Genomic DNA, 144,179 nt, shown 5'->3' with positions numbered 1-144,179 from the left:
CCAGTCAGCCACCCTAGAATCAGTGGATGACACAGGCATGGGCACAGGGACACGCAGATGCTGGCCGTAGTTAAGGAGGAATGGGGTCTGCCCGGTGGAGACGGCTACGGCATTGTTCAAAGCAAATTCCGCCCATGATAGCAAAGACGCCCAGTCATCCGGCCTGGCGGAGACAAAATGTCGCAGGTATGTGACCAAAGTCAGGTTGGCCCTCTCTACCAATCCATTTGTCTCAGGATAGTACGCAGAAGAGAGATTCAGCTCAATGCTGCGACAACAACAGAGCTATCTCCAGATCCAAGTCGCAAACTGGGGACCCCAGTCACTGACAATTTTGTCAGGCATGCCATGTAGACAGAAAACATGTTTAATGAACCACGCCGCCAAGGACCGTGCAGAAGGTAACCGTGGAAGCGGCACCAAGTGCACCATTTTAGAAAAATGGTCGGTGACTACCCAGATAATGGTGCAGCTACGAGACTTGGGTAAGCACACCACAAAGTCCATCCAGACCATCTCCCAGGGCCTGTCTGCCACCGGCAGGGGGTAAAATAGCCCAGCCTTCCATTGCTGAGGAGACCGATTCTTGGTGCAGGAGACACACGCCCAAATATATTCCCCAACGTCAGGGGCCATATGCGGCCACCAGTACGTCCTCGCCAGAAGCTCAGATGTCCTCTTGGTCCCAAAATTTCCACCCACCTTGGACGAATGAGCCCAAGAGAGAACCTCCGGTCGCAAATTAGATGGAACGGAAGTCTTGCCTGGGGGCACAGACTCTAGCAAAACCGGAGCCACAGTTCTCAGGCTCTCTGAAGGGACAATAAGCCGAGGCTCCTCCTCCTCTGATGACATTAAGAAGCGGGAGAGAGCTTCGGCACAAGTGTTCTTTTCCCTGGAGAAAAAATGGAGGGTAAAGTGGAACCCGGAGAAGAACAGGGACCATCTGGCCTGGTGAGTTTAGCCACTGAGCGGTTTGCAAATACACCAAATTTTTGTGGTCGGTGAAAACTTGGAAGGGAAAGCGAGCCCCCTCCAGGAGGTGTCTCCCCTCCGAAAAGGCCAACTTCATGACTAGCAACTCCCTATCCCCGATGGAATAATTCCTCTCCAATGGTGTGAAGGTCTTGGAGAAGAAGAAGCAAGCATGCTTCCGACCATAAGCATCCTTCTGGAAAATGCCTGCTCCAGCACTGACGGAAGAGGCATCCACCTCCATGATAAATGGGTTATCAACATCAGGGCGATGTAAAATGGGAGCGCCAGTGAAGTGTGAATTGATAAAGAGAAAGGCCTTTGAGACCTCCGCCGACCACAATTTGGGATTAGCTCCCTTCTTGGGGAGGGCAACCAGGGGGCCTACCAAAGTTGAGAAGGGGGAATGAACTGGCGATAATAGTTGGTGAACACCATAAAGAACTGCACCGCTTAGAGAGAATGGGGTTCCTGCCAGTACATCACAGCCTGTAGCTTGGCGGGATCCATAGCCAAAGACTCTTGCTCAAACACACACTTCTGGAACTTGGCATAGAGGGAGTTTGCTCGTTGGAGGTTGAAGACTTTGCAAACATCTCTCCGGTGGGAGTCTATATCTGGAGAGTAGATGAGAATATCATCCAGATATATGCGGATGCAAATCAGGTTGTAAGCACCCCACAGATCTAGTTTAGTAAATACCCTTGCTCCCCGAAGCCTATCGAAGAGCTCAGATATCAGGGGCAGTGGGTACTTATTCTTAATGGTGATGGCGTTAAGACCCCTGTAGTCTATGCATGGACGTAGTTCTCCGTTCTTCTTCTGCACGAAGAAGAACCCAGCCCCTGGGGGTGACACTGACTTCCTAATGAATACGCTTGCCAGATTCTCCTGGATGTACTGAGACATTGCCTCTGTCTCCGAGATAGATAATGGATAGACTCAACCCCGGGGAGGCTCAGCACCAGGCAAGAGATCAATAGGACAGTCATAGGGGCGATGAAGCAGAAGGGTCTCCGCAGCCCTCTTGGAGAACACATCCGCATAGGGCCAATAGTGCTTGGGGAGAGAGGAAAGATCTGCGGGTACCTCATTAGCAACAACCTGAACGCACTCCCTTTGACATCTACCCTCACAAGGTTCACTCCATCTCAAAATTCTGCCTGTGGACCACTTTATGAGGGGAGTTGTACCATAGCCAAGGTATCTCAAACAGGACCTCATCAATTCCCTCTGGAATGACGAGTAAAGAAATAATCTCCTGATGGGATGGCAACAGAAAGAGTAAATGGGATGGTCTGGTGTGTTATCTGTGAGGGCAGTGTTGACCCATTCACCACTCTTACGTTCACTGTTTTGGCGAGCATAACCAGAGGTTTTGCATGCTATTGGGCGAAGGCAGAAGACATAAAGTTGCCCTCTGCCCCAGAATCCACACAAAGCTCTACCATATGAGTGGATGGGCTTAAGGTAATTGTCCCCTCGAAGGACAATTTGGAGGAAAACGTCGCCGTGTCTAGTGTACCTCCTCCTACTACCACTAGACGCTCATGTTTTCCCCACCGCTGGGGACGTTTCCTGGCAAAATGTCCCGACTGCTGGCAGACTGAACAGACCTTGAGTGCACGAGCGGTCTGGGACTTAGACCCTGCTCGTGACACGTCCATGGCCTCATATGGCGCGGATACCTGGACCGGAGATCACAGAGTTTTGGTGAATGTGGGAGCCAGCCGAAACCTTTGCCTACACCGGGCTCATTCCAACCTTCACTTGTTAAAACAGGCCTCATATATCTACTTATATACAGCACTATTTTGCATTAAAAAAAAATACAGGCCACATATTTGGCTGTGTGATATTTCCGTGACAGGCCTCATATATCTGCATGCTCCAAGTTTGGGCATTGTTCAGTTTCCCACTTTTTTGCTGTCTGCTACTCTACTTATATACAGCACTATTTTGCATTAAAAACAATACAGGCCACATATTTGGCAGTGTGGTATTTCCGTGACAAGCCCCATATATCTGTGTGCTCCAAGTTTGGGCATTGTAGGCCAATTTCCCACTCTTTTTGCTGTCTATTACTCTACTTATATACAGCACAATTTTGCATAAAAAAATACAGGCCACATATTTGGCAGTGTGGTATTTCCATGACTGGCCTCATATATCTGCATGTTCCACGTTTGGGCATTGTAGGCCGGTTTCCTACCTTTTTTGCTGTCTGCTTCTCTACTAATATACAGCACTATTTTGCATTAAAAAAAATTCTACAAAACCCCAAACAAAATTTAATACAGTCTGCTATGTCAGGCTGGGGCCTCGTGTTTGTGTTTGAAAAATTGTAGCTTTGCAGGCAGACTAATCAGATATAATTTAGCTCCAAATAAATACATTTGTGTTGAGCTTTAGAAATAGTACAGTAGTCCAATTAAAATGGGCAAGATAAGGGGCAAAGGACAGGGAAGTGGACATGATGCTGATGGTGCATGCCGAGGACGAAGCCATGGCCAAGGTGAAATTGGGCCACAACAAAGACCCACATCTTCTCGCTCGACCTTCCTGTCCCAGTTTCTAGTGGACCGCAGCACACCACTATTGAAGCCAGAGCAGTGTGAAATGGTTGTTGGTTGGATAGCAGATAATGCTTCCAGTCACTTAACCACCACCATGTCTTCCACACGGTCAAGTCTGAGTAGCCATTAGTGTGGCCAGGAAATTCCTACCCTGATCCTTCTTCCTCCCACCATGCCAAGTGACCTGAGCCAATTGTTCCCACAGTTGAACACTCTGAAGAGCTGTTCAGTTTTCCATTTCAAGATTCCCGACTCTCAGCTGGTCAGCTTGAAGTGGGGCCAGATGAGATCGCATGTAGCAATGCCCAAAGCTTTGACCAGCCATGGTCACACAGGCGATGGTAAGAAAGTGTTACAAGAGATTGAAGATGATGAGGCACAATTGCCAGAAAGCCAGGAGGAGGAGCAGAGTGCAGATGTGGAAGACGAGGTGGTGGATGACATAGTGACTGACCCAACCTGGCAGGGGGACATGCAGAGCAAGGGCAGAAACACACATGAGAAGGAGGCATATCCCTCCAGCAGGCAGGAAGACGCAGTGTGGTGGCCACAAACAGAAGGTGTGCAGCCGTTCCCCATAACACCAACATGAGGAAAGTTGCCATTCCAACTGTTAGATATTCCCAAGTAAGGTTATATTTTAAAGACTCTGCCGATAACCACAAACAGGCCATTTGCAGCACCTGCCATGCCTACATCAGTAGGGGTAGCAAAGCAACCAGCCTGACCACCACCAGCATGATCAGGCACATGGCAGCAATGCACTCGACTTTGTGGGCTGAACCCCAGGCTCCAGGAACACTGTCTGCAGGTGAGACCACTGCTTCTTTCACTGTTTTGTGTAGAAGGTGAAGGTGTAGAAGGTGAAGCCAAACCCCAGTCCACCGTGCATGTGAAGATGCCTCTAGCCCTGGACCTGTTGTTGCCCACAGTCACACAGCACCATCATCAAGCACGTCCACTTCCTTGTCCCCACACAGCCTTCAGTTGTCTATACCCCAGTCTTTGGAACGCAACCCGAAATACCCAGCCAATGCCCCACAATCCACAGTCCTAATTCTAACATTTCTCTTCTGCCTGCACTAGAAATGTTGCCTTTTAGGCTCATTGAGATGGAAGCTTTCAGCAACGTGCCGTCCTGAGGTACTCGGTCCCCAGTCGCCACTATTTCTCCCGGTGTGCCGTACCGGCATTACACCAGCATGTGTCCCACAACCCGTGCCCTCAACAATGCTGTTACAGGAAAAGTTCACCTAACCACGGACACGTGGACAAGTGCTTGTGGGCAGGGATGGTATATCTCACTGACGGCACACTGGGTTAACATAGTGGAAGCTGGGACCCAGTCGGACCTTGGGATGGAACACATCCTCCCCATGCTGAGGATTGCTGGCCCTACATCAATCAGGGTTGCCGTCACAGTCTACGGCTCCTGCACCTCCTCCTCCTCCTCTTCATCCTCCTTCTCTGAAATCAACACATCAGTCAGTTGCTGGAAACACTGCAGCACTGCCTCAGCCAAGCGGAAAAAGGCTGTGCTGAAGCTAATCTGCATAGGTGAAAAACCAAACAATGCAGAAGAGTTGTGGACAGCGCAGAAAGAGCAGTCAGATATTTAGATGACACAGCTGAACCTACAGCCAGGCATGGTCGTGTGTGACAATGTCCGGAACCTGGTGGTGGCTCTGAGGCAAGGTGAGCTCACATACGTACCTTGCTTGGCTCATGTGCTTAACCTCGTGGTTGAATGTTTTCTGAAAAGCTTCCCGGAGCTGCCGGATCTGCAAGTGAAAGTACGCCGTCTGTCTGCCCATTTTAGAAAGTCAGCTACAGCTTCAGCCGACCTTGCCGTGCTTCAGCAGCGTTTTCAGCTTCCAGCTCACTGACTGGTGTGATGTCCCCACACGCTGGAACTCTTCACTGCATATGTTGGAAAGGATTTGTGAGCAGAAGAGAGCAGCTGTTGACTACCAACATCAACAAGGCCATTGATATTCCGTTCAGACTCCACACATAAGACCTCAGGAGTGGACATGGATGTCAGACATATGTACCATCCTCCAAAACTTTGAGGCTTCACCAAGATGGTGAGCGGCGATGACTCCATAATTAACAAAATAGATGTATGGGGGCACCACAGGCAGTGGGATACCACCAGCACCTATACTAAGGTAGACATTAACAAAGAAAAGCAGACTAGGTCCTATGAATGGGGATCACCACAATACGAAAATGGCATAGGTATAAACACAGCATCATTAGGAAACAGATAGAAATGACAAAAACACTCACATTAAAAACATTTAAAAAGCATAATCATGCTGTAAACAACAGCCCCTAATACGGCAATAACCTACATAGGACTCAAAAATATAATGGCAAATGCAGTGTGCAATAATAGAGCCAAACCATAGTATATCACATATGGACCATAATACTTTGGCTCTCCCCCAAATAATTTATGAGAAAAACATGATAAATATGCAAATAAACCCAGATCTGTAAACATGTACCATTTAAATGTGGAGCTCACACTAACGTGTATATCCCTGCACCCAATAATAACGACCTGCACAAAAATAAACCTGTCTAACAATTTAGAAACAGGTATGCATGTGGATGTAAAGAATAAAGGATAACACGGACATATTAGGCAAGCAATGCAGTCACTAGCAATATGTGACCTATGATGTACCACAGAGAGGGTTAATAAATTGACACAGGGAGAGTTTCAAGGCCCAAAGCTCTATATTACCACAGCCGAACCTCCCATAAGAGTCCCAATGTGGGCTATACCAAGACCCAATGCGTGTCGCCACCACACAGGGTGGCTTCGTCAGGGGTGATCTGGAGACCAAGTGCAATAGTGCACTTGGTGCAATAGTCAGGTTGCCTGGGAGACCAGAGCACTTCCCAAGGAACACCCACCTCCTGTTCTCAAGCAGAAGCTTGAGCTGCTCTGTTTAGATACCATTACCGGCAAGATGTGTGGGCAATAGTGTACACACACCTATAGCCCTTTCTCCACTTGTGCGCTAAATATAATAATGAAATGCACCATATAATATATCTCACCTTTCTCAGCGCGTGCTCCAGCGCCTAACAATAACAGGCATACCCAGCTGGGTTGCCTAGGACACCAGAACGTCACGAAAATGGCGCCTGCGCACTGCTCCCTAAATGGAAATGGGGCAGTGCCATGAATATGCAGTGCGTAGCAGATTCAAGTCAGTGCCTGCACATAGTTATATGCAATGGTGCCGGCACTAAATAACATACATGCGCCACATAGTACAGAGCCCTGTTGGACCAAATGAGTACGTAGATGAATACACAATATTGAGACGCGCTCTACCTCATACTACTTCCCCTTTCTCTGCGCATGCTCCAGAGTCTCGCCGTAAACTGTGTTGCCTAGGATACCAACAACGCCATGTAAAAAGCGCCTCCGCACTGCTCCAATACAGAGTGAAGGGCAGTATTGAGGATGCGCCGTATACACTGGGTAAACACTGTGCCCACACACACCCTTGTATAATGTTGCCAATATTGTGTAGAGTATATCACAAGGCCATAATTGGCCAGCCCTAAACGCAGATGTATAGAATATTAAGACGCAACATTCCCTAGTCCCCTGCACATACTCCGGCGCATTAAAGAAATAGGCATGCCCAGCTGGGTTGCCTAGGATACCAGACTGCAAAGCAAGTACAGTCCGCACGTTGCTATTGAGTGAATAATAAGGCAGAGCTGTGGATGCGCCATGCACGCCAAGTACAAGCTGTGCCTGCACAACCCCTTGGGTTATGGTGCAGGTCTTATGTATAGTACAAATAATGTATAATAAATGATCTTATAAGACCAACCAAGCATACATGGAGATACATGGTGGCTACTAACTATGAAGTTGGTAATGAACGCTTAGCATCATAGCCCCAATTGACGGCAAAAGATGCTGATCAAGAGAATAAGTTGTGCAAGTAGTCAAGAATACACCTATTCATATAAAGGTCGCCTCGTTCCCAGTACCCAGTTTCCCATACGAAGACACTGCAAACTAACAAACTCACCAAAAGGGGAAGTAGTGCACATGAACTGGTATAGTTGGTTTGAAATACCCGGAACCAAAGCATGCCAAACCACGGGTAACCTAGGACCTGAGTACGCTAAGTGTTCGCTACCCCAACAACAACTGGGGTTTACATTATAACGACACATTAGGGAGGCTATCAGCATCAATGTGAACAGACACAGTGATCTGTAAAGAACAAACATATATGTATGCAGATGCAACATCAAAGATGTTTATTATGTATATTACCCTGCGAATGGGTGCGCAAAACCAAATGAAGAATGTGGCTAAGAACAGATGGGCACGAAGTACCTCCGAAATAGGAGGACACAGCCCAATATGTATAGGAGACTAACCCCCAGTCAGGCACATAGCAACTCCGCTGGGTAAATACCAATGTGGAACGGATACCTGCGTGCAGCTGTGTGTCTTAATAAACAGAACAGCAACTGCACGCTGCCGAATTTAGCCACTAGGCAAAAGTACTTAAGCTGCACAGATATGGGTTGTACAAAACAGACCCAAAGATTGGATGACCAAACCTATTCACTCCATAAGCCTGAGGGCATGATGTACACCTGCATGCCAGTGCTATAAGTGAACGGCAAAAGATCCTTGCCAAGGCACACTGACCATGGGGCCGGACGTCCAGAAAGAAGTGTTTTAAAGATGTAAATAAACACCTGTTAAAAATATACTAGGCTATACCTACAAATTCCCAATCTGAAAGAAAAATTACCCAGGGGAGGCCAATGCTATATGTTGGTAGAAAACCAATTAACTGGAAATCAGCCCCAATCATGGACAAAGAGCGGAGGCAGTAATAGGGGACAGCTTCAAATCTGTTTATATAACCCAGTAAACAAAAGGTCCTCATTTAGACCCAAGGGAGTTAAGCAGTTCAATTTATAGATCCATCTGGATTCTTGCCTCAAAAGTTCCAAGGTGACATTGCCCCCTCTGATGTTCGTTTGAACCCTGTTCCAGTCGAAGTATTTTGGTGTCCACCAGCTGAGAATTGTGTTCGGCCAGATAATGCGTAGCCACCGATGTAAGGGTCTTTCCTTTTGCTTTATCAGTTCTGGCAGTTGAAATATTCGAAAAGTGCTGTTGAATACATTTCTTCAGCTCCTGTGTAGTCTGACCAACATACACCTTGTGGCACGGACAAATCAAGGCGTACACCAGATTGCGGGATTTGCAGTTAAAGTAGGCCTTAGTGGAGATCTGAAAAGTAAAGAAGGCAGAGTGATTATTCTGTCGCCAACCATAAAAGGGCAAATGTTACAATTCCCACAGGCAGGGCCGGACTGGCTATTGAGCAATTCTGGCAAATGCCAGAAGGGCCTGTCTGGTCGTGGGCCGCATTGTCTGCTATGTTGTTAACAGAATTGATGTTCTCAAGATACCCATACTGTTAAGAGGTGTGACAAAGCACAAAGTGCCAGCAGGCCATAGGGAACATTAGAAATATTGGTCTTGTAGTAGGTCTGGCTTCCTTTACCCAGGGTAATCTTACTAATATATCTCATCTGGTGCTTGGGGATGGGGACAGCATGGGCCTGTGTGATTTCAAATGCCAGGGCTGAATTTCAGCCCAAGTCCATACCTGCACACAGGGGAATGTACCAGTGAGTCTGACCCCCCTATTCAACCTCTTGGTTGGTCACTGAAAATGACTGTGACTAAGACAGTCCCTCAAATTTCTAGTCCTCCTAGCTATTAGGCTCGGTTGGGTGGCAATATGGGGATGAAGTCTAGACTCACTGCGTAAGATGCCCCAATACTTGGAAAGAATATTTCTGACATCCCTCCACTGGTTGTTATAGGCCGTAATAACCCCAAGGGGCTTCCCAGGCATCTTGGCACTAGGTTGCAAAAGGCCTGCCCGATCACTGTCCCTCGCCGCAATAAAGGCTCTTGAAATTACCTTGTGTGGGTACCCGCGTTCACGAAACCGCGTAGTTAGTTCACGGGAATGTTCCTCAAAATCCTCTTGTCAGCTACAGTTCCTCTTCACTCTATAGAATTGGCCTTTTGGAATTCCTCTCTTCAGGTGTTGGGGGTGAAAGTGTTTCCTAATAAAGCTGTGTTTATACCTATGCCATTTTCGTCTTGTGGTGATCCCCATTCATAGGACCTAGTCTGCTTTTCTTCGTTAATGGACGCCATTATTAACGTCACCATCCCGCTTCTCAGCATTCTGAAAACCTCTCAGCTCACAATTAAATAGGATGCATTGCAGGCAGAGCACGAGGACAAGGAGAAAGGAACCAGACAGGGGGATTACACTCAGCCCAGCCTCATGTCTTCTCAACGTGGATTGGTAGTCAATGAGTAGGAGGAGGAGGAAGAACATGAGCTACTTTCATGCGCTATAGACGGTACTACAAGCACAGCTGTCATACTGTCTGTTCAGCGGGGATTGCCTGAGGACAGGGTGGAGGAGGATGAGGAGGAGGAGGACAGCATGGTCAGCCATCCTGTTGGTGAGGACACGGAAGTCTTGCTTGTTAGCGGTCTGGCACACATGGCTGACTTTAAGTTGCTCTGCGTTTCATGTGGCCCTCACATTATAAAAATTTTAAGTGACACTCATTACTGGTTGGTGACACTTCAAGACCCATGCTACAAGGAGAACTTTCAATCTCTTCTTCCAGAGGCATACTAAAATGTTGCAGTACCAGAGGGCCCTTGTAGCAGAATTACTAAGAAAATTCCCATGTGAGAACACTGGCAGCAGACGTCAGAGTTTGTTGTACAACCAAGGAGTCCAAGCGAGAGAGACCGAAGTACTATTCAGCTCAGGCAGGGAAAGAGGGGAACTGTTCTGGGACAGTTTTCTCCTTTTATACTAAGTTTCATACTTAGTGTATGGTCATAACAAGTCCAGGAGACCCTCTCCTTTGTAATGGGACAGTATTTTTTATGAGGCCCTCCTCCGTGTTTCTTCCAAGGGGGATAAGGGTGCGTGCAAATTTGGATCAAGGTGACCCTTGCATTCAATACATAAGGAAACAGTATGGCAGGACCAAATGAAGAATGTGAAGTGGGTTTTCCTGTGGCGATCCAGTACCTGGGTTCTAATGCTTATTGGGGTGCATATGACTTGGCAGCAGGGCACGCCTTGCAGGTAATACATAAGAAAATAGTATGTCAGGACCAACTGAAGAATGTGAAGTGGGTTTTCCTGTGACCATCCGTTACCTGGGTTCAAATGCTTATTGAGGTGTATATGACTTGGTAGCACGGCAGGCCTTGCAGTTAATACATAAGAAAACAGTATGGCTGGACCAACTGAAGAATGTGAAATGGGTTTTCCTGTGGCCATCCAGTACCTATAATAATAATTTTTATATAATAATTTTTATTTATATAGCGCCAACATATTCCGCAGCGCTTTACAAATTATAGAGGGGACTTGTACAGACAATAGACATTACAGCATAACAGAAATACAGTTCAAAACGGATACCAGGAGGAATGAGGGCCCTGCTCGCAAGCTTACAAACTATGGGGAAAAGGGGAGACACGAGAGGTGGATGGTACCTGGGTTCAAAGGCTTATTGGGGTGCACATGACTTGATAGCAGGGCAGGCCTTGCATTCAATGCAACTTTTTTTCAGGAAGCCCTCCTGTACATCTCGTGAAAGGGGTATTGGGGTGTGTTGTAATTGTTGGCAGCCCAGCCACTCACTGCATAAGCAATAACAGCATAGGAGACCCACTGTTTAATAATGGCCCTTTAAGAATAGTAATGCCGCCTGATGCCCCTCTAAAAATAGGCTTTGTGACTTTAAGAGTCCCTCCTTCATAAATGAAACAAGATGTGTCTCCTTATATGTCACACACCACATGGCCAGCTAGGGTTGTTAAATGTTACACTGACATTTCCCAGTGAATCCATTTGTATTGGTTGAAAGCAATGTTAAAGTTGAAAAACCCCTTAAAAAACGTTGAGTGTGAACATAGCCCAAGTGGTAGAGGAACATTTTGGTCTGGGGTTAATTTTTTTGCCTTATATACGAGTCATTAACATATTTCCCAGCAAAATCCATTTTGGTTTTGTTTTTGTATGTTTTTTGGTGTGCCTGTAAAAATGGCGTGAAACTCTGACATCATTGCTTATAGCTGTGACCTTGGAGTCAGAAATGCTTCCAGGGGCAATCCCCATGATGTTCCCGTGTCATTTGAGCAGTGTTTCCATCATTTTCATCACTAGTAACTATATGTTGTTTTTAATTCTATAAAATAGAAACAAAAATGAAAATAAAATAAAAAAAGTAAAAAAATGAAAACAAAAAAAAAAGACAATAAAAAATGCTGGATCACTCCTCCCTTGAATCATCATTTATATTATTTATTTGACTCAATTCTAAAGCGCCATTAATTTTACATGGCTTTACAGATATTATCGGCACTGTCCCCATTGGGGCTCACAATTTCCCTATCAGTATGTCTTTGCAGTGTGGGAGGAAACTCAATTACCTATATAAGGCCCACCAATGCACACACCTGTGTGTTGGTATTAAGACTCTTAGGGTACCGTCACACAGTGGCATTTTGATCGCTACGACGGCACGATCCGTGACGCTCCAGCATCGTAACAATATCGCTCCAGCGTCGTAGACTGCTGTCACACTTTGCAATGTACGACGCTGGAGCGATAATTTCATGACGTATGTGCGATGTAGAAGCCGTTGGCTACTATGCGCACATCGTATACAATATCGTGCACACCTTTGTTACACCATGCGATCATGTGGCCACAGCGGGACACTAGACGACGAAAGAAAGTTTCAAACGATGTGCTACGACGTACGATTCTCAGCGGGGTCCCTGATTGCAGGAGCGTGTCAGACACTGCGAGATCGTAACTATATCGCTGGAACGTCACGAATCGTGCCGTCGTAGCAATCAAAATGCCACTGTGTGACGGCACCCTTAGTTTTCCATTGTCCTGTCTCCCTGTGGCTTCCAGTGCTTCTAGTCCCTGCTTCATATCTGCTCTCCAGTGTCCTGTCTGTCTGTAGTCTCCAGTGCTTCTAGTGTCTGCTCGATACCTGCTTTCTAATTTCCTGTCTGTGGCCTTCAATGCTTCCAGTCCTTGCTCTATAAGTGCCTTTCTGCTGCTGCATCAACACCCATGATCTGTTTGCCAACCAGACCTGGACTTGGAGCATTCACAACACAAAGTGAGACCCATAACAATATACAAAAGCCAATCAGGAGGAACTACCAAAGCCTCTATATAAGTCTAGGCTAGAAAAGCAGTAGCCATTTTTGAAACATTTTAGAATATTGAGAGTAGATCAGAGCTCAGCAATTGAGACAGAAAGTGAAAGCCCTAAAACATTGGCCAAATACTTCAAAAAGTAATGTGCTGCAATACTGAGGTAGCAAAGAAGATAATTGTAGAAGTTTGGGAAAAATACTGAGACTCAATTGATTGGGGAAGAGAGTGATAGGAGAAGTGGCAGCAACATTAATAGATTTAGTGTGTTTGATCAGGGTAATGGTGTGGTTGGCATTTGCAATGCTACATTTGAATTACAATGAACAATTTCTTTACTTATTCACTATGCATTACACAGCAGAAGTGTGGTGCCCCTGAGGTCCAGTTGCCACAGAGGTACTGCACCTCGCTCTTAGATAATGAGGGGGCATGATCCAGAACCCAGACACTTACATCCAACACCAGACCTCTCAGGGCCCAGGAGGAGCTAGGTAGAGGGTGTGGGTGGAAGAAGTGAAGAGAGTGACAGTTAGAGGGGTTGTCATGGAAACAGTAGGAGGGGTCAGGATCGGTCTAGAAAGTTAGTAAGTCTGGGAGAAGGAGTGGAGCAGAGGAGACGTGTGAGACATTGTAGCTGGGGACTTCAGCAGTGAAGAGCTTGTCCAGCAGCAGAGGATAGAAAGAGGAAACAAGAAAGATAGAGAGAAGCTTCTGAAAGAAAGAAGAGAGAGAAGGGCTCCTAGGGGCACTGGTAGTGAGGAATGCACCCGTGGGGCATGTATCCATGTTGACTGTAGTCAGGTGGAGGGACCAGGTTGCAGTGGGGGACGGGCTCCCAGACCAGTGGAGAACTACAAGGCTCAGCTTGCCAGCCGGAGGCTATAGTATCTGTATGTGCCACAGCCACAACCACACACATTCCCAGAAAAGGCAGCCACATAGGGTCAAGGGGACCAAGTGGACATCACCCGACAAGATCCGAGGCTGCTGGCTTGGGACACTGTGTGTGAAGGTGCAGGGCAGGAGAGGAGAGAGACAACCCAGAGAAATGGCCAGGGAAGGAACATAACTACGAGGTTCTGGTGTAGTGCACCCCAAAATACTTGAGAGCTGGATTGGCCACTGACCTGGAGGACACAGCACTCCGGCTGAGGAATAACATCCGAACTGTGAGTAAAGTGTGGAAACTGCAACCCGCTGTGTCCTCGGAATTATTTGCTGTGTCAAATCCCCTGCACAACAACATCCACCATCACCTTTAACACCATAACTGCCCTGGGGCCTAGCTCTACCTGTGGAAAGCTGTACCAAATCTGCTGCCTCACTATCAGCCCCTGCAGTCCCCTTAAGCAGCGTCAGGAACTCATTGCTGAACACCACGGGTGGTGTCACGAGCTATCCACCTTAAACTTTATTTTTCCTTTTAATCTTTATTTTTCATTGTACACCCAGGGCCACGAACCACATCACTGCTGCTTTGACAGATCCCTTTAAGAACCGGCCTGGTAACGAGTATCCCCACAACCCTAGCGGGCACTCCAGAAGCAAAGCAGTACAATAGTTTTGGCAAAACAAAAATCTGCAATTTATGTCACTCTTAAACAGTGTGCTTACTTGCCACAAGCAACTGTACAGAGTTTTCACATTTCTTGTGCAATCATTTTTATGAAGGAGGAATATTTTTAAAAATGCAATACACATTCCTTAAATGCAGACCTTTAACCCCTTCATGACCCAGCCTATTTTGACCTTAAAGACCTTGCCGTTTTTTGCAATTCTGACCAGTGTCCCTTTATGAGGTAATAACTCAGGAACGCTTCAACGGATCCTAGCGGTTCTGAGATTGTTTTTTCGTGACATATTGGGATTCATGTTAGTGGTAAATTTAGGTCAATAAATTATGCGTTTATTTGTGATAAAAACGGAAATTTGGCGAAAATTTTGAAAATTTCGCAATTTTCACATTTTGAATTTTTATTCTGTTAAACCAGAGAGATATGTGACACAAAATAGTTAATAAATAACATTTCCCACATGTTTAGTTTACATCAGCACAATTTTGGAAACAAAATTTTTTTTTGTTAGGAAGTTATAAGGGTTAAAATTTGACCAGCGATTTGTCATTTTTACAACGAAATTTACAAAACCATTTTTTTTAGGGACCACCTCACATTTGAAGTCAGTTTGAGGGGTCTATATGGCTGAAAATACCCAAAAGTGACACCATTCTAAAAACTGCACCCCTCAAGGTACTCAAAACCACATTCAAGAAGTTTATTAACCCTTCAGGTGCTTCACAGCAGCAGAAGCAACATGGAAGGAAAAAATGAACATTTAACTTTTTAGTCACAAAAATTATCTTTTAGCAACAATTTTTTTATTTTCCCAATGGTAAAAGGAGAAACTGAACCACGAAAGTAGTTGTCCAATTTGTCCTGAGTACGTTGATACCTCATATGTGGGGGTAAACCACTGTTTGGGCGCACGGCAGGGCTTGGAAGGGAAGGAGCGCCATTTGACTTTTTGAATCAAAAATTGGCTCCACTCTTTAGCGGTCACCATGTCACGTTTGTAGAGCCCCCATGTGCCTAAAAATTGGAGCTCCCCCACAAGTGACCCCATTTTGGAAACTAGACGCCCAAAGGAACTTATCTAGATGCATAGTGAGCACTTTGAACCCCCAGGTGCTTCACAAATTGATCCGTAAAAATGAAAAAGTACTTTTTTTTCACAAAAAAATTCTTTTAGCCTCAATTTTTTCATTTTCACATGGGCAACAGGATAAAATGGATCCTAAAATGTGTTGGGCAATTTCTCCTGAGTACACCAATACCTCAAATGTGGGGGTAAACCACTGTTTGGGCACATGGTAATGCTCGGAAGGGAAGCAGCGCCATTTGACTTTTTGAATGAAAAATTATTTCCATCGTTAGCGGACACCATGTCGCGTTTGGATAGCTCCTGTGTGCCTAAACAATGGCGCTCCCCCACAAGTGACCCCATTTTGAAAACTAGACCCCCCAAGGAACTTATTTAGATGCCTAGTGAGCACTTTAAACCCTCAGGTGCTTCACAAATTGATCTGTAAAAATGAAAAAGTACTTTTTTTTCACAAAAAAATTTTTTTGCCTCAATTTTTTCATTTTCACATGGGCAGTAGGATAAAATGGATCATAAAATTTATTGGGCAATTTCTCCCGAGTACGTCGATACCTCATATGTGGGGGTAAACCACTGTTTGGGCACTCGGCAGGGCTCGGAAGGGAAGGCGCGCCATTTGACTTTTTGAATGGAAAATTAGCTCCAATTGTTAGCGGACACCATGTCGCGTTTGGAGAGCCCCTGTGTGCCTAAACATTGGAGCTCCCCCACAAGTGACCCCATTTTGGAAACTAGACCCCCCAAGGAACTTATCTAGATGCATATTGAGCACTTTAAACCCCCAGGTGCTTCACAGAAGTTTATAACGCAGAGCCATGAAAATAAAAAATAATTTTTCTTTCCTCAAAAATGATTTTTTGGCCTGGAATTTCCTATTTAGCCAAGGATAATAGGAGAAATTGGACCCCAAATATTGTTGTCCAGTTTGTCCTGAGTACGCTGATACCCCATGTGTGGGGGTAAACCACTGTTTGGGCGCACGGCAGGGCTCGGAAGGGATGGCACGCCATTTGGCTTTTTAAATGGAAAATTAGCTCCAATCATTAGCGGACACCATGTCACGTTTGGAGAGCCCCTGTGTGCCTAAACATTGGAGATCCCCCAGAAATGACACCATTTTGGAAACTAGACCCCCAAAGGAACTAATCTAGATGTGTGGTGAGGACTTTGAACCCCCAAGTGCTTCACAGAAGTTTATAACGCAGAGCCATGAAAATAAAAAATAAAAATTATTTTCTCAAAAATGATCTTTTAGCCTGCAATTTTTTATTTTGCCAAGGGTAACAGGAGAAATTTGACCGCAAAAGTTGTTGTCCAGTTTCTCCTGAGTACGCTGATACCCCATATGTGGGGGTAAATCACTGTTTGGGCACATGCCGGGGCTCGGAAGTGAAGTAGTGACGTTTTGAAATGCAGACTTTGATGGAATGCTCTGTGGGCGTCACGTTGCGTTTGCAGAGCCCCTGATGTGGCTTAACAGTAGAAACCCCACACAAGTGACCCCATTTTGGAAACTAGACCCCGAAAGGAACTTATCTAGATGTGTGGTGAGCACTTTGAACCCCCAAGCGCTTCATAGAAGTTTATAATGCAGAGCCGTGAAAATAATAAATACGTTTTCTTTCCTCAAAAATAATTATTTAGCCCAGAATTTTTTAATTTTCCCAAGGGTAACAGGAGAAATTTGACCCCAATATTTGTTGTCCAGTTTCTCCTGAGTATGGTGATACCCCATATGTGGGGGTAAACTACTGTTTGGGCACATGCTGGGGCTTGGAATTGAAGTAGTGACGTTTTGAAATGCAGACTTTGATGGAATGCTCTGCGGGCGTCACGTTGCGTTTGCAGAGCCCCTGATGTGCCTAAACAGTAGAAACCCCCCACAAGTGACCCCATTTTGGAAACTAGACCCCGAAAGGAACTTATCTAGATGTGTGGTGAGCACTTTGAACCCCCAAGTGCTTCATAGAAGTTTATAATGCAGAGCCGTGAAAATAATAAATACGTTTTCTTTCCTCAAAAATAATTATTTAGCCCAGAATTTTTTATTTTCCCAAGGGTTACAGGAGAAATTGGACCCCAAAAGTTGTTGTCTAGTTTCTCCTGAGTATGCTGACACCCCATGAGTGGGAGTAAACCACTGTTTGGGCACACGTCGGGGCTCAGAAGGGAAGTAGTGACTTTTGAAATGCAGACTTTGATGGAATGGTCTGCGGGTGTCACGTTGCGTTTGCAGAGCCCCTGGTGTGCCTAAACAGTAGAAACCCCCACAAGTGACCCCATTTTAGAAACTAGACCCCCCAAGGAACTTATCTAGATATGTGGTGAGCACTTTGAACCCCCAAGTGCTTCACAGACGTTTACAACGCAGAGCCGTGAAAATAAAAAATCATTTTTCTTTCCTCAAAAATTATGTTTTAGCAAGCATTTTTTTAGATTCACAAGGGTAACAGGAGAAATTGGACCCCAGTAATTGTTGCGCAGTTTGTCCTGAGTATGCTGGTACCCCATATGTGGGGGTAAACCACTGTTTGGGCACACGTCAGGGCTCGGAAGTGAGGGAGCACCATTTGACTATTTGAATACGAGATTGGCTGGAATCAATGGTGGCGCCATGTTGCGTTTGGAGACCCCTGATGTGCCTAAACAGTGGTAACCCCTCAATTCTAACTCCAACACTAACCCCCCCACAGCCCTAACCCTAATCCCAACTGTAGCCATAACCCTAATCACAACCCTAACCACAACCCTAATTCCAACCCTAACCCTAAGGCTATGTGCCCACGTTGCGGATTCGTGTGAGATATTTCCGCACCATTTTTGAAAAATCCGCGGGTAAAAGGCACTGCGTTTTTCCTGCGGATTTTCCGCGGATTTCCAGTGTTTTTTGTGCGGATTTCACCTGCGGATTCCTATTGAGGAAAAGGTGTAAAACGCTGTGGAATCCGCACAAAGAATTGACATGCTGCGGAAAATACAACACAGCGTTTCCGCGCGGTATTTTCTGCACCATGGGCACAGCGGATTTGGTTTTTCATATGTTTACATGGTACTGTAAACCTGATGGAACGCTGCTGCGAATCCGCAGCGGCCAATCCGCAGCCAAATCCGCACAGTGTGCACATAGCCTAATTCTAAAGGTATGTGCACACGCTGCAGAAAACGCTGCGGATCCGCAGCAGTTTCCCATGAGTTTACAGTTCAATGTAAACCTACGGGAAACAAAAATCGCTGTACACATGCTGCGGAAAAACTGCACGGAAACACAGCGGTTTACATTCCGCAGCATGTCACTTCTTTGTGCGGATTCCGCAGCGGTTTTACAACTGCTCCAATAGAAAATCGCAGTTGTAAAACCGCAGTGAAATGCGCAGAAAAAAACGCGGTAAATCCGCCATAAATCCGCAGCGGTTTAGCACTGCGGATTTATCAAATCCGCAGCGGAAAAATCCGCAGAGGACCAGAATACGTGTGCACATACCGAAACCCTAACCCTACCCCTAACCCTACCCCTAACCCTACCCCTAACCCTACCCCTAACCCTAGCCCTAACCCTAGCCCTAACCCTACCCCTACCCCTAACCCTACCCCTAACCCTACCCCTAACCCTAACCCTACCCCTAACCCTAACCCTATTCTAACATTAGTGGAAAAAAAAAATTTCTTTATTTTTTTATTGTCCCTACCTATGGGAGTGACAAAGGGGGGTCATTTATTTTTTTTTTTATTTTGATCACTGAGATATAATCTATCTCAGTGATCAAAATGCACTTTGGAACGAATCTGCCGGCCGGCAGATTCGGCGGGCGCACTGCGCATGCGCCCGCCATTTTGGAAGATGGCGGCGCCCAGGGAGAAGACGGACGGGACCCCGGCTGGATCGGTAAGTATGATGGGGTGGGGGGGGACCACGGGGGGGGGATCGGAGCACGGGGGGGAATCGGAGCGCGGGAGGGGTGGAACGGAGCACGGGGGGGCTGGAATGGAGCACGGGGGGGTGGAACGGAGCACCGGGGGGGGGTGGATCGGAGTGCAGGGGGGGTGATTGGAGCACGGGGGGGGTGATTGGAGCACGGGGGGAGCGGACAAGAGCACGGGGGGGAGCGGAGCACTGGACGGAGGGGAGCCGGAGCAGTGTACCGGCCAGATCGGGGGGCTGGGGGGGCGATCGGTGGGGTGAGGTGGGGGCACATTAGTATTTCCAGCCATGGCCGATGATATTTCAGCATCGGCCATGGCTGGATTGTAATATTTCACCAGTTATAATAGGTGAAATATTACAAATCGCTCTGATTGGCAGTTTCACTTTCAACAGCCAATCAGAGCGATCGTAGCCACGAGGGGGTGAAGCCACCCCCCCCTGGGCTAAACTACCACTCCCCCTGTCCCTGCAGATCGGGTGAAATGGGAGTTAACCCTTTCACCCGATCTGCAGGGACGCGATCTTTCCATGACGCCACATAGGCGTCATGGGTCGGATTGGCACCGACTTTCATGACGCCTACGTGGCGTCATGGGTCGGGAAGGGGTTAACTATGATTGTGTACCTTACAATGTGTGCATGTCACAAACAGTTTTTTACATCTGTTTAACTAGTCAAAATTTACAAGTACCATAGTTTTCAGATTATAAGATGCACTTTTTTACCCCAAATTTTTGAGGAAAATGTGGGTGCATCTTATAATTTGAATGTAGCTTACTAGTTGCAGTAGAGCAGGGTCACAGGAGGAAGAGTGCTATTGCAGGAGGCCAGCATCAGGAGTGGGGCTATGCTGCTGGTCCCGGGCTGGGAGGAAGGGGTGTCCTAGAGGTGCGAGGCTGCATGCCCTGGGCTTTCATAAAATGTCAGCACTGAGCGGATTCCTTTCCCATTAGCTTCCCTGTGGGGGGGTTCTGGAAAGTGGCTGTCAGAGGCGGCACTTGCACAGATTGGGATCTCAGGAGACGGGGTGCCTGTCACCATTTCTACAAAGCCAAAGCATCACAGAGCAGGCAAATGTCATTTTGCATTGCCACGTTGGCAACTTCATAGTGTCCTACAGTCATGACAACTTCCAGGTTATCATACCTTATACAGTATTGGTCAGTACTGATGTTTGGTTCCCAGAGGAGTACAGTTTGTTTGGCAGTGTCATTTTCCTTCTCATGATTCACTAGACAAGTCTCTCTCTATTGCTAAGTGTGAGGTCAGGTTCACATTGCGTTAACAGCAGCCCGTTCAACACATGCGTTAATGGGCTGCTGTTAACGCAAGCGCCAATGTGTCATCGTGCTAGCGCAGATAGAGCTAGCAGATGCTCTATCTGCGCTAGCAGTGACAGACCTGGAAACGCTGCAGCCCGCGTCCCAGGGTTCATCATTCAATGATGACACATTGCTAGCGCACGCCCATTGTGGGCGTATGCTAGCGATGCGTCCAACATTGGACTCACCTCTCCTGACCCGAGCATGACAGCATGATGGATTACTATGCAGCTGTCAAGCTCAGGTCAGGAGAGCAGTCAGCCAGTACAAGTTTTATGATGCGATTCTCACAGGAGAAATAGGCAGTGTGACTCCAGCCTTATAGCCAGTGGGGTCTCCTCTCACCTGTAGTGAAAGCTCATACTATCAGTGGGGTACTTTCTTATGGACTATAAGCCTTTATGGGCATTCCTGTCTCTCTTTATTTCCTGTAAATTGTAAGACCTTATGATCAGCAATGCCCTCTCTTTCTTGCCTGGAAAACACAAGCTTTTATGGTTAGTGAGGTCCTCTCCTTTCCCTCAAGACCAAGTTCAAGCTTTCTAGTATTGGAACTTGTGCAAAATTGGGAAAATTTATCGAAGTTACTGAATTTAAATTTCAAAAGAAAAACTCATCATAATTCACACATATTTAGTAACTAAAAAGGCTTAAAGAGACAGTTTTTTTGAAAGATGTACAGATTTTACAAGATTCAAATTCACCAAATTGCACTGATTTTATAAGGAAATTCAATTTGCAATAAATGTGTCCTCCTCAAATTTAATGTCCCGTATTATGCTCTGAGGTTAAAAGCGACCCAGGAAATAATAAATGTAAGATCTAAAAAATAGAAAATAAAAAAAAACTAGTGCCTAACCGCTCTTATTTTTGGTGTTCCCCACTTGTACTGTCCTCGTACACTCCTTGGCATCTCTTTTTACCACAGCTATGAGCTAAAATTTTTGGCCTCTCCATGCTAGGTCAGGACTTCCAGCTGCATGAACAAGGATTTACAAGGCCTAGCTGTAGTCGTAAACCAAGGTCTAGGGTGCATTTCATAAGGTTTTGGTACACTCCATTATTTCTTGACCTTGCAACGCACATGCACAGAAATGTCCTAGGCTGGAAGTACCAAGCCTGCATGAAGACCCCAAAGTTTTCAGTTCTCGTCGATGGTAAGAACAGTCTCCGAATAATCATATGGGAGACAGCAGAACAGGATTTTTTTTCTTTTCGTTTACCTCTTGCTGGCTCTCTATGGTACAGCAAAATGGCTGCCAGCTAGATACTATTTTGCTGAATTCTTGTTGAACAAAATAAAAGAAATTAAATTTTTTATAATATTCAACTAGAACTCCATTCAAGCAAATTTGCCTTGCAAATCTTTGGTAACATGCATGGAGCATATATTGGATGGGCAATTTTTTTTAATAATTGTGTTTAAAGATTTTTTAATAAAGTTTGTGACAGTAGCACACATAAAAATCATGAAGCCCATAACAGTAGTTCTAATTGGTCCACCCCTCACAAAAAAAAGAAAAAAAGATTTGGTGGGGAAAAGAAGAGCAGCCATTACAGAGCAATTTTACTCTTGTTGAAGCTCTACACAGTACCTCCATATGCACAGTATGATGACCCTACTGTACTCACCTGGCAAAGTATGGTGACCCCATTACCATATGCTACCAAAGGTGTGACCACAACACAACTCTTGACGCAGCCCTCCACATAATATAGTGGCCCCCACACATTATGATGGACACAACACAAACCTCCACACTGTGTAATAGCTGACGCTATGTTAGGGTTGGTGGATTGCCCTAAATAAAATAAATAATACCTTGCAGAGATGGAAAACTCTGCTAGTGAATAATGACAAGTGATCACCCGTACACTGAAATAAAGCAGAGGTTCTGCAACTGAGCTGTGACACTCGCACACAGAAATGAAAGAGATGCTCTGTAACTGAGCTGTGCCACTCGCACACAGAAGCGCAACAGATGCTCTGAGCTTAATACCTTGACTAAGGTTGAGCTTGACCTAAAACTCTACTGTGCTAACTGCACACATGTAGGTAACAGATGCTAAGGCAAGCGGCTAATTGCCCCCACTGATGCTAGCTACCTGCCTATGTGTACAGTGCCAAGGCTAAACATACACACAACACATGTAGACAGACTGGCAACAACCACACATAAATGATACTAGCACACCGGCATGTGCCTCTGTGAGCCTATTATATGCTAGACTCATGTCCAGTCCAATAGGACCTTGCCTGTGGACCAATCCAGAGCTGTCACATCACCAGAGCATCTGACGTCCGTTCACCAATGAGAAGACGCCACTTCACGGACATGCTCATTAAGGTGATTTCTGAACTTAGACTTTAGTGTGGCAGGTTGCTCCTGTATAAGACTGGTAACAAAGGCTTTGGCTGGAGAGCCTGCAGTAACCAATCGTATACCACGAGCCTGAGCTTGACGCTGGGACCGACGTCTATGCTGAGCAGCACCTACCGCGGCTGAACCAGAGTTTGGAGACCGCTGAGGCAGACAAGGCTTGGGATCTACCAAGTGCAGTGGAAGAATCCCGACACCTAACATTACCCCCCGCTTGCATCACCCAGGTGACGCTCATCACGCTCGAAAGCAGCAATAAACTGGGATGCACGAATGTGTAAGACTGCCTAGTGCAGTCGAAACGCGTAGACTGTGTCATGTCGACCATGAAAAATTTTCTTTTGTATGCACTACATTTTCTTTTGAAAAATAAAAAGAAAAGGAAAATCCAGTCCTGTTGAGCCGGACTCCAATTTTTTCTATTACTAGTCAGACCCTGGCGCAAGTATACTATTAGGGTTGGAGGATTGCACTAAATAAAATAAATAATAAAGCGCAATAGCAACCCGGGGTCCACCGTGCAGAGATGGAAAACTGCTGCTAGTGAATAATGATGGAACACACAACGAGCGATCACCCGTACACAAACAAAGCAGAGGCTCAGCAACTGAGCTGTGTCACTCACATCCAGAAACAAAACAGATGCTCTGCAACTGAGTTGTCAGTTGCACACAGAAACGGAAGAGATGCTCTGCAACATAGCTGTGTCACTCGCACACAGAAACAGAACAGATGCTTTGAACTTAATAACCTGACTAGGGTTGAGCATTCTCTGAAACTGTACTGTGCTAACTGCACACATATAGGTAACAGATGCTAAGCCAAGTGGCTAATTGTTCCCACTGACGCTAGCTACTTGCCTACGTTTACAATCCCAAGGCTAGACAGACACAAAAAAACATTCAGACAGATTGATATAGTATCCACTGGCAGCAAAAACACAAAAAGGATACTAGGGCATCGGCATGCACCCCTGTGAGCCTTTTATGCCATAGACTCATGTCCAGTCAGACACGACCTTGCCCATGGATCCATCCAGAGCTGCCACATTACTAGAACCTCAAAAACAAATCATGCTTAGGAAAGGCAGCTTTTACATGAGATAAATACATCCAAGAGAGAACGAGATAAAGCTATAGCCTTAAAATTATTAACATTTTTATTTCAATAAATTTAGACAAGTAAAAAATAGCAAGAGAAATAGCAAAAAAGTTAAAAAACTGTGCAGACACAATGTACAAAAGATACGGTCGGTCCAGACTGTACAGTAATAATGCCAAGGGTTATATGTTAGGTTACAAAAACATAAAAATATGCAAACGTGCAATGTGCAATCAAGAGTGTATAGGGGACACTTCTTATAGCAGGTACGTATAATAAGGTGCTATAGTGCACTGTGCCCAAAAGGTAAAGAGGGGCAAGTGGGGAGGGACTATTATGCTTTACGTCATTACTGGATGTCTCAGTATAATGTGTGGCCTAATGTGGCAGCAGAAAAGCATGTTAGCCCAAATGGAAAAAAGTCAGAATTAACCTTTAGGAAGTGGCGCTCAATGGAGAAGGCACATTACTAGAGCAGCTGACGGCCATCCACCAATGAGAAGGGGCCCCTCACGTACATGCTTAGTAAGGTGATCATTTAACTTAGACTCTAAAGTGGCAGGAAGTTCCTGTATAACACTGGTTACAAAGGCTTGGATGGAGAGCTTGCAGTAACCAACCGTATTCTACAAGCCTGAGCTAGACGCTGGGACAGACGTCTATGCTGAGCAGTTTCTGACATGGCCAAGCCCAAATGGGAGACCGCTAAGGCAGACAAGGCTTGGGATCTACTCCGTGCAGCAGGAGAATTCCGACGCCTAACAAGCTAGCCCTTCAAATAGTATAATGGCCCCACATAGCCCTCCAAACAGTATAATGGCCTCCACATAGCCTTTAAAAGAGTACAATGCCCCTAACATAGCCCTCTACACAGTATAATGGCCCTACAAAGCCCTCCGAACAGTATACTCACCCCCACATAGCACTCTATACAGTATATAGTCATGGCCAAAAGTGTTGGCAACTTTTAAATTGTCCCAGAAAATGTAGTATTTCTCCCAGAGAATTATTGCAATTACACATTTTGTTATACACGTTTATTTCTTTTATGTGTATTGAAACAATGGAGAAAAAAAAGACAAATTGGATATACAATGGAGTAGTACAATGGAGTGGAGAAAAAAAAGTATTTAGTCAGCCACCAAATTGTGCAAGTTCTCCCACTTAAAAAGATGAGAGAGGCCTGTAATTGACATCATAGGTAGTCTTGGAGTGGCCTAGCCAATCTCCAGATCTCAACCCCATATAGAACCTTTGGAGGGACTTGAAAGTCTGTGTTTCCCAATGACAGGTCATTCCTCCATGAGATCTGCAACATACCACCAACAGTGTGTGCCAACTTTGTGAAGACTTACAGAAAACGTTTGAACTCTGTCATTGCCAAATTTATAAGAAATATAACAAAATATTGAGATGAACTTTTGTTATTGACCAAATACTTATTTTCCTCCATAATATGCAAAATAAATTTTGCCAAATCAGACAAGGTGATTTTCGGAATTTGTTTTCTCAATTTTGACTCTCATAGTTGTGGTCTACCTATGATTTCAGTTACAGGCCCCTCTCATCTTTTTATGTGGGAGAACTTGCACAATTGGTGGCTGACTAAATACTTCCCCCCCCTGTAATTTCACACAAAACTCCAAAAGTGGGCCAGACAAAATTGTTGGCACCCTTTCAAAAATATGGTTAAACAACTTTACTTCAGGGAGCGTGATGCTGTCAGGATGTGTAATTTTAAAACCTTTATATAATGTTAACCATTGATAGTGACTTTCAAAATGTATAAGCTGCCCATGCCATAAGCACTAACTGTATGATAACAACCTCTACTGTTGAGTCTGCAGTGCACGGCCTCTGTGTTTTCCATAAAGAATTTCAACTTTTGATTCATACGACAACGGAACAGTTTTCCATTTTACCTTAGTCCATTTTAAACAGGATTTTGTCCAGAGAATATAATGTTTAACATTATTTAGAGGTTTTAAAACTACAAAGTCAGACAACATCTACTTCAGAGAAGGCCTTGCTGAATTTAGCAGGACAATGCTAAACCCAAACAGGATTCATCACAACAGCATGACTTTAGTTCGGGTGATCACCTTGCTGCCTACTGTCAAGAGAAAACATAAGGCACATTATGAATTGAAAAATCCTACAAAGAAGGCCCAGGACTGTTGAGTCTGCTAGAATCCTACATCAGACAAGAATGGGAAAACATTCCTCTCCAAATCCTCTATCCATTGGTCTCCTCACTTCCCAGATGTTTACAGACTAATAAAATGGTAGGCATGGCTATGTCTCAACGTTTTTGAAATTCTGTTGCAGAATTTCAAAAATTCATAGAAATGCTAATATTTTCAAATTAAACTAAAAAATGTCTAATATTCAACATCTGACATGTGTTTTATGTTCTCTTGTGAATTACATATGGCTATAAGAGATCTCCAAATCTTACATCCTTGTTTTCTTCACATTTTACACATGTCCCTACTTGTTTTTGAATTAAGGTTGTACATATTTGGCCATATATGTAAAGAAAAGAGCAATTTTGAATTGGGCAGAACTACAAAACTAGATGGAAACTACTGACAACGTTTCTGAAGGCAAAGGAAAGGAGCCTTTAAAATGGTGAACTACATTAATCCATTCATCACAGCACAGTAAGGCTATGTGCACATGTTGCGGATTGGGGTGCAGAATTTTCTGCACAAAATCGACATCTCCTGGCAGGAAACGCAGGTACAGATTTGACGAGTTTTTATGCGGATTTTGTGCGTTTTTGTTGCGGATTTGATGCGAATTTTGTGCGGATTTCATGCGTTTTTACCACTGCGGATTTCTATAATGGAATGGGTTCAAAAACGCTGCAGATCCACACAAAAGAAGTGACATGCTACTTCTTTTGATCCGCAGCGTTTTTCATACGGAATTTTCCACACCATTAGCACAGCTTTTTTTTCTATTGATTTACATTTTACTATAAATCACTTTGCGGATCTGCAGCGTTTCTGCATGGAAAAAAACGCTGCGGATCCGCAATAAATCCACATCGTGTGCACACAGCCTAAAAGGGTAGGATAGCAAATTACTGACTAATGCTATAATACACAGTCATACTACTACCACAGATATAGCTGTAGATAGTATTGGTGAAGCAGGGAGAAACCACATTTTCCACTACAGTGTTGGAAAAATGAGAAACTTTTTTTTAAGCATCTTTGAAGTTTATTAATTTTTTACTTCCTTGGCATAATGTTGTTTGAACATGTGAATATAGTCTTTAATTGTTTACATGCTATTCAACTCAACATGTCAATTTTTCCTAATAAACTAATCAAGATTAATGGATTAATTTACAAGGTGGTTACAATGCTATTAAAATGCAAATGAATGTTGTGCATTAATTGTTCAATTGTATACAGTTAATTAGAGTTTTATGCATTCATTACAGACTTTATAATCATTCCTAAACAATAAATAACAGAAAAACTGACCAGCACATCAAGAACTGGTCTGAACAGGTGCATGCCAAAAAAAGAAACGTATATCTCAAAATATGAAAATGCTTGCACTCAATTGTGTTAAAGCATGTCAATGTGAAATGCATGAAGTGGGAATAGTAAAATGGCTTTTGAAATTTAGGAAAAATACACATTAGATGTTAAGCACAAAATTTGGCCAAATAATGTGAGCCCATCCACCATCGTCAAGGTAATATCCTGAATTTGATTGGTCCCTGACCTAACTGCTCAGTGTGAACACTTACCTATGGATAATATCTAAATGAATGGGTGAATATAAACACCTCTCTTGGTAAAGCCTACATTTAATGGCCATATGAGGGGTTGTTTTTTGCGGGACGAGTTGTACTTTCGAACGACACCTTTGGTTTTAACATATCCTGTACTGGAAAACCAGAAAAAATTTCAAGTGTGGTGAATTTGCAAAAAAAGTGCAATCCCACAGTTTTTTTTTTTTTTTTACCATGTTCACTAAATGCTAAAACCGACTGGCCATTATGATTCTCCAGGTCATTACGAGTTCATAGACACTAAACATGTATAGGTGATGACACAGAAATTTTTCATTTTTGCATTTCTGTTTTTCCGTGCCCCTTATTGCCAGAGCCATAACTTGTTTATTTTTTTGTCAACATGGACATTAGAGTTCTTGTTTTTTGTGGGACAAGTTGTACTTTTGAACGACACTATTGGTTTTAACATATCTTGTACTCAAAAAGGGAAAAAAAATTCAAGTGCAGTAAAATTGCAAAAAAAGTGCAATTCCACAAAGGTTTTGGGGATTTTTTTTTACCATGTTCACCAAATGCTATAACTGAACTGCTATTATGATTTTTCAGGTCATTATGAGAGTAAAAAATTAAAAGTTTGTTTAAAACAAAAAAAATGCATAATTTTCCGAGACCCGTAGTGTCTCTATTTTTCATGATCTTGGGTTGGGTGAGGACATATTTTTTGCGTGTCAAGCAGACATTTTTAGTGAAACCATTTTGGTGCAAATAACAATTTTTTGATTACCCATTATTGCATTTTAATTCAATGTTGCGGTAACCAAAAAAACATGTAGCGGTCAGGATAATTCTTTTTTATATTAATAGATTGGAAGATTCTGAACGAGGCGATATCAAATATGTGTATGTTTAATATTATTTTATTTTTAATTGGGCGAAGGGGGATGATTTGAACTTTTAAATTTTTATATTTTTAAATACACTTTTTTTTTACTTTTGGCATGCTTCAATAGTCTCCATTAGGGTTGAGCGAAACAGATCGGCCAATTTCAAAAGTCGCCGACTTTTGGCAAAGTCGGGTTTCGTGAAAACCGACACGATCCCACTGTGGGATCGGGTCGGCGGTCGGCGATCTTTTCTCCAAAGTCAGGTTTCATTTATATATATATACTAGCTGAAGAGCCCGGCGTTGCCTGGGCATAGTAAATATCTGTGGTTAGTTATAGCACCTCACTTCTCTTATTTTCCCATCACGCCTCTCATTTTCCCAATCACATCTTTCATTTTCCCCCTCACATCTCTCATTTTCTCCCTCACACCTCTCATTTTCTCCCTCACTCCTCTCATTCCCCCCTAACACTTGTCATTTCAACCTCACATCTGTCATTTTCTGATCACTCCACTATTTTTCCTCACTCCTCTCATTTTGCACTCACACCTTTTCATTTTCACCTCACACCTCTCATTTTCACCTCATCACCTCAGTATATACATGTTTGTCATCTCCCTTATATATAGTATACATCTGTATGTCATCTCCTGTATATAGTATATACCTGTTTGTCATCTCCCCTGTATATAGTATATACCTGCTGTGTGTCATCTCCCCTATATATAGTATATACCTGAATGTCATCTCCTACTATATATAGTATATACCTGTATGTAATCTCCTCCTGTATATAGTATATACCTGTGTGTCATCTCCCCTGTATATAGTATATATCTGAGTGTCATCTCCTCCTGCATATAGTATATACCTGCATATTATCTTCTATATATAGCAAATACCTGTATGTCATCTCCTCCTGTATATAGTATATACCTGTGTGTCATCTCCCCTGTATATAGTATATATCTGAGTGTCATCTCCTCCTGCATATAGTATATACCTGCATATCATCTTCTATATATAGCGTATACCTGTATGTCATCTCCTCCTGTATATAGTATATACCTGTATGTCATCTCCTCCTGTATATATATGTACCTATATGTCATCTCCTCCTCTATATAGTATATACCTGTGTGTCATCTCTCCTGTATATAGTATATATCTGTGTGTCATCTCCCCTGTATATAGTATATACCTGTGTGTCATCTCCTCTTGTATTAGACCTCGTTCACACGTTATTTGCTCAGTATTTTTACCTCAGTATTTGTCAGCTAAATTGGCAGCCTGATATATCCCCAGCCAGCAGGAAGCCCTCCCCCTGGCAGTATATATTAGCTCACACATACACATAATAGACAGGTCATGTGACTGACAGCTGCCGTATTTCCTATATGGTGCAATTGTTGTAGTTTGTCTGCTTATTAATCAGATGTTTATTTTTGAAGGATAATACCAGACTTGTGTGTGTTTTAGGGCGAGTTTCGTTTGTCAAGTTGTGTGTGTTGAGTTGCGTGTGGCGATATGCATGTAGCGACTTTTGTGAGATGAGTTTTGTGTAGCAACATGCGTGTAGCAACTTTTTGTGTGTCGAGTTGCATGTGGCAGGTTAGTGTAGCAAGTTGTGTGCAGCAAGTTTTGCGCATGGCGAGTTTTGCGCGTTGCGAGTATTATGTGTGGTGCCTTTTGAGTATGTGCAAGTTTTGTGTGAGGCAACTTTTGCATGTGTTGCAACTTTTGTGCATGTGGCAATTTTTCCCCGTGTGCAAGTTTTGCGTGTGGCGAGTTTTTCATGAGGAGAATTTTGCACTTGTGGCGAGTTTTTGCAAGAGCCTAGTTTTTGCATGTGGCGAGTTCTGCGCGTGGCGAGTTTTGAGTGGCGACTTTTGTGTTTTGACTTTTATGTGGCGAGGTTGGTGTATTTGTGGTGAAATGTGTGCTGAGGGTAATATGTGTTCAAGCACGTGGTAGTGTGTGGCGCATTTTGTGTGTGTTCATATCCCCGTGTGTGGTGAGTATCCCATGTCGAGGCCCCACCTTAGCAAATGTATGGTATATACTCTTTGGCGCCATCGCTCTCATTCTTTAAGTCCCCCTTGTTCACATCTGGCAGCTGTCAATTTGCCTCCTACACTTTTCCTTTCATTTTTTCCCATTATGTAGATAGGGGCAAAATTGTTTGGTGAATTGGAAAGCGCGGGGTTAAAATTTCACCTCACAACATGGCCTATGACGCTCTCGGGGTCCAGACGTGTGACTGTGCAAAATTTTGTTGCTGTAGCTGCGACGCTTCTAACACTTTTCCTTTCACATTTTCCCCATTATGTAGATAGGGGCAAAATTGTTTGGTGAATTGGAACGCGCGGGGTTAAAATTTCACCTCACAACGTAGCCTATGACGCTCTCAGGGTCCAGACGTGTGACTGTGCAAAATTTTGTTTCTGTAGCTGCGACGCCTCCAACACTTTTCCTTTCACTTTTTTCCCCATTATGTAGATAGGGGCAAAATTGTTTGGTGAATTGGAAAGCGCGGGGTTAATATTTCACCTCACAACGTAGCCTATGACGCTCTCAGGGTCCAGACGTGTGACTGTGCAAAATTTTGTTGCTGTAGCTGCGACGCTTCCAACACTTTTCCTTTCACTTTTTTCCCCATTATGTAGATAGGGGCAAAATTGTTTGGTGAATTGGAACGCGCGGGGTTAAAATTTTGCCTCACAATATAGCCTATGACGCTCTCGGGGTCCAGACGTGTGACTGTGCAAAATTTTGTGGCTGTAGCTGCGACGGTGCAGATGCCAATCCCGGACATACACACATACACACACACACACATTCAGCTTTATATAGTAGACTAGCTGAAGAGCCCGGCGTTGCCTGGGCATAGTAAATATCTGTGGTTAGTTATAGCACCTCACTTCTCTTATTTTCCCATCACGCCTCTCATTTTCCCAATCACATCTTTCATTTTCCCCCTCACATCTCTCATTTTCTCCCACACACCTCTCATTTTCTCCCTCACTCCTCTCATTCCCCCCTAACACTTGTCATTTCAACCTCACATCTGTCATTTTCTGATCACTCCACTATTTTTCCTCACTCCTCTCATTTTGCACTCACACCTTTTCATTTTCACCTCACACCTCTCATTTTCACCTCATCACCTCAGTATATACATGTTTGTCATCTCCCTTATATATAGTATACATCTGTATGTCATCTCCTGTATATAGTATATACCTGTATGTCATCTCCCCTGTATATAGTATATACCTGCTGTGTGTCATCTCCCCTATATATAGTATATACCTGAATGTCATCTCCTTCTATATATAGTATATACCTGTATGTCATCTCCTCCTGTATATAGTATATAGTATATACCTGTGTGTCATCTCCCCTGTATATAGTATATATCTGAGTGTCATCTCCTCCTGCATATAGTATATACCTGCATGTCATCTTCTATATATAGCATATACCTGTATGTCATCTCCTCCTGTATATAGTATATACCTGTGTGTCATCTCCCCTGTATATAGTATATATCTGAGTGTCATCTCCTCCTGCATATAGTATATACCTGCATGTCATCTTCTATATATAGCATATACCTGTATGTCATCTCCTCCTGTATATAGTATGTACCTGTGTGTCATCTCCCCTCTATATAGTATATATCTGAGTGTCATCTCCTCCTGCATATAGTATATACCTGCATGTCATCTTCTATATATAGTATATACCTGTATGTCATCTCCTCCTGTATATAGTATATACCTGTGTGTCATCTCCCCTGTATATAGTATATATCTGAGTGTCATCTCCTCCTGCATATAGTATATACCTGCATGTCATCTTCTATATATAGCATATACCTGTATGTCATCTCCTCCTGTATATAGTATATACCTGTATGTCATCTCCTCCTGTATATATATGTACCTATATGTCATCTCCTCCTCTATATAGTATATACCTGTGTGTCATCTCTCCTGTATATAGTATATATCTGTGTGTCATCTCCCCTGTATATAGTATATACCTGTGTATCATCTCCTCCTGTATTAGACCTCGTTCACACGTTATTTGCTCAGTATTTTTACCTCAGTATTTGTAAGCTAAATTGGCAGCCTGATAAATCCCCAGTCAACAGGAAGCCCTCCCCCTGGCAGTATATATTAGCTCACACATACACATAATAGACAGGTCATGTGACTGACAGCTGCCGTATTTCCTATATGGTACATTTGTTGCTCTTGTAGTTTGTCTGCTTATTAATCAGATTTTTATTTTTGAAGGATAATACCAGACTTGTGTGTGTTTTAGGGCGAGTTTCATGTGTCAAGTTGTGTGTGTTGAGTTTTTTGTGGCAACATGCGTGTAGCAACTTTTTGTGTGTCGAGTTGCATGTGACAGGTTAGTGTAGCAAGTTGTGTGCAGCAAGTTTTGCGCATGGCGAGTTTTGCGCGTGGTGAGTTGTATGTCTGGTGCCTTTTGAGTATGTGCAAGTTTTGTGTGAGGCAACTTTTGCATGTGTTGCAAATTTTGTGCATGTGGCAATTTTTCCGCGTGCGCAAGTTTTGCATGTGGCGAGTTTTCCACTTGTGGCCAGTTTTGCATGAGCCTGGTTTTTGCATGTGGCGAGTATTGCGCATGGCGAGTTTTGAGCAGCGACTTTTGTATTTCGACTTTTATGTGGCGAGGTTGGTGTATGTGTGGTGAAATGTGTGCTGAGGGTGGTATATGTGTTCAAGCACGTGGTAGTGTGTGGCGCATTTTGTGTGTGTGTTCATATCCCCGTGTGTGGTGAGTATCCCATGTCGGGGCCCCACTTTAGCAACTGTACGGTATATACATTTTGGCGCCATCGCTCTCAGTCTTTAAGTCCCCCTTGTTCACATCTGGCAGCTGTCAATTTGCCTCCAACACCATTCCTTTCACTTTTTCCCCATTATGTAGATAGGGACAAAATTGTTTGGTGAATTGGAAAGCGCGGGGTTAAAAATTTCGCCTCACAACATAGCCTATGACGCTCTCGGGGTCCAGATGTGTGATTGTGCAAAATTTTGTGGCTGTAGCTGCGACGGTGCAGATGCCAATCCTGGACATACACACATACATACACACACACACACAATCAACTTTATATATTAGACTAGCTGAAGAGCCCGGCGTTGTCTGGGCATATTAAATATCTGTGGTTAGTTATAGCACCTCACTTCTCTTATTTTCCCATCACGCCTCTCATTTTCCCAATCACATCTTTCATTTTCCCCCTCACATCTCTCATTTTCTCCCACACACCTCTCATTTTCTCCCTCACTCCTCTCATTCCCCCCTAACACTTGTCATTTCAACCTCACATCTGTAATTTTCTGATCACTCCACTATTTTTCCTCACTCCTCTCATTTTGCACTCACACCTTTTCATTTTCACCTCACACCTCTCATTTTCACCTCATCACCTCAGTATATACATGTTTGTCATCTCCCTTATATATAGTATACATCTGTATGTCATCTTCTGTATATAGTATATACCTGTATGTCATCTCCCCTGTATATAGTATATACCTGCTGTGTGTCATCTCCCCTATATATAGTATATACCTGAATGTCATCTCCTTCTATATATAGTATATACCTGTATGTCATCTCCTCCTGTATATAGTATGTACCTGTGTGTCATCTCCCCTCGATATAGTATATATCTGAGTGTCATCTCCTCCTGCATATAGTATATACCTGCATGTCATCTTCTATATATAGCATATACCTGTATGTCATCTCCTCCTGTATATAGTATATACCTGTGTGTCATCTCCCCTGTATATAGTATATATCTGAGTGTCATCTCCTCCTGCATATAGTATATACCTGCATGTCATCTTCTATATATAGCATATACCTGTATGTCATCTCCTCCTGTATATAGTATGTACCTGTGTGTCATCTCCCCTCTATATAGTATATATCTGAGTGTCATCTCCTCCTGCATATAGTATATACCTGCATGTCATCTTCTATATATAGCATATACCTGTATGTCATCTCCTTCTGTATATAGTATATACCTGTATGTCATCTCCTCCTGTATATATATGTACCTATATGTCATCTCCACCTCTATATAATATATACCTGTGTGTCATCTCTCCTGTATATAGTATATATCTGTGTGTCATCTCCCCTGTATATAGTATATACCTGTGTGTCATCTCCTCCTGTATTAGACCTCGTTCACACGTTATTTGCTCAGTATTTTACCTCAGTATTTGTAAGCTAAATTGGCAGCCTGATAAATCCCCAGCCAACAGGAAGCCCTCCCCCTGGCAGTATATATTAGCTCACACATACACATAATAGACAGGTCATGTGACTGACAGCTGCCGTATTTCCTATATGGTGCAATTGTTGTAGTTTGTCTGCTTATTAATCAGATTTTTATTTTTGAATGATAATACCAGACTTGTGTGTGTTTTAGGGCGAGTTTCGTTTGTCAAGTTGTGTGTGTGGAGTTGCGTGTGGCGACATGCATGTAGCGACTTTTGTGAGATGAGTTTTGTGTAGCAACATGCGTGTAGCAACTTTTTGTGTGTCGCGTTGCATGTGACAGGTTAGTGTAGCAAGTTGTGCGCAGCAAGTTTTGCGCATGGCGAGCTTTGCGCGTTGCGAGTATTATGTGTGGTGCCTTTTGAGTATGTGCAAGTTTTGTGTGAGGCAACTTTTGCATGTGTTGCAACTTTTGTGCATGTGGCAATTTTTCCACGTGTGCAAGTTTTGCGTGTGGCGAGTTTTTCATGAGGAGAATTTTGCACTTGTGGCGAGTTTTGCAAGAGCCTAGTTTTTGCATGTGGCGAGTTCTGCGCGTGGCGAGTTTTGAGTGGCGACTTTTGTGTTTTGACTTTTATGTGGCGAGGTTGGTGTATTTGTGGTGAAATGTGTGCTGAGGGTAATATGTGTTCAAGCACGTGGTAGTGTGTGGCGCATTTTGTGTGTGTTCATATCCCCGTGTGTGGTGAGTATCCCATGTCGAGGCCCCACCTTAGCAACTGTACGGTATATACTCTTTGGCGCCATCGCTCTCATTCTTTAAGTCCCCCTTGTTCACATCTGGCAGCTGTCAATTTGCCTCCTACACTTTTCCTTTCATTTTTTCCCATTATGTAGATAGGGGCAAAATTGGTGAATTGGAAAGCGCGGGGTTAAAATTTCACCTCACAACATAGCCTATGACGCTCTCGGGGTCCAGACGTGTGACTGTGCAAAATTTTGTTGCTGTAGCTGCGACGCTTCCAACACTTTTCCTTTCACTTTTTCCCCATTATGTAGATAGGGGCAAAATTGTTTGGTGAATTGGAACGCGCGGGGTTAAAATTTCACCTCACAACGAAGCCTATGACGCTCTCAGGGTCCCGACGTGTGACTGTGCAAAATTTTGTTTCTGTAGCTGCGACGCCTCCAACACTTTTCCTTTCACTTTTTTCCCCATTATGTAGATAGGGGCAAAATTGTTTGGTGAATTGGAACGCGCGGGGTTAATATTTCACCTCACAACATAGCCTATGACGCTCTCGGGGTCCAGACGTGTGACTGTGCAAAATTTTGTTGCTGTAGCTGCGACGCTTCCAACACTTTTCCTTTCACTTTTTTCCCCATTATGTAGATAGGGGCAAAATTGTTTGGTGAATTGGAATGCGCGGGGTTAAAATTTCACCTCACAATATAGCCTATGACGCTCTCGGGGTCCAGATATGTGACTGTGCAAAATTTTGTGGCTGTAGCTGCGACGCCTCCAACACTTTTCCTTTCACTTTTTCCCCATTATGTAGATAGGGGCAAAATTGTTTGGTGAATTGGAACGCGTGGGGTTAAAATTTCACCTCACAATGTAGCCTATGACGCTCTCAGGGTCCAGACGTGTGACTGTGCAAAATTTTGTTTCTGTAGCTGCGACGCCTCCAACACTTTTCCTTTCACTTTTTTCCCCATTATGTAGATAGGGGCAAAATTGTTTGGTGAATTGGAAAGCGCGGGGTTAATATTTCACCTCACAACGTAGCCTATGACGCTCTCAGGGTCCAGACGTGTGACTGTGCAAAATTTTGTTGCTGTAGCTGCGACGCTTCCAACACTTTTCCTTTCACTTTTTTCCCCATTATGTAGATAGGGGCAAAATTGTTTGGTGAATTGGAACGCGCGGGGTTAAAATTTCGCCTCACAATATAGCCTATGACGCTCTCGGGGTCCAGACGTGTGACTGTGCAAAATTTTGTGGCTGTAGCTGCGACGGTGCAGATGCCAATCCCGGACATACACACATACACACACACACACACATTCAGCTTTATATAGTAAATGTCATTGAGACACATATATATATATATATATATATATATATATATATATATATATATATTTACTTCAGCGCGACAATGTTGAAAAGCCGGTAATTCAATTGCCGGTTTTTCATTTCTCCTTCCTAAACCCGACATGATATGAGACATGGTTTACATACAGTAAACCATGTCATATCCCCATATTTTTTGCATATTCCCCACTACTAATGTTAGTAGTATGTATGTTCAAAATTTGGGCGCTGTAGCTATTAAATTTAAGGGTTAAATCGCGGAAAAAATTGGCGTGGGCTCCCGCGCAATTTTCTCTGCCAGAGTGGTAAAGCCAGTGACTGAGGGCAGATATTAATAGCCTGGAGAGGGTTCACGGTTATTGGCCCCCCCTGGCTAAAAACATCTGCCCCCAGCCACCCTTCATTCCCCGGGGTTTTACAGGCACAAACACAGCTGCATTATAGCAGAGCTCCTGCCTGTAAAATATTTTAACCCCTTCAGATGGATTTACATCGTGGGACGTTGCAGATCAACGGAAGGTATGTATATTGTTGGTTTATTATTTTTAATTTGTTACAGGTCGAGGGTCTTCAGGTGGATTGAGAGAGCAATAAAATATTAAAACAACCTGTGTGTTTATTTCAGTAAAATACTTTTTAATAATGTGTGTGTGTTTTTTTAACCCTTTCATACAATTGGATTAATAATGTATAGGTGTCAGAATTGAATTATTAATCTGGCTTAATGTCACCTTACAATAGCAAGGTGACATTAACCTTTCATTACCCCATATCCCACTGCTACATGGGAATGGGAAGAGAGTGGCCAAGTGCCAGATTAGGTGCATCTTCCAGATGTGCCTTTTCTGGGGTGGCTGGGGGCAGATATTTTTAGCCGGGGGGGCCAATAACCGTGGACCCTCTCCAGGCTATTAATATCTGACCTCAGTCACTGGCTTTACCACTTTAGCAGAGAAAATTGCGCGGGAGCCCACACCAATTTTTTCTGTGATTTAACCCTTAAATTTAATAGCTAGAGCGCCGAAATTTTGCACATACACACTACTAACATTAGTAGTGTGTAATATGCAAAAAAGGGGGATATGACATGGTTTACTGTATGTCGGGTTTAGGCAGGAGAAATGAAAAGCTGGCAATTGAATTACCGGCTTTTCTGCTATATTGCGCTGAAGTAAATATGAAAAAAAAAAATCCCATTGACTTGCATTGGGTTTCGTGTTTCGGCTGATCCCCGACCCCAACTTTTCAATAAGATTGGCCGATTTCACTCGACCGGACTTTTGAGAAAGTCGGGTTTCGCGAAACCCGACTCGACCTCAGAAAATGAAAAGTCACTCAACCCTAGTCTCCATTAATAGTGCAAACTGTAGGAAATCAAGGAGCGCAAATAGGGTCTTATCCCACGTTATACAATATGCAATTTTGATTAAAAACTACTCACCTGGTGGTGTAGAAACAAGGCTTGCATTTCAACTGCCGCAGATCCACGGGTCGGCTAGTGACCTATTTACATCTATTATCAAGGAAGATAGTGGATTTTATCCTCGCTGCCAGACAATTCAGAATACAAAATATAGTTAAAGGATGATGGTGGTTTATTCTACGCGTTTCAAAGTCATCATGATTTCTTCTTCAGGACATACCACAAAAACAGTGCTGTTACATTGCTGTTGCATTGCTTATATACATTCAAAATTCAAAAAGCGGTGCCAAAATTCAAAATTCTACGTGTCATGAACCCAGGCATCACATGTCAGATGATTCCTTGGTGCCGCATTTTGAATATATATAAGCAATGTAACATAAATGTAACAGCACTGTCTTTGTGGTATTTCCTGAAGAAGAAGTCATGATGACTCTGAAACATGTAGAATAAACCACCATCATCCTTTAACTATATTTTGTATTCTGAATTGTCTCCCAGCCAGATATAATCCACTATCTTCCTTGATAATAGCTATCAATAGTCTCCATGGGAGACTAGAAACTGCAATAAACTGATCGGCTCTGCTACATACAGGCAAAGATTGCTGGTCGGCGCTTATAGCAATCTGCAGGACACCTCTGGTTGTCATGTCAGCCTATCGGTGACCTGCGATCATGTGACGGGGTAACCGATGCTCAGGATTTCCGGTGCAATTGCAGGAAGCTCGCATTAAATGCAAAGTTAACAGCCACTGGTGGATCGCAATTCCACCTGAGGCTATTCCGAGTACATGTCAGCTGTTCAAAACAGCTGACATGTGCCGTAAAAGATGTGGGGTCAGAGCCAGAGCTCACATCAAAGAGGGAGACATGACATGCGCATTACTAGTGCAGCGCATGTTGCAAAGGGTTTAAGTGGTGAAAAAAAATTCCAAAGTTTGTTAAAAAAAAAGTGCCATTTTAAAATACCTGTAAACGTCTCCAATTTTTGTGATCTCGAGTTGGATGAGTGCTTATTTTTTGCATGCCAAGCTGACTTTTTTAATGATACCAATTTGGTGCAGATACAATCTTTTGATCGCCCATTATTGTATTTTAATGCAATGTTGCGGCGACCCAAAAAACATAATTCTGGCATTTTGACTTTTTTCTCATTACGCTATTTAGCAATCAGGTTAACTATTTTTTTATATGGATAGATCAGGCGATTCTGAACGCTGAGATTCCAAATACGTGTATTTTTTATTTTATTTTATTGTTTTATTTTGAATGGGGCAAAAGGGGGGTGATTTGAACTTTTAATTTTTTTATTTTTTAAAAACCTTTTCTTTTACTTGTTGCATGCTTCAATTGCCTCCATGGGAGACTAGAAGCTGAAGTACTTTGATTGGCTCTGCTACATACAGGCGATGATCATATCACCTGTATGTAGCAGAAATGCTCACTTGCTATGAGAACAGACCACCGGGCAGTGCTCAAAGCAATCCACCAGTGACAACCATAGAATTATGCTGGAGACCTCTGGTTGCATTGCTGACCCATCCGTGTCCCGCGATCACGTGATGGAGTCACCGATGCGTGTGATTTCTGGCGCTTCTGGAAGTGCGATTTAAATGCGTCTGTCAGAGATTGACAGTGGCGTTTAATAAGTTAACATACTATTGCGCCCAATGTCGGAAAAGGGTTAATATGCGCGGCAAATTAATTGCCAGCTTTTCAAAGGACATTGCTGCTTAAAAATAGGACAACAGTCGCATGGTCCGAGTGGTGTGATTTTTTTTTCTCACACCCATTGACTTGCATTGGTGAGTCTCATTCCAGATATGCTGCAAATCGCAACATGCTTCAATTTTTTTTTCTCTGTCAGATTTCAGCTGGGAAAAAAATCACCTATTGAATAACATTGGTCAGAGAGCAATCCAATTTTTATCGGATTGCACTTGTCAATTTGGCGCTTCCAAAATAATATACTACCTACAAATGAACTGAAGCGTATGCCAAGTAAAAATTCTAATTTTTTTTATTTAACAAATATTGACACACAACTAGTGTTGAGCGATACCTTCCGATATCGGGAAATATCGGATCAGATTGGATCGGACCGATACCCCAAAAATATTGGATATCGCCAATTCCAATACCGGAAACCAATGTAAGTCAATGGTACACAAATATCAGAATGAAAATAAACCATTTCTTTCCTTGTAGATTAGTTCTACATGAAGGAAAACAACTACAGTAAGAATAATGTAGAATGTATTGGGGGAGGTGGAGGAGACATTAAAGGCATATAGGTTTAGCCCAATCAAATGGAATAGCAGTAATTAATTTTTTTTTAAGATGTTCGAAGTTACAAAGATATTGACTATGTTAAGCTTTTTTATATTTTGTCAGATATTTATGTTTCACTACTTCCATGCTCTTCACCTTCGTTTTTACTTCTCCCACGCTTTCTCCTTCATCATCCTCAGCAGCAGCATCTTTTTCATCAACTTCTTCACCTTATTCATCTTCTTCTTCACCTTCTTCCTATTATTCTTTTTTTTTACATTCTTCATATTCTTCTTATTTAACTGTTATTCTTCTTCATATGCTACTTCTTCATCTTCTTCATATTCTTCTTCTTCATCATATTCTTATTTGTGACAGGTAGGGTTGAGCGAAACAGATCGGCCAATTTCAAAAGTCACTGACTTTTGGCAAAGTCAGGTTTCGTGAAACCCGACGCGATCCCACTGAGGGATCGGGTCGGCGATCTTCGCTCCAAAGTCGGGTTTCGTTATATACAGTGGGGCAAAAAAGTATTTAGTCAGTCAGCAATAGTGCAAGTTCCACCACTTAAAAAGATGAGAGGCGTCTGTAATTTACATCATAGGTAGACCTCAACTATGGGAGACAAACTGAGAAATAAAAATCCAGAAAATCACATTGTCTGTTTTTTTTAACATTTTATTGGTAATGAGTGGAGGAAAGAGGAGACACTTAAAGAAGAAGTTACAGGTCTGTGAGAGCCAGAAATCTTGATTGTTTGTTTCTGACCAAATACTTATTTTCCACCATAATATGCAAATAAAATGTTTAAAAAACAGACAATGTGATTTTCTGGATTTTTTTTTCTCAGTTTGTCTCCCATAGTTGAGGTCTACCTATGATGTAAATTACAGACGCCTCTCATCTTTTTAAGTGGTGGAACTTGCACTATTGCTGACTGACTAAATACTTTTTTGCCCCACTGTATATACTGTATATGTCATTGAGACACATATATATATATATATATTTATATTTACTTCAGCGCGATATTGCAGAAAAGCCGGTAATTCAAGCCGGCAAAATTTGGGCGCTGTAGCTATTAAATTTAAGGGTTAAATCGTGGAAAAAAATTGGCGTGGGCTCCCGTGCAATTTTCTCCGCCAGAGTGGTAAAGCCAGTGACTGAGGGTAGATATTAATAGCCAGGAGAGGGTCCATGGTTATTGGCCCCCCTGGCTAAAAACATTTCCCCCAGCCACCCCAGGAAAGGCACATCTGGAAGATGCGCCTATTCTGGCACTTGGCCACTCTCTTCCCATTCCCGTGTAGCGGTGGGATATGGGGTAATGAAGGGTTAATGTCACCTTGCTATTGTAAGATGACATTAAGCCAGATTAATAATGGAGAGGCGTCAATTCTGACACCTATCCATTATTAATCCAATTGTATGAAAGGGTTAGAAAACACACACACACATTATTATTACATTATTACAAAGTCTTTTAATGAAATAAAGACACAGGTTGTTGTAATATTTTATTAGACTCTTAATCCACCTGAATACCCTCGCTCTGTAACAAAGGAAAAATAAAAAAACAACAATATCCCATACCTTCCGATGATCTGTCACGTCCCACGCTGTAAATCCATCTGAAGGCTAATGCAGCTGTGCTTGTGGCTGTAAAACCCCAGCGAATGAATGGAAAGTAGGTCAATGACCTGTAGTTACCTTAATTCGCGGTGATGCGCCCTCTGCTGGAAGTCCTCATATGACCTTGAGCGAGGGAAAATATTCAGAAAAGTTCCCAGGCTCGAGTTCATATGAGGACATCCAGCAGAGGGCGCATCACCGCGAATGAAGGTAACTACAGGTCATTTACCTACTTTCCATTCATTCGCTGGGGTTTTACATGCACGAGCACAGCTGCATTATAGCAGAGCTCCTGCCTGTAAAATAATTTAACCCCTTCACAACCTGTGTTCTTATTTCATTGAAATACTTTGCAATATTGTGTGTGTTTTTTTAACTATTTCCTGCTATTGGATTAATAATGGATAGGTGTCATAATTGACGCCTCTCCATTATTAATATGGCTTAATGTCACCTTACAATAGCAAGGTGACATTAACCCTTCATTACCCCATATCCCTCCGCTACATGGGAGTTGGAAGAGAGTGGCCAAGTGCCTTTTCTGGGGTGGCTGGGGGCAGATGTTTTTAGCAAGGGGGGCCAATAACCATGGACCCTCTCTTGGCTAATAATATCTGCCCTCAGTCACTGGCTTTACCACTCTGGTGGAGAAAATTGCGCGGGAGCCCACACAATTTTTTTCCGCTATTTAACCCTTAAATTTAATAGCTACAGCGCCCAAACTTTGCACATACACACTACTAACATTAGTAGTGTGGAATATGCAAAAAAATGGGGATATGACATGGTTTACTGTATGTAAACCATGTCTCATATCATGTCGGGTTTAGGAAGGAGAAATGAAAAGCCGGCAATTGAATTACCGGCTTTTCTGCAATATCGCGCTGAAGTAAATATAAATATATAGAGATTTCCCATTGACTTGCATTGGGTTTCGTGTTTCGGCCTATCCCCCGACCCCGACTTTTCAAGATAATCGGCCGATTTCACTCGACTCGACTTTTGAGAAAGTCGGGTTTCGTGAAACCCGACTCGACCTGAAAAAAGGAAAAGTCGCTCAACCCTAGTGACAGGCATTCCTGTACTTGTTAGCTATAAAAGATTGAAAAACACACCTTCCGTTCTGCCTGTCACAAAAGATTTAAAACAGGATTTGTCCACGTTCAGTTTTTCCTGCAGCAGCAGGTATTTTCCAGGGGCACCACGAGGAGGAACGGACTAACCCCAAAACACTGCTTAGTCATCTTCTGCTTATAATTTAGATAATATCTTTTGCTCTGATTTTTTGTCTTATGCTTAATGTTCTTCTGCTTTTTGTTCTGCAACGTCTTGTTCTTCTGCTTCTTGGTCTTCTGTCTCTTGTTCTTCTGTATCTTGGTGGTTGTCTTCTTGTTCTTTGTCCTTTTGGTCATCTTCTTCAGGGTCATCTTCTTGGTCTTATTCGGGGTGGTATTCAGGGTCGTCGTCTTCAGGGTCATCGTCTTCTTCGGGGTGGTCATCTCCAGGGTCGTCATTTCAGGGTCATCGTCTTCTTTGGGGTTGTCTTCAGGGTCGTCGTTTTCGTGGTCGTCGTCTTCTTTGGGGTGGTCTTCAGGGTCGTCGTCTCCAGGGTCATCGTTTTCGGGGTCGTTGTCTTCTTCGGGGTGGTCTTTAGGGTCATCGTCTCCAGGGTCGTCGTTTTCGGGGTTGCCATCTTCTTTGGGGTGGTCTTCAGGGTCGTCGTCTTTTGGGTCGTCGTCAGGGAGATCCAGAGTGATTCCCAAAAACCATTTAAAAAAGCTTGAACTTGGAAATGTAGCAGAAGGTACAAGAAGGCTGAGGAACTGCCGAGAACCAGCTGACGATACTGGAACCCGGATGGGTAACCGAAGGTACAAGAAGAGCCAATGGAACTACCGAGGACCAGCTGATGGTACTGGAACCCAGTTACTAAGCAGGAGGTACCGTGCCAGAAAGCACTACCAAGGACCAACAGACGTTGGTGGAACTCGGATAACGAGAAGGAGGCACCTAAGCCAAAGGCTCTGCCTGGAACCAGCTGACGTTACTGGAACCCAGGGGGACAAATTCAAGATTGACTGCCAAAGAACCAACTAATGGTACTGGAACTCAGATAGGCAGCAGAAGGTACACATGACAAAAAAAGTTGCAAGGCCGCGAGCTGGCCGGAGTTACCAAAACCCACAGTCCTACAGGGGAGCTTGTCCTATTGGCACTACAGAACCAGCCTTCATTGCCAGATCCCACAGCCCACATAGGAAGCACCAAAACTGCAAGCACCATAGAGTTGGCTGACACAACCGCAACCCGACAGGACAACGTATTGGAGGCAAAGTGACGTTGACACTACCCGGAAACAGCTGGCATGCTGTAACCAGGCTGGGCAGGAGGGAGTACCCGTGCCAAAGACACTGCCGAAAACCAGCTGACGGTACTGGAACCCGGATGGGTAGCAGAAGGTAAAAGAGCCAGAGACACTGCCGAGAACCAGCTGACGGTACTGGAACCTGGAAAGGTAGCAGAAGGTACAAGAGCCAATGGAACTACCGAGGGCCAGCTGATGGTACTGGAACCCGGATACTAAGCAGGAGGAACCCGAGCCAGAAAGCACTGCCAAGGACCAGCAGACATTGGTGGACCTCGGATACCAAGAAGGAGGCACCTAAGCCAAAGGCTCTGCCTGGAAACAGCTGACGTTACTGGAACCCAGGGGGACATATTCAAGATTGACTTCCAAAGAACCAGCTAATGGTACTGGAACTCAGATAGGCAGCAGAAGGTACACATGACAAAAAAAGTTGCAAGGCCGCGAGCCGGCTGGAGTTACAGAAACCCACAGTCCTACAGGGGCAGCTTGTCCTATTGGCACTACGGAACCAGCCTTCATTGCCAGATCCCGCAACCCACATAGGAAGCACCTAAACTGCAGGCACCATAGAGTCAGCTAACCCGACCGCAACCTGACAGGACAACGTATTGGAGGCAAAGTGACGTTGACACTAACCGGAAACAGCTGGCGTGCTGTAACCAGGCTGGGCAGGAGGGAGTACCCATGCCAAAGACACTGCCGAGAACCAGCTGATGGTACTGGAACCTGGATGGGTAGCAGAAGGTACAAGAGCCAAAGACACTGCTGACAACCAGCTGACGGTAGTGGAACCCGGATGGGTAGCAGAAGATACAAGAGCCAATGGAACTACCGAAGACCAGCTGATGGTACTGGAACCCAGTTACTAAGAAGGAGGTACCCATGCCAGAAAGCACTACCAAGGACTACCAGACGTTGGTGGAACTCGGATACCAAGAAGGAGGCACCTAAGCCAAAGGCTCTGCCTGGAACTATGTACGTTACTGGAACTCAGGGGGACATATTCAAGATTGACTTCAAAGAACCAGCTAATGGTACTGGAACTCAGATAGGCAGTAGAAGGTACACATGACAAAAAAAGTTGCAAGGCCGTGAGCCGGCCGGAGTTACTGAAATCCACAATCCTACAGGGGGAGCTTGTTCTATTTGCACTACGGAACCAGCCTTCATTGCCAGATCCAGCAGCCCACATAGGAAGCACCTAAACTGCAGGCACCATAGAGTCGGCTAACCCAACTGCAATCCAACAGGACAACGTTTTGGAGGCAAAGTGACGTTGAAACTTCCTGGAAACAGCTGGCATGCTAGAACCAGACTGGGCAGGAGAGAGTACCCGTGTCAGAGACACTTCTTAGCAGCAACTGGCAATGTTGGAGCCAAGGGTAAATACTAGAAACAGAGTGAAGGCAGAGGCGTAATTGGAGCAAGTTTAAAATCTAGTGTGACTGTGGACAAAACAGGAGAAATTGACGGACACACAGCTGGGGATCAGCTGACGTTACTGAAACCCAATAACACTGAAGCATGTGTCACTGCAGACGGCCCTTCTGAGCAGCAACTGGCAGTGTTGGAGCCCAGGTACAGTACTACAGGAGAAACAGAGTGTAGCCAGAGGCCTAATTGGATCAAGTTTAATATATGTAGTAGTGTGAATGTGGACGGAGCAGGAGAAATTGCCGGACACACAGCAGGGGATCAGCTGACGTTACTGAAACCCAATAACACAGGAGCAAGTGTTGACTGTGCAGATGGCACTTCTGAGCAGCAACTGGTGGTGTTGGAGCCTAGGGATTACAGTTCAGGTGGTAGAAACATGAACACAACAGGAGACCTGGATACTGTTGCCAACAAAGTATTTAATCTGGAAGAGGACTGTCAAATTCCTGCAAGATCCAGGCCTTGTTCATTTTCAGAAAAGTAAGCCGGTCAATGTTATTGGAGGATAGTCACATGAGATGGTTTGTTAGTACACCACCTGCTGCACTAAAGACGCGTTCTGATAATACACTAGCAGCACGGCAAGCCAGCACCTCTAATGCATTCTGGCTAAGCTCTGGCCACATATCCAGCTTAGAGACCCAAAGCTTGAAGGGGGAAGAGCCATGTGGGAGAACACTGAGCGGGCAAGACATGTAGTCTGTCACCATCTGACGGAAACGTTGCCTCCTGCTGACTGGAGCGGTCTGTGATGGTGTAGACATTTGTGGTGGGGACACAAACTTTTGCCACATTTGGGCCATGCCGGTCTTGCCTTGTGCTGAGGTGCTGCTTCTGCTCCCACTATGTGCAGAGCTTCCTCCACTGCCTCGACGCACTGAGCTGCTTTGTAAAGCACTAGCAGCACTGCTCTCGCGTGGAATGGAGAACTTGATGGAATGCACCAGTGTGTCTTGGTACTCCTGCATTTTACGCTCCCGATTGAACAGTGTTATGAGGCTTTGTATGTTGTCCCGGTAGCGAGGATCTTGGAGGGTGTACACGTCAGCCGTGTTGAGAATGTGGGCGATGTGGCCGTTGTTTCTCAGGCACTGCAGCATGAAATCAGCCATGTGCTGCAGACTGTCAACTGGCCAAGAAACGCTGTCCCCTGCTTCAGGCCAGTCTGCCTTCTCTGCATCACCCCACCCTCGCTCTACATACTGACTACTAGAGCATTGTGTACCTCCCTCCTCTGGACAGATTTCTTCCTCCTCCATTGACTCCTCCTCATCCTCCTCACAAAGTGTCCCCTGCCAAGGCCTTTGTGAGGAACCATGTTGCTCAGACTGTCCAGAAGCAGATGGCATTTGTGACTCCTCATCTTCCACCTTTTCCACAACTTCCTCCCTTAGTGCTTGCAGTGTTTTTTCAAGCAGGCAGATAAGGGGGATAGTCATGCTGACTAGTGCATCATCTGCACTCGCCATCCGCGTGGAATCATTGAAGGCATGCAAAACGTGGCAGATGTCCTTCATAGAGGCCCACTCAGTGGTGGTGAAGTGTGAACGGCGCGCAGTGCGACTTGTTTGCACCTGATGCAGCTGTTACTCCATTACTGCTGGCTGCTGCTCACACAACTGCTCCAACATATGTAACGTTGAATTCCACCTGGTGGGTAGGTCACATATGATGCAATGTTCCAGAATGTGGAATCGACGCTGCAGTGCTGCAATGCGCGATCTTGCCATGCTGGAACGCCACAAGTGAGCGGACTCTAGGCCGACCTTGTGCAGCAGTGCATCAAGATCCGGATAGTCCCTCAAAAAACTCTGCGTAACCAAGTTGAGCACATGTGTCAGACATGGGATGTGAGTGAGGTTGCCTAGGCCCAGAGCTGCCACCAGATTTCAGCCATTGTCACACACTACCATGCCTGGCTGGAGATTCGCTAGCACAAACCACACATTGCTCTGCTGCTTGATGGCATTCCAGAGCTCCTGCGCTGTGTGGCTTCGATTCCACAAAGAAATTAATTTCAATACGGCCTGTTGATGCTTGGCCACGGCTGTGCTCATATCGGTCATAACAGGTAAGTGTTCACGGGTCCATGTGGAGGTAGACTGTGACGGCTCCTGCAGCGCTGATTCGGAGGAACTGGAATATGATGAGGAGTCAATGTGTACAGACTGGATTCCAGCAATCCTTGGACTTGGCAGAACACGTACAGCGTCACTCTCAAGATCTGTACCCGACTCCACGACAATTACCCAATGGGCAATGAGGGAAATATATTGTCCCTGTCCATGGTTACAGATCCACGCATCGGTGGTCAGGTGGACCATGCTTCTGACAGCGTTTAGTAGCGCATGATTAATTTTTCCCTCCACATGCTTTTGCAGGGCAGGGATGGCTTGCCTGCTGAAATAAAAGCGGCTGGGCACGTTGTATTGTGGGACTGCCAATACCATGAAGTTACGGAAGGTGTCAGTCTCCACTGGTCTGAATGAGAGCATTTCAAGGGACAGTAGTTTTGCAATGCCAGCATTCAGAGCCTGTGCTCGGAGGTGGTTTGCCAAGAATTGCTGCCTTTTCTCCCATGCCTGTGCTACCGATGGCTGTAGACTGGGCTGGGAGTGTGAGGATGACAGGGAACGTGGTGCTGTGGGTGGAATGACACTGTGTGTCTGTACAACAGTGCCAGAGATTCTTCCATGGCGATCCTGTGAGGAAGCCGAACCAGCGGTGTGTGAGCTGGAGGAGAGGCTACAACACGAGCTGAAGAGGTGGTAGGAGGTGCTGTTGGTCGGTCTAGGTCCTCAGTGTGTCTTGGTAACTCCACCACATGCTTGGTCCGCACATGTTTCCACATATTTGTGGTATTGAGGTTGCTGACACTTTTCCCTCTTTTGACTTTCTGATTACACAGCTTGCATTTGACAAAGCAAATGTCATCTGCAACTGTGTCAAAAAAGGATCAGGCACTGCAAGCCTTGGGAGCACCCGTTTTGGGTTTTGGAAGTGGTATGCTCCTAATGGGTTTCTGAAGTGGAGGCTACAGGCAACAGAGTCTTCCCCCTCCCTCTCCCTCCTTTTTTGGCCATTCGGGGAATCTCTTCCTCAGAGCTGCTCCCACCACCTACCTGTACCTCATGCCATGATGGGTCAAGGACCTCATCATCTACACTACCCTCGTCAAATGACTGTTTCTCCTGGGTAGTCTTAACAGCACAGTATGCACCAGAAAGTGGCACCTGAGTCTCATCATCAGATGCGTACTTGCGTACTGAGGTGTGCTGACCATAGGCACTGGCCCACCCGCCTCTTCAGCTGTTGCGCATCACTGCATGCTACCTCTTCTTCAAATTCTCAAATGCTGCTTGGCTGGCCCCTTCTTTCCAAGCCAAAAGATTCAGAGAACAGAAGTAGAGATGGCTCCTGTCCGGGCTCTCTGACTGCCTGGGCAATTTGGCAGGTGGTGAAGAGACAGATGGGTGCTCTTCAGTGGACTGAACCTGAGAGGATCAGGAACTAATTGAACTTGATGCATTAGCTGCCATCCATCTGACAACGGCTTCAATTTGTTTGTCCCACAGCAGTGGGGTATGTCGAGCTCCTACAAAGCTGCGCATAAATTACTGTTCCCTGGTAAAACTGCGGGATGCTTAGTCACCGGTGCCTGAAGCAGGCACAGAATCCCCATGTCCTCTCCCTACAGAAACTCCATGCCCACAACCACATGCCTTACTCCCTGCCTTCTTCATCTTGGTAGACTGATAAAGATAGGAAGAAAAGTACTAAGGGCCTAGTGTGCGTATTCCTGAACAGCTGCTAACAGGTATAAGAAACACTAATTTTATAAAGTGTGGACTAGACTTTAATTTGAGCTAATGTGGCCTACACAACTGTAAAGTGGAGTGTTTGGTGAACTTTACTAACTTTTTGTTTTTTTCACTAAAATACACTGGATGTGCCCAAAGATGTAAAACCGATAGTATCACAAACTTTTGTAGGTATTACAATGCAGGAATGTAACCTACAATGCAATAGATGAGGCTCTAAAAAATAGACTAATTCTAATCTGGCTGGGGCTGCAGGGCACAAGCCAGCAGAAAGGCTCCTCTATCTACTCCTATATAGTGTTTTCAAGCTATCTAGCTGGATATGGATGGAACCACACTAATAGGAGAAATCAGGAAAAATGAGCTGCACTAATGCAAAAAAGGACAATATATGAGGCAGTGATGCACGCTGAGCAGACTACAACCGGAGGTGGCTGCAGAACACAACTACAGCGTGAGCTGCACTCACAACACAGACATCACAGACAGCCGTGAACAGTGCTGCAAGGCTGCAGAAAAGCTCCTCTATCTACTCCTATATAGTGTTTTCAAGCTATCTAGCTGGATGCGGATGGAACCACACTAATAGGAGAAATCAGGAAAAATGAGCTGCACTAATGAAAAAAAGGACAATGTATGAGGCAGTGACGCACACTGAGCGGACTCCAACCAGAGGTGGCTGCAGAACACAACTACAGTGTGAGCTGCACTCACACACATAGACCTTTCAGACAGCAGTGAACAGCGCTGCAAGGCTGCAGAAAAGCTCCTCTATCTACTCCTATATAGTGTTTTCAAGCTATCTAGCTGGATACGGATGGAACCACACTAATAGGAGAAATCAGGAAAAATGAGCTGCACTAATGAAATAAAGGACAATGTATGAGGCAGTGATGCACGCTGAGTGGACTACAACTGGAGGCGGATGCAGAACACAACTACAACGTGAACTGCACTCACACACACAGACCTTACAGACAGCTATGAACAGCGCTGCAAGGCAAAAGAAAGCTTCTCAATTCTCACACAGCGGTTGCTGAAGTAGCCTGGGTAAAGCACGATAAAGCAAATTGCTAGCTAAAACTGTCCCTCAGAGTCAGAACAGCAGAGTACTGTCCCTAAGTAAATTAACAGCAGAGTGAACCCAAAATGGCGGCGGCTTTTATAGTGCACCATGACATCATCTCAGCAGCCAATCACAGCCATGCCATTAGTTAACATGCCTAACATGCATAACAGGATGTGCCCACACTTCTTAGGATTCCTCATAGGCTCAATAAAATCAAACTGGCTCATTGCATTATGGGAACTTCCGATTCCAGTATTCGATATTGAAAAAGTATCAGAACTCAGTATCGGAATTCTGATACGGATTTTGATCGTTCGATACCCGATATTGCAGTATCGGAATGGTCAACTCTACACAAAACTATTTAAAAAGATTCAGTGGATGAATACACACATATGGACCTGAGAACACAGGAATTAATATAACCATGGCACAAACATATATATAAAAAAAAGATGAATATCCAGAGCATATAATGAAAGAATTTTTTCTCATATGGTTCCTCAGGAAAGGCTACCTTATATATGGAACAAAGCTTTCTTGAATGTTAATCAATGTTATATAACTCAATATATTTTCTCTTTGCAAACAGTGCTTTTGGACTTATATGTCAGCCAAATTTGGTATTCAATATAACATTCATAAAGCATAGACACATAAATAAGGAAAAGAGTTTTCCATACAGCTCTATTTAGATGCCCATATAGCTTATGGCTCTATGTAAAAACTTTTATGGCTCCTCACAGGAAAATTGTCTACATATATAATTATGTAATCTCTTAGATTGCTTACTATCTCTACATCCAAAGACAATAAATAACATTAAAGTACATAGTGCTAAATAATGTTCAATGCTAGTGCTAAACATGCTTTAGAATACTTGCCGAGACAAAATCATATTATGAGGTGCTAAAACAAGATACTAATTATGACAGCAATCAAATAATAATCTTTGCCTGATGAAGAGACCTGTGTAGTCTCGAAAGCTTCCAATTTGTTACCATCTTTTCAGTTAGCCATTAAAAGGTATCAACCACTAAGGACTCTCAATTCTAAATATTTAGCAATCAAATAAGGATGACATAAAATGAGGTTAAGGTGCAGTAGTTAAAGTGCAAGCATGCTACTGAAGGTTTGCAATAGTCAGCTAGACCTGAAGGATGAAGCAAATCAACTAAATTCAAGGGGTATACATGACCTGGTTAGCAGGGAGCGTCCCGACACGCGTTTCGCGTTAGCTTCTTCTGATGGGGGTGTAATAACCTCCACTATAAAACATCTTTTTGTATTGAAGTGTAACATATTTTCTTTGACTTTTACAAGTTTTCTGCATCTTTCTATTTTTTTTTGAATGGTATAAAAAAATTACACTTTCTCTTGGCTCATAAAATAAATTACAAAGGATTACAGTTCTTTAAGGTTAACTTTCAGTGTTAACTTTTTTCATTCAGGTTTTATAGCTAGTGGTATATAATAGTATAATCAAACTTTAACATTTTAACCCTTTCCTTCCACAGCCAATTTTCATTTTTGTGTTTTCAATTTTATTATTGTATTGACAGACATATGAAGGTTTGCATTTTTGTGGGAAACATTGAGTGAGATTGAGGCACAGGCACTTCGGGATTTGGAGGACTTGCTTGAGGAGCAGGAGTCTCCGAGTACTGGCAGGTTCCCCTCTTCCGTCTTGCCCAGGTCCGCAAGGTTCCCCCCCTTGTCCTTAAGTCCGGCAGTTGAGATATTTACTAAACTGGTCAGTGATGATTTTAAACGTCTATCAACCCGGCGGACTGCTGATAACCTAACTGCCAAACAACGGCAGGCAATTGTACAGTTGCAGTCAATGCCGGATGTTGTATTCAAGCCGGCGGACAAGGGGGGGAACATTGTGGTCTGGCCGAGCGGTAAGTATGAGCGGGAGGTATTTCGCCAGCTCCGGGACTCGGGCACTTACCTCAGGCTGTCCTTCAACCCGATGGGCACTTACTTGCGGGAGCTAGAAAGGATTCTTGTTGGTGCTTTGGAGGGGGGTATTATCCCCAAAAATGTGTTTGAGGGTCTGATGGTCAGGTCCCCCAGAACTCCAACATTTTATTTGTTACCTAAAATCCACAAGGATGCCCTCAACCCCCCGGGGCGTCCCATTGTGTCCGGCATTGGGGGTTTATGTGACCAAGTGTGTCGTTTCATAGATTTCTATCTAAAACCCTTGGTGCAAATATTACCGTCATATATTCGGGACACAATGGACGTCCTGGCGCGGGTTGATGGCATCCTTGTGGACAACTCTACCCTCCTCGTCACTGTTGACGTGGAGAGTTTATATACCTGTATTGAACATTCCCATGGCTTGGAGGCGGCTCGCTTCTTTCTGGGGACCTCCGACCTGGACGGCCCACTACGTGGTTTAGTCCTCGAGCTGCTGGACTATGTCCTTACCCACAACTTTTTCGTCTTTAAAGACGTTTTTTATTTACAGAGGCGCGGCACGGCCATGGGCGCGGCCTGTGCGCCCTCGTACGCTAATCTCTTCCTGGGGTTCTGGGAGAGATTCGTTTTTGGCGACGAGGGCCCACGGGCCGCTTCCCATGTGCTGTGCTGGTATCGCTTCATTGATGATATTTTCTTTTTGTGGGACGGGACCGTCCGGCAGCTCGAGGACTTTATGGGTACTCTGAATGACAATATGTTCAACATAAAATTAACATATGTGTACAGTGATGTTGCAGTCGACTTCTTGGACATCCGCCTGGAGGTCGATCATTCTCGGCGTATCCAGGCGGATGTCTTTAGAAAGTCGACTTCTGTCAATTCGCTTTTACATGCGTCATCAGCACATGACCCATCCACGGTGAGGGCCGTCCCGGTCGGACAGTTCCTCAGGATGCGGCGAATTTGTTCCTCTGAGCCCAGATTTGAGGCACAGGCCTCTGATTTGAAAGATCGATTTCTGGCTCGGGGGTATAGCCGACGATCTATTAAACATGGCTATGATCGTGCCAGAAGAACCCCCCGTGAGACTCTTTTACATCCGTCCACCAAGAGGATTGGCGGGGATGGGGCCAATCCCATTCGTTTTATTTCAACCTACAACCACGAGTGGGGGAATATGCGCTCCATCCTTGCCAAACATTGGTCGGTTTTGAAGACGGAGCCCTCCCTGGCGACCTTCCTTGGTCCCAATCCACAGATGACATCAAGGAGGTGTAAAAATTTAAATGATTTATTGGTGCGTAGCCACTACGTCCCCACCCCGAACAACCCATTTGGAACAAGGGGGCCGAATGTGGGATGCTTCCCCTGTGGGCACTGTCTTGCCTGCACCAATGTCCTGCGATGCTCTAGTTTTGTGTCCACGGATGGGTCTAAAAAATATGACATTAGAGAACGGATTTCCTGTGGTACAACCAACGTGGTTTATTATGCCACGTGCCCGTGTCCTATGGTGTACGTGGGCTTAACCACCCGTGAATTAAGAATCAGGGTCCGTGAGCATGTGCGGGACATTGGTGCGGCCAGGACAGTGCCCGACATTGCTGAACTTAAATCAATACCCCGTCACTTTAGATTGCATCACAAATGTGATGCGAAATTATTAAAGGTGAGAGGTATTGATGTTTTACATCTGGGAGTTCGGGGTGGGGACAATAAGAAATTACTGGCACAAAAAGAAACAAAATGGATAGTGCAATTGGGCACCTTGGCACCAAATGGCCTCAATGAGGCGTTGAGTTTTTCCTCCTTTCTATGATTGGGGCCTCCCCTCTCTCTCTGCCCTTGGTGTACTTTTCTGTACTTCTTTGTATTACATACCTCCTAAGTGCTCCTGAGGCTAATACGGTATTTATAGTCCTCACCGCCCGGTTTCCTATACCCATTTGTAGTCGGGTGGTTGTTTTTATCGTGTTTTTAAATATATTTTTTATTTTTGTATTTTTAACATGTGTTTCTTTTCTATATGTTTATATTAATAGTGAACTGGAGTGATGTGATGCCTTGTGGTGGTCCTTGCTATATTGCCCTGTGGCCCTGTTAACCTCTATGATCATATCTCCCATGATGTAAAAGACCCCATTGACTATCAACATGGTGCAAGTGAACACAATGTTCCCTATCCATCATTCACGGACTATTTATGCATGAAGAAAAGGACAAGTGGGCCATATCAGTTAAACCATTGCGCGGAAATTACATTATTTGTTCATTTTGTATGTTTTTTTACATGTATTGTGATTTTTCCAAACAATTTTTGGTTTTTCTGTGTCCCATATATGTGACCCGTGGGATGAGAGTCTGATGGGTGTCCTTTTGTGATCTGGGGAAGTGAGGCGGGCGGACTTTGGATCGGGTGCACTCTCATCTGATTGCCTATAATCACCTCCCTGTTACTATGTCAGTGGCAGTGCGCATCGCGCTGTGGGCCGTCTTCTCCCGGCGTGCACGGGCGTCTGTGTGGCTCGTTTGCAGATTGGGGGTTTTTCCCTGTATCTGTGGGCTTGCTGTGACGCCTGTCTGCGCTGCCGGGACCTGCCGGACGCAGTGCGCATGCGCCGCTAGCGCTACTGTCATTGGTTGCTGGGAGCCATGTGACCCAGGTCAGGGGCTAATTTAAGGTCCTCCACAGCATTTCACAGTTATCCCCTTGAGAAAGCGGCGATCTGCGGCCGCGAAACGCGCGTCGGGGACCACCTCCCGACTGCCCCTCCATCCTGCCCTAGTACACGGTAAGCCCCTGTTATTTTGCTGGCGATTTTTGATCTGTTTACTTTTGTATTGCGCTGCCAGCAGCTATGGTACTTGTGCATGCATCAGGTGCTTACCGGTTAGGTTAGTGACACTAGAACTTTCTTCATTTGCCCCTAGACCGGTATAATTTTGGTATTATCCCCATGTTAGCCGTATGACTTTTGGTACTCTATGGGGTCCCTAGATACGTTTTTACATGGCACGTGGGAGCCCATGTTTATCCGGGTGGACACACATATGGTTCTTTTGTGATGTGTAATTGTGCTCAGTGTGTTACTTTCCTTTTTCTTTTTTTTCCTCCCTTAGTTTATTGGGGGAGGGCGGGCAGGACTATGATATACACCCATTTGGGTTGGTATCATAGGGAGAGGGAACAGGGGTATGGGGTTATGTTTTCAGCTTATCATTTACAGTCATCTTTGTTCATATTATTTGAATATATTTGAAATGTTATTATATGTTATGTGTAGCTTTTTGAATAAAGTTGATTTATTGTTCATCAATGCTCAGTTCTTTCTCCGGACATATATGATTTGTTTTGAGCGGATAGGGTGAGTCCGGTTTTTCCTGGTGTCAATTTCGCCAGGAATCCGTTTTCTCACATTATGCATATGGGATTTTTGTTTTCAGTGTTTTCTGTGTTTTTCACAGTCTTCCCATTTCTAGGCATGGACTTCCGTGCACGTGATTGCACTTGGCGAGCACAGATCAATGATGTCTGTCTTGATAATGCTGATGGGGGTAGTGAGGGGCCATCTAAGGAGCTGCAGGAGGTTGTATACCGTTTCAAGGAATTACTACATAAAAGAACACGTACGTGGTGGAACCATGAGTTTTTGGACATGTACATTCAGAAAGATTTGATTCCACGTGGTCTCCGCATCCAGGTCTTCCCGTCATTCCCAATACTGGACGATAGGTTTAAAGATAATTGGGAAGAATTGACTAACACTTGTTCTAAGGGGTTCATGGTCCTACTAAAACAGATGAACCATGAATCCCTTGAACTAATGGAGAAGGAAATTGACAGCTTACAGGTGTGTCTGCAGAAGGACATGTCAAGTGACGCACTAAAGAAACTGAATGAGGAAATTGATGCGGACCTACAGAGGTGGGCCCATGACATCCAAACTACTAAAACAAAAAAATTTAATCGTGATATCAAGGATAAACAGCAATCCAGGGTCTATAGATGGCGGAATCCGTGGGGCCGATCACGCCCGAGATCTAGGAACACTTCCTACTCCCGTTCCAGATCCACCTCAGCTGTGTCGGGTAGATCCAACCTTGATGAAGACATGAGGCCCAACATGTCTAAATCCGAACAGGCTTCTACATCTGAGTCTAATGACAAAAGGATGGCCACCAGACAGAACACCAGGAGCAAGGGAGTTGGGGGAGCCGCGGCTCGTGGTGGTCGCCAGGGAGGTCTCCAGGTATTAAATTTATCTACACATGTTCTCACTGAGTCTCAGTTGGATGTTCTGAGTAGGGGCCTGACTTTCTCCCCGACCAATTCATTTGATTACTTTACAGCCCTCAAGGATCTCCATTTGTTTTCCCGCAAGCTAATCCTCAAAAAATTACATGCTAAAAACTCTATATTACAGCCTATGAGTGAGATTGAGGCACAGGCACTTCGGGATTTGGAGGACTTGCTTGAGGAGCAGGAGTCTCCGAGTACTGGCAGGTTCCCCTCTTCCGTCTTGCCCAGGTCCGCAAGGTTCCCCCCCTTGTCCTTAAGTCCGGCAGTTGAGATATTTACTAAACTGGTCAGTGATGATTTTAAACGTCTATCAACCCGGCGGACTGCTGATAACCTAACTGCCAAACAACGGCAGGCAATTGTACAGTTGCAGTCAATGCCGGATGTTGTATTCAAGCCGGCGGACAAGGGGGGGAACATTGTGGTCTGGCCGAGCGGTAAGTATGAGCGGGAGGTATTTCGCCAGCTCCGGGACTCGGGCACTTACCTCAGGCTGTCCTTCAACCCGATGGGCACTTACTTGCGGGAGCTAGAAAGGATTCTTGTTGGTGCTTTGGAGGGGGGTATTATCCCCAAAAATGTGTTTGAGGGTCTGATGGTCAGGTCCCCCAGAACTCCAACATTTTATTTGTTACCTAAAATCCACAAGGATGCCCTCAACCCCCCGGGGCGTCCCATTGTGTCCGGCATTGGGGGTTTATGTGACCAAGTGTGTCGTTTCATAGATTTCTATCTAAAACCCTTGGTGCAAATATTACCGTCATATATTCGGGACACAATGGACGTCCTGGCGCGGGTTGATGGCATCCTTGTGGACAACTCTACCCTCCTCGTCACTGTTGACGTGGAGAGTTTATATACCTGTATTGAACATTCCCATGGCTTGGAGGCGGCTCGCTTCTTTCTGGGGACCTCCGACCTGGACGGCCCACTACGTGGTTTAGTCCTCGAGCTGCTGGACTATGTCCTTACCCACAACTTTTTCGTCTTTAAAGACGTTTTTTATTTACAGAGGCGCGGCACGGCCATGGGCGCGGCCTGTGCGCCCTCGTACGCTAATCTCTTCCTGGGGTTCTGGGAGAGATTCGTTTTTGGCGACGAGGGCCCACGGGCCGCTTCCCATGTGCTGTGCTGGTATCGCTTCATTGATGATATTTTCTTTTTGTGGGACGGGACCGTCCGGCAGCTCGAGGACTTTATGGGTACTCTGAATGACAATATGTTCAACATAAAATTAACATATGTGTACAGTGATGTTGCAGTCGACTTCTTGGACATCCGCCTGGAGGTCGATGATTCTCGGCGTATCCAGGCGGATGTCTTTAGAAAGTCGACTTCTGTCAATTCGCTTTTACATGCGTCATCAGCACATGACCCATCCACGGTGAGGGCCGTCCCGGTCGGACAGTTCCTCAGGATGCGGCGAATTTGTTCCTCCGAGCCCAGATTTGAGGCACAGGCCTCTGATTTGAAAGATCGATTTCTGGCTCGGGGGTATAGCCGACGATCTATTAAACATGGCTATGATCGTGCCAGAAGAACCCCCCGTGAGACTCTTTTACATCCGTCCACCAAGAGGATTGGCGGGGATGGGGCCAATCCCATTCGTTTTATTTCAACCTACAACCACGAGTGGGGGAATATGCGCTCCATCCTTGCCAAACATTGGTCGGTTTTGAAGACGGAGCCCTCCCTGGCGACCTTCCTTGGTCCCAATCCACAGATGACATCAAGGAGGTGTAAAAATTTAAATGATTTATTGGTGCGTAGCCACTACGTCCCCACCCCGAACAACCCATTTGGAACAAGTGGGCCGAATGTGGGATGCTTCCCCTGTGGGCACTGTCTTGCCTGCACCAATGTCCTGCGATGCTCTAGTTTTGTGTCCACGGATGGGTCTAAAAAATATGACATTAGAGAACGGATTTCCTGTGGTACAACCAACGTGGTTTATTATGCCACGTGCCCGTGTCCTATGGTGTACGTGGGCTTAACCACCCGTGAATTAAGAATCAGGGTCCGTGAGCATGTGCGGGACATTGGTGCGGCCAGGACAGTGCCCGACATTGCTGAACTTAAATCAATACCCCGTCACTTTAGATTGCATCACAAATGTGATGCGAAATTATTAAAGGTGAGAGGTATTGATGTTTTACATCTGGGAGTTCGGGGTGGGGACAATAAGAAATTACTGGCACAAAAAGAAACAAAATGGATAGTGCAATTGGGCACCTTGGCACCAAATGGCCTCAATGAGGCGTTGAGTTTTTCCTCCTTTCTATGATTGGGGCCTCCCCTCTCTCTCTGCCCTTGGTGTACTTTTCTGTACTTCTTTGTATTACATACCTCCTAAGTGCTCCTGAGGCTAATACGGTATTTATAGTCCTCACCGCCCGGTTTCCTATACCCATTTGTAGTCGGGTGGTTGTTTTTATCGTGTTTTTAAATATATTTTTTATTTTTGTATTTTTAACATGTGTTTCTTTTCTATATGTTTATATTAATAGTGAACTGGAGTGATGTGATGCCTTGTGGTGGTCCTTGCTATATTGCCCTGTGGCCCTGTTAACCTCTATGATCATATCTCCCATGATGTAAAAGACCCCATTGACTATCAACATGGTGCAAGTGAACACAATGTTCCCTATCCATCATTCACGGACTATTTATGCATGAAGAAAAGGACAAGTGGGCCATATCAGTTAAACCATTGCGCGGAAATTACATTATTTGTTCATTTTGTATGTTTTTTTACATGTATTGTGATTTTTCCAAACAATTTTTGGTTTTTCTGTGTCCCATATATGTGACCCGTGGGATGAGAGTCTGATGGGTGTCCTTTTGTGATCTGGGGAAGTGAGGCGGGCGGACTTTGGATCGGGTGCACTCTCATCTGATTGCCTATAATCACCTCCCTGTTACTATGTCAGTGGCAGTGCGCATCGCGCTGTGGGCCGTCTTCTCCCGGCGTGCACGGGCGTCTGTGTGGCTCGTTTGCAGATTGGGGGTTTTTCCCTGTATCTGTGGGCTTGCTGGGACGCCTGTCTGCGCTGCCGGGACCTGCCGGACGCAGTGCGCATGCGCCGCTAGCGCTACTGTCATTGGTTGCTGGGAGCCATGTGACCCAGGTCAGGGGCTAATTTAAGGTCCTCCACAGCATTTCACAGTTATCCCCTTGAGAAAGCGGCGATCTGCGGCCGCGAAACGCGCGTCGGGGACCACCTCCCGACTGCCCCTCCATCCTGCCCTAGTACACGGTAAGCCCCTGTTATTTTGCTGGCGATTTTTGATCTGTTTACTTTTGTATTGCGCTGCCAGCAGCTATGGTACTTGTGCATGCATCAGGTGCTTACCGGTTAGGTTAGTGACACTAGAACTTTCTTTATTTGCCCCTAGACCGGTATAATTTTGGTATTATCCCCATGTTAGCCGTATGACTTTTGGTACTCTATGGGGTCCCTAGATACGTTTTTACATGGCACGTGGGAGCCCATGTTTATCCGGGTGGACACACATATGGTTCTTTTGTGATGTGTAATTGTGCTCAGTGTGTTACTTTCCTTTTTCTTTTTTTTCCTCCCTTAGTTTATTGGGGGAGGGCGGGCAGGACTATGATATACACCCATTTGGGTTGGTATCATAGGGAGAGGGAACAGGGGTATGGGGTTATGTTTTCAGCTTATCATTTACAGTCATCTTTGTTCATATTATTTGAATATATTTGAAATGTTATTATATGTTATGTGTAGCTTTTTGAATAAAGTTGATTTATTGTTCATCAATGCTCAGTTCTTTCTCCGGACATATTTGAATAAAACCATTTAGTTTACTAAATACAGTAGAATAAGGGAAAGTGGTGCAGAATATGTTGGCGCTATTTAAAACAAAATTATTATTAAGGGAAAGCTGCAAAAAATTGCAAGTATGCTGAAATGGTGGAAAAAGAACAAGCAATTCTGCCATTATTATGGAAGCTTTATTTTTAAGTGTCCCCTGAGGAAGTTGAGTGAAACACACATAGGAACCCAGCACTATAGGGCTCCACATTCTTACTCTATAAGTTGGCACCCTATATTCTTCTATTTGATGTATATGTTAACCATTAGGAAATGTACTGCAATTGGTTATGTAGGCATACTAACCATATATTGCTTAAAGCCTTGGGAGATTTGCCATTAGCTCTCCATTGAGTTATTGTTCTTATAGAAAAAGTAATATTTAATAAAATTGATATATTTTTGAGATATTTTGTAGTACTGTTTTTCTTTTTCTTTTGGTTTACCTTTATATAGCTGTTCAGTTTTGAAAGGGATTTTGAGGAATCTATATATTGGAAAACCCTTGGAAGTAATAATTTTTTTTATATTTTAAAAACTGCACACCTCAAATTATTCTAAGCTGCTGTTAGGAAATGTATTAACCCTTCAGTTTCTACCCATAAGTTAAGGTAAACCGATGAAAAAAGGTAAAGGTTTTTTTTTTCACAAAAATTTTGCTATGCTGCAAATTTTTAATTTCTATAAATGGGTAAAATGAGAAAATGGACATTAAAATGTGTTATGCAATTGCTCCCAAACGTGTAAGTACCGCATATATGGTCAAAAACTGCTGTTTAGGAAGTCTTTGTGAAGAAGTGGTATGAATTTGGGTGAAATGTGCTGCAGACACCATGTCTAAGGCCTCTTTCACACGTCAGTGTCTCCAGTACGTGTACTGACAGTTTTCTCATGTACCGGAGACACTGACACACGTAGACCCATTCAAATGAATGGGTCTATGCACATGTCTCCGTGTTTTCCCGGACCGTGTGTCCGTGTGCAAAACACGGAGACATGTCCGCTTTTCTCCGGCAGCACGTACCACAATACGTCCCGCACACGTGCACACGGAGAACAGTGTCCACTCTCCTCCGTGTGCATGTACCGCCCGCAGGAGAGACAGCGCTACAGTAAGCGCTGTTCCCTCTGCGTGTGGTGTTGAAGGCGGCATTCATCTCTTCTCCCCGCAGGAGAGAAGAGATGAAATGTCCAATTTTTTTTTTCTTAAAAATAAAGTTTGTGGGTCCCCTCTTGCCTCCCATCCCCTGTGCGCCCACCGACTTGCAGAAAAATACTCACCCAGCTCCAGCGATGTCTCCTCTCAGCGGCCGCCTGCAGCTTGTCCTGTGTGAGCGTTCACGTAGTACCACTCATTACAGTGATGAATATGCGCTGGAGCTGGGTGAGTATTTTTCTGCAAGCCGGCAGGCGCACAGGGGATGGGAGGCGGGAGGTGACCCACAAATTTTATTTTTAACAAAAAAAATTAAAAAAACCTTGATTTGTCATTCCTTCTCTTCAGCGAACGCTGCTGGGGAGAAGGAATGAATGCCGGCTTCAGCACCAAAAGCAGGGGACAGCGCTTAACTGTAGCGCTGTCTCCTGCACAGTCTGTGTGGTCCTCAGGCGGCACATCTACTTGACATTTCTACTTGTACCCATATGACGCATCTGTTGCCACCCAAGTAGAAAACTTTTTTTGTGTCTAATAGACTATTATATCTGTGCTTCTTGTGGTAAAATTTGTGTTTTAAGGGTAATATACCTATCTAGAGTCATCATAATGGTTCATCAAGGAGCAGGGGCACCATCACTTGCATTGCCTGTAAGGGTGTCAACCTCCAGGGATAGGTAGGTCTCATAATTATAGGCTGAACTGGATGGACAAATGTCTTTTTTCGGCCTTACTAACTATGTTACTATGTTACTATAATTCAAGGTCTCACAGGAAAATTGTAGAGGTTATTTTGCCACATTCCTTTTTTCATGTACCCCTATTGGAATGTTATTTTTGTCTCATTTTTTGAAGATTTTTTACTTTTTTCTTATTGCACACCTTTGAATGTGTACCCATTTAAGTGTTTGTAGTTTAATATTTAGAATTGAGAGTCCTCAGTGGTTGATACCTTTTAATGGCTAACTGAAGTTTAATAATAAGGGTTTCTTCACTTGATTGTAAAAAATGCTACCAATGAAAACTTCAACTTAACCGGCAAACAAAAGACCTCAGCCATCTTTTCAATTTATACTATATTATTTGAAGAATAAAGTTGTAATATCACTTTTACTTCATGGAGAACAGTGTAAAATGGCAGAAAAGTTAATGACCTGCAATATGTCAGTGGGAAAACAGAGGTTTTCTCTTATACTAGCAGATTAAATGTGCTGGAAAAGTGAAATAGCACTCAAAACTCAATTTAATAAAATTCACATTCCGAAAGCAAAATAGCCCTGTTATGAGCCATGGATCCGGCCCAAGTGACAGTTAAAGTGAACCTGTCACCCCGTTTTTTCAAGATGAGCTAAAAATAGCATTAAATAGGGGCAGAGCTGTGCTTTACATTAGTGTATTTTGTGAGCCTTTATTCCCCACCTATGCTGCCGAAATACCTTTGTAAAGTCGCCGTTTTGGGCTGTCACTCACGCTGGTTTGGTCAGGTGGCGTGGTGACAGCGTTGTTTCTCCCCAGATCTCCGTTGGTGGTGTAGTGGTGTGCGCATGTCCAACTGGCGAATCCACTGCGCAGCTTGAAGGAAAAGAGCGCAATCTCCGCTATTCAGCCGTTTATCGGTGGGCGCGGCCATCTTCCTGAGGCCGCGCGTGCGCAGATGGTTCTTCTCGGCTTCCCGGGGCTTCAGAAAAATGGCCGTGGGATGCCACGCGTGCGCCGATGGAGATCTCGGCGGCCATTTTCCTGCAGCCGAGGTGCGAACTTGGCTTCAAGTTTTACAGCAAATTTCAGATATTTTTTATAAACACTAAATGAATCAACCTTGATTTACCAATAACATAAATCTGAATGTGCTATGAAAAAAACATTAAAATGTTCTCAGAATACATGGGATCAGAAAAAGGATTCCAAAGTTAATAGCTGAGTGTTAAATTCTATATTTAAGAATACAATGTATTAATGGTTTAAAAAGCATTTTTTAAATAAATACATGGAGTAATGTACTAATATAATATTCTTTGTTGCAAATAATGGTAGTGGTGGGCTTCACCTCCCTTGTTGCAATGCCATTTGGGGTGCAGGATGACAAGCAGACACCTGTATGAATTAATACATTCTTTAAGCAACGTATTGAGATGTTATGACATTGCAATGCAGACCTGAACAGCTTGTTGACTAGCATAGAAATAGCATGATTAGAAAAGAATAGTTTTCATTCTCATTTTCTGAGATGATAAGAATCATAAACATTCACATCTTGGTGTCGTAAATATGTTTTGTTTTATGTGCCTGCCTTGCCAAGATAATACTTTTGACTAATGAGTCAGGTACCTTTTTGTTTTTTGTTTTTTTTTAGGAAAGACTAGGTTTCCTTGAAAAATACAGATTAAGAAGTGTTCATTTCTCAAGATGTTCTAGTTCCTCGACATATTTCTCATTATTGTTTCATGTAATAAGTGGGAGAAGACAAGTGGCATTAGCTCAGAGATTTCTATTTTCTTGTTTAGCAGCTGGCTTTAGCAATCATTTGTAATATTTTTTATATTATCCCCAACAAATAAAAGTTATTTGACTTCAGAATGATTTAAAAGTGCATTTATTCTTATTTTATATTTCCTTTCCTCAAAACTTGGCATTAAGTATCAGAGTTTCTTAACTTTGTGGTCATGTGTAGGACTATTTTTCTTTTCATTATTGCAGATACATTCATTTCACACTAGCACCTGCAAGGTCCATTGATCAGTCCTTCCATCTTGGGACTGAAGAGACCATACATTTGTCATATATAGTCACCATAATTGGTGGCGTTTGCTCTGCATTGAGATCCATTTCTCTTGCTTCTAAGATGTTCACCTCAGTAGTATCGAAAGTGCTGTGGTAAGTCTAACTCATGCCTCTCCTGTCTTTCCTACTCTAAATTACAGGAAAGTCAAGGTAAGCATGATTTACCACTAAACTTCTCATGCTGTGGCAATGGCCAATATGAGTGGAGGAGGCAGCGAGAGGCAAACAGAGAGAAGCAGGTAGCATGGCTAACTGGGTAGACGTATAATTGGTTCAACCTGTGCAGCCGCTTAAAAGTCTAAGAGGTAAGAAGGCCACATCCACCTCCAAAGCATGTGTAATTGGGCAGAAAGATGAGCTCCTGGACTGCATAGGGCCCAAACATTATTTTTGCAAATGGTACCTTTTCTGTTTGTGTCTTCTAATGGTGGTTGTACATGAGAAATGTGTGGAAATTTTATAGGCCAAGTGTCACAATGGAAGAGTAATCAACAGACAACTTAACAATTGTTTCCTTGATCCTCTTTTCTTCAATTTGATTTTTTTCCCAAGCTTAAACATTGGGAGCTAGAAAAGAAACCTCCAATGCATGCATGATTGGTTCTTGTTTAGAACTTTATAGGGAAAAAAAGATGATCACTGAGAGCATTTGGTTCAATAAAATGTTTTTAGCATTTCATAGAAAAAACAAAACGATTTTCTTCTAAATCCATCCATCTGAAATGTGTTCTACCATTGCAGATAAAAATAAGCTATAGATGACAAAGACATTAGTGCTCCCAAAGAAAAGTGTTGGTAATGTTGTACCAGAAATGAAGCTATTGGTTTGGATCCATACTCACCTGGATGTGTTCTGTATTAGCTAGGTAAAACATCTGATGTAGAAGAAGCTATACAAAAAAGGTAAGAACATATGAGGAATGTATGTGCTGAGCGTCCAATAAAATCTGCCCAATAAAGAAAAAAACTCATGAAAGCAATATACAATTTATTTTACAGTTTAAGCTTCTAACCTATCCTATTGGGTATTAAAAAAAAAAACAGAATCATCTACTTAAAAAACAAATGAGACATCTATGCCATGTATCATACGTACCATGAAAATGCAATTACATATAAAAAAACAGTTTAAGGCAAATATCTAATAAAAACACATCCTTATTAATACATCTAAAATGAAACACAAAGTCAGTATAAGAATAGAGACAACACAAGATAACAATAATACAAACAGAATGGGAAAACAACTGGAGAATAATGTACACCCTGCAATTTCAGTATCTGTAGACACATAAGTGAACAAGTTCAATAATACAATTATTGTCGACATCACAAACATGTCAACTACAGAATGTACAATAGAATAGATAAAGGTATGCTACACCCCCTTAAGCAGGTATATAAGCAAAAACTTACAATGCTAATACAGCCAAAACATCAACATAAGGGAGAACAGCAGGGATCTCTTTTATTTTACTCATATTTTGTTTAGAAATAGAAAGTATTGAATTGTTTAATTAAACATTCAGTTAAATCAAATGCTAAATAATATTAAGATGTTACCATTTCAAACCTATGTAAACTGATTAATTCGTTAAATATTCGCCGAACATAGTTGAATGCCATTCATGTCAATCGGAGGCAAAAACAAACGCATGCACAATACCTTGTAACAGCCTCAAATGCTGCCAAAACAGATCAAATGAGGGACAGACACCAGGAAACTGGCCCCAATTCACCCATTGAACAAATTGTAGCATGACAGTGCAGCTATCAGCCAGGCATGGGGTATCGGGGTCTGGGACAGCATTTACAGCTTTCAATTGAATGTCACAGTAAGACAAGATGGTGAGGGATCGGTGTAGGCCTCCTTTGCTTGGAGCCCTGATACCACATGCAACTCCTCTATCTGCGTTAATGCTGAGCCACTCTCAGGTGACACAAATATCAGTTTTCTAGACTACCATTGTCAGAAAAATGTAAGGCTAGTAACACGGGGAGTTGAGTTCAAGGAAATGGAGGCCTGACAGTCTTGGAGGCCTATTGCTACAGGCAACACACATGAAGGAGACCCAACCAGGAGTGTTCGCATTTAAACCAATGAGGGCCTTACATCTCAGAAGTGGCATAAATTTCACAAGAGAAGAAATAGTATAATAGGGATCGATAGTTCTTCCACTACACCCAATCCAGCAGATGGACACCCAACCAGGAGTGTTCACATTTTCAAAAATTATGCTCAGACAATACCAAAATGGCATCAATTTCACCACAGTAGAAAAAGTATAATAGGGACCAACAGGTCTTCCACTACACCCAATCCAGCAATTGGACACCCAACCAGGAGTGTTCACATTTCCAAAAATTATTAGCAGACACCACCAAAGTGGCATCAAGTTCACCACAGTAGAAACAGTGCAATAGGGACCGAAGAGTATTCCACTACACCCAATCCAAAAGATGGACACTTAACCGGAAGTTTTCACATTTTAAAAAATGAGAGCCTGACACCACCGAAGTGGAATAAATGTCACAAGAATAGAAATAGTATAATTGGGACCGAGACGTTTTCCAGTACCGCTAACCCAGCAGATGTAGACCAACCATGAATATTCACATTTCCACAAATTTGTGCAGCAGCAGCCACAGCAGGCACAGAAGCCGCACTAAAGATATCATAGGGTGCAGTTACGTTACATTAATGCATAACACAAAAAAATGCAATATCACCCAGTCTGTACAGTCTGCAATTGAGGTGCAAAAGTCCTTGGAGATCGATGACTTGTTCATCTTGATGAAAGTTAGGCGGTCTACACTTTCAGGGGACAGACAGCTGTGCTTATCCATCATGACACCACCAGCAGCGCTGAAAATATTTTCTGAGAGAATGCTGGCTGCTGGGCACGAGAAAACCTCAAAGGCATGTGAGGCGAGCTCAGGCCACTCATCCAGTTTGGAAGACAAAAATATGAAAGGGTCCAAACCCTCCCTGATTGTATTCATATTCAGTTTCAGATATTCCTGCACCATCCTCTACATTCATTCACCACGTGTAAGACTTGGACTCTTGTGTGCTTGTGCACAAGTTGATCTAAAAAAAGTATCAACGTACTTACAGAAATTGCTTCTTCCATTTAGACCGCTGCTGCTGCTGCTAATGCTTTGGTATTGACACATTGGCGTGTCGGAGGTTGGAAGTCCAGAGCTGTGATGCAAACTGTGTGCTTCACTGTTGTCTTGAGAAAAAACTCTCTTAAGGTTGTGTAAAATAATGTTTCGATACTCCAGCATTCGCGGGTCACTTTCCAGGGCGGGAAGCATCTGGCAAAATGTGATTTTATAATGTGGATCTAACAGAGTGGCAACTCAGTAGTCAGCAGTATTCCTAATCATAACTGTACGGGAATCATGTTACAGATAGTGCAGCAAGAAGACACTCATAAGTTGGGCTCTACCATGAGGTCCAAGCCCATGCAGTGTTGGTGGCTGAGTAACACTGATGCTTGTTTCCTCCATCCCCTCCCACCAACCACGAACAACAGAGAGGGGAGGATTCAGGGCCGTATTTGCCACTAGGCAATTGAGGGCACGTGCCTAGGGCGGGGCGATGCGGGGGGGGCGGCACCTGAGCAGGTGTGTGTGTTTTTTTGTTTTTTTTTATGAAGTCCGGTCTGGCCGGGGTCACCTTAAACACCCCCCCTCCCCCGCCTCCTTGGCTTGCCCCCTTGAAGACATCATGATACGGTATGATTGATTCATACTCACCTCACCTGCAGCTCCAGCGATGCCTGGTCTGCTCTCAGTGACTGCACGCCCTCGCCTCATCCTGTGTGAGCGGACACATGGTACCGCTCATTAAGTTCATGAATATGCATGCATATTCATGAACTTAATGTGCGGTACCACCTGACCGCGGCGCCGGCGCTCACACAGGACGAGGGTGCTGCCCTGCCGCTGGGAGTCGGGACAGAGGTGGAGCCGGGATTCCGTTCTGCGCAATGTGAGGTGAGTATGATGATGACAGCCAGGGAGGATGGGGGAGCCGGGGAGGATGAAGCAGGACCGTGGATGGGGGGCGGCGGGGCAGCCGATGAGCCACGCAGTGGGGGGGGTTTGTTAGATTACGAGTCTGAGCCGCACCCATGCATACAGAGGAAGGGGGAGATGAACCACGCATGGGGGGATGGGAGATGAGCCAGCCACCCCCATGCATACAGGGAGGGAGGGAGGGGGGATGAGCCACGCATACAGCCAGGGAGGGGGAGATGAGCCACGCATGGGGGGGATGGGAGATGAGCCTGAGCCACCCATGCATACAGAGAGGGAGGGGGAGATGAGCCACGCATAGGGGGGGATGGGAGATGAGTCTGAGCCACCCATGCATACAGGGAGGGAGGGGGAGATGAGCCACGCATAGGGGGGGATGGGAGATGAGCCTGAGCCACCCACACCCATGCATACAGGGAGGGGGAGATGAGCCACGCATACAGGATGGGAGAAAGGGGGGGTGGGCCATTATAAAGTATGGAGCATCATGTGTGGCCATTATACAGTATGGAGCATCATGTGTGGCCATTATACGGTATTGAACAGCATGTGGGGGCATTATACAGTATGGAGCATCATGTGTGGCCATTATACAGTATGGAGCATCATTTGTGGCCATTATACAGTATGGAGCATCATATGTGGCCCTTATAAAGTATGGAGCATCATGTGTAGCCATTATACAGTATGGAGCATCATGTGTGGCCATTATACAGTATGGAGCATCATGTGTGGCCATTATACAGTATGGAGCATCATGTGGGGCCATTATACAGTATGGAGCATCATGTGTGGCCATTATACAGTATGGAGCATCATGTGGGGCCATTATACGGTATTAAACATCATGTGGGGGCATTATACAGTATGGAGCATCATGTGTGGCCATTATACAGTATGGAGCATCATGTGTGGCCATTATACAGTATGGAGCATCATGTGTGGCCATTATACAGTATGGAGCATCATGTGTGGCCATTATAAAGTATGGAGCATCATGTGTGGCCATTATAAAGTATGGAGCATCATGTGGGGCCATTATACAGTATGGAGCATCATGTGTGGCCATTATACAGTATGGAGCATCATGTGTGGCCATTATACAGTATGGAGCATCATGTGTGGCCATTATACAGTATGGAGCATCATGTGTGGCCATTATACTGTATGGAGCATCATGTGCGGCCATTATAGAGTATTGAGCATCATGTGGGGCCATTATATAGTATGGAGCATCATGTGCGGTCATTATACAGTATGGAGCACTGTGTGGTCATTATACAGTATGGAGCATCATGTGTGGCCATTATAAAGTATGGAACATCGTGTGTGGCCATTATACAGTATTGAGCATCATGTGGGGTCATTATACAGTATTGAACATCATGTGTGGCCATTATACAGTATGGAGCATCATGTGTGGCCATTATAAAGTATTGAGCCTCGTGTGTTGCCATTATACAGTATTGAGCATCGCGTGGGGTCATTATACAGTATTGAACATTGTGTGGCCATTATACAGTATGGAGCATCATGTGTGGCCATTATAAAGTATTGAGCCTCGTGTGTTGCCATTATACAGTATTGAGCATCGTGTGGGGTCATTATACAGTATTGAAGATTGTGCAGCCATTATACAGTATGGAGCATCATGTGCGGCCATTATACAGTATGGAGCATCATGTGGGGCCATTATATAGTATGGAGCACTGTGTGGTCATTATACAGTATGGAGCATCATGTGTGGCCATTATAAAGTATGGAGCATCGTGTGGCCATTATACAGTATTGAGCATCATGTGGGGTCATTATACAGTATTGAGCATCATGTAGGGCCATTATACAGTATGGAGCATCATGTGCGGTCATTATACAGTATGGATCATCATGTGCGGCCATTATACAGTATGGAGCATCATGTGGGGTCATTATACAGTATGGAGCATCATGTGTGGCCATTATACAGTATGGAGCATCATGTGTGGCCATTATACAGTATTGAGCATCATGTGTGGCCATTATACAGTATGGAGCACTGTGTGGCCATATTTTTTTTTGGTTATAATTATTGTATATGAAACAGTGTGATCAGCAGTGCTAAATGGGTGTGGTTGGGACTTGGATATGGGTGTGACTAGTTGTGAAATGGGTGTGGTCAGAGGCATGGCCTAAAATTTTCCGCAGCGCACTACGTGCGCCGCAACCTTTATACCTCTTTCCCTTTAAAAGTTGGGAGGTATGATACCACATTTGCCAGATCACAGCAAGTGCTACAAATCCCATAGGGAATGAATGAGGTCGAACGCAGTGTTGCCGTAAGTGATCCATTACGCGGCAGATGCAGAAAAACTGCCGGATCTGCTGCAAAAGGCGACTTTCACAACAGCAATTCTTGCCAAAGTCACTGCCGATAGTGTCATACTCACCAATGGGGGAGGCAGCACTAAAAGTGCCTAGGGCAGCATAAACTCTAAATACGGCCCTGGGAGGATTATACCTTTCTTCTGACAGTTGCTTGCCCATCACTTCTTCCTCCTCCATTTGTTCCTCGGACCTTGCACCTTTGATAACAGTTTGTGTGTTAACCCATCGATCACAGTAATCAACCCACACTTGGCACCCACCTGCGTGACAACAGTCTGCAACTTAGAGACAATGTTATCCCTTCCGCATCCTCCTCCTCTTTTTCTGGAACGACCATCTCCTCCCATAGGCTATTCAAAGTCTGCTCCAACATATAGATGAACGAAATAGTAATGCTGTTGACGGCGTTGTCAGCGTTAACCATCTTAGTAGCCTTTTTGAAACTGTGCAGAAGGGTTAGGAGGTCATTAATCCGTGCCCACTCCGTAAACATGATATGTGCCTCGTCCGTACTGCATTGGCCCAGGCTACATGGCATGACATGCTGAGGCAGGGCTCATTGCTGCTGCCACAGTCGCTGCAACATGTGTAGAGTGGAATTCCACCATGTCAGCCCATTGAATATCAGTCTGTTAACTGGCATGGACAAAGACCTCTGTATCGGTGCAAGTCGATGACCTGAGGGGTGCGGACAGCAGACATGAGCACACAGCTTACGTGCTTTTAGAGCAGCTCACACAAGCCAGAATAGTGGCAGAGAAAATGCTGCACTACCAGGTTGAGGCTGTGAGCCATGCAAGGCACGTGTGTGAGCTTGCCAATCTGTAGGGCCGTCACAAGGTTCACACCAATATCGGACACAGCTTTCACTGGATACAGGTTCAGCTGAGACAGCCATTGATCAAACTCAGCCTGGAGAGCTGTCCACAATTCTTTAGCTGTATGACTGCGATCTCCAAGGCATATCAATTTTAACACTACAAAAGGAGGAAAAAAAAAGAGGAAAAAACCTCCACTATTCTAGAGAAAACACCAAAAAAAAAAAAGAGGCAAATATGCTTACCTTTCTATGCCTCAAATCAAAAGCACTCTCATGGTGCAGTGGGCCCGAGTAAAGATGGCAACTACACAGGTGCAACTACACAGATAATGCAAAGCATCTGGATTAATAATAATAGCCCTGTTAATAATCACCCTATTAATAATCGCCCTGTTGCGGGCTGCCCAGTGCTAACTGTACTGCGTTCTGTGTGAACAGAGGCCACAGTTTACAAAGCCATCTGGGCCCAAATGCACCTCAAAAAGTAAAAATAAATAAAGTGCACAAGAACATATCAAAATATGTAAGGTATTAGTTAATATTATGGCCACAATACGTAAGCTGGCCACTAGTGATGAGCGAGTATACTCGCTCGGGTGACTTCCGAGTATTTGTTAGTGTTCAGAGATTAAGTTTTCATCATGGCAGCTGAATGATTTACAGCTATTAGCCAGGCTGAATACATGTGGGGGTTGCCTGGTTGCTAGGTAATCCACACATGTAATCAAGCTGGCTAATAGCTATAAATCATGCTGCTGAGGCGATGAAAACGTAATCTCCGGGCAGTCATAAATACTCGAAGACCACCTGAGCGTGCTTGGGAAAACCCGAGCAACGAGTACACTCGCTCATGACTAGTGGCCACCCATGTCAATGGTCCTCACACTTGCCAGTCCTACTATAACAGCAAAAACCACAAAAGGAGAAAAAAAAAGAGGAAAAACCTCCACTATTCTAGAGAAAACACAAAAAAAAGGCAAAGATGCTTACCTGTCTGAGCCTCAAATCAAATGTACTATCATAGTGCAGTGGGCCCAAGTAAAAATGGCGACTACACAGGAGCGGTAATACCAAATGAGACATATAGCCTATAATCATGGATTGGCCGTTTAGCACACCAGTCCAAACAGATACTCTGCATAATGCAAAACATCTGGATCACAGCCTATTAATAATCGCCCTGTGGCAGGCTGCCCAGTGCTAACTGTACTGCATCCTGTGTGAACAGTGGCCACTGTTTGCAAAGCTTTTTTTGGTGTTTTCTCAATTTTACCACTGCCTTTTACCACTGCCTGATTCCAGTGAGCCCTGGCTATGCAGTACGGAGGTGGTTAGGATTCACTCTGCATTGTTTCAGTAATGCAGAGATTTAGGATGCAGGTGGAGGCCCTAGAGGAGATAGAAGAGAAGGCAGAAGCAGTGGAGGAAGTGTTAAATGTAGAGGTTTGTCCTGAAAGCCTTGGCAATTCCAAGACTTGTGGACCAGCACCTGTCCCCACAGCCACCAGAGTCACCCAGTGCCCCAGTAAGCAAGATGTAACACCCTTGGCCATGCTTACTCGTCCAAGTGTTTGTGGTAAAATGCACCCTGACAGACATAGATTTAGTCAAGGATTGGATGATGGTGTCTGCGACATGCTGGTGTAGCACAGGCACAGCTTTCTTAGAAAAGTAATGGCGTCTGAGCAAATGGTACTGGGGAACTGTAACAGCCAACAGCTTTCGGAAAACTTCTTCATCTGCCAGCTGGAAAGGCAGCATTTCTGTGGCCAACAGATTGGAGATGGTGGAGTCCAACCTCTTAGCTTTGTCATGTAAAGGAGGAAACAATCTTTTACGTGATCATAAGTGTGGTACAGTGGGCTGGCTGCAGTGCTGAGAGAAGGCAGAGTACGGTGAACCAGATAAACTGCTTGACCATGAGAGAGGTGCAGGAGGAGATGTTATGGTGGATTGCGAAAGCTGTGGTAAATTCGTTCTCTGATAGGAATCTAAAACAGCAGGCATGCCTGCTTCTTTTACAGCTTATGGTGGGTTCTCTGTCAGCATGACTGGAGCGGGTAAAGAACCCGAGTTTCTGCAGTCGAAGACCTGCATCTCAATAGTTTACACGGTAACAGAGGAGGAGGAAGAAGCAGCAGACACGATTTATGGTGTGGCTGATGGTTGTTGAGGTCCACATTTTAGCGCAGTGGGATTTCCAGAGTAACACATGTTGATTGTGTCTGTGAAGAATCAGACAAGTAGCAGTCAAATTATTTAACTTTTTACCTCTACTCAGTTTTTTTTTTGTAGCAGTCTAGAACAAAAGGCACCGCACAGCTGATCCTCAATCACTAGCGGTATCTTCGGTGCATAGTAACTTCTCCAGGATCCGACTCCCAGGTAGAGGTGCATGCATGAAACAAGTACAAACCACTGGCAATACGTAGAAAGAAGCGGCAACACTCACCGGTCCTGTGTGGTCTGAATCATTTATTGGAACAGTGCATACACCGCATCTTCACAGCATCGGGATACAAACAAGGAAGGAGGTGCTTTATGATGGACTATGAAAAGTGCATTATACTAAATGGAGGACTATGGGCTATACATCATATTACATGAAAGATATGGGCTGCACATTATATTATATGAAGGATATTGGAAGTGCATTATACTAATATTGATAACTATGGGCTGTGTTTTTCATTACATGAAAGACTATGGGCTGTGCAGTTTATTGTATGGAGAACTATGGGATGCATTATACTATATGGAGGACTATTGTGGGTGCATTATGCTTCTGCTATTGAGCCCCATGACTTCTATATATGCCCCTGGTGACTATAATGGTTTATTTTTTTCTATACATTAAAGGACAGTGGCAGAACGAGGAACATATACCAGATAGGGGATATATATCAGGATGGGTCCAGGGATAAGGAGGGCCTGGATGGAAATCATGCACTGGTGCCCATTAAACTATAAATACACCGCTGCTGGGGAGAGAAAATCCAGATTGCAGGTTGAAAATTTGTGCAGTTTGTTGACTCATGATTTTGTAATTCATCACTATAAAACGTACAGCTATATGAAAAAGTTTGGGCACTCCTATTAATCTTAAGCTTAATGTTTTATAAAAATTGTTTTTTTTTTAACAGCTATTTCAGTTTCATATATCTAATAACTGTTGGACACAGTGATGTTTCTGCCTTGAAATGAGGTTTATTGTACTAACAGAAAATGTGCAATCTGCATTCAAACAAAATTTTACAGGTGCATAAGTATGGGCACCCTTATCATTTTCTTGTTTTAAATACTCCTACCTACTTATTACTGACTTACTAAAGCACTTTTTTTGGTTTTCTAACCTCATTGAGCTTTGAACTTCATAGCCAGGTGTATGCAATCATGAGAAAAGCTACTTAAAGTGGCCACTTGCAAGTTGTTCTCCTGTTTGAATCTCCTCTGAAGAGTGGCATCATGGGCTCCTCAAAACAACTGTCTAATTATCTGAAAACAAAGATTATTCAACATAGTTGTTCAGGGGAAGGATACAAAAAGCTGTCTCAGAGATTTAACCTGTCAATTTCCACTGTGAGGAACATAGTAAGGAACTGGAACAACACAGGTACAGTTCTTGTTAAGGCCAGAAGTGGCAGGCCAAGAAAAACATCAGAAAGGCAGAGAAGAAGAATGGTGAGATCAGTCAAGGACAATCCTCAGACCACCTCCAGAGAGCTGCAGCATCAACTTGCTGCAGATGGTGTCACTGTGCATCGGTCAACTATACAACGCACTTTGCACAAGGAGAAGCTGTATTGGAGAGTGATGCGAAAGAAGCCGTTTCTTCAAGCACGCCACAAACAGAGTCGGCTGAGGTATGCAAAAGCACATTTGGAGAAGCCAATTCCTTTTTGGAAGAAGGTCCTGTGGACTGATGAAACCAAGATTGAGTTGTTTGGTCATACAAAAAGGCGTTATGCATGGCGGTCAAAAAACACAGCATTCCAAGAAAAACACTTGCTACCCACAGTAAAATTTGGTGGAGGTTCCATTATGCTTTGGGGCTGCGTGGCCAATGCCGGCATCGGGAATCTTGTCAAAGTTGAGGGACGCATGGATTCCTCTCAGTATCAGCAGATTCTTGGTAATAATGTTCATGAATCAGTGACAAAGTTGAAGTACGCAGGGGATGGATCTTTCAGCAAGACAATGATCCAAAACACCGCTCAAAATCTACTCATTCATTCATGCAGAGGAACAATTACACTGTTCTGGAATGGCCATCCCAGTCCCCAGACCTGAATATCATTGTACATCTGTGGGATCATTTGAAGAGGGCTGTCCATGCTCGGCGACCATCAAACTTAACTGAACTGGAATTGTTTGGTAAAGAGGAATGGTCAAAAATACCTTCATCCGGGATCCAGGAACTCATTAAAAGCTACAGGAAGCGACTAGAGGCTGTTATTTTAGCAAAAAGGAGGATCTACTAAATATTAATGTCACTTTTCTGGTGGGGTGCCCATACTTATGCACCTGTCAAATTTTGTTTAAATGCAGATTGCACATTTTTTGTTAGTACAATAAACCTCATTTCAAGGCAGAAACATTACTGTGTCCAACAGTTATTAGATATATGAAACTGAAACAGCTGTTGCAAAAAAAACTATTTTTATAAAACATTAAGCTTAAGATTAATAGGGGTGCCCAAATTTTTTCATATAACTGTATAACAAGCATTCAAGGCTAAAGCTCCACAATAACACAGCATGACACCCACAAGTCACAGTAAAATTGCAGGATTTAAAGCTTCCTTAAGGTTGAAATGTCGGAAGCAATTTCAATGTCACTAGAAACATTATATAACCATGGAGACCTGGTCCCAAGGGTATAGCCTTGTGTATTTTAGCAATTTATCTTTAGTTAAAATATATGTTAACTTATTTAAAGAGCTGAAGGTAACAGAATTCATTCAGTGTTGGAGTTGCTACTTGCACATTACATATTTCACCATGGTACTCATCACATAAAGCATAAGACTGCTGTATGCTATGACATATTAAAATCCAGGATCTCTCGGGTTCCTTTGACCTGAGGATGTTTCCAGGAATGATTAAATAATACATATTCTTCTAACTTGTGCATGCTCCACAGTTGTCAGCTCACAAGAACACATCCTGCACAGTAGTACTGCCTGCCTAATATAAGTCTCTGTGATTTTATATGTGTCCCAGAAGTATCATGAATCACATTCTGTTCATTCACATCTTGCCTGCTTTGTGCTATTTAACATTGATTTTTTTTATAACATATGCTACCTTTCAATGTATTGTCATTGTATTTCTGCTATGTTAAGTTCTTTACAGCTATTGTGTTTTATTTTTAACTAGCTGTGCTACCCGGCTTCGCCCAGGTTCATAACTGCTGTTAGCAAAATAGAATGTGTTAACAAAAATTTATTCTGCACACAAAAACCACAAACCAAATAGATAGAAATGTAATTATTAAAAGGCAAAACTAAGTTAATAGAATGATTTCACAACATATATTTCAACACCAGAGATATTCCACACAGATTTAACTAAATTGGCCAAGTAATGTGAAGTAATCTTCTACTACTTATACGAGAGCCTTTTGATAAACGACATTCTTAGTTTTTCCTTCAGGTGCAAAGACGAACAGATTTTTGGCTGTTCCAACTCTTGAAGAGGCCACATAAAAAGTTGACCATGAGAAAAGCATGGAGATTGTAAATCGATTCCAACTACTTTCAAAGACTGTCTCTGAGCCTTGTTGATGGACATAGCAAATGCCAGTCGAACAGGAAACTAGATGCGTTTTAAAATCAAAAGGCAAATCAGATGTTATGAGAGGAATTATAGTAATGAAAACATCTTCTCCTGTGGCACATCTTGTCAAAATGGTTGCCTCAATTATATGTGGAAACAGGTTCTTAATCAAGAGTCTTGTTCCATTACACAGCTTTGGTGGATCCAAATTTCTGAATAGCAGAATAAGTGCTCCAGGTTTTAGAAAGAGGTTGTGAGGAGGAAGTCATTGTGGCTCCAAGAAATTGAGGAACTCAGCTGGATATGGCTCTTGAGGATGCAGCTGCTGTTCTCATGTGTGTCAACCTTGTTTCTCAGTCTTCACATTTTTCATTGGCCTGTAATGCAGCTTTTCTTTTCGCATCAGATGACATTTGTGCCATGGAATTCCATTTCTTATGAGGCATTATTGTGGTAAAAATAGTCTGTAAGTGGCAGTTTCTATATCCTCTCACATAGAGGTAATGTGACTGACATCAGCCTTTTCACCAACACACCCTAACTGACATGCTATTACCTCACACAAGCTTTGTTATAATGAGAATGTCATTTGTTGCCTATATTAACCAATCAGAGCTCAGATTAATTAACTGTAGCAAAATAGAAGCTGAGCTGTGATTGGTTGCTATTGACAGCCTGATAAATCCCCAGGCAACAGGAAGCCCTCCCCCCTGGCAGTATATATTAGCTCACACATACACATAATAGACAGGTCATATAACTAACAGCTGCCGTATTTCCTATATGGTACATTTGCTGCTCTTGTAGTTTGTCTGCTTATTAATCAGATTTTTATTTTTGAAGGATAAAACCAGACTTGTGTGTGTTTTAGGGCGAGTTTCATGTGTCAAGTTGTGTGTTGAGTTGTGTGTGGCAACATGCATGTAGTGACATTTGTGAGATGAGTTTTGTGTGGGGACATGTGTGTAGCAACTTTTTGTGTGTCGAGTTGAATGTGACAGGTTAGTGTAGCAAATTTTGTGCAGCAAGTTTTGCGCATGGCGAGTTTTGTGCATGGCAAGTTTTATGTGTGGTGCGTTTTTCGTATGTGCAAGTTTTGTGTGAGGCAACTTTTGCATGTGTTGCAACTTTTGTGCATGTGGCAATTTTTCCGCGTGTGCAAGTTTTGCATGTGGCGAGTTTTCCATGAGGTGAGTTTTGCACATGTGGAGAGTTTTGCGTAAGCCTAGTTTTGCATGAGCCTAGTTTTGCATGTGGCGAATTTGGCGTGTGGTGAGTTTTGAGTGGTGACTTTTGTGTTTCGACTTTTATGTGGAGAGGTTGGTGTATGTGTGTTGAAGTATGTGCTGAGGGTGGTTTATGTGTTCAAGCACGTGGTAATGTGTGGCGCATTTTGTGTGTGTGCTCATATCCCCGTGTGTGGTGAGTATTCTATGTCGGGGCCCCACCTTAGCAACTGTACGGTATATAGTCTTTGGCGCCATCGCTCTCATTCTTTAAGTCCCCCTTTTTCACATCTGGCAGCTGTCTATTTGCCTCCAACACTTTTCCTTTCACTTTTTCCCCATTATGTAGATACGGGCAAAATTGTTTTGTGAATTGGAATGTGCGGTGTTAAAATTTTGCCTCACAACATAGCCTATGACGCTCTCGGGGTCCAGACAAATGACTGTGCAAAATTTTGTGGCTGTAGCTGCGATGGTGCAGATGTCAATCCCGGACATACATGCATACATACACACACACACATTCAGCTTTATACTGTATATTAGATTTCAAGTGATTTCAAGTGATCGGAAAATGACAGATGTGAGGTCGAAATGACAATTGTTAGGGGGGAATGAGAGGAGTGAGGGGGAAAATGAGAGGAGTAAGGGGGAAAATGAGAGGTGTAAGGGAGAAAATGAGAGATGTGAGGGGGAAAATGAGAGGCATGATGGGAAAATAAGAGCAGTGAGGTGCTATGACTAACCACAGATATTTACTATGCCCGGGCAACGCCGGGCTCTTCAGCTAGTATATATATGTATATATATATATATATATATATACATATATATATATATATATATATATATACATATATATACAGTACAGACCAAAAGTTTGGACACACCTTCTTATTTAAAGATTTTTCTGTATTTTCATGAATATGAAAATTGTACATTCACACTGAAGGCATCAAAACTATGAATTAACACATGTGGAATTATATACTTAACAAAAAAGTGTGAAAGAACTGAAATTAAGTCTTATATTCTAAGTTCTTCAAAGTAGCCACCTTTTGCTTTCATGACTACCTCTTGAAGCTCATCAAGAGAATGCCAAAAGTGTGCAAAACAGTCATCAAAGCAAAAGGTGGCTACTTTGAAGAACCTATAATATAAGACATAATTTCAGTTGTTTCACACTTTTTTGATAAGATTACACACTAGGTTTAATGTGGCACAAAATTTGAGACAGGTGGCACACACAGCACTGGCAATGAGGCAGAATTGCAAATCTTAATCTCCCACTATTTTTATTTTTTCAGGGAGAATTGAAATGAAATCTGACCCAGTATTACACACTAGGTTTAATGTGGCACAAAATTTGAGACAGGTGGCACACACAGGACTGGCACTGAAGCAGAAATGCCAATCTTAATCTCCCACTATTTTTTTTTTCAGGGAGAATTTAAAAGAAATCTGGCCCAGTATTACACACTAGGTTTAATGTGGCACAAAATTTGAGACAGGTGGCACACACAGGACTGGCACTGAAGCAGAAATGCCAATCTTAATCTCCCACAATTTTTTTTTTCAGGGAGAATTTAAAAGAAATCTGGCCCAGTATTACACACTAGGTTTAATGTGGCACAAAATTTGAGACAGGTGGCACACACCGCACTGGCAATGAAGCAGAATTGTCAATCTTAATCTCCCACTATTTTTATTTTTTCAGGGAGAATTGAAAAGAAATCTGACCCAGTATTACACACTAGGTTTAATGTGGCACAAAATTTGAGACAGGTGGCACACACAGGACTGGCACTGAAGCAGAAATGCCAATCTTAATCTCCCACTATTTTTTTTTTCAGGGAGAATTTAAAAGAAATCTGGCCCAGTATTACACACTAGGTTTAATGTGGCACAAAATTTGAGACAGGTGGCACACACAGGACTGGCACTGAAGCAGAAATGCCAATCTTAATCTCCCACAATTTTTTTTTTCAGGGAGAATTTAAAAGAAATCTGGCCCAGTATTACACACTAGGTTTAATGTGGCACAAAATTTGAGACAGGTGGCACACACCGCACTGGCAATGAAGCAGAATTGTCAATCTTAATCTCCCACTATTTTTATTTTTTCAGGGAGAATTGAAAAGAAATCTGGCCCAGTATTACACACTAGGTTTAATGTGGCACAAAATTTGAGACAGGTGGCACACACAGGACTGGCACTGAAGCAGAAATGCCAATCTTAATCTCCCACTATTTTTTTTTTCAGGGAGAATTTAAAAGAAATCTGGCCCAGTATTACACACTAGGTTTAATGTAGCACAAAATTTGAGACAGGTGGCACACACAGGAGTGGCACTGAAGCAGAAATGCCAATCTTAATCTCCCACTATTTTTTTTTTCAGGGAGAATTTAAAAGAAATCTGGCCCAGTATTACACACTAGGTTTAATGTAGCACAAAATTTGAGACAGGTGGCACACACAGGAGTGGCACTGAAGCAGAAATGCCAATCTTAATCTCCCACTATTTTTTTTTTCAGGGAGAATTTAAAAGAAATCTGGCCCAGTATTACACACTAGGTTTAATGTAGCACAAAATTTGAGACAGGTGGCACACACAGGAGTGGCACTGAAGCAGAAATGCCAATCTTAATCTCCCACTGTTTTTTTTTTTCAGGGAGAATTTAAAAGAAATCTGGCCCAGTATTACACACTAGGTTTAATGTGGCACAAAATTAGAGACAGATGCCACACACAGCACTGGCACTGAGGCAAAATTAATTAAAAATTAAAATTAATCTCCCACTATTTTTTATTTATTTATGGGAGAATTGGCAAGAAATCAGGCCCACTGTTAGACTGTATGTTTTCTGTGCCAGAAAATGAGACACAGATGCCACACACAGGACTGCCACTGATGCAAATTTGCCAATTTTAATCTGCACACATTTTTTTTTTCTTCAGGGAGACTAGTGAATAAATCTGGGCCACTGTATTAGAGTATATTTTCTGTGGCAGAAAGTGGCTTGAAGAGATATAACGAAACAAAAAAAAAAGGGACTGTCTTAAATTACTATCTCCCTGCAGTAATGTCAGCAAAGTATGGCAGGCAGCAATAACATGGAGTGGACTGCTGCACAAAAAAGTCAATAGTGTGGACAAACAAACAAGAAAGCTGTGCAGAAAGGAAGGAGCAACAGGATTTGTGCTTTGAAAAAAGCAGTTGGTTTGCACAGCGGTGTACAAACAGCAATGCAGCTATCAGGGAGCCTTCTAGGGCAGCCCAATGAGCTACAGCGCTGAGGCAAAAAAATGTAGCCTCCACTGTCCCTGCAAACAAAAGGTGGTGTTGGACAGTGGAAATCGCTACAGCACAAGCGGTTTGGGGGTTAATGTACCCTGCCTAACGCTATCCCTGCTTCTGACGAAGCGGCAGCAACCTCTCCCTATGCTCAGATCAGTAGCAGTAAGATGGCGTCCACCTTCATTGGCTGAGAAATGGCGCTTTTTGCGCCATTGAAACACGACTTTGGCGCGAAAGTCACGTACCGCATGGCCGACCCCACACAGGGATCGGTTCGGGTTTCATGAAACCCGACTTTGCCAAAAGTCGGCGACTTATGAAAATGACCGACCCGTTTCACTCAACCCTACTCGTGACACCGTGTTCCACTCATTGGTCACCCTGTCAAAAAGTTTTTTCTAATATATAATCTGGGTCTCCTCCCATTCAGTTTCATCCCATGGCTTCTAGTCTTTCCTTGTGCAAATGAGAATAAAGATGATCCTTCTACAATGTGACAGCCTGTTAGGGCTAGCGGAACGCAACAAATAATTAGAGAAAAGGAATAAGGTGCATTCGCAGCCCGGGGTCCACCGTGCAGAGATGGTACCTGCTGCTAAGCAATGAAGGACTATATGGTGGTGCAATGAGGATACACACGGGTTATCATCACCCTGTGTGAAAGAAGCGAACCCTTTTGCATCACAGGGCCGCAGTACCGCACGTAACAAAACTAATAATTAAATAGCACGGGAGTGCGAGCTGTGCCGTACTGGCGGACGCCACTAACCACCCAGACTTGGGCTAAAGAAGTGCTCTAATGGCGCAAGGCACCATACTGGCGGTCACAGCAGTAGACGCTGTTTCGTGTGTTAACGCTGTGAGTTCAGCCGGGCGCTAGATAGCAGCCATACACCTTATGCGAACAGTCAAACACAATGGATGGGTTTTTTAAGGAACGACTTGCACTCATCAACACACAAACGATTACAAATGTATACTAGCGCATGGCCGTGTGGCCATGCAAACCTTTTATAGCTGCAGCATGTACAGGACCTTCCCAGAAGGACCGATGGGAGGCTGCCACAGAAGTTGAGCACCTTCAGGACCTTCCTGGAGGACCAATGGGATCTGCTGCAGTATCTGAGCATGTGACCCTCGATCTCCAACGGGAGATCTTGCCCTGGGAATGCTCAGAAGGGGAAAAGCAGGACTTAGTCCCAAAAGCATCTGCTCGCCGCTGCCCAGCACTGGCTTCAATGGCAGAAGCAGGAAAAGCAGCAATAACCTTTTGCACAGAGTGAGACTGAGCAAGACGCTGGGATCGACATCTCCACTGAGCAGGCTCCACTGCAGCTGATGCAGAATGAGAGACCACAGCAGACATGGTTCAAGATTCCCCCTGTGCAGTGGTGGGAACTCGATTCCTAACATAGCCCTTGATATTTTTGTAGACAGCTACAACACCGTGTCTGCGAATTGAGATACTGATTAGGCTTTTATCCTAAGTCATATTGCATGACTCGTTAATGGGTTGATTGTGACTTTTAGGATCGTTACTTCCAACAGGTGGCACTATAGAATTTAAGTCCTCTTTTTTCACAGAAGAGGCAGTTTGCATATTTAATTTCCCAGAGGAGCATTGCACGGCGAATAAGCCTCCTTACCTTGACAAGCCAGCTGGTATGTCACTCTCCATAAAGAGAAACGTTACCCTTTAAACCCCAGTCTAGAGCCTCTCACCTAACCAAATCAGTCCTCATGCTTCGCACTGACGAGGGCCAACAGCTCGAAACACCGTGTCTCCGAATTGAGATACTGATTTGGCTTTTATCCCAAGTCATATTGCACAACTCGTTAAAGGGTTGATTGTGACTTGTAGGAACGCTATTTCCAACAGGTGGCGCTATAGAGTTTAAGTCCTCTTTTTTCTCAGAAGAGGCAATTTGCATATTGTAGACAGCTATTAGGTCTACTCTCAGTCTTCTTATTTGCAAGCTAAACATTCCCAGATCCTGTAACCATTCCTCATATAATATGGTTTGCAAACCGGTCACTATTCTGGTCTCTCTTCTCTGAACTTGCTCCAGTTTGTTGATGTCTTTTTTAAAATGTGCTGCCCAAAATGGGACACAGTATTCCAGATGAGGTCTGATCAAAGAGGAGTAGAGGGCAATAATGACTTCACGTGAACTAGACCGTATGCTTCTGTTAATACATCCCAGAATTGCATTTGCCTTTTTGCTGCTGCATCACACTGTTGACTCATGTTCAGTTTATGATCTATTAGTATACCCAAGTCTTTTTCACATGTGCTGTTGTTTAGCCCTTTTGTTCCCATTCTGTATATGCTTTTTATTAATTTTTATTGTCCTGATGTAGTACTTTACATTTTTCTTTGTTAAAAACCATTCTGCTAGTTGTTGCTCAATGCTCCAGTTTATTTATATCTTTTTGAATCTTCTCTCTCTCTTCTCTAGTATTAGCTATCCCTCCTAGCTTTGTGTCATCAGCAAATTTAATCAGTGTACCCTCAATTCCTTCATCTAAGTAATTGATAAAGATGTTGAACAATACAGGGCCCAGGACAGAAGCCTGTGGTACCCCACTTGAGACATTCCTCCAACTGGATGTGCAACCATTTATGACCACTCTTTGGGTCCGATCATTAAGCCAGTTATGAATCCACCTAACAGTTGCCTTGTCTATTCCATACTTAGTCATTTTTTCAATAAGGATGGTGTGAGATTCTTTGTCAAATGCTTTGCTGAAGTCAAGATATACTATATCTACAGCATTTCCCTGATCCACCCAGTCAGTGATTCTGTCATAGAAGGAAATTAAGTTAGTCTGACGTGACTTATTAGTTACAAACCCATGCTGACTATAGTTAATCACTTCATTCTTATCCAGGTACTTACATACATGTTGTGTAATAATATGTTCAAAGATCTTTCCTGGTATGGAAGTCAGTCACCGGCCTATAGTTCCCTGGGTCCACCTTCTTCCCCTTTTTGAAGATAGGAACAACATTTGCTCTTCTCCAGTCTTCTGAGACTTCTCCTGTTCTCCAAGAATTTTCAAAGATTATGGAGATTGGTTCAAAAATTTCTTCTGCTATCTCCTTCAGTACTCTGGTGTGTAATTTATCTGAACCTGGAGACTTAAATTCGTTTATGCTAGATAAGTTTTTCCTCACTATATTTCTGTTTATAGATATACTGGATTCTTCTATTACTTTAATAGGACAGTGAAGATCAGTTGATGGTACATTTCCTTTCTGAGAGACTTTAAAAGACTTTATTCTTAATGTGTGTGTTTTTTTAACCCATTCATTCATAGCAAGGTGACATTAACCCCTTATTACCCCCATATGCCACTGCTACAGGGCAATATCAAGAGAGAGGCTAAGTGCCAGAATAGGCACATCTTACAGATGCGCCTTTTCTGAGGTGGCTGGGGGCAGATGTTTTTAGCCAGGGGGGAAATAACCATGGTCACTCTCTAGGTTTTAGTATCTGCCCTCAGTCACTGTTTTTCCCTCTCTGGCAGAGAAAATTGCCCTACAGCCCACGCCAGTTTTTTCCATGAATTACTTTGTTAATTTAACATCTACATCTCCAAAATTTTACACACACACACACTACTAGGAACATATAAAAAACTAATGGATATGAAATGGTTTACTGTATGTAAAACATGTGTCATATCCTGTCGGCATTTGCAATGATTTTACAGAACCTGAAAATTGAATTATTGGCTATTCTGCTACATAACTCTCTATGAAACCTAAATATATATATATATATATATGTGTGTCAATGACATCTATCTATATAATGGTCTAAGGGTCACTTCCGTGTGTTTGTCTGTCACGGAAATCCCGCGTCGCTGATTGGTTGCGGCCGGCCAGCCAAGACCAATTAGCGACGGGCACAGTCCGGCTGTGAATTCGCCCTTCCCTACTCCCCTCCAGTCAGTGCCCCCTCCCTACTACCCTCCAGTCAGTGCCCCCATTGCAGTTTAGCAGTCCGTTAAATGGACTGCGTTATACAGCAGCATAACGTGGTGTAACACAGTCCGTTAACGCTGCTATTAACCCTGTGTAACCAATTTTTTACTATTGATGCTGCCTATGCAGCATCAATAGTAAAAAGATTTAATGATAAAAATGATTTTAAACAATCATTATATTCTCACCTTCCGGCACCTTTCCTGCTCCTCGCAACGCTCTGGTCCCAAGAATGCATTGCGGCCATCCGTAGATGACGTAGCGGTCTCGCGAGACCGCTACATCATCAAGTGTTATTGCTGCAATGCATTCTTGGGACCTGAGCATTGCGAGGAGCATCGCTAAACACCTGGGCTGGATTCGGGGTCCGCCAGAAGATGAGTATATAACTATTTTTTATTTTAATTATTTTTTAACAGGGATATGGTGCCCACATTGCTATATACTACGTGGGCTGTGTTAGATACTATGTGGGCTGTGTTATATACTGTATGGGATGTGTTATATACTGCATGGCCTGTGTTATTTACTACGTCTCTGTGCTATATACTACATGGGCTGTGCTATATACTATGTGGCTGTGCAATATACTATGTGGCTGTGCTATATACTACGTGACTGTTATATACTGCGTGGGCCATGCTATATACTACTACACATATTCTAGAGTACCCGATGCATTAGAATTGGGCCACCATCTAGCATATATATATATATATATATATATATATATATACTGTATATATAAACTTTTTGTTTCTCCAGCGATCAGTCCAATGGTAGAGTGAAATGTACCTTTTATTTATCCATTAAAAAGTTCCAGATTTCTTCAATAACAGAATTACATTCATTAAATCCCTAATGGAGGACATGTTTCGACACCACATGTGTCTTCCTTCAGGGACCTGATTGATGGAGAAACAAAAAGTTTTTTCTTTACATGTGTGGATTTATCCCGGTCCATTCTCCGTACAAACTGTGACCACAGGTTGGATGCATTTCTTCAAAGTGGTGAGCTGGCTTTGCCAAAAACTGTTTTATATATATATATATAGTACAGACCAAAAGTTTGGACACACCTTCTCATTTAAAGATGTTTCTGTGCTTTCATGACTATGAAAATTGTACATTCACACTGAAGGCATCAAAACTATGAATTAACACATGTGGAGTTATATAATTAACAAAACAGTGTGAAACAACTGAAATTATGTCTTAAATTCTAGGTTCTTCAAAGTAGCCACCTTTTGCTTTGATGACGGCTTTGCACACTCTTGGCATTCTCTTGATGAGCTTCAAGAGGTAGTCACTGGGAATGGTTTTCACTTCACAGGCGTGCTCTGTCAGGTTTAATAAGTGGGATTTCTTGCCTTATAAATGGGGTTGGGACCATCAGTTGTGTTGAGCAGAAGTCTGGTGGATACACAGCTGATAGTCCTACTGAATAGACTGTTAGAATTTGTATTATGGCAAGAAAAAAGCAGCTAAGTAAAAAAAAAACGAGTGGCCATCATTACTTTAAGAAATGAAGGTCAGTCAGTCCGAAAAATTGGGAAAACTTTGAAAGTATCTTCAAGTGCAGTGGCAAAAACCATCAAGCGTTACGAAGAAACTGGCTCACATGAGGACCGCCCCAGGAAAGGAACACCAAGAGTCACCTCTGCTTCTGAGGATAAATTTATTCGAGTGACCAGCCTCAGGAATCGCAGGTTAACTGCAGCTCAGATTAGAGACTAGGTCAATGTCACACAGAGTTCTAGCAGCAGACACTTCTCTACAACAACTGTTAAGAGCAGACCTTCATGGTAAAGTAACTGCTAGGAAACCACTGCTAAGGACAGGCAACAGGCAGAAGAGACTTGTTTGGGCTAAAGAACACAAGGAATGGACACTAGATCAGTGGAAATCTGTGCTTCGGTCTGTTGAGTTCAAATTCGAGATCTTTGGTTCCAACCACCGTGTCTTTGTGCGACGCAGAAAAGGTGAACGGATGGACTCTACATGCCTGGTTCCCACCGTGAAGCATGGAGGAGGAGGTGTGCTGGTGTGGGGGTGCTTTTCTGGTGACACTGTTGGTGATTTATTCAAAATTGAAGGCATACTGAACCAGCATGGCTTACACAGTATTTTGCAGCAGCATACTATTCCATCCGGTTTGCGTTTAGTTGGACCATCATTTATTTTTCAACAGGACAATGACACCAAACACACCTCCAGGCTGTGTAAGGGCTATTTGACCAAGAAGGAGAGTGATGGGGTGCTACGCCAGATGACCTGGCCTCCACAGTCACCAAACCTGAACCAAATTGAGATGGTTTGGGGTGAGCTGGACCGCAGAGTGAAGGCAAAAGGGCCAACAAGTGCTAAGCATCTCTGGGAACTCCTTTAAGATTGTTGGAAGACCATTCCTGGTGACTAAATCTTGAAGGTCATCAAGAGAATGCCAAGAGTGTGCAAAGCAGTCATCAAAGCAAAAGGTGGCTACTTTGAAGTACCTAGAATTTAAGACATAATTTCAGTTGTTTCACACTTTTTTGTTAAGTACCGTATTTCCCAGCGTATAAGACGACTTTTTGACCCCTAAAAATTGTCCCAAAAGTCGGGGGTCGTCTTTTACGCCGGGTACGGCGTGTGCAGGGAGCAATCCTGCATTTCAGCATGTGGTTCCCCGGGTCTGGAGGAGAGGAGACTCTCCTTCAGGCCCTGGGATCCATATTCATGTAAAAAATAAAGAATAAAAATAAAAAACATGGATATACTCACCCTCAGACGGGCCCTGGATCACAGCGCTGCTAGCGTCTCCCTCTATTCCTTAGAATGTGGTGAGTGAAGGACCTTCAGTGACGTCGCAGTCACATGAGCGATCAGGTGACCGGTCACCTGACCGCTCATGTGACCGCGACGTCATCGAAGGTCCTTCACTCACCGCATTCTAAGGAACAGAGGGACACGCTAGCAGCGCTGTGATCCAGGGCCCGTCCGAGGGTGAGTATATCCATGTTTTTTATTTTTATTCTTTATTTTTAACATGAATATGGATCACAGGGCCTGAAGGAGAGTCTCCTCTCCTCCAGACCCTGGGAACCACACGCCGTATAAGATGACTGGGCGTATAAGATGACCCCCGTCTTATACGGCGGGCATATCCCAAATTCCATATTTTATATGGAAAGTTGGGTGTCGTCTTATACGCCCAGTCGTCTTATACGCCAGAAAATACGGTATATAATTCCACATGTGTTAATTCATAGTTTTGATGCCTTCAGTGTGAATGTACAATTTTCATAGTCATGAAAATACAGAAAAATCTTGAAATGATAGGGTGTGTCCAAACTTTTGGTCTGTACTGTATATATATATATATATATATAAATATATATATATATAAATATATATATACCTATACTTTATTTTATCTATTCTATTGTAACCTGTCAGTATGGTTTTACTGTACACCGCACTGAATTGCCGGCCTTTCTAAAGGACACCGATGCGTATTTCTCTCAAGTCACACTGATGATCCATGTGGTGAGCGAGTTTTTCTCGCACCCATAGACTTTCATTGGCGAGTCTCAGACGAAATATGGTGAAAATCGCATCATGCTGCGATTTCACTCGCATGTATAATACAGCCGAGAAATAAAAAGATGATGGGAGCTGCCCCATAGATTAACATTGGTCCGAGTGCTATGCAATGTTTTATAGCATAGCACTCATCCGTATTATACGGTAGTGTCACTCTGGCCTAAATGCGGTCCTCTTTTGATGTATCCTGTTGTGAATTCTGTTGTCGAACTCCCTCCTGTGGTCGTGAATGGTACTTCGGCGAGTTCTGTCCATGGACTCCCTCTGGTGGCTGTGAGTGGAGCTGCTGCTTCTGAGGTTCCTTACACAGGTGACGTGGTTTATCCTTTGGTTGGCTGCTCTATTTAACTCCACTCAGATCGTTACTCCATGCCAGCTGTCAATGTTCCTGCATTGGTTCAGTTCGCTCTTGGATCTTTCTGGTGACCTGTCTTCTCCAGCAGAAGCAAAGTTCCTGCTAGTTATTATTTGTTCATTGTTTCCTTGTCCAGTTGGCTATCATGATTTTGTCTTGCTAGCTGGAAGCTCTGGGATACAGAGTGGCACCTTCGCACCGTGAGTCGGTGCGGAGGTCTTTTCGCGCACTCTGCGTGGTATTTTTGTAGTTTTTTGTGCTGACCGCAAATATACCTTTCCTATCCTCTGTCTGTTTAGTAAGTCTGACCTCCATTTGCTGAAACCTGTTTCACTTCTGCGTTTGTGACTTTCATCTTTACTCACAGTCAATATATGTGGGGGGCTGCCTTTTCCTTTGGGGAATTTCTCTGAGGCAAGGTAGGCTTTATTTTCTATCTCTAGGGCTAGCTAGCTCTTAGGCTGTGAAGAGGCGTCTAGGGAGTGTCAGGAACGCTCCACGGCTATTTCTAGTTGTTGTGATAGGATTAGGGGTTGCGGTCAGCAGAGCTCCCACATCCCAGAGCTTGTCCTGTGTGAGTTTAACTATCAGGTCGTGCCGGGTGCTCCTAACCACCAGGTCATAACAGTATCCTCCATTTTGATACATTTTTATCATTTGGATAACTACATAGACTCCTTCAGACATTTGATAAAATACACCATCATAGATACTAACAGGAGACAAGCATCCAACATCAGTGCCCAGGAGAGAAAGGCCATACAGTGTTATGACCTGGTGGTCAAGACAATAATGAACCTGGTGGTTAAGAGCACACGGAATGACCTGATAGTTACTGATAATAAAGGACAAGCTCTGGGACGTGGGAACTCTGCTGACCGCAATCCCTAAACCTATCAACCACACTAGAAATAGCCGTGGATTGCGCCTAACGCTCCCTATGCAACTCGGCACAGCCTAAGAAACTAGCTAGCCCTGAAGATAGGAAAATAAAGCCTACCTTGCCTCAGAGAAATTCCCCAAAGGAAAAGGCAGCCCCCTACATATAATGACTGTGAGTAAAGATGAAAATACAAACACAGAGAAGAAATAGATTAAGCAAAGTGAGGCCCGACTTACTGAACAGACCGAGGATAGGAAAGGTTACTTTGTGGTCAGCACAAAAACCTACAAAAAGACCACGCAGAGGGCACAAAAAGACCCTCCGCACCGACTCACGGTACGGAGGCGCTCCCTCTGCGTCCCAGAGCTTCCAGCAAACAAGACAACAAATTAAATAGCAAGCTGGACAGAAAAATAGCAAACAAAAGAAATACAAGCTGGAACTTAGCTTCTGATGGGAAGACAGGTCACAAGAACGATCCAGGAGTGAACTAGACCAATACTGAAACATTGACAGGTGGCGTGGAGCAAAGATCTAAGTGGAGTTAAATAGAGCAGCAGCTAACGAATTAACCTCGTCACCTGTGAAAGGAAACTCAGAAACACCCACCAGAGGAAGTCCATGGACAGAACCAGCCGAAGTACCATTCATGATCACAGGAGGGAGCCCGACAACAGAAATCACAACAGTACCCCCCCTTGAGGAGGGGTCACCGAACCCTCACCAGAGCCCCCAGGCCGACCAGGATGAGCCAAATGAAAGGCACGAACCAGATCGGCAGCATGAACATCAGAGGCAAAAACCCAGGAATTATCTTCCTGACCATAACCCTTCCACGTGACCAGGTACTGGAGTTTCCGTCTCGAAACACGAGAATCCAAAATCTTCTCCACCACATACTCCAACTCCCCCTCAACTAACACCGGAGCAGGAGGATCAACGGATGGAACCACAGGCGCCACGCATCTCCGCAATAACGACCTATGGAACACATTATGGATGGCAAAAGAAGCAGGAAGGGCCAAACGAAATGACACAGGATTGATAACCTCAGAAATCTTATACGGACCAATGAAACGAGGCTTAAACTTAGGAGAGGAAACCTTCATAGGAACATAACGAGACGACAACCAAACCAAATCCCCAACACGAAGTCGGGGACCCACACAGCGCCGGCGGTTAGCGAAACGTTGAGCCTTCTCCTGGGACAATGTCAAATTGTCCACCACATGAGTCCAAATCTGCTGCAACCTATCCACCACAGTATCTATACCAGGACAGTCTGAAGATTCAACCTGCCCTGAAGAGAAACGAGGATGGAAACCAGAATTGCAGAAAAACGGCGAAACCAAAGTAGCCGAGCTGGCCCGATTATTAAGGGCGAACTCAGCCAACAGCAAAAAGGACACCCAATCATCCTGATCAGCAGAAACAAATCATCTCAGATATGTTTCCAAAGTTTGATTAGTTCGTTCGGTTTGACCATTTGTCTGAGGATGGAAAGCCGAGGAAAAAGACAAATCAATGCCCATCCTAGCACAAAAGGATCGCCAAAACCTTGAAACAAACTGGGAACCTCTGTCAGAAACGATGTTCTCCGGGATACCATGTAAACGAACCACATGCTGGAAAAATAATGGCACCAAATCAGAGGAGGAAGGCAATTTAGGCAAAGGTACCAAATGGACCATCTTAGAAAAGCGATCACAAACCACCCAAATGACCGACATCTTTTGAGAGACGGGGAGATCCGAAATAAAATCCATAGAAATATGCGTCCAGTGCCTCTTCGGGACCGGCAAGGGCAAAAGCAACCCACTGGCACGAGAACAGCAGGGCTTAGCCCGAGCACAAGTCCCACAGGACTGCACAAAAGAACGCACATCCCGTGACAAAGACGGCCCCAGAAGGATCTAGCCACCAAATCTCTGGTACCAAAGATTCCAGGATGCCCAGCCAACACAGAACAATGAATCTCAGAGATAACTCTACTAGTCCATCTATCAGGGACAAACAGTTTCTCCGCTGGGCAACGGTCAGGTCTATCAGCCTGAAATTTTTGCAGCACCCGCCGCAAATCAGGGAAGATGGCAGACAAAATTACCTTCTCTTTGAGAATACCCGCCGGCTCAGGAACACCCGGAGAGTCAGGCACAAAACTCCTTGACAGGGCATCAGCCTTCACATTCTTAGAGCCCGGAAGGTACGAAACCACAAAATCAAAACGGGAGAAAAATAACGACCATCGAGCCTGTCTCGGATTCAACCGTTTGGCAGACTCAAGATAAGTCAAATTCTTGTGATCTGTCAAGACCACCACGCGATGCTTGGCTCCTTCCAGCCAATGACGCCACTCCTCGAATGCCCACTTCATGGCCAACAATTCACGATTACCAACATCATAGTTACGCTCAGCAGGTGAAAACTTTCTAGAAAAGAAAGAACATGGCTTCATCACCGAGCCATCAGAACTTCTTTGCGACAAAACAGCCCCTGCTCCAATCTCAGAAGCATCAACCTCAACCTGAAACGGAAGCGAAACATCTGGCTGGCACAACACAGGGGCTGAAGAAAAACGACGCTTCAACTCCTGAAAAGCCTCTACAGCCGCAGAAGACCAATTGACCACATCAGCACCCTTCTTGGTCAAATCAGTCAACGGTTTAGCAATAGTAGAAAAATTAGCGATGAAGCGCCGATAAAAATTAGCAAAGCCCAGGAACTTCTGCAGGCTCTTCACAGATGTCGGTTGAGTCCAATCGTAAATGTCCTGGACTTTAACAGGGTCCATCTCGATAGTAGAAGGGGAAAAAATGAACCCCAAAAATGAAACCTTCTGAACTCCAAAGAGACACTTTGACCCCTTCACAAACAAGGAATTCGCACGAAGGACCTGGAACACCATTTTGACCTGCTTCACATGAGACTCCCAATCATCCGAAAAGACCAAAATATCATCCAAATACACAATCAGGAATTTATCCAGGTACTCTCGGAAGATGTCATGCATAAAGGACTGAAATACTGATGGAGCATTGGAAAGCCCGAATGGCATAACCAGGTACTCAAAATGGCCCTCGGGCGTATTAAATGCTGTTTTCCATTCATCGCCTTGTTTAATACGCACAAGATTATACGCCCCTCGAAGATCTATCTTGGTGAACCAACTAGCCCCTTTAATACGAGCAAACAAATCAGACAGCAACGGCAAAGGATACTGAAATTTGACTGTAATTTTATTAAGAAGGCGATAATCAATGCAAGGTCTCAAAGAACCATCCTTCTTGGCCACAAAAAAGAACCCTGCTCCTAACGGTGATGACGACGGGCGAATATGGCCTTTCTCCAAGGATTCCTTTATATAACTCCGCATAGTGGCGTGTTCTGGCACAGATAAATTGAACAATCGGCCCTTAGGAAACTTACTACCAGGAATCAAATTAATTGCACAATCGCAATCTCTATGAGGAGGTAGGGCACTGGCTTTGGGCTCATCAAATACATCCCGATAATCCGACAAAAACTCTGGAACTTCAGAAGGAGTGGAAGACGAAATAGACAAAAATGGAACATCACCATGTACCCCCTGGCAACCCCAGCTGGACACAGACATAGATTTCCAGTCCAATACTGGATTATGAACCTGTAGCCATGGCAACCCCAAAACGACCACATCATGCAGATTATGCAACACCAGAAAGCGGATATCCTCCTGATGTGCAGGAGCCATGCACATGGTCAATTGGGTCCAATACTGAGGCTTATTCTTGGCCAAAGGCGTAGCATCAATTCCTCTCAATGGAATAGGATACTGCAAGGGCTCCAAGAAAAAACCACAGCGCCTAGCATACTCCAAGTCCATCAAATTCAGGGCAGCGCCTGAATCCACAAATGCCATAACAGAATAGGATGACAAAGAGCAAATCAGAGTAACAGACAATAGAAATTTAGACTGTACCGTACCAATGGTGGCAGACCTAGCGAACCGCTTAGTGCGCTTATGACAATCGGAGATAGCATGAGTGGATTCACCACAGTAAAAACACAGCCCATTCCGACATCTGTGTTCTTGCCGTTCAGCTCTGGTCAAAGTCCTATCACATTGCATAGGCTCAGGCCCATGCTCAGATAGTACCGCCAAATGGTGCACAGCTTTACGCTCACGCAAGCGTCGATCGATCTGAATGGCCAAGGACATAGACTCATTCAGACCAACAGGCATGGGAAACCCCACCATGACATCCTTAAGGGCTTCAGAGAGACCCTTTCTGAAGATTGCTGCCAGGGCGCATTCATTCCACTGAGTGAGCACAGACCACTTTCTAAACTTCTGACAATATATCTCCGCTTCATCCTGACCCTGACACAGAGCCAGCAAGATTTTCTCTGCCTTATCCACTGAATTAGGTTCGTCATAAAGCAATCCAAGCGCCAGGAAAAACGCATCAACATCACGCAATGCCGGATCTCCTGGCGCAAGGGAAAATGCCCAGTCTTGAAGGTCCCCACGTAAGAAAGAAATAATGATCTTTACTTGTTGAACAGGGTCACCTGAGGAGCGAGGTTTCAAGGCAAGAAACAATTTACAATTATTTTTGAAATTCAAGAACTTAGATCTATCACCAAAAAACAAATCAGGAATAGGAATCTTAGGCTCTGACATCGGATTCTGAACCACAAAATCTTGAATGTTTTGTATCCTTGTAGTGAGATTATCCATCCAAGAGGACAGACCTTGAATGTCCATGTTTACACCAGTGTCCTGAACCACCCAGAGGTAAAGGGGAAAATTGAGACAAAACACACTGCAAAGAAAAAAAAATGGTCTCAGAACTTCTCTTATCCCTCTATTGAGATGCATTAGTACTTTGGGCCACCTGTACTGTTATGACCTGGTGGTCAAGACAATAATGAACCTGGTGGTTAAGAGCACACGGAATGACCTGATAGTTACTGATAATAAAGGACGAGCTTTGGAACGTGGGAACTCTGCTGACCGCAATCCCTAAACCACACTAGAAATAGCCGTGGATTGCGCCTAACGCTCCCTATGCAACTCGGCACAGCCTAAGAAACTAGCTAGCCCTGAAGATAGGAAAATAAAGCCTACCTTGCCTCAGAGAAATTCCCCAAAGGAAAAGGCAGCCCCACACATATAATGACTGTGAGTAAAGATGAAAATACAAACACAGAGAAGAAATAGATTAAGCAAAGTGAGGCCCGACTTACTGAACAGACCGAGGATAGGAAAGGTTACTTTGCGGTCAGCACAAAAACCTACAAAAAGACCACGCAGAGGGCGCAAAAAGACCCTCCGCACCGACTCACGGTGCGGAGGCGCTCCCTCTGCGTCCCAGAGCTTCCAGCAAGCAAGACAACAAATTAAATAGCAAGCTGGACAGAAAAATAGAAAACAAAAGAAATACAAGCTGGAACTTAGCTTCTGATGGGAATACAGGTCACAAGAACGATCCAGGAGTGAACTAGACCAATACTGAAACATTGACAGGTGGCGTGGAGCAAAGATCTAAGTGGAGTTAAATAGAGCAGCAGCTAACGAATTAACCTCGTCACCTGTGAAAGGAAACTCAGAAACACCCACCTGAGGAAGTCCATGGACAGAACCAGCCGAAGTACCATTCATGACCACAGGAGGGAGCCCGACAACAGAATTCACAACAATACAGTCTCTGAAAACCAACAAAGAAATCATCATCAAACCTGCTGACAAGGGTGGTGCAATAGTCATGATGAACACATCAGACTATAAGAGGGAAGCAAACAGACAACTTATGGACACACGCTACTACAAAAAATTGGAGTCGGATCCTAAACAGGACTATTACAAGGAACTAAAAAAGTTGGTATCTTGTCTGCCTGACGAATTCATAAGAGCCAATGACCTGATACCAGAAAGTCCAAGAACAGGGACATTCTACATGCTTCCCAAAATCCACAAATTTGGAAATCCAGGAACACCAATTTTTTCATGTGTGGGAACCCTTACTGAGCAGGTATCTGGATGGGTAGAGGGTATTCTTAAACCCCTGGTAAAGGATTCACCCAGCTTCATTCAGGACACAACTGACCTATTGAATAAACTATCAGCAATAGGTCCTCTACCAGAAGGAACCATCCTGGCCACCATGGATGTGGAATCTTTGTACTCCAATATCCCACACCAGGATGGATTAAATGCCTGCAAATTCTTCCTGGAAAACACAGGGACTGATGCAAATTCTGTAGTGAAACTTATAAAATTCATCCTCACCCACAATTACTTTGAATTTGACAAGCAGATCTATCTACAGGAGAATGGCACAGCAATGGGAAGTAAAATGGCCCCACAGTATGCAAATCTTTTCATGGCCCAGCTTGAAAGTGACTTTTTGTCCTCATGTCCCATCAGGCCTCTGGTGTACTACCGCTACATTGATGACATTTTAAACATCTGGACGGAGTCTGAGCCACAGCTAAAGATGTTCCATGAACAGTTTAATCAATTTCATCCTACCATCAACTTGACACTCAACTATTCCTGCACTGAAATTAACTTTTTGGACACCATCATTAAGCTGCAGAACAATAAAATAGAGACATCCCTGTATCAGAAGCCAATTGACCGTCCAACATACCTTAAATGGGACAGTTTCCTTCCAAAACACATAAAAAACACTATTGTCTACAGCCAAGCCATCAGATACAATCGTATATGTTTAAACCCAATGGATAGGCATGAACACCTTGGTTGCCTCAGAAAGACCTTTTTGAATCAGGGCTACCATCCAAGAACAATTGAAAACCAGATTACACGAGCCACCAGAATATCAAGGAATCACCTGCTACATTACAAAGCTAAAGAAGAAAATAACCGGGTACCTCTAGTAGTTACCTATAATCCAAATCTGGAGGTGCTAAGGGGAGCTGCATGGAAATTACAACCTTTACTACATAAAGATGCCAGCTTACAATCCATTTTTCCAGACACCCCACTACTGTGTTTTAGGCAGCCCCCAAATCTAAGAAGCATTATTGTTAAAAGCTCCCTGTCCTCTCCAACAGCTGCAGGTACCTTTCCTTGCAATCAGAAAAAATGTAAAACCTGTCCATTTATAATGACCACGGACAAGATAAGATCCCCAATTCACATCAAGACTACAAGATACCAGGTACTTTCAGCTGCGTCACTTCTAATGTGGTTTACTTAATTATTTGTACTAAATGTCCAACTGGGGGTCTGTATGTGGGAGAGACAGGGCAAAATCTTAGAACAAGAATGAATTCTCACCACCACACAATAAGAGAAAAAAGAATGGATCTACCTGTGGCAATACATTTTTGTCTCCCAAATCATAACATTATGGGCATGAAATTACTTGTGTTAAAAGGTAGCTTCAAATCTCAGAGAGACACAAGAGTCTGGGAATATAAACTGATGACGACCTTTGACAGTCTTAATGCAGGAATGAATTTGTCACACGGATTTACGTCTTGTTACATCAACTAAGGAACTTGTCCCTCAGACTATGAGGGGTCATCACAACAGAGACCCTAATCGGAGGATAATAAAACATTCCTTATCTAAGAACTGGCCCAATATTTATGGACATAACTGTTTATCACTCATGGTAATTCTGCTTCATGTCACCTGGCTTATCCATGGTTTTTCCTTTTTTTTCTGTGCTATGTTGTGCATAAATATGTGATTCTTCAGAATTTCTTTTAGTCTTTGCCTGATGAAGAAACCTGTGTAGTCTCGAAAGCTTGCAATTTGTTACCATCTTTTCAGTTAGCCATTAAAAGGTATCAACCACTGAGGACTCTCAATTCTAAATATTATTCTAATGGGAGATTAGTCAGATATTCTTCCTCTGATTTTATTGAGATGCCTATGCCTACAAACCCACCACCCCTCACTGTCAGAGTGCCACATCTCACAAACCCTTTTCTCTTCCCATTTCTGGCTACATTGCCTCCATACCGAAGCATGACATTCTTCTTTTAGGCTTTACGATGCAGTCATGTCTTGTGTGCCATAATGTAATACTGAAGTGTTACATGATGTTATCTGCTGATAAACCTTTTGTGGTCAAATGCAAGGTTCAGACCGAATTGAATGTTCATTGCATCCATGAGCCTGTAAAAAGAGAAATTGTTAGTGCTCCATGTGCAGCTTCTTGTGTAGCCCTGTTCGATGTTTTCTCTACAATTGAATTTGCCAGGATTGTTACATTATAAACAATATGAAATGCATGGATCTAAATATCTGGTTCCATATTCATGTTCGCCATGTCTTCTATTTGCATGAAATTACCGAGTGATTGATGATGATAGTGATGTTATGCTGCAAGGTATCAGCAATTACTATAAGTTTATAAGACAAAGATAAAATAAGGCATTTGCTATTTATGAAGGGATATGCTTTATGCCCTTGTTATTTGCTGCAAGCCTAACATGAATTTTCCAAACAAACATATAACAGCTTTGAATCACAATAGAATGAAAATAAATAGAATTAATCAAAATGTTCCTTTGCTGCTGATCTGTCAAAAATGGTAAACTTGAGGAACGCCAAAATTTATTGCCATGGTAACCTGTTTTATATTGGTTGTGATTATTGGATATAAACAATTTCCATTTGCTGCTTTTTATGTTGGAAACGTGCCCCATTTTGTTTGCTTTTTGTGCAGAATGTAATTGGCGAATAGATGTTTTCACAATGTGTCGGAAACAACAAGGTCACAACTATTGTTACTGGATATTTACTTGTAATGTGGATTTGCAAAGTGGAGTTCAATTTTACAAGCATTTAGAATTAGCAACTATTACATTTACTCATGCCAAAAAGTATATCCAAAAACCTCAATGATTCACAATAACAGCAAGTGTAAATAACTCTACACTTATTATAAGAGAAAGTTCTTAGATGTGTGATGAAGTGTACTGTACATATTTCTACATTCTGAACAGTAAGGCAGGAATGCAGAGGATTCCAAGGGGATTTATCAAGTGTTATTTTCCACAGCAACGATATTGTCCTGGTGATAAAACCTTCACCAAAAGTAAACAATCGCACATAGTCTGATAAATGACACATTGTTGAAATCAGTGTTTAACGCCAACCTCAGATTACATAGCAAAGACCTGTTGACGTATTCCCTTTGAAGTGTATCAATCCAATTTGTTTGGTTTCTGTATCCATTTCAAACCGATGAATACTGGACGTATAAAATAAATCTTACAGTAACATTGTGAACGATTTTGAAAACTAGAGACAATCGAATCTTTTGAAATTCTAATTCGCAGAATATTCTTCAAAAATTTGATTTGCGGTAAATAAATTTGCTGCAATTCACAATGTAGAAAAGCCACTTTTAGCCTAGAAAAAAAAGAGAAAGAGAAAGAGAGAAAAAGAGAGAGAACTTTGGGGTTTATTATTGCTGCTACTAAGGTGCTGTTATTTATTCACAAAAAATTGCTCAACCTAATATTTACTAAAACCCCTTCCATATGACGGGTATTGTACCATCACAGACAAACTATCTCACATTTAGTGTGACCGATGAATAAGTGATCCCCACTATGGTACTAGTGTAAAAGCAATATTTTATTTAGCAAAAATTCCATAAAAGATGTTAATAAACATCAATTACTACATGTAAAGAAGGGTACAGAATCCAAAAACAGGGGACTATACTGCCATAGGTAATTTCAAAAACAGTCAGGCTGATAAATAGCAAGTATACAAAGTCATATTCCGCCACTGGGAAAGCCAAAACATATATACAAATACATATTTGTCTATGGTTTCAAAGCAATATGAATGGTGGAGCGATAAATATAATTACTCTAGGTGGATAGGTTGGAAAACGTGCCCCCAATGCTCTGACCACCAATACATATAACAAATATGGCATATATTCAGTGTATAGCGTATGGCAAAAAGATAATTACCTTGCAGTCAACCAGTGAAAGTACCTCGGCGTCCCTCTGCCCCGACGCGCGTTTAACAATGCTTCTTTGGGAGGCATGCTGTTATTGTAGTGTATCCCAGATCAATCAGGTCACAGTCACATTGGGTAATGATGCAGGGACAGAACTCCCTATAGTTCACTTAAATCTTTAGATTAGTATTCACAGGCTGAGACTACCATTGCCATTTTTAATCTGCTTGAGCATTGACTGTAGTATACCACAATCAGTTTAGGCCTTTTTCTATCCCTATGTTGTGCGCTCTGACTACCTATCCCTATACTGAACAAGCATAAAATGACATTAATTTACAAATCTCCATCTTTTATACTGCCTGTGATAGCCCCCCCTGATTGGCTGTGCTAGACCATGTGATGTGATAGCTGCATGGCATTATAAGATAGCTTAGGATGCCACGCCTGACCCTGGTGACCCGCTCTCTGAGTCTTCAACAGTGTGTGAAATGGTTCTTCATGTTTTTTCTTTGTCCTTACAAATTCAATAGCAGACTGTTCGAGTTCATGTGGATTTGCCAGTTTAAGGAAATTAAATCAATTCTCCATGGATTAGTCTGCTCATTTCAATTCCAGATTAGTGCGACGCATAGACTAGCATAATAAAGTGAAATAAAACTTCAATACACCCTAATAGGTACTTTTTGTATGTTTTTACATACAAGTACATAGCTTTAATTTACTGAGATTAAAAAAAAAACAACAAACATTTTTCTGAATGAAAGTAGTAAAGTTTGTTATGCTGAAGAAAAATAACATATGGTACAAACATTACAAGAGTTCTTATAAGGGTCAAGAAGATGTTAGTTTTCATATTCTATTACTTTTTTATGATGAATATTTGATACTTCAAATGCAGTCAATAAAAGCAAGCTGAAATGGAATATTTATAGTGTAGATGGTATGATGAATGTAAAAGCAGCGCTAAATAATGTTCAGTGATATACTTGTCGCATATAGGATCTTGAAAATGAATAAGCAGCTTTCCAATGCAAACAGCCTTAATATATTTCTGCTTGATTTCACCGCTGACTGAAACTTGTAGTGTGAAGTTCCATTCTAGAAGACTTAATATTGTGCTGTACATATGTTGCTCTGGAATGTCAGCCAAGGGGTAAAAGGTATTACTGAAGACCTGTCAGAACAATGTAAAAACTGATGAGAAAATGTGTTGTTTCCTTGCTAATGTGTTTTACTGCACAGACGTCAATAATACATTTTAACAATGGAAAAAACAACATTGTGAATATGTTTTAGGCAGGTATGTTGGAAAATGCTGCAAAGTGAGAATGCAGTAAAAGGTAGAAGTGTCAACAGTGTATTTTTATTGATTTTCAAAAATTTAAGTGAATGAATAGAAGACAAATTTAATTCGAAACATTATTTGTATACAGGAAACATATTATTATTGTTATTATTATTATTTATTATTATACTATATCTTTGTACCATGTTAGCCAGTAAATAGAAAATAACTAAAATTTGGGAGGCCTCAATGGTTGTTACATTTAAATGGCTAACTGAAAAAAGGTTACAAATTGCAAGCTTTCGAGACTAATTGGTTCTCTTCATCAGGCATAGAATATTACAAAATCTGAAGAGTCACATATTTACACACAGCAAGGCAAGGTATAATGCAATTATGCCACTTGTCTTATCTATTGCATTATCCCTGTGCCCTGTTGTATATGAATATGTGACTCTCCAGATTTTGTGTTATTCTATGCCTGAAAGACTCGAGTGGTCTCAAAAGCTTGCAATTTGTTAACCATTTTTTCAATTAGCCATTAAAAGGAATCAACCACTGAGGACTCTCGATTCTAAATATTTTTCTAACATTATTTGGTTTAACCACCCTCTGTCTTCAATATGGCATAAACTCTCTTAGGTACACTTGCACACAGTTTTCGAAAGAATTTGGCAGGGGATTTATCCAAAACACATTGGAGAACTAACCACAGACCTTCTATTGATGTAGAAGAATAACTCAAAACATACAGTTATTGTCATTACGAACTGTATTTAGTATAAAGAAGAACATGGAGCTCTGGAAATTATGTTGTGGCCCCCACAGAGCCCTGATTTCAACATCATTTTCAGTTTGTCTGGGATTACATAAAGAGACAGAAAGGTATTCAAAAGCCTACAGCCACAGAAGATCTGTGGTTAGTTCACCAAGATCTCTGGATCATCCTTCCTGCCAAATTCTTTCAAAAACTGTATACAGGTATTCCTAGAAGAATTGATGCTTTGATGCTATTTTGAAGGCAAAGGGTGGTCACACCTAACATTGTTTTGATTTAGATCTTTTTTATATTATTCACTTTGCATTATACTAACTGAAATAAACGAATAACACTATCTTTTTTAAAACATTCTTACTTTGTAGCATCTTTTCCACTCCTGCTGTAAAGGGTTTAACACAACAGAGATAAGCCAGAAGACCATAATCTGATGCTATTTTGAAGGCAAAGGGTGGTGTAGTGTGGCGGTGTTCACACTATGCGGTAATGAGGCAGTGACCCAGTAAAGTTCAAAGCAAAATGTCTTTAATGTTCAAAAAACTCACAAATGAAATGCAAACAGTATCCTCTTCATCACTGTTGGGGCATCAAGACAGTCCGTATGCGACAATGGTTTCCATGGGCGACTGCACCAATGTGTCATGCTGAGGGGCGCAAGGCGTTTTGCTTCACTTGGCTGTGTTCACTTCACACAAGCCAGATGTTGCAGAGCCACTTGCTCTGTAGCTTGCAAACCAAAACTGACACACCCAAGCCCTTGCTGCAGGATTTTTAAATGGAATCCATAGCCATAATCGACTTAGAAGACCAAGCTGGAGGGAGTGAACCGCCCCACTACCATTCTGTAGTTCACTGCAAAAATAAAAACCCATGCCGGGTTTTCTTAAATCTGCCTTGGCCATATAGCTTGTCCAAGACCAAACTTACTTTTATTCTGCACTGCAATCACAGCTATGTCTGTGACTGCAATGCACTGCAGCAGCTCAATATGCTTATATGTGCATCCTGGGGATTACATACCAACCTTCGCATATAATTCCCCTCACTGCCTCACAGTGGTCAGACCTACAGTAATGTTGATTTGGGCTAGACTTTTCTTTTGTTAATTCAGTTTGCATTTTGCAAACGGAAAATAAGCTACTAACACTATTTTTTAAAGTATTCTTAATTTGCAGCATTTTTTCCACTCCTGCTTTCACATGTTTACAGCAACAGAGAGACGCCAGAAGACCTCAGCGTCGAATTTCTCCCTACTTCTGCACTGATTAGAAGCACTTCACCTTCATATTAAACAGTGTAAGTTTATTTTAGCAGTGCAGGGGTTAATATGCTCAGTTTAGAACTCTTGGAAGCTTTCCTGCATTATGGCTCTCAGCTGTTCACTGTTGGCCACTCCCCTTTTCCTATTCTGCATCGTGGCTAGCACTCACTGCCAGAGCTAGCTTCATAATGCAAGGTGAGGAGATGATGTTTTTTTTTGTTGTTTATGAAGGCGCTTGGTGGATTTATTTGAGACTGTTGCTAGGATTTGGTTGTGTGCTAATTCCCTTCCATCTTATACTTTGATTTGACCTCATCCTCCACTCCCCAGTGTTTACTTCTGTTGTTTGTGTGAGTATATTTGAATGATTGGTATTTTCCTTTATCCTTGTTTGTATTACCTTGTTAGTCTGGTTGGTGTATTACGGTACACTTTTATTCTCCTCTTCATCGGGTGGAGATAGGGTACAAACTAAGGGCAGAATCAGAAGCTAAGGCTAGGTTCGTGGCCCCAGCAACTTTACCATCAGAAGTAATCCATGGAACAGGGCGAGCTAGGACACCCCTAGCCTTAGGGACAGTGAAGGAGCTCTTGGTCCTGTGACACCAGACAACCGAGTCATGACACCTGCCCAAAACTTTTTCCCAGTATTGTTTGCTTTAACATTTCATAGCAAGCTCCATATAACTTTTTTATGTGAAATGATTATATGTTTTGCCTTATATATCACTGGGAGGTTAGTCACTCAGTGGTGAGTAATATTACTCTACTGCACTGGTGTCCAGAGGTACAATCGAACCATACCATTACATGGTATTTGTGTAAGGGGAAGCAATGGCACCCTTGAAGAGTCCATGTGTGACATGACAACAAGACTGTCATCTGCTTGTGGGACAAAATCAAGAGGAACCAATTAGCACAAGAAGGATTGTAAAAAGTGGCTGGAATTGAGATTGGACGCCATGTTGCGTTTGGAGAGCCTCTGATGTGCCTAAACAGTGGAAACCCCCCACAAATGAACCCATTTTGCAAACTAGAACCCCCAAGGAATATATTTAGATGTATTGTGAGAACTTTGAACCTCCAGGTGTTTCACTAAAATTTATATCGCCTGGGTGTGAAAATAAGAAAAAATCATATTTTTTCCACAAACATGATCTTTTAGACCCCAATTTTTTATTTTCCCAAGAGTAACAGAAGATTTTGGACCCCAAAAGTTGTTGTCCATTTGTCCTGAGTACACTGATACTGCATATGTGGGAGAAAACTACTGTATGTTCACATGTCGGGGTCTCGGAAGGGAAGTGGTGATGTTTTGGAATGCAGACTTTGATGAAATAGTCTGCAGGCGTCATCTCGTGTTTGGAGAGCTCCTGATGTGCTTAAACAATGGAAACCCCAAAATACTAACCCCAACCCTAACCATAACCATAACCACAAACCTAACCCTAACACACTCCTAACCCTAATCCCAACCCTCACTCTAATCCCAGCCTTAACTGTAATCCTAACTTAAGCCCCAATGCTAACCCTTGCCCTAACCGTAGTGGGAAAATGGAAATAAATACTTTTTTAATTTTATTATTTTTCCATAACTAAGGGGGAGATAAAGGTGGGTTTTATTTACTATTTATAGTGGGTGTTTATGTTTGTCAGCTGTCACACACTAAGATGCTTTTTATTGCAAAAAATTGTTTTTGTATCACCATATTTGAGAGCTACAATTTTTCCATATTTTGGCCCACAGAGTCATGTGATGTCTTGTTTTTTGCAGGATGAGCTGACGTTTCTATTGGCACCATTTTCGGGCATATGACACATTTCAATCGCTTTTTATTCTGATTTTTGTGAGGCAGAATTAACAAAAACTAGCAATTCATGAATTTCTTTTTTTTTGGGGGGGGGGCATTTATGCCATTCTGCATGTGGTAAAATTGATAAAGAGAGTTTGCATGTTTTAGCGCTACAGTGTGCTGCCTTATTTATTTGACTTTGCATGAGTTGGTGACTCTAGGTTCAGTACCTGTTCACACTTGATCTATGTTTGGATGTGACGGTCAGTTTTTTGAAATTTGTATTCACTAGCCTTCTGACAGAGCACTCCACTCTTAAGGCTACTTCACACTAAGCGAGATCGCTAGCGAGATCGCTGCTGAGTCACAAGTTTTGTGACGCAACAGCGACCTCAGTAGCGATCTCGCTATGTGTGACACGTAGCAGCGACCAGGCCCCTGCTGTGAGATCGCTGGTCGTGTCGGAAAGGCCTGGACCTTTTTTTGATCGTTGAGGTCCCGCTGGGTAGCACACATCGCTGTGTTTGACACCTTACCAACGACCTCGTTGACGACTCAGACACCGACACATAGGCGTGCATTTGCGTTGCCTTTTCCCCACCCCTCCGCTCCGATTGGTGGTCGCTACTGCGTTCTGATTGGTGGTCATGCCTTCAACAGAAGGCGACATAGTAGCGCTTCCATCCTTTGTACCTGACCGCGTGGTGGTTTGCAGATCGTTGTAGAGTTCTCCGGCCTGCGACTCCTCTTCGATGTATCTATTCTTCAACGGTTCTTCTGGCACCTATATTTTGTGCACGGTAGGTATCGTTTGGGGTCTCAAATGCGTTTTCATTTTTCCTTAATCTGCAAACCACCAATCGGAACTGAATGGGTGCGGAAAAGGCAACGCAAATGCACGCCTGTGTGACTACAACGTCACACAGGACGTCCCTCATCGAGGTCAGAATCGTCATAATAGCTGCCATGTGACAGGGTCACAACGACCAACGACATCGTTGTACAGGTCGCTACAGGTCGCCGCATCGCTGCTGCGTCGTTGGGAAGATCTCACTGTTTGAAATCTCACCAGCGACCACATAGCGACGCAGAAATGATCCCTGACAGGTCGTATCGTTGTTGACGGGGCCTTAACTCACAGGTGTTTTAATCGCAGCAGGTCCATTACCCCTCCACAGAGAGAGAGAAATTTAGTCTAAGAAGAGGTTTCACAGGTGCCCATTCAAATGAAGATGTTTATTCTCAGGGAGGAAAGGAAAGTGTAGGACCTGGTATATGAGAGATGCCCTAATGTGGCTACCAGGTACAAATGAATTGGCCAATTTATGCGCTAAACGCTCTCATTTGTTTCATATTTCTAGTGCATTCATGCAGTTCAACTTTGATGTTTCATGTTTGCATGTTTTAGCGCTACAGTGTGCTGCCTTATTTATTTGACTTTGCACGAGTTGGTGACTCAAGGTTCAGCATCTGTTCACACTTGATCTATGTTTGGTTGTGACAGTCAGTTTTTGAAATTTGTATTCACTAGCCTTCTGACAGAGCACTCCGCCTCTTAGTCACAGGTGTTTTAATCGCAGCAGGTCCATTACCCCTCCACAGAGAGAAATTTAGTCTAAGAAGAGGTTTCACAGGTACCCATTCAGATGAAGACGTTTATTCTCAGCAAGGAAAGGAAAGTGTAGAACCTGGTATACCAGAGATGCCCTAATGTGGCTACCAGGTACACGCTCTCATTTTTTCATATTTCTAGTGCAGTCATGCAGTTCAACTTTCATGTTTCATGTTTGCATGTTTAAGTGCTACAGTGTGCTGCCTTATTTATTTGACTTGCATCCAGTTGACATGGATTAAAGTTGACTCAACCTCTGTCCTGTGTCCTTGTGTGTACCACATTGAGCATGGAGAAAAGAAAGAAGACCAAAGAACTGTCTGACGACTTGTGAAACCAAATTGTGAGGAAGCATGAGCAATCTCAAGGCTAAAAGTCCATCTCCAAAGACCTAAATGTTCCTGTGTCTATTGTGCGCAGTGTCATCAAGAAGTTTAAAGCCCATGGCACTGTGGTTAACCTCCCTAGATGTGGACGGAAAAGAAAAATTGACAAGAGATTTCAACGCAAGATTGTGCGGATGTTGGATAAAGAACCTCGACTAAAGGCCCCTTCACACTAAGCGACGCTGCAGCGATACCGACAACGATCCGGATCGCTGCAGCGTCGCTGTTTGGTCGCTGGAGAGCTGTCACACAGACCGCTCTCCAGCGACCAACGATGCCGGTAACTAGGGTAAACATCGGGTAACTAAGCGCAGGGCCGCGCTTAGTAACCCGATGTTTACCCTGGTTACCATGCTAAAAGTAAAAAAAAACAAACACTAGATACTTACCTACCGCCGTCTGTCCTCCAGCGCTGCGCTCTGCTTCTCTGCTCTCCTCCTGTACTGGCTGTGAGCCGGAAAGCAGAGCGGTGACGTCACCGCTCTGCTTTCCGGCTCACAGCCAGTACAGGAGGAGTGCAGAGCACAGCGCTGGAGGACAGACAGCGGTAGGTAAGTATCTAGTGTTTGTTCTTTTTTACTTTTAGCATGGTAACCAGGGTAAACATCGGGTTACTAAGCGCGGCCCTGCGCTTAGTTACCCGATGTTTACCCTGGTTACCAGTGAAGACATCGCTGGATCGGTGTCACACACGCCGATCCAGCGATGTCAGCAGGAGTCCAGCGACGAAATAAAGTTCTGGACTTTCTTCAGCGACCAACGATCTCCCAGCAGGGGCCTGATCGTTGGTCGCTGTCACACATAACGATTTCATTAACGATATCGTTGCTACGTCACAAATAGCAACGACATCGTTAACAATATCGTTATGTGTGAAGGTACCTTAACATCCAAACAAGTTCAAGCTGCCCTGCAGGCCAAGGGTACAACAGTGTCAACCCACACTATCTGTCGGCGCCCAAATGAAAAGGGACTTTATGGTAGGAGACCCAGGAAGACCCCGAGACATAAAAAATCCAGACGGGAGTTTGCCAAAACTTACCTGATAAAGCCTAAAATGTTTTGGAAGAATGTTCTCTGGTTAGATGAGACAAAAGTAGAGCTTTGTGGGCAAAGGCATCAACATAGAGTTTACAGGGAAAAAAAAGAGGCATTCAAACAAAAGAACACGGTCCCTACAGTCAAACATGGCGGAGGTTCCCTGACATTTTGGGGTTGCTTTGCTGCCTCTGGCACTGGACTGCTTGACCGTGTGCATGGCTTATGAAGTCTGAAGACTACCAACAAATTTTGCAGCATAATGTAGGGCCCAGTGTGAAAAAGCTGGGTCTCCCATAGAGGTCATGGGTCTTCCAGCAGGACAATGACCCAAAACACACTTCAAAAAGCACTAGAAAATGGTTTGAGAGAAAGCACTGGAGACTTCTAAGTTGGCCAGCAATGAGTCCAGACCTGAATCCCATCGAACACATGTGGAGAGATCTAAAAATGGCAGTTTGGAGAAGGCACCCTTCAAATATCAGGGACCTGGAGCAGTTTGCCAAAGAAGAATGGTCTAAAATTCCAGCAGAGCATTGTAAGAAACTCATTGATGAAGTGGTTGGTCGCAGTTATTTTGGTTAAAGGTTGTGCAACCAAGTATTAGGCTGAGGGTGCCAATACTTTTGTCTGGCCCATTTTTGGAGTTTTGTGTGAAATGATCAATGTTTTGCTTTTTGCTTCCTTCTCTTTTGTGTTTTTTCATTTAAGACAAATTAAATGAAGATAATAATACCAAAGAATTTGTGATTGCAATCATTTTCAGGAAGAAACTGAGTATTATCTGACAGAATTGCAGGGGTGTCAATACTTTTGGCCACAATTGTACAGACAACATCATTTATTCTTTGCTGTTCGAAGACCAGCCTATATGGGTGGGGCAAGTGTTGAAGTGGCTTCAAAGACATGGGGTAAAAGTCAAACTCTGGAAGTGCCACTTGTTTAAACAGGAAATAGAATATATGGGACACACCGTGTGTAGTGAGAGAGTATTCCCCACCACAGAGAAGACAGTTGCAATACAGAAGTGGCCCACTCCTACCAGTATGAGGAAGCTGAGAGAATTCCTAGGACTAGCTGGATACTACCACAGGTTCAAAAAAGACTTTGCCAAGCTTGCAGCACTGCTTAAAGAGTTGTTGTGAGGAATGGAAGAGGGAGACAAGAGTATACCAATCCCGTGGGGTCCCAGGCAAGCAAAAACATTTCAAGCATTAACTATGGTGATGACAAACACCCCATCTTGGCTTACACTGACTTTTCACAGCTCTTCCTACTGTGCACCCATGGAAGCCTTTATGGCTTAGGAGCAGTGTTGCTCCACTCGCAAGAAAGAAGAGAAAGAGTGATCATGAACTCCAGTTGGTGGCTGAGAGTAGCTGAAAAGAACTTGGGCAACTATAAGTTACTTAAGCTGGAGTTGTTAGCATTGGAGTGGGCTATGACAGAAACATTTGCAGAATACTTGTTGCGGTAAGAAATACAGGTGCTTCTCACAAAATTAGAATATCATCAAAAAGTTAATTTATTTCAGTGCTTCAATCAATACAAAAAGAAAAACTCATATATAGAGTCATTATAAACAGAGTGATCTAGTTCAAGTGTTTGTTTCAGTTAATGTTGATGATTATGGCTTACAGCCAATGAAAACCAAAAAGTCATTTATCTCAGTAAATAAGAATAGTTAACATAAAAACACCTGCAAAGGCTTCCTAAGCATTTAAAAGGGTCCCTTAATCTGTTTCAGTAGGCTCCACAATCATGGGGAAGACAACTAAATTGACAGTTGTCCAGAAGGCTGTCATTGACACACTCCACAAGGAGGGTAAGCCACAAAAGGTCATTGCTAAAGATGCTGGCTGTTGACAGGGTGCTATATCCAAGCATATTAATGGAAAGTTGAGTGGAAGGAAAATGTGTGGTAGAAAAAGTTGCTCTCCCAACCGGGATAACCGCAGTCTTGAAAGGATTGATAAGAAACGGCCATTCAAAAATGTGGGGGAGATTCACAAGGAGTGGACTGCTACTGGAGTCATTGCTTCAAGAGCCACCACACACAGATGTATCCTGGACATGGGCTATAAGTGTCACATTCCTTGAGTCAAGCCACTCATGACCAATAGACAACGCCAGAAGTATCTTACCTGGGCCAAGGAGAAAAAGAACTGGACTGTTGCTCAGTGGTCCAAGGTTTTCAGATGAAAGTAAATTTTGCATTTCATTTGGAAATGAAGGTCCAAGAGTCTGGAGGAAGAATGGAGAGGCACACAATCCAAGCTGACTGAAATCTTCTGTGAAGTTTCCACACTCAGTGATGGTTTGGGGAGCCATGTCATCTGTTGGTATAGATCCACTGTGTTTTATAAAGACCAAAGTCAGCACAGCTATCTACCATTAAATTATAGAGCACTTCATGCTTCCCTCTGCCAACAAGCTTTTTGGAGATGGAAACTTCATTCTCCAGCAGGACCTGGCACTTGTCCACACTGCCAAAAGTACCAATACTTGGTTTATGCAAAACAATTTCACTGTGCTTGATTTGCCAGCAAACCCGCCTGACCCTAACCATATACTGTAAATAATCTATGGGGTATTGTTAAGAGGAAAATGAGAGAGAACATACCCAACAATGCAGATGAGCTGAAGGCTGTTATCAAAGCAACCTTGGCTTCCATAATACCTCAGCAGTGCCACAGGTTGATCGCCTCCAGGCCATGCCACATTGATGCATTAATTGATACAAAAGGAGCCCCGACCAAGTATTGAGTGCATTTACTGAACATACATTTTGGAATGTAAAATAATTTTTCAAGGTGGTGTTATAAAGTAATCTAATTTACTGAGATAATGACTTTTGGATTTTCATTGGCTGTAAGCCATAATCATCAACATTAACAGAAATAAACACTTGAAATGGATCACTCTGTTTGATATGACTCTATATAATATATTATGGTTTCACTTTTTGTATTGAAGAACTGAAATAAATTAACTTTTTAATGATCTTCTAATTTTGTGAGAAGCACTTGTATACGTGCCCACTTGGAGTATGCAAAGCTGTGCGCACTGGAATAAAGGTGGGTCGTGAGAATGTCCATATATCAGTACAAGATTTTTTAAGCGTGCCCTAAAAACTAATTTGTTCAGATTGGCCTACCACCTCAACGTATTAACCTAACTATCCCTGTGTGGCCCACTCAAAAAAACAAAAAACATAATCAGGTTCCTCGCAACATGTTCTCATACACTTTATGCAGTTATTAGCCCTCTGTGTCTGTACTGCTACATACTTAGGCAGTTAACTGGTTCATGCAGCTTTACATGAACACCTGAGCCTTACATTATGGCTGGTCCGAATAACTAAAGCAATTGTTACCTTCCACCTCTCGTGTCTCCCCTTTTCCTCATAGTTTGTAAGCTTTCAAGCAGGGCCCTCATTCCTCTTGGTATCTATTTTGAACTGTGATTTCTGTTATGCTGTAATGTCTATTGTCTGTACAAGTCCCCTCTATAATTTGTAAAGCATTGCGGAATATGTTGGCGCTATATAAATAAAATTATTATTATTATTACAAGATGTCCTTCCATTCTAAGTCAGAATACGCATGCAGATGATCTGTCTCGAGTCACCTAGACAGTGCCAAAGAGTAATGTGACAAGTTGATCTCTAAGGTGAAGAGTTTCCGGAATTTAGGCAGTTCGCCACAGCTGTAATAACTGCTCAGTAGTTTAGAGAAGAGTACAGGCCCACACTGATTCTGGGCTGATTGAGAGTTGAGTGGATACATATGAAGCAGACAGATCCCAACCTGGCGAAGCTGAGGAAATGGGTTTCTCTGGGACTAAGGCCCTACCGGGAAACTAGGACTGCTTTACCTGAAAGCACCTTGAAATCTTGGCCAGTGATGAAGACTATTTATGAAGAATAGCCTGCTGTCCCGAAAAAGTTAGGTACCTCAAGAATTTGATATCACTTGGCAACTGGTTGCTCAGTCAGATAAAGAACTTCATGAGAGGTGTCCATTTTGATGTAGAGAAGACCTTTTGATGGCTGCAATGGCTGAAGTATTGGTACCAACTGTGACCGGAAGTTGACTGGGTTTGCCAAAAAGGTCATCATTGTGAACTGAACAAACCTCCGGAACAGAGGGCCTCTATTCAGGCTATCCTAATTTCTGTAACCTTGGAGATCTTGATGATTAGCTATTTGAGGATTGGAACATCTCACAATGGCTATGACTATTGCTTGGTTATGACCGATTATTTAATCAAATTTGTGTTGGTGACCCCCACTCGGGACTAGACAGCCGAAGCTGTAGCCAGGGCCATCTGTAGGGACTTATTTCACATATATGGGTGCACAAAGAGAATTCACTCTAATAAAGGGGGCTGCTTCCAGGGGCATATAATGTACAAGCTGCATCATCTTTTCTGTCCAAAACAATGCCATATCACATACAGCGGAATGAAGTCTGTGAGCTTTTCAACCAGACCTTGTTACACAAGTTGCGGAACTTGGAAGTGGACAAGAAGATGAATTGACCTTAATTCGTCTCTGATTTGGTATGGGTCTATAACATCCAAGTTCATGCAACTACTGGTTAAATTCCCTATATCCTGTTGTTTGGGTGGAATGGATAAGAGATTACTGATATTGAGCTGGACCCTGAAGACCCCTGCCTGGGCAGCAGCCCATGAACCTGGATCAGAGAACACTGATATCAACTCTGGACAGTAAGGTGGTTGGTCGAACAGAGATTTTAGGAGATGTAACTCTCAGGTCATCTGTCGACCTAGGGAGAGCAATTTCAGCCAAGTGACAGGGTGCTAGTGCGGGCCCAGCGACCCAAGAATAAGTTGGATCACTGCTGGGAAGCAATGCCTTACTGGGCAGTGAGAAAGATTCACCGAGATAATCCAGTCTATCAGGTTAGGCCTGAAGGCGATGAGGGAGCATTACCCAGAGTGTTGCACAGAAATTTGCTGTGGCGCTGTTCCTCTGAAGCAGAAGAGCCCACTGAAACTAGGTCCCCAGCAGAAGTAGCCAATGTTACAGAACTGCAATACAGAACTAGGATAGAAGGGGGAAAACTGACGCTGCACTGAGACTAGGCTGATACCCTACGATGGAGTGGGCGACCCATTCCTTGCGAATAGACCCACTGACTATTCTAGGTTAATAGTTATTAAGGTTGAAGGAAGACTTTAAGTATATCTAGTTCAACCCATAGCCTAACCTAACATGCCCTAACATGTTGATCCAGAGGAAGGCAAGAAAAACCCATGTGGCAAAGAGTAAGCTACATATTGGGGAAAAAAAATTCCTTCTCGACTCCACATATGGCACTCAGTTCCCTGGATCAACACCCTATCAAGGAATCTAGTATATATAACCTGTAACATTATACTTTTCAAGAAAGGCATCCAGTCCCCTCTTAAATTTAAGTAATGATTCACTCATTACAATATCATACAGCAGAGAGTTCCATAGTCTCACTGCTCTTACAGTAAAGAACCTCAGTGAAGACCTATAGATAGGAGGAAGAAGGTCCCTGAAAGATCTAAGGACTGGGTATAAAAACAGGTCACCTCCTAATAGAAAATACAGAGAAGGCTGCAGAAACCAACAGAACACAGAAACTAAGGATAGCAGAACCAGAGATCCCAGAACTGCACAATATTAAACACAGAAAGCTATCAAAGCACCTAGCCAGAATTGTAGCGGATTAGCACTGTTGTGCAGCAAGGAATGGGAGGCAGGTGCTGGGTAATAAAGGTTGATACAATTACCTGACCTAAGACAACCCAGCACCAGGGGAAAAAGACCAGCAGCCAGAAAACCACAACAAGATGGTGGATGGTCAAAAACAAAACTGATTCTAACAGCCAAAGTCTCACAAAAGGAAGTTCTAGAAGATAAGGAAGGTTTCTTAGAGTGCAGGTGAGTTCACTGGAGTTGCCGAAGAAGCTCTCAAATGGGACAGGGAACAAATTAGGAGACGACTTAAAATTTCTACTGCCTGGGTCTCCAAGTACTCCAGAAGAACTCCTCCAGGAAGGGCCCCAAATGACAGAACATGCTAACACCGGTATTCTCCCCAACTGGCACAGATACTGCAGAAAACTCGAGAGTGCTCTCAACTGTTGGCTGAATTTGGGTTACCTGTGGGGAAGCTTTGGCCTTGCAAGAATTTCACTCAACAGAGGACTGGCAAGCTTAAAATTAAGAGGAATACAAGGGTAAGCAATAGCACTCCTGAAGAGTCCCTGTGTGACATATTAGAAAGGAAAGACTGTCATCTGCTGGCAGGAAAAAATATAACGTAACCAGTAATCACCAGAAGCATTGCAAGGGGAACCAGTTCTTGTGTGGGGCCTGGTCAGGTGTTTTGCATGAGTTTCTGGGTATAAGAGCCATGAACTCCAAAAAATGGCAGGAAGATTTGGTGCCAAGGAGAAGAGCACAGCGAATGCAGATCAACATGACAGGCCTAAGTGGGAAGCACACATCACCAAGGTGTTGGTCATCGCCAGCCAAGGTCCAGATGATGCCCTGTGAGATACAGAGGCTCGACTACAGTGGTTAAGACCCAGAGTTCCAAACTACACAGGTCAAGACCCAGATTCCAGACTTTGCCAGTTAAGACCAGAACCGTCAACTTGTGCCGGTGAATCCACAGAGGTCAGACGACAGCCTTTGACAGTCAGGATTTAGTCTTTTCCACCCTAGGCCTAAGAGAAATCCATTGATGGTCAAGCACCGAAGATCTTCAAGGAGACAACAACTAGAGGACCACGCCTGTTGTTAAAGAGGATCGGCATGAGTGAACAGGGCTGTCATTTCCAGCTGTGACAAATGGTACGTATTTGGTCTGATTCAGGTAACAGGTGGGGAGTGGGTCGGTTGATGCACGGGAGGCCTTAGTAATCTTTGTTATGAGGACTTGCTGCCTAGTGGGAAAACCCGGTGATCCCCGCTACGGCTAGAATTTCAGGAGGAACCAAAGTGGTAGCTCCTACGAATAGGCGTACCACCCTTGTGAGAATTAACATAATACTTTGTGAAACTTTCCCTGTTATTATAATTGTATTGTTGTACGGTCCACTGCTGATTTGTATTGTTTGAAATGACTAGCTACTCCTAATCCCCTTTAAATTCTCTCTGTTTCTGAAAAGTATTAAACCTCTCATTGACTGCTACTGCCTCTTGCGTTCTGTGCATTGCATACAATCACATGCATTTCATACAGTATGTATGTTATTTGTATATTTTTTACTTGATAGTATAGACTTCCCTTGGGTACTCTTGTTTTGTCAGGCTCATTCAGACATTTGCGCAAATGGATCCAAAATGGTACCACAAAGTAATGACTGGCCGCAGGTTTCTCGACCTGTGCATGACAGCCTCATAAAATTGCATGAATCTGTCACGCTCAGGTCGGAAGAGCCACTGTCAGTCTGTGCTTCAGTGGTCCATTCTCAGACCGATTGCTTAGATATCTGAATGAGTCCTGAGAATTATGGTGCTGTTTGCAGTTGATATGGACAAATTTACAAAGCACAGTAGAGGATAAATATATAAATCGAAGATATAATGTAACCCCATAGTCTTACAGGAAATTATTACAGAATAAAGTAATAGGAAATAAGTCAGATTAGGCAATCGATGAAACTTTGTAAAGTCTTTAGAGTTGCATTACTGATACATGAGACCCCATGTCCAATAAGATGTCATATAGATCAGGGGTGTCAAACTGCATTCCTCGAGGGCCGCAAACCATGCGTGGTTTCAAAATTTCCTTAGCTTTGCACAAGGTGCTGTAATCATGTGTGTAGGTGATTAAATTATCACCTGTGCAATACAAGGAAATCCTGAAAACATGACCTGTTTGCAGCCCTTGAGGAATGCAGTTTGACACCTCTGATATATATATAAAGCTATAAGCTAAACACAGTGTAAATATCTATATTTTGGTTTCTAACCTCTAAGAATGAATACAGTGTGCGTTCACAAAGAAAAGCAAAACTTGAATGTAATGTTTTAACCAGAGTAGAAAGAAATGCCAGCTGGTGCCTCAGTGTGCACAGATTGCAATGAACAATTTCCCAGAACCAAGGAAAACATCCTCAACCTGTGCTATGAAAATTGACTTTTCTAAGCCAGCAATGAAAGGCCGTGATCTTGTGCCAGTAGATAAATGCCCAGCTGTATAACAAAGACATTAGTGAGACATAATACTTCATTTAAGAATATAAGAAGACAAAAAGAAAATTCAGAAAGAAACTTACTAATTTAAGAAACATAATGAAGAGACATAAATAACTCATTAAGCACAGCTTCAGTTCACACAAAGCAGTTTCAGAAAAAAATAGTTTTCTGTCGCATTTTTTGTGTTTTTAATCTTCTGCCAGATTAAATTCTATAATGCAAACTGAATGCACTGCATGCAATTAATTTTTCTTTGTGGCATTTTGTTGGTGTATTTTATTTTTTGTCAGTTATGTCTTTTTGAAAATACAGCATTATCATGGGTGTGGTTTTTATTTCTTGCTTTTTTACCGTTTCTTTATAGAACTTGAATTCAAAAAATGCATGTTATAAATGTATGTGAAGAGCATAAAAAGGCTATCCTTCATACACAACACATAGACTGCAGATGCATGCTTTGCAGCTTTGCCTTTTTCTTTGGATTGACTTTTTGAGTGATTTGAGAGACAGCTCAGTGTATTTGTTGCAGCGTGTGCATAATATATATCCGGGGTGTCAAACTGCATTCCTCAAGGGCTGCAAACAGGTCATGTTTTCAGGATTTCCTTGTACTGCACAGGTGATAATTTAATCACCTACACACATCATGATTACAGCACTTTGTGCAATGCTAAGGTAATCTTGAAAACACGCATGGTTTGCGGCCCTCGAGGAATGCAGTTTGACACCCCTGATATTTATTATTTATTTTATGTTATCTACATAATGAGGTTTCTTTACTGGGAACTCAATACTGTGTCTGATTGTAAACACCAGAGGCTATGTACCAGAACCATCTAGGTATTGAGCCTGTTAGGGTTGAGCAAAACAGATCGGCCAATTTCAAAAGTCGCCGACTTTTGGCAAAGTCGGGTTTCGTGAAACCCGACCCGACCCCACCGTGGGATCGGGTCGGCGGTCGGCGATCTTTTTTCCAAAGTCGGGTTTCGTTTCTATATATATATATATATATATATATATATATATATATATATATATATATATATAGAACATATATACCAGATCATATAAGCACCATAACTGACAGGTATCCAGGGTGCATGGATATATATCTACGGTTCAGTGCAACAACAAGTAAACGTAGAAACCAAAGAAGAAAACAGCACTAATAAGAACCAAGTAAACTAAGATCGAACTTTATTGAAGTATAAATACAAACATGTTAAAAGACCAGTAAAACAGAAACAGGGAGACAAGAACCAGGGAAAGACAATGACCACCAAATAGGCAGTGTGGTAACAGCAGGTAGTTGTAGTAATACAGGCTGTTATAATAGTATAACACACAATAGATGATACAGTACTGGGTAGCACCACTGACAGATAAAGTGCAAAAGTGCATACTAAATAAACATATTTAAATAGAGTCAGTGCAATATATAGCACCTTGACCTGTACAACAAAGCCAGTGGAGATAGATACCAGAAAGTATAACATCAAGGAGTTAATGAATCATATTACCTGCAGGAGATACCGCACTGCCAGGGACCCCAACGCGCGTTTCGGCGCGGTGCCTTCTTCCGGGGGTGTGGCGTGGATACGAACATAGGGGATATTTAAATAAAGTGTCTACCAATCAAAAGACCTCTTATATGGGGATGCTACACCAAACAGAGAACTGCGCATGCGTGTATAGTGATGTAATATGAGTCGGCTATTCCGATAGGTCAAACGACACCTGAATATAAAAACAGACTAACAAACCCGGCCGCGCACGCGCAGTATGCCCTGCAGAGATGTAATGACCCGAGTATGCGGATATCACCACCCCGTAAACAACACTCACGTCATAAGAACCAATCAAATTCAGTGTAATGGACAGCGGTGTAAATAAACCGCACCTGCGTACTGAAAAAATACAGGCCACGTTACGAGGAGAGAACCGGAGGTGTAAACCAATCCGGTCCAGTGTAATGAACAATAATTGCACAGGAAATGCGAGTAAACCACCTGTGTATACTAAAAAGTGTGAGCCGCAAAGACAGAAACCGTGCATGTGCCGGTCATCACCAAAACTGTAATGAATGGCGGTGCAAATAGACCGCGCGTGCGTACTAAAGAGTATAAGACGCGATGGCCAAGCTGCGCATGCGCCGGTCATCACCAAGACAACGGTGTAAACGTCAACAAAGGAGGACACGGGGAACCACCCGGGTCACGCCCACCGGTAAGGCGCGAATCGGGTAGTAAGAAACCCGCATACCAAACTCAAAGAAGACGAGAACACCGTCGCCAGGCAATGCAATACAAACACGCAAGTGCCAGAAGAAAAGATAAAATGAACAAAAAAGAAAGAAAAAAGGAAAAAAAAAAAAAAAAAAAGCCCTCAACAATAGAGGGAGAGAGGGAGAGGTAAGTGTAAGTACAAGGTGCACATGTGATTAACGTGGACGAAAAATATATACGATAGGTGTTGATGACCATATACTTCATAATGCCACAATAGTATAATGAACCACCAAAAAAATATATACATGTATAACACCATATGAGGCATATACCGCATCGTGTAAATGACATGAGATACATATCTATACGTGTATTACTAAATACAATACGTGAATGAACGAAATAACAGATGAGCAATAGTAAGATGCAAAGATCGCATGGAGTGTATGCATATACTAAAATAGACAAAACAACATATATAGAGGAATACATGAACAATAATGAACAGAATAAATGTACATACAGAACAGCATATATAGCCACAACAACATATGTATAAAAATATAAGGACATTAATAAACAGTATGAATATGCATGCAGATGTGTTTGAAAAAGTGAAAGTTGGTCTCAGCTACAGCCAATATTTTTCCTTCATGACGAGAGTTGATTGCATAAACCGGAGGGTAGAATCACCAAGAAAAAGACACGGGTCAGCATCAGTGTTGGTGACATCCATATGAAAGGAGGTGACTAAAAAAGGGTAGACAACATGTTAAAACCAATACAAACAAAATTAAAAGAACCAACTAAAAAGCATGGACTGATGATTCATAGGAATGGTGAGAAACTAAGTGTTTCGTTGAGACCTTGAGGTTGAAGTGTTTTAAGTCGCCAAATCCAGCAAGACTCTTTTTGCGCAAGATGGCGGCTGAAGTTGCCGCCACATTGTGTTGTAATTAAATGATCAATACCTATAATTCTAAAGCCAGAAGGATCACAGTGATGGTGGCGTTTGAAATGACGGGGAACAGTCTTTAAACTGTCAAAATTATCCTCTTTTTGGGCTGCCAGGATGTCTCGTACATGTTCCCGTACACGAATTTTCAGAGCACGTGTCGTGAGGCCAATATAAATCTTACTACATGGGCAAGTGCCGTGGTAAACTACCATAGTAGTTGAACAATTAATCGAGTGAGTGATGGCAAAATTACGTCCGTCTGAGGATACAAAATGAGTAGCACTGTCGAAGTTCTGGCAGGCAATGCATTTCCCACAAGGTTTGCAACCCCACCGGGGGGGTTTTGGGGCACCAGAGACTGTTGAGAATAAAGGGGGCAGAGTAACAGGTGGAAAATAACTCCGAACTAGATGATCCCCTAGATTTTTAGATCTCCGGGCCACAACAGATGGAAAAGATGGTAGGTATTGCTTAAGGACAGGGTCTGCCAAGAGTATAGGCCAGTGTTTGGCCAAAATCTGTGACATTTCCTTCCACCGGGAATGGTACTGGGTGATCATTCTTACCTGCTGGTTCATCTTTACTTGCGGATTGGAGAATAACAACTGTTGCCGATTCGTGTTTCTAGCCCTGTTGTATGCCCTCTTCACACTTCTCTTGCTGTATCCACGTGCCAGGAATCGTTGTTTTAGATCTTCAGCTTGTAATTCGAATGTTTCAACTGATGTACAGATTCTTTTCAAGCGCAGAAACTGCCCCACTGGCACCGCATTGATCACATGGGGCGGGTGGGAAGAAGTTGCGTGAAGAACAGAGTTTACGGCCACCTCCTTACGGAAAACACTGGCACTCAAAAGACCATCCGCCTCTCTCTCAACTAGGACATCCAAGAAATCTATACGATGAAAATCAAATTTAAAGGTAAGACGTATATTCAAATTATTATTATTAAGCTCTTCAAAAAAAGATTTTAACTCAAGAGCATTGCCTCGCCAGATCAGGAAAATGTCATCGATGTAGCGGGTCCAGAAGAGGACCCACTCCATCGACGAGCCCCGATCCGACGAGAACAGATCCCTTTCCCACAGCCCCAGGAACAGGTTTGCATATGAAGGCGCACAGGCCGCCCCCATTGCTGTTCCCTGGAGCTGCAGGAAGAAGGATCCATTAAAAAGAAAAAAATTGTGCGTAAGAAGGAAACGTAAAAGATCAATCAAAAACTTGGTGTCACTAGGTGAGAGAGAGGTCATGGATAAGAACTGGGACACCGCCCTCAAGCCATCCTGGTGGCGAATGCTCGTGTACAAAGACTCAACGTCACATGTGACGAGAAGAGTATCCTCATCAACATGGACGGAGTCTATTTTTTTCAAGAAATCAGATGTATTTTTAAGATAAGATGGAACAGTCTCCACCAGGGGCTTGAGGAAGGAGTCGATGTACCTGCCAATGTTCTCCGTAAGTCCCCCCACCCCAGAAACAATAGGTCTACCGGGAGGTATGGCTGAATTTTTATGTACCTTCGGTAGTAAGTACAACATTGGAATGCAGTGGTCCTTACTCAGCAGAATATCCCGAACCTGAGTAGTAATGATTTCATCCAGAAGACCTTGTTGTAAGATTTTAGACAATTCTTCTCTAAATGAGATTAAAGGATTATACGTGAGCTTCTTGTAACACGTCGTGTCTCGTAATTGACGGTATGCTTCTGCTAAATAAAGTTTGTTGGGCCAAATAACAATATTCCCCCCTTGTCGGCCGGCTTAAATACTACATCTTTTAATTTTTTAAGTTTTTTTTAAATCTTTTGTTCGGCAATAGACAAGTTATTATGATTTATGGACGTAGATATAGACTCAAACTCATTAGATACGAGTTTAACGAAGATATCTATATTCGAGCATAGCAACAAGGGGGGGAATTTTTTAGATTTTGGATATAATGCTGAGGGCACCTTACCCAGAGATGGATTCACGTGTTCCCGAGCCAATTCTTCCAAAGTTTGAAGAGCCAGCTGTTCCTCCGGTAAAGGAAAGGCCTGTTGTAGATCTTCATTATGGTGCCATTTTTTAAAAAGCAAAGACCGTGCAAAAAAGTGAAGGTCCTTCAGGGCCAAAAACGGATCAAACTGCATGCTGGGTGAAAAGGTAAGACCTTTAGTGAGGAGAGAAATTTCATCAGCATTAAATGAATGTTCAGATAAATTAATTACCTTGGGGGTATCATTATGTGCCGGCTGGTTTGCACTGCGCTTATTCTGAAACGTCTTGCGTTCCCACTTCCTTTTGCCCGCATTGCCAAAGCGGGTCTGCATGGAGTGTTGGGAAGTATCAGAAATATCCCCAGAGGAAGATGCTGAAGAGACAGACAATGATCTGTGCTTGTTCACTGTATACCCAGTACGTCTCCATCTATAGGCAGTTTTGTTTTCAAAATCCATCGTGTCACGAGTTAGTTTTTTAGCTTGTGTCGTCTTAATTTGTGCCTCCCATTCTGTTGAACTTTTATCCATAGATATATTGAAGGCTGAGATTGTATCTCCACTAGCCACTTTTTTAAACTTAGAATATAAATCATCGATCTCACTTTCTATTGTGGCCAATGCTTTTTTATCAAAGTCGATCAAAAGCTCCATAAATTGTACAGATGCTTTATTGCAAACCTCTTCCCAATTGCCTGTAAATTGGTCATCCGAAATCGGAAAGGAAGGGAATATTTGAATCCGCAATTCACGTGGGACAAGTTTCTTCTTGATGTAATTTTCTAAAAAGGCTTTATTCCACCACAGTTTGGTGCGTCTGTGGAGCAGTCTCTTAATCTGGGTCTGCAAAGTACTTAAATTCCCTGAAACATCAGTCAACATGCTATTGGGGTCATTATCAAACACCTGAGCAACGACTGTTTGCCATGTTGCATCCCTTGAGCGATAATCCATCCTGATCAGGACAAAAGATCTGTGGAAATCCACAGTATTAAATATTATTATTATTATTATTATTATTATTATTATTATTATTTATTTATATAGCACCATTGATTCCATGGTGCTGTACATGAGAAGGGGTTACATACAAGTTACAAATATCACATACAGTAAACAAACTAACAATGACGGACTGATACAGAGGGGCGAGGACCCTGCCCTTGCGGGCTTACATTCTACAGGATTATGGGGAAGGAGACAGTAGGTTGAGGGTTGCAGGAGCTCCGGTGTTGGTGAGGCGGTAGCTCCGGTGTTGGTGAGGCGGTAGCTTCGTTGGTGATGAGGCAGCAGCGGTGTCAGTGCAGGCTGTAGGCTTTCCTGAAGAGATGAGTTTTCAGGTTCCGTCTGAAGGATCCGACTGTGGTTGAATATAGAACATATATACCAGATCATATAAGCACCATAACTGACAGGTATCCAGGGTGCATGGATATATATCTACGGTTCAGTGCAACAACAAGTAAACGTAGAAACCAAAGGAGAAAACAGCACTAATAAGAACCAAGTAAACTAAGATCGAACTTTATTGAAGTATAAATACAAACATGTTAAAAGACCAGTAAAACAGAAACAGGGAGACAAGAACCAGGGAAAGACAATGACCACCAAATAGGCAGTGTGGTAACAGCAGGTAGTTGTAGTAATACAGGCTGTTATAATAGTATAACATACAATAGATGATACAGTACTGGGTAGCACCACTGACAGATAAAGTGCAAAAGTGCATACTAAATAAACATATTTAAATAGAGTCAGTGCAATATATAGCACCTTGACCTGTACAACAAAGCCAGTGGAGATAGATACCAGAAAGTATAACATCAAGGAGTTAATGAATCATATTACCTGCAGGAGATACCGCACTGCCAGGGACCCCAACGCGCGTTTCGGCGCTGTGCCTTCTTCTGGGGGTGTGGCGTGGATACGAACATAGGGGATATTTAAATAAAGTGTCTACCAATCAAAAGACCTCTTATATGGGGATGCTACACCAAACAGAGAACTGCGCATGCGTGTATAGTGATGTAATATGAGTCGGCTATTCCGATAGGTCAAACGACACCTGAATATAAAAACAGACTAACAAACCCGGCCGCGCACGCGCAGTATGCCCTGCAGAGATGTAATGACCCGAGTATGCGGATATCACCACATATATATATATATTTATGTCATAGAGACACATATATATATATATTTATGTTTACTTCAGCGCGATAATGTTGAAAAGCCGGTAATTCAATTGCCGGCTTTTCATTTCTCCTTCCTAAACCCGACATGATATGAGACTAATGTTAGTAGTGTGTATGTGCAAAATTTGGGCGCTATAGCTATTAAATTTAAGGGTTAAATTGCGGAAAGAATTGGTGTGGGCTCCCGCACAATTTTTTCCGCCAGAGTAGTAAAGCCAGTGACTGAGGGCAGATATTAATAGCCTAGAGAGGGTCCACGGTTATTGGCCCCCCTGGCTAAAAACATCTGTCCCCAGCCACCCCAGAAAAGCACATCTGGAAGATGCGCCTATTCTGGCACTTGGGGTAATGAAGGGTTAATGTCACCTTGCTATTGTAAGGTGACATTAAGCCAGATAAATAATGAATAGGTGTCAATTATGACACCTATCTATTATTAATCCAATTCTATGAAATGGTTAAAAAACACACACCTGTATTTACCTTCATTCGCGATGATGTGCCCTCTGCTGGATGTCCCTCGAGCTTGGGAAAATATTCAGAAAAATTCCCAGGCTCGAGGTCATATGAGGACATCCAGCAGAGGGCGCATCACCGCGAATGAAGGTAACTACAGGTCATTGACCTACATTACCTTCATTCCCCGGGGTTTTACAGGCACGAGCACAGCTGCATTATAGCAGAGCTCCTGCCTGTAAAATATTTTAACCCCTTCAAATGGATTTGCATCGTGGGATGTTACAGATCAACAGAAGGTATGTATATTGTTGGTTTATTATTTTTAATTTGTTACAGGTCGAGGGTCTTCAGGTGGATTGAGAGAGCAATAAAATATTAAAACAACCTATGTGTTTATTTCATTAAAATACTTTTTAATAATGTGTTTTTTAACCCTTTCATGCAATTGGATTAATAATGGATAGGTGTCATAATTGACGCCTCTCCATTATTAATCTGGCTTAATGTCACCTTACAATAGCAAGGTGACATTAACTCTTCATTACCCCATATCCCACCACTACACGGGAATGGGAAGAGAGTGGCCAAGTGCCAGAATAGGCGCATCTTCTAGATGTGTCTTTTCTGGGGTGGCTGGGGGCAGATATTTTTAGCCAGGGGGGGCCAATAACCGTGGACCCTCTCTAGGCTATTAATATCTGCCCTCAGTCACTGGCTTTACCACTCTGGCGGAGAAAATTGCGCGGGAGCCCACGACAATTTTTTCCGCGATTAAACCCTGAAATTGCCTTTAACCCTTAAATTTAATAGCTACAGGCAATTTAAGGGTTAAATCGTGGAAAAAATTGGCGTGGGCTCCCGCGCAATATTCTCCGCCAGAGTGGTAAAGCCAGTGACTGAGGGCAGATATAAATAGCCTGGAGAGGGTCCACGGTTATTGCCCCCCCTGGCTAAAAACATCTGCCCCCAGCCACCCCAGAAAAGGCACATCTGGAAGATGCGCCTATTCTGGCACTTGGCCACTCTCTTCTCACTCCCATGTAGCGGTGGGATATGGGGTAATGGAGGGTTAATGTCACCTTGCTATTGTAAGGTGACATTAAGCCAGATTAATAATGGAGAGGTGTCAATTCTGACACCTATCCATTATTAATCCAATTGTATGAAAGGGTTAAAAAAACACACATTATTAAAAAGTATTTTAGTGAAATAAACACACAGGTTGTTTTAATATTTTATTGCTCTCTCAATCCACCTGAAGACCCTCGACTTGAAACAAATTAAAAATAATAAACCAACAAAATACATTCCTTCCGTTGATCTGTAACGTCCCACGATGTAAATCCATTTGAAGGGGTTAAAATATTTTACAGGCAGGAGCTCTGCTATAATGCAGCTGTGCTCGTGCCTGTAAAACCCCAGGGAATGAAGGTAATGTAGGTCAATGACCTATAGTTACCTTCATTCGCGGTGATGCGCCCTCTGCTGGATTACCCCATATCCCACCACTGCACGGGTGTGGGAAGAGAGTGGCCAAGTGCCAGAATAGGCACATCTTCCAGATGTGCCTTTTCTGGGGTGGGTGGGGGCAGATGTTTTTAGCCGGGGGGGGGGCATGTTATGATCCGGTGACCTTGGAGCAGCATGAGAACTTTCACTGGAGAAGGTGGCCACTATACTGATCGCAATCCTGAACTTAACACCGCAACTAGAAATAGCCGTGGAGTGTACATAACACACCTAGACACCTCGTCACAGCCGGAGGACTAAATACCCCTAAAGATGGAAATAGGAATACTATCTTGCCTCAGAGCAGATCCCCAAAGGATAGACAGCCCCCCACAAATATTGGCGGTGAGTCGGAGAGGAAAAAGCATACACAGGCAGAAAAACAGGATTTAGCACAGGAGGCCACTCTAGCTAAATAGGACAGGATAGGACAGAGTTCTGTGCAGTAAGTATTAAAACCCTTCAAAAATATCCACAGCAGAATATACAAAAACTTCCTACATCTAACTATTAGATGTAGGAGAGTAAATCTGCAACTCCAGCAAATCCTACAATCAGAGCAGGAATATAAACAAAAACTAGCACACAGCAGTGTGCCACAGACACAAAAACCAAACACTTATCTTTGCTGAATTTGGCAGCAAGTAGGAGAAGCCAGAAAGTGATCCAACACTTCACAAGGTACATTGACAACTGGCAAGGGCTAATGAATCTTGCACATCTAAATATCCCAGTCAGAATTGTAATTATTATTATTATTATTATTATTATTATTATTATTTATTTATATAGCACCATTGATTCCATGGTGCTGTACATGAGAAGGGGTTACATGCAAGTTTCAAATGTCACATACAGTAAACAAACTAACAATGATGGACTGATACAGAGGGGCGAGGACCCTGCCCTTGCGGGCTTTCATTCTACAGGATTATGAGGAAGAAGACAGTAGGTTGAGGGTTGCAGGAGCTTCGGTGTTGGTGAGGCGGTAGCTCCGGTGTTGGTGAGGCGGTAGCTCCGGTGTTGGTGAGGTGGTAGCTTCGATACTGATGAGGCAGCAGCGGTGTCAGTGCAGGCTGTAGGCTTTCCTGAAGAGATGAGTTTTCAGGTTCCGTCTGAAGGATCCGACTGTGGTTGATAGTCGGACGTGTTGGGGCAGAGAGTTCCAGAGGATGGGGGATCAGCAGATACATCTGGTCAGGACTGCGACTCAGAGACAACTGCATTCCAACCTACAACCACTGGAGGGAACCAAAGAGCAGAATTCCCAACAGAACCCCCCCTTGAGGAGGGGTCACCGAACCCTCACCAGGGCCCCCAGGACGATCAGGACGAGCCAGATCAAAGGCACGGACCAAATCAGCAGCATGGACATCAGAGGCAAAAACCCAAGAATTATCCTCCTGGCCATAACCCTTCCATTTGACCAGGTACTGAAGCTTCCGCCTCGAAAAACAGGAATCCAAAATCTTCTCAACAACATATTCCAACTCCCCATCAACCACCACAGGGGCCGGAGGATCAACAGAGAGAACAACGGGCTCCACATATTTCCGCAACAAAGATCTATGGAAGACATTATGGATAGCAAAAGAGGCCGGAAGCGCCAGTCGAAAAGACACCGGATTAATAATCTCAGAAATCCTATAAGGACCAATAAACCGAGGCTTAAACTTAGGAGAAGAAACCTTCATAGGAACATGACGGGAAGACAACCAGACCAGATCCTCAACCCGAAGCCGGGAACCAACACACCGATGACGATTAGCAAAACGTTGAGCCTCCTCTTGAGACAACACCAACTTGTCCACCACATGAGCCCAAATCTGCTGCAACCTGTCCACCACAGAATCCACACCAGGACATTCAGAAGGCTGAACCTGCCCAGAAGAAAAACGAGGATGAAAACCAAAATTACAAAAGAAAGGCGAAACCAAGGTAGCTGAACTAGCCCGATTATTAAGGGCAAACTCGGCCAATGGCAAGAAAGCCACCCAATCATCCTGATCAGCAGACACAAAGCATCTCAAATAAGTCTCCAAGGTCTGATTAGTTCGCTCGGTCTGGCCATTTGTCTGAGGATGAAATGCAGAAGAAAAAGACAAATCAATGCCCAGCCTAGCACAAAAGGCCCACCAAAACCTAGAAACAAACTGGGAACCTCTGTCGGACACAATATTCTCCGGAATACCATGTAAACGAACCAAATGCTGAAAAAACAACGGAACCAAATCAGAAGAGGAAGGCAATTTAGGCAATGGTACCAAATGAACCATCTTAGAGAACCGGTCACAAACAACCCAGATAACAGACATCTTCTGGGAGACCGGAAGATCAGAAATAAAATCCATCGAAATATGCGTCCAGGGCCTCTCAGGGATTGGCAATGGCAAAAGCAACCCATAGACTTATATGGGTGCAGGTGAGCGGAGACTTGGCAGAGTGTCGGTGACAATCTTCAGCATACTGTGATTTCACTCGCACGTTTAAAATGGCAAGAAAAAACGCTGATGTGAGCTGCCCCATAGATGAATACTGGTCCAAGTGCTATGCGGTGTTTTATCACATAGCACTCGTCCGTATTTATTGCTAGTGTGACTCCTGCCAAATATTGTGAACAGAGTGAGTTTGTGGCACTTCTACACTCATAAAGTTCTGCACACAGTGGAAAACCTGCCAAAAATTACAAGCAAGGTCATCCATACACCCTTGAAGTCACCAACTGAAGTCACTCATTCAAATATTGTGAGCAAAGTATACTTGTGGTACTTCTGCACTCATAAAAGCTCTGCATACAGTGCAAAGCCTACCAAAAATTACAATCAGGGTCATCCATACACCCTTGAAGTCACAAACTGGAGTTCCTCATTCAAATATGAAGAAAATGTTGTTGTGGTACTTGATTAATCATATATCATAATCCTATAGATTGTAAGCTTGCGAGCAGGGCCCTCACTCCTATTGGTATCTATTTTGAACTGTGATTTTTGTTATGTTGTAATGTCTATTGTCTGTACAAATCCCCATCTATAATTTTTAAAGCGCTGCGGAATATGTTGGCACTATATAAATAAAAGTATTATTATTATTATTATTATTATTAATAAAGGCTGTGCATATACTGTTAAAGCACCAACTGGAGGGCCTCATAAAAAAATTATGAATGTGTAGTTATGGCACTTCTACACTTTTAAAGGCTCTGAACACAGTGCAAAGCCAGAGAAAAGTTATAAGGAGGGTCATCCATACACCCTTAAAGGAAACAACTGGATGGCCTCATAAAAAATTAAGAACGTTTAGTTGTGGCATTTCTACACTCATAAAGGCTCTGCACTCAGTGCAGTGCCAGAGAAAAATTATAAGAAGAGTCATTCATAGACCCTTGAAGGCAACAACTGGAGGGCCTCATTCAATTATTGAAGATTAAAAACACTTTATGTGTTGCTGTCATCTGGTGGTTTAGGCTAATCCAGGCTTTGCTAAATTTTATCAAAGTGAGCCTGTCAGCTTTTTTTGTTGATAGGTAAAAAGCCTATCGGTTATGACCCACCACGGCGGCACTAAAAATCCGCTCAAACAAGATGCTATTGGCAGGGCAGCAAAACACTTTCAAGGCATAGAGATGCAGCTCATGCCATGTGTCCAGCTTTGAGACCAAATAGCTGAAGATCGCAGAAGAATTCGGAAATACACTGGCTTTGTCAGCCAGGTATTACTTGTCCGTCTTTAAAACTTCTTCCTCCTTGTGAAAAATACCTGGTCATCAGAGCCTGGTCGCTGGGAGGATGTTATAAAATTGGAAAAAACCTTTGACAGCGTACCTCTTCTTCAGGTGTTCCTGGTGTGTGTCTCCCTCACCTCTCCTCCTTGGTTGTGCAAGAAAGCTTGCCCCTGCCGCTAACATTGTCGGATGGGAATTTTTTCAACAAATTTTTCCCAATGGCCTTTTGGTAGAGCACCATGTTAGTAGACCTCTCCACCTCAGGAAGGAGAGATGCAAGCTTCTCCTTGTAGTGTGGGTCTAAGCTGGGTGATTTACCAGTTCTCTTTGTAGCCCAATATGAATTTAACACAAGTGTCATGGGAAAGGTGGCAGTACATAAAGTTGGCCATATGTGCCAAGGTCTCTACATCCAACACTTTCCTGTCTCCACCATGATGATGATGACTCTCCATCTCCTCCTTCTCCTCTTCCATCTCTTCCTCCTTATTCCCCTCCACAGCCCTTCCACATCAGGGAGACGGAACAAAGCTTGTATGGGTATTAGCCCTTGTTGCTCTAGCAACCATCTCCTTTTCTTCCTCCTCCTCAGCGTTCACCCCCTTATTGTTATGCAATCTGTGCTGAGCAGATGAGATGAGGCTGGAATTGGGTAGTATTTCTCTGTCTCTTGTATTCCTCTATCTTCACAAATTTGTGCACTATAGCAGGAAAAAATGTCTTGTTTTTTTTTTTATTAAACCACCATAATTTTACACAAAGCATGTTAAACTGTATTGCTGACATTATAGTTAATTTTTTCAACCCCCCAAAAAAATGTGGTCAACAGCTATGCATTTAGCAATGGACTGCAAAGCCCTTAGCTGTGCCTAGAGGCTGTATTCACATATTCTTTGCTCCAGAAGTTGTCCCAAGGTTATAAGCAGAATGCATCCCATAGAAACAGAAAAAGAAAAATATTATCCCTTAGAAAGACTTTTAGTATGATGGTTCAGCATCAGCAGCAGTAGCATCACTGAGGACTCTGATTAATGAAACTGTACCCACACAGGCCAGGACAACTACTTTGTTTCCCCAATCACAACTGTGCCTGAGCTCTGCAAATGCATCAGTGAGATAATGGGGTGATGCCTTTCTTTTTATAACTTCTGATGATGTGCCAAGCCAATCACAGTAATGCTAGTACCAAGATGACTACGGCATTACAGTGACTGGAAGGCAATCCCTGCATGTTTATTGGCTGTGTAAAAGGTGCCAAACATGCGGGGCGGGGATTAAAGCATTCAATCTGAGCAGCAGCCAATGGTCGATGAGTGCCGAGCATATTCCAGCACCCAGATACTCGAATGATATCCAAGTATCACCGAGCACGTTCGATCATCAATGGATATGATGAATAATACACTCTGATCTTGTGCTTGTTACATCACCTCATCAGACTAAGTAATGAATATATAGAAATAACATTACAAGTTGTCATTTACATCAATGTTTGTTTGCAGTGATATTCAGGTGTAAGAATAAGCTCACTGTGCTATTGTGCTCCTGCCCCTGAAATGACCAATCGCGTCATAATATAGTGTGAACAAGGTTGTGTTTCTTTTGTGAGATAGACTGTGATATAGTAATATGCATAATACTGGGAGTGCGCAGCATAGGGTAAGACACAGATTAGGCTTAGGACATAAGATGGACTCCAGGAAACTTTATATGTATAATATGTGTCATTTGTCATTTGTTAATTGTAAAGCGCTGTGGAATATGTTGGCACTATATAAATGTTGGCATAATATAAATAAAATTATTATTATTATTTATTATGTATGTAAATATAACACATAGTGTTTGACATGGAGATCTCTCCAGCTGCTCACTGTAGGGACAGATATAGTTAGTTTGGTACTGGCCCAGAGTGAGAGGGGAAAGCCCTAGTAAAAGTTGGCTATTTCCTGATAGTTAGATAGAGAAGTACAGTAACCAAGGTCATTAACAAGTTAATTCAAGTTGCAGTGGGCAAGCGTGCTGCACATCCGAGCTCAAGGCTCAGTACAGGTACTACGAAGAGTGCCTTATCCTCTGGTATTTAACCCCTCTGTGACCTTAGACGTACTATCCCGTCGAGGTGCCCTGGGCTTATCTGACCCTGGACGGGATAGTACGTCATAGCCGATCGGCCGCGCTCACGGGGGGAGCGCGGCCGATCGCGGCCGGGTGTCAGCTGCTTATCGCAGCTGACATCCGGCACTATGTGCCAGGAGCGGTCACGGACCGCCCCCGGCACATTAACCCCTGGCACACCGCTATCAAAGATGATCGCGATGTGCCGGCGGTGCAGGGAAGCACCGCGCAGGGAGGGGGCTCCCTGCGGGCTTCCCTGAGACCCCCGGAGCAACGCGATGTGATCGCGTTGCTGCGAGGGTCTCACCTCCCTCCCTGCTCCCTCCAGCCCCGGATCCAAGATGGCCGCGGATCCGGGTCCTGCAGGGAGGGAGGTGGCTTCACAGAGCCTGCTCAGAGCAGGCACTGTGAAGCCTGCAGTGCTGCATATCAGATCAGTAACATAGTAACATAGTAACATAGTTAGTAAGGCCGAAAAAAGACATTTGTCCATCCAGTTCAGCCTATATTCCATCATAATAAATCCCCAGATCTACGTCCTTCTACAGAACCTAATAATTGTATGATACAATATTGTTCTGCTCCAGGAAGACATCCAGGCCTCTCTTGAACTCCTCGACTGAGTTCGCCATCACCACCTCCTCAGGCAAGCAATTCCAGATTCTCACTGCCCTAACAGTAAAGAATCCTCTTCTATGTTGGTGGAAAAACCTTCTCTCCTCCAGACGCAAAGAATGCCCCCTTGTGCCCGTCACCTTCCTTGGTATAAACAGATCCTCAGCGAGATATTTGTATTGTCCCCTTATATACTTATACATGGTTATTAGATCGCCCCTCAGTCGTCTTTTTTCTAGACTAAATAATCCTAATTTCGCTAATCTATCTGGGTATTGTAGTTCTCCCATCCCCTTTATTAATTTTGTTGCCCTCCTTTGTACTCTCTCTAGTTCCATTATATCCTTCCTGAGCACCGGTGCCCAAAACTGGACACAGTACTCCATGTGCGGTCTAACTAGGGATTTGTACAGAGGCAGTATAATGCTCTCATCATGTGTATCCAGACCTCTTTTAATGCACCCCATGATCCTGTTTGCCTTGGCAGCTGCTGCCTGGCACTGGCTGCTCCAGGTAAGTTTATCATTAACTAGGATCCCCAAGTCCTTCTCCCTGTCAGATTTACCCAGTGGTTTCCCGTTCAGTGTGTAATGGTGATATTGATTCCCTCTTCCCATGTGTATAACCTTACATTTATCATTGTTAAACCTCATCTGCCACCTTTCAGCCCAAGTTTCCAACTTATCCAGATCCATCTGTAGCAGAATACTATCTTCTCTTGTATTAACTGCTTTACATAGTTTTGTATCATCTGCAAATATCGATATTTTACTGTGTAAACCTTCTACCAGATCATTAATGAATATGTTGAAGAGAACAGGTCCCAATACTGACCCCTGCGGTACCCCACTGGTCACAGCGACCCAGTTAGAGACTATACCATTTATAACCACCCTCTGCTTTCTATCACTAAGCCAGTTACTAACCCATTTACACACATTTTCCCCCAGACCAAGCATTCTCATTTTGTGTACCAACCTCTTGTGCGGCACGGTATCAAACGCTTTGGAAAAATCGAGATATACCACGTCCAATGACTCACCGTGGTCCAGTCTATAGCTTACCTCTTCATAAAAACTGATTAGATAGAGTGCTATGCAAACTGTCAGATCACTGATCTGTGATGTCCCCCCCGGGACAAAGTAAAAAAGTAAAAAAAAAATTTTCCAAATGTGTGAAAAAAATAAAAAAAAATATTCCAAAATAATGAAAAAAAAAAAAAAATATTATTCCCATAAATACATTTCTTCATCTAAATAAAAAAAAACCCAATAAAAGTACACATATTTAGTATCGCCGCGTCCGTAACGACCCGACCTATAAAACTGTCCCACTAGTTAACCCCTTCAGTAAACACCGTAAGAAAAAAAAAAAAAAAACGAGGCAAAAAACAACGCTTTATTATCATACCGCCGAACAAAAAGTGGAATAACACGCGATCAAAAGGACAGATATAAATAACCATGGTACCGATGAAAGCGTCATATTGTCCCGCAAAAAACGAGCTGCCATACAGCATCATCAGCAAAAAAATAAAAAAGTTATAGTCCTGAGAATAAAGCGATGCAAAAATAATTATTTTTTCTGTAAAATAGTTTTTATCGTATAAAAGCGCCAAACCATAAAAAAAATATAAATGAGGTATCGCTGTAATCGTACTGACCCGAAGAATAAAACTGATTTATCAATTTTACCAAACGCGGAACGGTATAAACGCCTCCCCCAATAGAAATTCATGAATAGCTGGCTTTTGGTCATTCTTCCTCACAAAAATCGGAATAAAAAGCGATCAAAAAATGTCACGTGCCCAAAAATGTTTTCAATAAAAACGTCAACTCGTCCCGCAAAAAACAAGATCTCACATGACTCTGTGGACTCAAATATGGAAAAATTATAGCTCTCAAAATGTGGTAACGCAAAAAATATTTTTTGCAATAAAAAGGGTCTTTCAGTGTGTGACGGCTGCCAATCATAAAAATCCGCTAAAAAACTCGCTATAAAAGTAAATCAAACCCCCCTTCATCACCCCCTTAGTTAGGGAAAAATAAAAAAAAATGTATTTATTTCCATTTTCCCATTAGGGCTAGGGTTAGGGCTAGGGCTAGGGTTAGGGCTAGGGTTAGGGCTAGGGTTAGGGCTAGGGTTAGGGCTAGGGCTAGGGTTAGGGCTAGGGTTAGGGCTAGGGCTAGGGTTAGGGCTAGGGTTAGGGCTAGGGCTAGGGTTAGGGCTAGGGCTAGGGTTAGGGCTAGGGTTAGGGCTAGGGTTAGGGTTAGGGTTAGGGCTAGGGTTAGGGCTAGGGCTAGGGTTAGGGCTAGGGTTAGGGCTAGGGTTAGGGTTAGGGTTAGGGTTAGGGCTAGGGTTAGGGTTAGGGTTGGGGCTACAGTTAGGGTTGGGGCTAAAGTTAGGGTTAGGGTTTAGATTACATTTACAGTTGGGAATAGGGTTGGGATTAGGGTTAGGGGTGTGTCAGGGTTAGAGGTGTGGTTAGGGTTACCGTTGGAATTAGGGTTAGGGGTGTGTTTAGATTAGGGTTTCAGTTATAATTGGGGGGTTTCCACTGTTTCGGCACATCAGGGGCTCTCCAAACACGACATGGCGTCCGATCTCAATTCCAGCCAATTCTGCGTTGAAAAAGTAAAACAGTGCTCCTTCCCTTCCGAGCTCTCCTGTGTGCCCAAACAGGGGTTTGCCCTCACATATGGGGTATCAGCGTACTCAGGACAAATTGGACAACAACTTTTGTGGACCAATTTCTCCTGTTACCCTTGGGAAAATACAAAACTGGGGGCTAAAAAATAATTTTTGTGGGAAAACAAAAAGATTTTTTATTTTCACGGCTCTGCGTTATAAACTGTAGTGAAACACTTGGGGGTTCAAAGTTCTCACAACACATCTAGATAAGTTCATTGAGGGGTCTAGTTTCCAATATGGGGTCACTTGTGGGGGGTTTCTACTGTTTAGGTACATTAGGGGCTCTGCAAACGCAATGTGACGCCTGCAGACCAATCCATCTAAGTCTGCATTCCAAATGATGCTCCTTCCCTTCCGAGCCCTCCCATGCGCCCAAACGGTGGTTCCCCCCCACATATTGGGTATCAGCGTACTCAGGACAAATTGGACAACAACATTTAGGGTCCAATTTCTCCTGCTAACCTTGGAAAAATACAAAACTGGGGGCTAAAATATAATTTTTGTCGAAAAAAAAATATTTTTTATTTGCATGGCTCTGCGTTATAAACTGTAGTGAAATACTTGGGGGTTCAAAGCTCTCACAACACATCAAGATGAGTTCCTTAGGGGGTCTACTTTCCAAAATGGTGTCACTTGTGGGGGGTTTCTACTGTTTAGGTACATTAGGGGCTCTGCAAACGCAATGTGACGCCTGCAGACCATTCCATCTAAGTCTGCATTCCAAATGGCGCTCCTTCCCTTCCGAGCCCTCCCATGTGCCCAAACGGTGGTTCCCCCCCACATATGGGGTATCAGCGTACTCAGGACAAATTGGACAACAACATTTAGGGTCCAATTTCTCCTGCTAACCTTGGAAAAATACAAAACTGGGGGCTAAAATATAATTTTTGTGGAAAAAAAAATTTTTTTTATTTGCATGGCTCTGCGTTATAAACTGTAGTGAAATACTTGGGGGTTCAAAGCTCTCACAACACATCAAGATGAGTTCCTTAGGGGGTCTACTTTCCAAAATGGTGTCACTTGTGGGGGGTTTCTACTGTTTAGGTACATTAGGGGCTCTGCAAACGCAATGTGACGCCTGCAGACCATTCCATCTAAGTCTGCATTCCAAATGGCGCTCCTTCCCTTCCGAGCCCTCCCATGCGCCCAAACGGTGGTTCCCCCCACATATGGGGTATCAGCGTACTCAGGACAAATTGGACAACAACTTTTGGGGTCCAATTTCTCCTGTTACCCTAGGGAAAATACAAAACTGGGGGCTAAAAAATAATTTTTGTGGGAAAAAAATTTTGTTTTATTTTTATGGCTCTGCATTATAAACTTCTGTGAAGCCCTTGGTGGGTCAAAGTGCTCACCACACATCCAGATAAGTTCCTTAGGGGGTCTACTTTCCAAAATGGTGTCACTTGTGGGGGGTTTCAATGTTTAGGCACATCAGTGGCTCTCCAAACGCAACATGGCGTCCCATCTCAATTCCTGTCAATTTTGCATTGAAAAGTCAAACGGCGCTCCTTCCCTTCCGAGCTCTCCCATGCGCCCAAACAGTGGTTTACTGCCACATATGGGATATCAGCGTACTCAGGACAAATTGGACAACAACTTTTGGGGTCCATTTTCTCCTGTTACCCTTGGTAAAATAAAACAAATTGGAGCTGAAGTAAATTTTTTGTGTAAAAAAGTTAAATGTTCATTTTTATTTAAACATTCCAAAAATTCCTATTAAACACCTGAAGGGTTAATAAACTTCTTGAATGTGGTTTTGAGCACCTTGAGGGGTGCAGTTTTTAGAATGGTGTCACACTTGGGCATTTTCTATCATATAGACCCCTCAAAATGACTTCAAATGAGACGTGGTCCCTAAAAAAAAATGGTGTTGTAAAAATGAGAAATTGCTGGTCAACTTTTAACCCTTATAACTCCCTAACAAAAAAAAAAATTGGTTCCAAAATTATGCTGATGTAAAGGAGACATGTGGGAAATGTTACTTATTAAGTATTTTGTGTGACATATCTCTGTGATTTAATTGCATAAAAATTCAAAGTTTGAAAATTGCGAAATTTTCAAAATTTTCGCCAAATTTCCGTTTTTTTCACAAATAAACGCAGGTACTATCAAAGAAATTTTACCACTATCATGAAGTACAATATGTCACGAGAAAACAATGTCAGAATCACCGGGATCCGTTGAAGCGTTTCGGAGTTATAACCTCATAAAGGGACAGTGGTCAGAATTGTAAAAATTGGCCTGGTCATTGACGTGCAAACCACCCTTGGGGGTAAAGGGGTTAAGAGACAATGAATGCAGAACTACGAGAAAGGAAGGTGATGGATCCTAGGTGCACTGCTAGGCTGGAGGGGAAATCCCTGGGGCTGGCAGGAACAGTAACTATTAGCATAGTCGAGGAGGAACAGATGGTGATGCTGAAGATGCGCTGTATTAAGGAAACAGGAACCAAGAAATGTTCAACTGTGTGTCCCCTTTGTTATGTGCGGCAGCTCGGGGAACCTATGGACTGAAATTAATTTTGCTAATTATTTTTAACAAATTACTGTTTTATATTAAAAATATTCTTATCCCTTAATATTGAGTAGAAGTAAGTATGCTGACTGTTACATAATAAAATTATAATGAGCTACTTCCTTACCAACTATTAATTTTGTAAAATAGAGGTACAGATTATGAAGGCCCTCCAGTATAAAGTAGTTCTCCCAAATCTCCCCTCCACTAATAAATGTGAACCATAAGTTAAAATACGTAATTGACCATGATTTTAATATAGCATTGGGTATTTTTCCTTACTGACCACTTCTGCAGCTCCATTGGTTTCTCCTGCATATCCATTCCTGTGAAATGCGACTATGCCAAATGTAAAGTGTCCCAGGGAGGTAGCCATGATCGACTTGCTGCTCCATAACGTCTTGGCATTTAACAGGAAAGTGCATCACACTAACTTGTAGGTTGCTAGGACTTCTTCCTCAGGAGCCTATAAGACACCTACCCATTACTAATCCTATAGTTGTATTGTAATTAAACACACAGTCAGAATAATGTCTTTAATTTGAAATAAAAAAAATCACACTTTTACTTTTTTATTGAAAAGAAAAACAAACACAGTTATATTCACCTAACGCCCTTTCCACTGAAGCCATGGAATTCTTTAAAAAAACAAAATAGAAAACAATGATGTCTGGGATAAACAGTTTTCAGCCTGGACAGTGCCAAGATGCAACTGTCCAGTCTGAAAACCACTGAAAAATAAGTTGCTTTGAGCACAGCCTCAATGGCTAGCAGTGATGTCATCGAGGTTACCAGAGGTCACTGAGACTGAGTTGCCAACTGGGCCCCTGAAGTCAGTAAGATCACCGCTAGCACTGTGAGAAAAAGTCTCACAGTGCAGTGGTGAATTAATCAAAGTTCTCGAGGAGGAATTTGGCACTCACCACGGCATTGTGAGACTTTTGATAGTGGTAATCACCGATGTCACCACAGTTCAGGGGCCTGGCTGGGAAGACAGCCTCATTGCCATGCGATAACCTCGATGATGTCACCGCTAGTCACTGACGATGCTCTCGCATGGTTTTCAGCCTGGACAGTCGCATCTTGGCACCTTCCAAGTTGTAAATTGTTTATCACAGACATGGATTACGGCATGAGACAGAAAGATGGACAGTTAAGGGATATGGTTTTATTTTTTATTTTTTTTTATAAGAGAACATGGCTTTAGTGGAATGGGCGTTAAATGAGTATAACTGGGCTTGTTATATTTAAATAAAAAAGTAAAAGTGTGATTTTTTTAAATTTTCAAACAATTTCCTTTTCTGGGCAGCTGCAGGCTGCTATTTTTAGTTCAAGGGATGCCAATATCCATGTCTGGCTCCTTACCAGCCTGAGAATACCCGCCCCCCAGCTGTCTGCTTTAACTCGGCTGGTTGTCAAAAATCGGGGGGCACCACACGCCACTTTTTAAATTGTTTATTAAAATCATTTTAAAATCAATGTGGGGATCCCTCTAATCTTGGTAGCCAATCTTGCTAAATCTGACAGCTGTTAGCTTTGTTTGTCTGGTTAACAAAAATACAGGGGAACCAAAGCTGTTTTTTTTTTTTAACTATTTATTTAGAGCTCAGGCGCCAGCTGATAAATATCCCATCAGATGCCACCTGCTATTGCTGCTATTAGCAAAAGCAGGCATAGGCTCATGGGAGTCGTAGTCCCATCAGTCGATGCCAGTGACCGGATGTGAACATTTTTACCTCCGATCACAGCTGTTGGCTCATACTGTCATTTGACAGCATGGGAACCGCGGCTCTCTCACAGGTGGTAAAGATTTTACAAACGATTAGAGGCAGTGTTTGCTGCGCTGTCATGCACATGACAGTGTGGCAAACACTGGATGTTTGGCCACCTCTTTCAAGTGAATGGGGTCCGGGTTCGGGTACTGTTCTGGTACCCACACCAAACTTTTTTTTAAGTGTTCGACAGAACTTGCCGAACCTGTACACTCAGAGGTTCACCCATAACTATTTGCTACTGTTAGGGCTAGCGGAACGCACCAAATAATACGACAGATAGAGTATGGTGCGTTCGCAGCCCGGGGTCCACCGTGCAGAGATGGAACCTGCTGCCAAGTAATGACGGACTATATGGCGATACTCATAAGTATACACACGTGGGTTAAACTTCGCCCAGCGTGAAGGAAGCGATCCTGTTGCGTCACAGGACCGCGGTACCTCACATAGAGCGCGAGCAAGTAGTCAGCGAACTCAACCCCAACTAGGATTGAAGTCCGATTAGACCCTTGCTGGCACAACACCGCAACTGGGTGTGTAAGGAAACTGTATAACAATATTAAGGCACAAGAGTGCATGCGGTGCCGCACTGACGAACGCCACTAACCACCCAGGCCTGGGTAAGGAAAGCACAGAGGAAGCGCACGGTGCAGTACTGGCGGTCACAGCAACAGGACGCTGCAATGTGTGATTCGTGCAGTAGGATAAGTAGGGCGCTAGATAGCAGCCATACACCTTCTGCGAACAGACATTCAATAGGGTAGGGGTATCCAAGGACGACTTGCACTCACAACATACACACATTAACAATTGTACACTAGCGCATGGCAGTGCGGTCATGCCCAGTTTATATAGCTGCAGCACAGGAAGTGGCCACAGAAACTTTGCCCTTCCAAGACCTGCCAAGAGGACCAATGGAATGTGCTGCAGAGCCTGAGCACATGACCCTCGATCTCCAACGGGAGATCTTACCCTGGGCATGCTCAGTGTGTGTAGACAAGGACTTAGTCCCAGAGAAGTCCGCTCGCTGCTGACCAGCACTGGCTTTAATGGCAGAAGCTGAAGAAGCAGCAGTAACTCTCTGTACAGAGTGAGACTGAGCAAGACGCTGGGACCGACGTCCCTGCTGAGCAGGCTCCACTGCGGCTGGATAAGAATGGGAGACCGCAGCGGAGATGGCTCGAGATTCCCCCTGTGCAGAAGCGGGAACTCGAGACCTAACATTACCCCCCCTCCTAGGGCCCCCCCTCCTTGGGCCTCACTACGCTCGAAGGCAGCAATGAGCTGCGGGGACCGAATGTTTTCAGCAGGCTCCCATGACCTGTCCTCTGGGCCATAACCCTTCCAATCCACCAGATAGAAGTTTTTGCCGTGTACCACCTTGCACCCCAAAATAGCGTTCACCTCGTAATCATCCGTAGACGAACCCGATGTCCCGGCAGATAACTCGGAAAACCGGGACATGTACACGGGTTTCAAGAGGGACACATGAAAGGTGTCGGTGATACCCAAGCGTGGAGGAAGAGCTAAACGGTAGACCACAGGATTAACCCGTTCGAGAACCTTGAAGGAACCCAAGTAGCGAGGCGCAAACTTAGTGGACTCAACTCGCAGCCTGATGTTACGGGCGGAGAGCCACACCAAATCGCCAGGAGCAAAGGTCGGAGCGGGGCGCCGATGAACATCGGCGGAGGACCTCATTCTCTCCTTGGAGGCCCGAATGGCATCCTGCGTGCGGTCCCAAATGTCCCGTGCCTCCACAGCCCAGTCTGCCACCCTGGAGTCAGCAGAAGACACAGGCATGGGCACAGGAACACGCGGATGCTGGCCGTAATTTAGGAGGAATGGAGTCTGACCAGTGGAGTCGGCTACGGTATTGTTAAGTGCAAACTCTGCCCACGGTATCAAGGATGCCCAGTCATCCTGCCTGGCAGAAACAAAATGTCTTAAATATGTGACCAAGGTCTGGTTGGCCCTCTCTACCAACCCATTCGTCTCGGGATGATATGCCGAAGAGAGATTCAACTCAATACTGAGTAGACGACAAAGCTCTCTCCAGAATCGAGACGCAAACTGGGGACCCCGGTCACTAACGATTTTGTCTGGCATACCGTGTAGGCGAAAGATATGCTTAACGAACAAGACAGCCAACGCCCGTGCAGAAGGTAGCCGTGGAAGAGGCACCAAGTGCACCATTTTGGAAAAATGGTCGGTGATCACCCAGATAATGGTGAAATTACGAGACTTGGGTAAGCCCACCACAAAGTCCATCCCGACCATCTCCCAGGGCCTGTCAGCCACCGGCAGAGGATAAAGCAAACCAGCTGGCCGTTGCCGAGGAGTCTTGTTCTTGGCGCAAGAGACACACGCCCGAACATACTCTGCGACATCACGAGCCATATGCGGCCACCAGTATGTCCTCCCCAGTAACTCAGATGTCCTTTTGGTACCAAAATGTCCACCCACCCTGGACGAGTGTGCCCAAGAGAGAACCTCCGGTCGCAAACTGGATGGAACAAAAGTCTTGCCCGGGGGCACAGACTCTAGCGAAACCGGGGTCACAGTTCTCAAGCTCTCGGTGGGGACAATAAGCCGAGGCTCCTCCTCCTCCTCCGCAGATGACACAACGGAGCGAGAGAGAGAGTCGGCCCGAATGTTCTTCTCCCCAGAAAGAAAATGGAGGGTGAAATGAAACCGGGAGAAGAATAAGGACCATCTGGCCTGGCGAGAATTCAACCACGAACGCCACTAACCACCCAGGCCTGGGTAAGGAAAGCACAGAGGAAGCGCACGGCGCCGTACTGGCGGTCACAGCAACTGGACGCTGTAATGTGTGATTCGTGCAGTAGGATAAGTCGGGCGCTAGATAGCAGCCATACACCTTCCACAAACAGACATTCAATAGGGTAGGGGTATCCAAGGACGACTTGCACTCACAACATACACACATTAACAATTGTACACTAGCGCATGGCCGTGCGGTCATGCGCAGTTTATATAGCTGCAGCACAGGAAGTGGCCACAGAAACTTTGCCCTTCCAAGACCTGCCAAGAGGACCAATGGAATGTGCTGCAGAGCCTGAGCACATGACCCTCGATCTCCAACGGGAGATCTTGCCCTGGGCATGCTCAGTGTGTGTAGACAAGGACTTAGTCCCAGAGAAGTCCGCTCGCTGCTGACCAGCACTGGCTTTAATGGCAGAAGCTGAAGAAGCAGTAGTAACTCTCTGTACAGAGTGAGACTGAGCAAGACGCTGGGACCAATGTCCCTGCTGAGCAGGCACCACTGCGGCTGGATAAGAATGGGAGACCGCAGCGGAGATGGCTCGAGATTCCCCCTGTGCAGAAGCGGTAACTCGAGACCTAACAGCTACTTCTATCTGTATCCCAGTATAGACAAAATCTTTTTGTCGCAGGCTACTTGATGTGTTTGTGCAATTGTACGTGAGAGTGGAATGCAGTTTT

This window comes from Ranitomeya imitator, chromosome 6, assembly GCF_032444005.1.
Source record: "Ranitomeya imitator isolate aRanImi1 chromosome 6, aRanImi1.pri, whole genome shotgun sequence".
Lineage (NCBI taxonomy): Eukaryota > Metazoa > Chordata > Amphibia > Anura > Dendrobatidae > Ranitomeya > Ranitomeya imitator.
This window is presented reverse-complemented; position numbering follows the sequence as displayed.